This window comes from Rosa rugosa, chromosome 3 (assembly GCF_958449725.1).
Source record: "Rosa rugosa chromosome 3, drRosRugo1.1, whole genome shotgun sequence".
NCBI classification, from domain to species: Eukaryota; Viridiplantae; Streptophyta; class Magnoliopsida; order Rosales; family Rosaceae; genus Rosa; species Rosa rugosa.
The window spans coordinates 22,057,985-22,202,163 of record NC_084822.1 but is presented as its reverse complement, the minus strand read 5'-3'; the positions used below and the strand labels follow the sequence as shown (position 1 = coordinate 22,202,163).

At 38.8% G+C, this 144,179-nt stretch overlaps 2 protein-coding genes, 4 long non-coding RNA genes and 1 pseudogene across 35 annotated transcripts in view; 3 read left to right on the top strand and 4 right to left on the bottom strand.

The window, feature by feature from the left end:
- The first annotated feature begins 4,540 nt into the window (after positions 1-4,540).
- Positions 4,541-6,296, top strand: LOC133741057 (uncharacterized). Its single transcript, XR_009861582.1, has 4 exons — positions 4,541-4,673; positions 4,756-4,823; positions 5,761-5,862; positions 6,001-6,296. It is a non-coding gene; the product is annotated as an uncharacterized LOC133741057 (long non-coding RNA).
- Positions 6,297-38,242: 31,946 nt separating this feature from the next.
- Positions 38,243-64,135, top strand: LOC133735444 (MADS-box transcription factor ANR1-like). 5 transcript variants are annotated; one of them, XM_062162849.1, is made up of 9 exons: positions 38,243-38,319; positions 38,543-38,792; positions 53,978-54,056; positions 62,035-62,096; positions 63,002-63,101; positions 63,213-63,254; positions 63,362-63,445; positions 63,593-63,762; positions 63,915-64,135. In XM_062162849.1, exons 2-9 carry the CDS (start codon positions 38,611-38,613, stop codon positions 63,925-63,927), a joined length of 732 nt encoding a protein of 243 aa, XP_062018833.1. In that variant the 5' UTR covers positions 38,243-38,319; positions 38,543-38,610; the 3' UTR covers positions 63,928-64,135. The 5 variants fall into 5 exon arrangements, with proteins under 5 accessions (XP_062018833.1, XP_062018830.1, XP_062018834.1 ...); XM_062162846.1 differs by having other exon boundaries at positions 63,896-64,135; XM_062162847.1 differs by having other exon boundaries at positions 38,254-38,319; positions 38,584-38,792; positions 63,896-64,135.
- Positions 64,136-80,052: 15,917 nt separating this feature from the next.
- Positions 80,053-92,846, bottom strand: LOC133737433 (glutamate receptor 2.8-like; annotated as a pseudogene).
- Positions 92,847-112,037: 19,191 nt separating this feature from the next.
- Positions 112,038-114,740, bottom strand: LOC133737021 (uncharacterized). Its single transcript, XR_009859797.1, has 2 exons — positions 114,643-114,740; positions 112,038-113,792 (listed from the first exon to the last, which is right to left on the bottom strand). It is a non-coding gene; the product is annotated as an uncharacterized LOC133737021 (long non-coding RNA).
- Positions 114,741-114,964: 224 nt separating this feature from the next.
- Positions 114,965-117,839, bottom strand: LOC133737020 (uncharacterized). Of its 4 annotated transcripts, XR_009859795.1 has the most exons (8): positions 117,445-117,839; positions 117,288-117,333; positions 116,791-116,873; positions 116,580-116,669; positions 116,390-116,453; positions 116,043-116,131; positions 115,312-115,487; positions 114,965-115,140 (listed from the first exon to the last, which is right to left on the bottom strand). It is a non-coding gene; the product is annotated as an uncharacterized LOC133737020 (long non-coding RNA). The 4 variants fall into 4 exon arrangements; XR_009859794.1 differs by lacking the exon at positions 116,390-116,453 and having other exon boundaries at positions 117,445-117,835; XR_009859796.1 differs by lacking the exons at positions 116,390-116,453; positions 116,580-116,669 and having other exon boundaries at positions 114,965-115,149; positions 117,445-117,838.
- An 8,802-nt stretch (positions 117,840-126,641) lies between these two features.
- Positions 126,642-130,330, top strand: LOC133735572 (DDT domain-containing protein DDR4-like). Of its 10 annotated transcripts, none has more exons than XR_009859136.1 (9): positions 126,643-127,026; positions 127,137-127,260; positions 127,514-127,840; positions 128,953-129,006; positions 129,128-129,235; positions 129,423-129,529; positions 129,612-129,771; positions 129,840-129,932; positions 130,064-130,330. XR_009859136.1 is itself a non-coding variant. In XM_062162970.1 (9 exons), the coding sequence occupies exons 5-9, from the start codon at positions 129,110-129,112 to the stop codon at positions 130,094-130,096; spliced, it is 522 nt and encodes a 173-aa protein (XP_062018954.1). In that variant the 5' UTR covers positions 126,649-127,026; positions 127,137-127,260; positions 127,514-127,840; positions 128,463-128,529; positions 128,651-129,109; the 3' UTR covers positions 130,097-130,330. The 10 variants fall into 10 exon arrangements, 8 of the variants coding, with proteins under 8 accessions (XP_062018954.1, XP_062018957.1, XP_062018958.1 ...); XM_062162970.1 differs by adding an exon at positions 128,463-128,529 and having other exon boundaries at positions 126,649-127,026; positions 128,651-129,235; positions 130,061-130,330; XR_009859135.1 differs by having other exon boundaries at positions 126,642-127,026; positions 127,514-129,006.
- A 9,299-nt stretch (positions 130,331-139,629) lies between these two features.
- Positions 139,630-144,179, bottom strand: part of LOC133739910 (uncharacterized) — a 9,299-nt gene continuing 4,749 nt past the window's right edge. For 8 of the 14 annotated variants that reach the window (XR_009860883.1, XR_009860896.1, XR_009860892.1 and 5 more), the window contains 4 exons: positions 143,683-144,179; positions 143,407-143,512; positions 143,034-143,135; positions 139,630-142,946 (listed from right to left, as the gene is read on the bottom strand). The exon at positions 143,683-144,179 is cut by the window's right edge and continues 107 nt beyond it. This is a non-coding gene — a long non-coding RNA (uncharacterized LOC133739910). The remainder of the gene's footprint in view (positions 142,947-143,033; positions 143,136-143,406; positions 143,513-143,682) is intronic. The other 6 variants (XR_009860885.1, XR_009860889.1, XR_009860891.1 and 3 more) reach the window with 6 other exon arrangements.

Sequence of the window (144,179 nt, the reverse complement as noted above, 5' to 3'; positions counted from 1 at the left end):
TAGCTAATTAAATTTTTTACCACACTGATAATTTATTATAATAATCTCATCCAATGGTCGGTTTTTCCATTTTATTTGAATTGATAGAGGTTGCCCTTTGGACTGTATGATATATAAATATAGGTTTATAAGAGTAACTAAGTTTGACCTAACTGATCGAATTCGAAACGAGAACCAAATTGGCTGGATTTTCTACAACCATCATAAAACATTACAATCTCTCTATCGAGCGGTTGGTTTCTCCGAATTCCTTTTCCATTTCATGGTTGTTTTAGAATGAACCTCAACAATTTAAATGCAATGTATAAGTCAATACAACTTTAGGAGGCAAATTGATATAGGCCAACGTCTTTATAATTAAAATTGAAGTTTTTATCTTATGTTCACGCACATCCATCGATGGAATATTTACAGACGTGATGTGAAAAAATAAGCACATTTCGCGGTCGTCATGCCATCGGTCAACTAAGGAGACATACAAGTGACGACGGTTGACCAATTCGATCGGATTCTAAAATAAGGTGAAATTGGCTAAATTTTTTACCACACTCATAATTTATTGTAATTATCATATCCAACGGTTGGTTTTTCCATTTTATTTGAATTGATAGAGGTTGCTCTTTAGAGTGTATATGATATAAATATAGGTTTATAAGAGTAACTAAGTTTGACCTAGTTGATCGAATTCGAAACGAGAACCAAATTGGCTGAAATTTTTACAACCACCATAAAACATTACAATCTCTCCATCGAGCGGTTGGTTTCTCCAAATTCATTTTCCACTTCATATTTGCTTTAGAATAAACCTCAACAATTTAAATGCAATGTATAAGTTATACAACTTTAGGAGGCAAATTGGTATAGACCAACGTATTTGTAATTAAAATTGAAATTTTTATCTTATGTCCACGCACATCCATCGATGAAATATTTACAAATGTGATGTAAAAAAATAAGCACGTTTCGCAGTCGTCACTCCATCGGTCAACCAAGAAAACATACAAATGATTACGGTTGACCAATCCGATCGGGTTCGAAACTATGGTGAAATTGACTAAATTTTTAACCACACGCATAATTTATTGTAATAATCACATCCAACGGTCAGTTTTCCCATTTTCTTTGAATTGATAGAGGTTGCTCTTTGAAATGTATGATATATAAATATGGATTTATAAAAAAATTAGTGTCTTTAAATATTTATTTTCCTTGAGCAAATCTCTCGTCACTCAAATCCTCCTTAAAGAGTTTCATCCTATCGAGATCATCCTCTACAAGTTATTTCCTCCTCGATTAGATATTCACGCCTTGACCGAATATTTCCACCTTGATCAGATATTCCCACCTCAACTAGATATTTCCACCTCGACCAGATTTTTCAGCCTCGAGCGAATATTTCCACCTCGATTAAATATTTCTGCCTTAACTAGATATCCCCATCTTAACAGGATATCTCCTCTAAACAAGAAATCTTCTTATTGAGAATATAGCAAAACACGTAAAAAATATAACCAAAAACTACATTATTTTACATAAACTCAATCATTGTTCATATACTTAAGCATTGTTTATGTTTATGCTAAAGTATGATCATGTCACGCCCCTGATTTTTAACAAAATTAAAAATCGATATATAACCCCATAATTATACATGCGTGAACGTTCAGCCATCAATACCAAATACTTGGAAAACTTTTTCCCTTTATACAACATACATATTGATGCCCTGAACCCACTATGTCAATATTGACCCGCCCACAGAGTCATATATTACATAAGCTTACGAATTAAATTGTCAACAACAAGATAAAACGTAAAAGCTCCTCAGAGTTTACTACAAAGCGGAAGTCATAACAATGGCAAAGCCAATCAAATTGCTTCCTACCAATTCTGCTGCCAACAATGCTACCTCAGCTTCAGCCCCGATTATCCTACCCTACAGGATTAACCCCTACACCGTTGGAATGATGCACCGGGTTGTCACACAACAAACCCGGTAAGCTTTTGCAAGCCCGTATGAGTAACTCAAAACAACTCGCACAAAACTACGGGATAAAAGCCCGCACGTTTCGATCGAGGAAACAACTCACACAAATCACGAGATAAACTCACACAAATCACGAGATAAACTCACACAAATCACGTTTAAATCAATAAACAAATCACGAGATAAACCCACACGAATCACGAGATAAACTCACTCAAATCACGTTTAAATCAATAAACAAATCACAGGATAAACCCACACCAATCACGAGATAAACTCACACAAATCACGTTTAAATCAATAAACAAATTACGGGATAAACCCACACGAATCATGAGATAAACTCACTCAAATCACGTTTAAATCAATAAACAAATCACGGGATAAACCCACACAAATCACGAGATAAACTCACACAAATCACGTTTAAATCAATAAACAAATCACGGGATAAACCCACACGAATCACGTTTAAATCAATAAACAAATCACGTTTCAATCAAGAAACAATGCACGGCGGACAGACTAGAGCTCTAACTGATCGTATCCACTAACCCGGCCAAAGGCGTGGATTCCCGATTTTCCCACCCACAATCACATTTCATGATCCACAACCCTAAACTCGTAAGTCTATGGATCCACGGTATAAATACCAAAACATTAAAGGAGTCGCACAAGACCCAAAATGTTACACGAATCTAAAATGAAAGATTCCCCGTAATTGATCCCTATCAATTACTCCCGGTACAAGACCCACATTTAAATAAACCACCCGCGAACTAAAATGTTCCACAAAACACAACACTTTTCAAAACAATAGAAATCAACCCTTTCACAAATATTGTTTCACGAAAAGTCACGCCCAAAACAATAAAATGAACGCACCCACAATTATTGTTTTATCACACAAATCCACCTACACATATATATTTCACGTAAATATATATATACGTAGTCATCCGCTCAGGAATGCCTACTAATACCAACTATAGTTTGCAGTTAACTAAATAACTAACAAAACGATAAGGTAAGCCCGTTCGTAAATGAACATTGTGAGATTACTCACCTCGAAACTCCCGCTGCGTCTTCACACCACTAGACTACTTACAGAATGCACTCTGTTAAGCACCTAAGGAAAGTACAGCCTTGATTCAGTCAATGAAACACAAAGAATAACGTTCGAAACCCTAAATCGAACCAAAATTCCCAAAGTGACGCCAAATTAGGCGAAACCACATCCGAGACCACCCAATGTCTCCGGAATACTTCTACGATCGATATGTCCAAACCACAAGTCGATCGAACGCTCGGATCCTCACGGATCGAATAAATTCACCGATATGAAACCGTAAAAATCATAACAATTCCATACGAACTCCAAAATATGCGTATTATATATCAAAACGCTCGTATCGACGAGTAGAAGACATATAATACCAGAAACAGCCCCATACATGGCCGGAACACCGCCGGAACGCCGCCACAGACGGAGGCGCACCGCCGCCGGCCAAAACTCATTATTTCACAAAACTCCCAACATCAAAAAGCTTCATCTAAGCATGCTTGTGAATTCTCATAACTAGCTCGAAGTCAGAAAACAACCATAAAGGGTCGAAAACTACCTCACAAGCCGTGAACAGTAATCCAAACTGAGTTGATCGAGTTTTCACGTGAATCCTTCCAAACAACCACCACAGATCGCACAAGGAGGCTGCTGCGAACTCCCCAGGCCAAGGTTGAAGCGTCGCCGACGTTGGAAGCCGGAAAACCAATCGGGTCCAAAAACACCCAACTGCACCGCCTTGCATCGCCGCCTTGGAGGAGAATCGGAGCTTGAGGACACCACAGGGACGACCAGACGGAGGAGGCGATCCTATCTGGAAAATTTCTCGGCCGTCTCCGGCCGGAAAAGTCGGGTCAGGTTTCCGGGTTTGGGTCGGGTTAGACGGAAATCTCAGACACTGAAGGTATCGACCGAGAGAGAAAAGAGTTGGCTTCTGGAAAAGGAAACTTATGAAAATAGTAAGTTTCCCACTTTGGAAACTTCTATTTATACTAAAATGGAAATTCCTTCCAATAGCCATAACTTTCTCATACGAACTCCGATTGACGCGTTCCACATGTCCACGAACTCGTATCGACGCGCTCTACAACTTTTGTGAATGAAGTTTTCGGAGAATCCCAATGAATAAAAAGTCAACCCTTGCGCCCCCCCTAAAATGGCGCTTCCCGAATAATTATTCGCCCGAAACACTTCCGCTCCATCCACGAGCCACGAAACGATCCAATAATTACTAATTTAATTCCGGAAAATCCTCGGAAAATAAATACGAATTTCCAGGGCATCACAGATCAAAATATCATGGAGCTCTCCACAATGAAAACAGTTAAGATAATTGCAATAAAGATACCCTAAACCCATTTTTATTTTTATAAACACATTTTTATTTTTATAAATGACATATTGAAAAAAAAAGAAAAAAAAAAGAAGCGGGATGTTTTGGTTTCATTTACCGAAGGCGGGGGGAGAGTTAAAAAAAACAGAAAACAAAGCGCTAATCTAAAAAGGAAAAACAATTAAGAGATAAAACCTAAGAGAATGAAAACTCTTTACTTCTCTATCTCTCACGGTGCAGCCTCCCTCTCTGCATCTCCCATCTTTGAATTGAAGCTCTCATCTCTATAGGTAAGACTAGATTCATCTTTCTTCCTCCTTGTACACGATTATTGCATTGTTTGATTAACGAAGGTCCTATTTGCAAAAACAGAACAAAAGTTCGATCGAATTGGGATCGAATGGAATTGGGCAGTTAATTGGGTATGTGCTGCCAAATATGTAAGCCATTCTTCTTCTTCTTCTTCTTCTTCTTCCATCCGTTTCTATTTCGAATTCCCCAAATTCATTTCAACTAGCATATACTGGAATCTGTGGCTCACTTGCTTATGTGCAATAACAAATCAATTACATAACGGGTCGATTGCTAGTTATTTGTAAGTGTTTCGAGTGAATTGCTTATACTTGGTTCCTTGGATTGAGGTGTCTTCGGGTTAGTTTCATAATTAGTTGATTTGATTCTTTTCGTGGTGGATTATGTAATCCCAAGTTCAACACAGAGGGTATAATAATTGGGTTGAAATTGACTCTTAACACATGACTGATATATCTAACTTTATAATCGAATGAAGGTAGAGTTGCAGGGATTGAATAACTTTAATGTTGGATGAGATATGATGATGTCAATTGTTTGTTCTTGGGCGGTCATCATTGAAAATCTAGAATTAATGTGCAGTAAGAAGGATGTTGTGATCTAAATCTGTATGGTTCTTTTGGTTGTGAGCCTTCCTTTGTGATTATTTTATGCCCTTGTAAGTCATTTAGCTGATATCTAAATGTTAGTTATGTTCTGAAAAATTGTAGACTCTTCTATGGGAATTTGGTCTTCTGTGGTCTTGTTTCATTTTCTGGGTTAGTAAGCTATGCATACCAACTGTTTGATTTAAGTTCTGACTGAAATAAAAAATAGAACTTCATTCAAAATATAGGTTACAAAAACCAACGAAAACAAAGTGCTTGCCTCCACTACAATCTTAGGCTAAATCTAATTGCCAAGTAACCCAGTTAAAGTAAAAGATATAATAAGAGTCAAGTATAACAAAGTAGTACGTTAATTACTTAACTGAATTGAAATTTCCACTCACAGAACAAGAGAGTTAGGCTATAATTTTTTTTTCCAACTTTATGTTCTGTTCTCTGATCTTTTTTGGTTGGACAGAGAGAAGGCTTCGGTGTATAACAACAGGTAATGCACCGAGTAAACGCTCTCGTGTGCAAACTACTGATCAGCCATGCCCAAATGGATCCAATTCTACTTCAGGTAATTCTTCAATTTTTGTTTTTTTTTTTGGTCTGAAACTTCAATTTTTGTTTTGCTACAACAATATTTATAGAAAGTTAGATTTAGCTTATTTATTTGACTCATATTGATTAATTTAACATGTGTGTGTAATAACAGGTAATGCAATGAGTAAACGCTCTCGTGTGCAAACGACTGATCAGCCATGCGAAAATTCTGTAGAAGATGGACTCAATTCCTCGCTATAGGCTATAGAATGTATAACGACGAAAATAAATTTCATCGCTATACAATACACAACTTATGACGACAAAAATAAATTTTCTCGTTAAAGATTATAATATGTACGACGATGAAAGTAAATTTCATAGCTATAGGTTATACAACTTACAACGACAAAAAGTAAATTTCCTCGCTATAGAATATAGTATCTATCGCGATGAAAATAAATTTTCTCGCTATAGATCATACAACCTACAACGACAAAAGTAAATTTCCTCGCTATAGACTATGCAGCCTACAATGACAAAAGATAAATTTCCTTGCTATAGACTATACAACTTACAACGACAAAAGAAAATTTCTTCGCTATAGCAAATACAACCTACAACGACAAAAGTAAATTTCCTCGCTATAAACCTTATAACCTATATTGACAAATGTAAAGTTCCTCGTCATTGAGTACCTTTGGCGAGGAATACACCATATAACCTACATCAACAAATGTAAATTTCCTCGTCATTGAGTAACTTTGGCGAGGAATAGTTTTCTCTCGTACAAGATACATATAAGGACGAAAATAAATTTCCTCATTAAAGATTGCTTATAGTGAGGAAAGACTTCCTTGCCAAAAGATACCTACAACGATGAAAATGTTTTTTCAATTTTTTTATTATTTATAATTTCTAAATTATTTACATATCATTAGCGAGGAAATAATACTTTAGTGATGAAATTTATTTTATCGGGAAATATATTTAACGACTATTTTCTGGTCTTCCAAATTTTTTAGTGAGAAAAAAGTATGAGTTTAGGCGAGGAAAAAAATTGTAGCTAAAGAATAACGGCGAGAAAAAAATATATTCATTGCGAAAAGGGATTGACGAGGAAATAGTATTTTTCTCGCGGAAACTTTTCTTGACCACCCTACCGCGAGGAACTGGTGACCAAAATATTTTCCTCGCGAAAACACTACGGCGAGGATATCTTAGTTTTCAGCGACAAATTTGTTCCTCGCAAATTAGCATTTTTTTTGTAGAACATTGATCGTTATACTCGCTAGCCTAGCCAAATTACCGACAACTTTCCTTGTAAGAAAAGTTGACTAGTAGGAAAACGACCAATAATGCTAGACTCTAACATAAGTTATATTGTTATACTCACTAGCCTAGCCAAACTACCGAAAATTTTCTTTGTAAGAAGAGAGATTTGAACAATTGATGAGTAGAAAAACAACCAATAATGCTAGAATCTAGCATTAATTATATCACTGTACTCGTTAGCCTAGCTAAATTACTGAGAATTTGCTTGGTAAGAAGAGAGATTTAAACATACTCAGAATATCTTGATAAACTATTGCTCTGTATCACCTGAGTTATATGCTGATTGACTACATTTTCTTTGCACGTACATAAACTTGATAGGAACCAAAATTTTAGATAAAAATCAAGTATATATACAATCAATCAAGATTTATGCTTTTTCTTATGTGCAGAGATAATCAGATAAAATGAAATGTAGGACTTGCACATAGTGAATCATGATTTCTGTCTAAACTTATCATTAGATGTCAGAACTTTAGAAAAAGGGAAAAATTCACCAACGGTGTCTGGACACTTAGGGGACTTTCAGAATGATACCTGAACTTACAAAGTTATCAATGTGATACCTGGACTCATTTTTTCGTATCAATGTGATACCTACGGCCAATTTCCGTAACGGCTCCGTGACGGAAATTGGCCGTAGGTATCACATTGATACGGAAAAATGAGTCCAGGTATCACATTGATAACTTTGTAAGTTCAGGTATCATTCTGAAAGTCCCTAAGTGTCCAGACACCGTTGGTGAATTTTTCCCAATTTTACACGTGCGATGCACGTGAGTCACTTAATGAAGACAAAATGACCGATTTACCCTCAAATTCTTTCTTTCTTTTCTTTTTTTCTTTATTCTTCTTTCTTTCTTCTTCTTGTTTTCTGGTTTCTTCTTCCCCTGATTTGAATCATCAAGATTCAAATCATCTTGCTCGTCCGATTCCCACCGCCGATCGCTGATCAAACACCGCCGCTGCGTCTCAATCCACCTTCATGCACCACAGATGTTTCTGGTTCCTCCAACTTCAAATCCTATAGCAAATTGAAATTGTGCATTGAGGCTTCACCGCTCACTCCGAGTTCATCCCCGCCGCCGCCGCCAATGACTTGACCACCACCACTCTCGTTCTCTCCTCCGACCCCCTTTTATACACCATTGATCAGAAACTCAGACTCCTCCAGCCTTCCACTCTCAAATCACAGCTCCAATCCCACCCCTCCATCCTCTCCTTCGTTCCCGACATGCAACACCACCTCCACACCATCCTCACCTGCAACTTCATCGGTTTAGCCGAAAACTTTGGCCTCTAGCCCAACTTCGATCAGAGGCAATTTTAGGCAGACAAAGATTAACAACTTCGGCCTCCACACCATCCTCACCTGCAGAAAATTCGAGCTGTTCTTATTCACCAGCTTCACCACTCCGCTGCTACCCACCATTGTGCCTCGCCGATTAGTAGACAAAGAACTCGGAGCCTCCACCATCGAGAAATTGAGGCTCACGTTCTGCGTGTCCTGCACGGCAGATATCGGCCTCGTCGGAGAAAATGTTGTATGAACATAAATTTAGTTTGGGTTCCACGGTGGCAGCTAGTCAAGCTCGTTGATTGCGGCCTTGGCTATCTTGATTAGCCAATCGACGACCTTGCTAGGCTGGTCGTATCCAAGCCGGTCCTGCATGTCGTAGAATTGAATGGCGGTGTGGGCGACGAGCCGGATGCTGCGGTCCCTGGGGCCTTTGGTGGTGCAAGCCTTGCTGTGGCGGTCCTTCCGGTCGGTGGCCCTTAGAATGTGGCATTGTGCCTCCACGATTTTGCTAGCGGTGGAGGAAGAAGCAGTCCTTATCCCCAAACCCAATCGAGAAGCAGCGGAGGACGACATTGTTGTGCGGTGGTGGAGGTTGTAGTGGTCAAGTCATTGGCGACGGCGCGGGGATGAACTCGGAGTGAGTGGTGAAGCCTCAATGCACAATTTCAATTTGCTATAGGATTTGAAGTTGGGGGAACTAGAAACATCTGTGGTGCATGAAGGTGGATTGAGACGTAGCGGCGGTGTTTGATCGGCGATCGGCGGTAGGAATCGGACGAGCAAGATGATTTGAATCTTGATGATTCAAATCAGGGGAAGAAGAAACCAGAAAAGAAGAAGAAGAAAGAAAGAAAGAAAGAAAGAAGAATAAAGAAAAAAAGAAAAGAAAAGAAAGAAAGAATTTGAGGGTAAATCGGTCATTTTGTCTTCATTAAGTGACTCACGTGCATCGTACGTGCAAAATTGGGAAAAATTCACCAACGGTGTCTGGACACTTAGGGACTTTCAGAATGATACCTGAACTTACAAAGTTATCAATGTGATACCTGGACTCATTTTTTCGTATCAATGTGATACCTACGGCCAATTTCCGTCACGGAGCCGTTACGGAAATTGGTCATAGGTATGATGTTGATACGAAAAAATGAGTCCAGGTATCACATTGATAACTTTGTAAGTTCAGGTATCATTCTAAAAGTCCCCTAAGTGTCCAGACACCGTTGGTGAATTTTTCCCTTAGAAAAATTAAGACTTAACACATAGTTTCATAAAAATCACTTTTTTCTTTCAACTCTTCCATCGGTGGATTTCATGAAGTAAACTTCATCAAGAAATTGAGGAAATCGAAAATGGAGAAAGTTTGAAGAAACAAAGTAACTGAGAAAGCCAAATCCTCCCTCCTTTTTTGGGAGCGCCCTTGGTTTTCCAAATATAACGTGTCAATCATCTATAAGTCACCCTCTACTATAATTTTCACAGCCCCCAGGAATGCAGGGTCCTTCTGAGACTCCTAGGATACTCGTTTTCTCCACTCCCTCCTTTCCATCAGCCCCCACTCACTCTCTCCTTCCGACTCCTGTCCTTTTCTGTCTCTCCCAGTAACCTTAACAATCTCCAACGATTCGAGCTCTCACAATAGTCAACACGCCTTGGTTTGATTCACCTAAAGAATTAGTGGCTTCAGAGCGCGAGTAGAAGAGCTTTTCGATACTCTAGCGCGCGGGCCTTGCTATCGAGACCCTCTAATGTTAAACCCTTAAGTGGTTTCATACGCGCGGTCACCCAGAGATTCTCTCACAGTAGTCAACAAGTTTACCTTAAGATAAAGGCTGTCAAGAAGATCAAATCATTTTTAATGTCGGAATCAATTTTGTCCATTAGGGTTTACACTTTGTAACCCAACTTTGACAAAATTTTTGTCCCATAACCTAAGAATCTCATCAGTTAGGGTTCACAATTTGTAACCGAACTTTGACAATTTCGTTCCATGTGAAATTGATAAATGTGTACTGAAGTAAATACTTTTTTTAAGTATACATATTGTACAATTTCAAATATAAATTATCTGATCTTCTTGCCCATTCAGACAGTTGTTTTCATTTGAGATGCTAATTAATGAACTACATTTCTAGAATGATTTGTTGCAATTCTAGGATTTTTCTTTATCACATCAACAACTCATAATTACAACAACTAGTTTTTCGTGAGTTGAACTCATGAACTGGTGCCTGACGCAATTTTAAGATTTTAATTCTTTTTTTTTTTATCAGATAAACAACTCAAATGTTACAACTAGTCTTTCATGAGTCGAACTCACAACTTCCCACTTACAAAGAGGAGACTATGCCACTAGACCAAATGGTATTGAGCTTAAGGTTTGAATTCTATCATAAAAAATAAATAAAATAATAATAATAATAATAATTTGGGGAGAATTTTTCGAACAGTACATGAACTAAAGGTCACTGTGAATTAAAGTTCCTCACTTTACACTAATTACATTTCAGTACCTGGACTATAAAACCCGACACAGTTTTGGTACCTGACGTCACTAACTCCATTAATCTTATGTTATTATTCATTTTCAAAAGGGTAGTTTGGTATTTTCACTCACAAACGCCCTCTCTCTCTCTCTCTCTCTCTCTCTCTCTCTCTCTCTCGGTCATGATCAAATCTCACCTCCAATCTCCTTCCCTGCTTTCTACAATCCAAGCAGAAAATAGCTTGTGCTCATCCCATCTCCTAATTCAAGACTCTCACTTAATGATCTAATCTCCTCGGCTCTGCCTTCACCTACTGCCCAGAAGCCCAGACAAACCGCAGCTGCCATTCCTCAAAGCCAGTCGTCGTCAACCGCCCTAGCCTCTCCAGGCCGAGCCCTGCGTCGCAACCACGCCCCAGCCTCCAACTGGGCCGACCCAATTTTTCTCTCTTTTCTTCCTTCATTCCTCTTCTTCTCCCTCTCTCAAAGTTTTGATCTTCGATCCATGGTTTCCTGACCCAGAAAACTGAAATGATAGCTTCAATCATTATCTTCTGAGACTGAGAAAGATTGAGAACTTAATCTAGGGTTTCAAAGCTTAAGCATGGCGGGTGAATTGTGAAGGCGGTGTTGGTTGTCTGGGTCGCCGATGTTTATGGGTTGCTGATGTCGAATGTTTGGGTCGCTGATGTTGGCGTCAGAATAAGATGGTTCACGATCTGGTCGCTGATGGGTCACGATGGGTCGCTGATGTTAGCGCAACAGATCTAGCTTCTGCCGTTTCCAGCATTTATCCACCGTCTGCTGCACCACCAAGTGATCGGCGGCAATACACTTAATCAGCAAAAGATCCAATCTCCACATCTCGAGGTCTGGAAGCTGGGCTCAATCGGAGCCGAAGTCTTGCTTTCTCCAACTAGTTCGCAACAAATTCCAGCCATGATTGATGGATAGATTGGATGGTTGCGATCAGATTACAACAAAAACCATATCTTAGAGGTCTAAGATCTCAGTGGGCTTCGAACCCAGAAATCCATGAGCAGGAAATGGATGAAAAAGAATACCCAGATGCCCAAGTTCAATGGTGATGGGATTGATTGCCTTTTATTTTTTATTAAAAAAAAAATTACTTTCTAAAGGTGAATTGTCAAGAGACAATTTTACCCTTAAAAATATGCCAGATGGCTTGCAACTAACGAAGTTAGTGACGGCAGGTACCAAAACTGTGTCGGGTTTTATAGTCCAGGTACTGAAATGTAATTAGTGTAAAGTGAGGAACCTTAATTCACAGTGACCTTTAGTTCATGTACTGTTCGAAAAATTCTCCCTAATAATAAATAAAAACTGAAAAAGAAATTTGATATATTTAATAGGATTTCATTGATCCTTCTTACAAGTAAAAACATATTAATTGCAGTTAAGACCTTTAAATTTTGCAGCATTACATCTTTTGGATCATCAACATTGTAATTTCACAAGCTCTTTTACATTAATTTGCAGCATTAGGTGTATTTTCTATCTAATTTCATACCATCAACTATATTTTTGAGTTTCTCAATTACATATGGTTTTCTTTGTTGTAAATTTTTTAGTGATGGACTCCCTCTTCCTCTTAATTTTCTATGAAACTGAAGTAACTTCAACCTTTGTTCAACTCTAAAATAATCCAAGTATCAAAGGTTAGCTACCTAAGAGAGGATGTAGCATTCATTATTGCACCTTTTAACGCTGGGATTAATTTTCATGTGATTCCGTACAAGTTGTCAGATTTGATGGACCACTTTTGATTTTAAAGATTATCCCATTGAGAAGCCAAACGCATATTGTGTGATCAGGTGAAGCATGTGAAAAGATATTGAGTATGGAGCTCCAAAACAATTGCTTTTGATCAGGTCCAACTTCCTTGACAGAAAGAACCAAATTGTTAAATTCTTTTTTAGATATTCACACAAGATCAAAGCAGATTTGAAATTAAATTGTATAATTGTGTTGATGCGCGCGAAAAAATTCAGTAAAAAATCTCCTCACCTACTTTTTTAATTGGAGTGAGAATGAATTCAAGCTTCTCGGTCAATGTCTTCACACTCGGCTTGTATTCACGCTCTCTGAATTTTGATCGGTCCAAGCAAGCCAAATTAAAAGAAAAGGGAGAGGTACCTGCAAAAGATACTCCGATGCCTAAGTTAATGAGTGTTTAATTAGTAGTGAGTGTAATCGGGATTCATTGCCCCCCTCAAATGTTCACTTTACCAAGTATTTGTATGCAAGTTTGAGCAAATATCTCAACTAGTGCGCATAATGGTGTGATAAGTCCGCAAGTCATGCGCTAGTGGATCCACTACACTACTCTTAGGACAACGTGAGGGAGTGCTTCCCGCTTACTATGGATTTGGTCGAGCTGACTAATTCCACTGACTGGCTACCTCCATTCTGTAACTCAAACCGTTCTCAAAATTTTCAACCCCACAAATCACAATTACTCAACTTTAAGCGAAATAATAACTTTAAGACAACTAGATGACTAAAATATTTTAAATTTTCTTATTATTTTTTCAGTTGCAAGAGTGAGCTCAGTATGAGTTTGATTTAAAAAATTAATAGTTCATTAGTGTAGTGATTCGGTGAGTATTTTATATATTTATTTAATAAACATGACTGTCAAAAGTATTTGATCTGCAATATCTCTAGCTCGCAAACCAAGTTTGATACATATGAATATCAAGGTACATGAACTCATAAGTAGGTGAGCAATTAGCCAATTCCATACCCTACGTGCAAATTCTAAGTTAATTGACGAGTGCGTGACAAGGAGTACTACTTAATTATTTGCAAGTAGTTAGGTTAAGGTTTAATTAGTATTTCCGTTTTATAGTATGGTTTCCTAAATAAGCAAAGCATACCGTAGTAAAAGTTAGACAGCAGCTGACTTGAGCGACAAGTAACACAATAACACTTGAATAAAGCATATTGTAGTAAAAGTTATATTTCTTTTAGCTCTAAGATTGCAAGTAGAATAAGCATATCACTACAAGAGAAAATATCATCGGCGACAACCCAAAGTTATCGTAAAAAGTGTAAATTTCTTGCTTAATTGAAAATGCGACGACTTTGGGTTGTCGCAACCAGTTATCGCCTAATGTGTTTTATTGATTGTCAAAAGCGACAAAATTACATGGTTCTCACTTTTTCAATATGTGACGCAATTGGTTCCTCACATATAACAAATTGTGAGACACACAAATGTGTTATCAAAAACTATATGCGAGACTTTATATTTGTTACTATTTGTAATATACAAGGCTTCGTTTACATCGCATATTCTATCTACAAGGTTTGTATATTAGTTGCATTTTCAATATGTGACACAATTCGTTCCTCGCATATGATATCTTGTGAGACATCCAAGTGTGTTACAGAATGTTATATATGAGACTTTATGTTTGTTACAATTTCTAATATATGAGGTTTCGTTCACGTTGCATATTTCATCTGCGAGGCTTATATGTTTGATCAAAAATTTATACGCGAGACTTTTTTTGTTGCAAAAAATAACTACGAGGTTTTATTTTTGTTGCATATATTAATATGTGACCCATATGTATTTGTTGTAGAAAATTATATGCGAGACTTCTTGTTTGTCTCGTATAATTTCATCGATGAACCAATTTGCCTCGCATATTGAAAAAACGACAACCATGTAATTTCGTCGCTCTTGACAATTAGTAAAACACATTAGGCGACAACCGGTTGCGACAAGCCAAAGTCGTTGCATTTTCAAATAAGCGAGAAATTTACACTTTTTACGACAACTCTAACTTTTGTATGCAAGATTTCATATCGTTGCAAAATATAATTGCGAGACTTTTTTTATGTTCTAATAATTTGCAATGCATATGTTATTGTTTGTTACATTAATTCTTCTTAAAGAAGTAGTATATCTAAAGTGAGTAAAAAAAAGGGAAAATTTTGCAAACAGTACACCAAGTAAATGCCACTAATAATTTCTATACATAAAGTTTCAAACCGAGCATTTCGGTACACAAAATCTGAAATTCAACCCACTATCTAGACACGACGTCAATGACACTGTTAATTTGAGAGGTAATATGGTCTATTCAGATTTTTACCATGAGCTCTCTCTCTCTCTCACTATGACTCTATCAGCACCCCATCTCTCTTCCCACCTCCCAATCCCGATCACCTCTGCAATTTCAACCATCCACATCTTCTCTCTATTGGATTCATCAAACAACCCATTTGCGTCATCCAACCTGCCTTCCTTACACAAGCCATTTATTAAGGATTCATCAAACAACCCAATGCGGTGGTCGGCGGGGTCGAGAGAGAGAGAGAGAGAGGGGTCGAGCTTTCTGGGTTTGGGTATGTTTTGTTGTTCAGCGGTGGCTTCAAGAGACTCTGATGAGGTCTGAGGAGGGTGCATGTGGTGGTTCTCTAAGGCGGTCGGCGGTGGCTGGATCGCAGAGGAGTTAACCTCCAATCTCCTTTCAGTTTCGGGTCGGATCGGGAGATTCCCTCGCACCCCACAACGATGGTGGAGGTCCTGAGTTAACCTACAGTGAATTTTGCCTTTGTTTCCTCGTCCACCTTCTTTATTATAATACTAGTGTTTCTATTGTGATCCCCATTGCTCAAAGTTACTTGCGTTTTCTTCTTCCTTTCAATTTTTTTTTTTTTTTTTTTGTGTAAAAAGTTAAAAAATCTCAAATTGTAGAGGAATTGATAGGTGGGTATTGATAAATAGGCGTTTAGAGAGCGACCCAAATAGTAAAGTTTTGATCTTTGGTCAATATGTGGAGGAGTGGGTGGAGAATAACCAGTGTTGTGCTCAAGGATTTGGTGCACCATGGAGGACCCAGAAGCCAAAACCCATGTGCTGTGTTTGGTTTGAGGCATTTTGGGAATGATGAGGAACAATGTGGGTTTTTGAATTCTCCTGGAAAGTTTCAGAGAAGGGCTGGGTTTGCTTCTTCTGGTGGGGATGGTGAGAATATCAGTAAAGGTGCAGGTTTGGGAGGAATGCCCATAAGTTTTGGGGAGGCCAAGAGGCTTATGAGGCTTGTGAATGTGGAGGCTTTGAAGACTAAGCTTGAGACAGAAGGGAAAGAGGCCATTCCTTATTCTGAGTTGCTTGAGGCTTGTCAGAGCATTGGTGTGGCTAGAAGAATGGATTGATCTGAAAGGGAAGATGGAGAGGAGATGGGTTCTAGGATAAATGGAATGACAGAGAGGTGTGTGGATAGTGGCGGCTGTGCTGGTGCAGAGTCGGGGCCGAGAGTGGGTCGGGCTTCAGATTTCGTGTACCAAAATGATTTGTTTGAAACTTTATGTATCAAAATTATTAGTGGCATTTAGTTGATGTACTATTTGCAAAATTTTCCCAAAAAAAAATATTTGTTGGTACTTGGTAGGAAAAAAATTTATCATTGATAATAATAAGAATACAAGAGTAAGAGAAGGGGACATAAAGCCTAAACTTGTCTTAGTAGAAGAAAACAAAAGAACAAAAATGCAATCTAAATAATAGGTCTATATAAATGGAAATTATCTCTCCTATATAAAATGCAAGAAAAAATTTATATTTGATAAAAAGACGCAGGTAAATATTATCCTTTTATTTCATTGCATTTGAAGGATTTCTTTGTTCAAGTAAGGGGAAAGATTACTCTCTTAACACACCAAAAATGAATGCAACATGCTTGAACAAAAACATATAAGAAGAAAATATTATGTAGAAACACCAAGAGTACGAATAGAAAGATGGTGTACCTTAATTAGGTTTGCTGCTGCTAAAACAAAGTAGAACAGAATAGAAAGATTAATAACAAAAATCATAATTATTGCCATATCAATGCTTCTTGACAAACTCTACGATCCTAGAAATTAGAAATTAAACTCTGAGTTTAGAAATACATGCCTGGCTTCATTTCTGCCACAAGAAAAAAAACATGACCCATTCCAAGAGACTCAAAACTGCACATCCTGGTTAGCCTCATTCATGGCCTCATAGTATTCTATTTGAGTGTCCTTAATGACGTCAATTGCCCCAATGAAAATAAGCACCAAAAACGTATAAGAAGAAATATGATCTCACTAAAAATAATAGTTCTAAGATCTAATTCAATGAGTAGGAAACTAATTAGCTGTCCATTCTTGCTCTTTGATCGTCGTCTTTTTTTTCTTCCTTTAGCCCGTTTTCAGCCGCGGCTTATTGCTCTTCTCCTGCCTCCATTTTTTTTTCTCTCGTTTCCTGTTTCCTCTAAATTTAACCCACTAAAGACTCTTATTAACCCTAATCTTAAATGAATCTTAGCCATCCATCTAAAACAAATAATTTCAACCTTATAGACCGGTGTCGGCCTAAACAAAAGGAAAATAATAATGTAAAATAACAATTAATAAAAAAGAAAAATAGATAGCAACTATATAAATAGTGTAGGAGCTAGATAGTAGCAAATCTATTATCAATAATATATATATATATATATATATATATATATATATATATATATATATATATATATATATATCGAAAATGTTCTGAAGAGGACGTCCGCAACCCAGAAAAAGTGCGGACGTCGCTCCTCCGGCCTCGATCGAGCGGCGACGGCGCGGCGTGGCTTGCCGGAGGGACGCTGGGGGTCTGCGGTCCGGTGGAGTCGCCGGCGACGGTTCTGCTGTGCTGCACAGAACCTGCAACTGCAGGTGAGGTGGCTGCCCAGAAACCGGCAAGCCCGACCTTCTCCGACCTCGAACGCCGCCCAGAAGAGGTCTGGGATGCCTCCGGCCTCCCTCCGGCCAGCCCCGCGCCGCCGCCGCCTGGAAGCCGCCTGCTGCATCGACGTCCGCACTTTAGCGAAGTGCGGACGTCCGCTTCAGAACCGGCCTCATATATATATATATATATATTGAATTTAGTGTAATATAAGGAGGATCAAGAAAGGATCTGAAGATTAAGAGCCTAGATCTCTAGCGCCTCTGGCGTAGTACCAAAGGAGGATCTCCGCTCTCTCTACGATCTGAAATATACAATGAGTGGGTCTATTTCTACGTACCATTGTGAGTACTATCACTACCTCCTTGTCTGTCTATGTCCTTAAATGACAGCGGCAGGGTAAGTAATGGCCTATTCTGGCTTGTGATGAATATATTATTTCGCCCAGTGGGCTTGATTCAAAAAAAAAAAAAAAGGATCTCCTTAAATTTAAAAAGTGAGGACGAATTTAAAAATCACAACTACTCATTCTCTAGTTACCTACACACATATGAATCCTAGAAAAAATTAGCAAAATCCGAAAAGGTTTAACCATTTGATTAGCACAATATTTGTTTTAATTTTATCTAACGGATTACATTTGTTTACACAATTTTGAATGATCAAATGATTATGAATTTGGTTGATTTTGTGTAGACATCATTCTTGCATAAGAATCTATCCAGTATTACAAGCATCAAGCTTCTCCAAATTAAGAAAAGTGTCTTCCTCACGCATACAACTGCTTGAAACAATGCACCTACCGTGACATTGAAACAATGCACCTACCGTGACATTGAAACAATGCATTTACGGTGAAATGAAAAATTTTCTTCCCTTTGTTTTCTTTGAAATCTTCATATAATTAAAATTATATTGGGGGAATTTCTTGTTAATTGGATTTCTCTCAAGAAGATTACTCCTCACTCAGATTCATCTTGAGGGGATTTCTCCTTATCTGGATTCTCTTTGAAGGGATTTATCTTCATCCAGATTTCCCTTGAGGGAATTTCTCCTCACTAATATTCGTCTTGAGGGGGTTTCTCCTCACAAAAATTCACTTTGAGGGAATTTCACCTCACCTAAATTTGTTTAGAGAAGTTTCACCTCACTCAGATTCGTCTTTAGGGGATTTCACCTCACTCAAATCTGCCTTGAGAGATTTCACCTTGGAGCATTTTTCCCAAACAGATTGTGCTGCCTCTCTGTTAGGCTATTTCCTGACTAGAAACTTGGACAAGTCGTCGTCTAATTGGTTTTCAACGAGGAACTTCAAGTTGTCACATAATCATTAAGCGACAACCGGTAGAAGTTGTTGCCTAGTTGATCTTTTGTAAGAAAATTAAAGTGGTCACATAAACATTAACCGACAACTAGTACAAGTCATCATCTAATTAGTTTTCAGCGAGGGAGTTCAAGTTGTCACACAAATACTAAGCGACAACTTGTAGAAATCGTCACCTAATTAGTCTTTTGTAAGACAATTAAAGTTGTCACATAAACATTAACCAACAACTGATAGAAATTGTCGCCTAATTGGCATTTTGCGAGAAAATTAAAGTTGTCACATATACATTAATCGACAACTTGTAGAAGTCGTCGCCTAATTGGGTTTCAGTGATGAAGTTCAAGTTGTCACATAATCATCAAGTGACAACCTGTGGAAATCGTTGTTTAATTGATTTTTTGTGAGAAAATTAAAATTGTCACATAAACATTAACCAACAACTAATAGAAGTCGTCACCTAATTAGTTTTCAGTAAGAAAATTCAAATTGTCACATAAACATTAAGTGACAACCCATTAAAGTTGTTGCCCAATTGATTTTCAGTATGGAAGTTAAGGTTATCACATAAACGTTAACCGACAACTCATACAAGTTGTCGCTAAGTCAGTCTTCAGTGACAAAAATCTAGTTATCACATAAACATTAAGCGATAATTCGCAGAAGTGGTCGCCTAATTAATCTTTTGCCAGGAAGTTAAAGTTGTCACACAAACATTAACAGACAATTAGTAAAAATTGTCACCTAATTGACATTTTGCAAGGAATTAGGTGTCGCATAATGTCATATGGGCGACAACTGTCAATTTCTCACAAATACCTACTTTATGCGACAAATTAGTTGTCGCCGATGAAATCATGTGCGACAACTGAAATTTCCTCGTATTTGCCAAGTTTTTGCGACGAATTAGTTGTCGCCGATGAAATCATGTGCGACAATTGAAATTTCCTCGTATTTGCCAAGTTTTTGCGACGAATTTTGGGTTGTCACAATGAAATTCCTCACTTTTACTATTTTCTCTTGTAGTGCTTCAAATTAAATAATAACTTTTATTAAGTTAATCAATTTTGTTGGAAGTGCATCATGCACAATATAACAATCATCTGCGAGCACGAATTTACAGTTGTTAGTCGATTAACAGATTACAATTATAAGATTTTAATACATCAACGGCTCACAGTTATCCAAACATAATCACCTCTACACCTATGATTATTTTGCACTCTTTTATTCAGAAATATAAATCTCATCTTTTCAATCATTCTATATGAAAATGGCTGGTGAGTAGGAAAACGATTAACAATGCTAGAGTTTAGCATAAACTATATCGTTATCAAGGTTCTAAAAAACGCTAGGCACTAGTCGGGCGATGGTCCGGGGCCTAGCGCCTAGGGGCCTAGGCGGGAGTCTAGGTGGGGACTAGGCGGTTTTTATTATTTTATTTATTTTTTTAACATATATCAATAAAAATGTAGAAGACATTATAATTTTTATAACAAAACAAATCTTTTCTCACGTGGGACATGAAAGATATACATCTTTTTCCATTTTTTATTTGTATAGTTGTTTTTTTATCAGATGCTTTTGCTTTCTTTCTTTATCTATTTCTGGTTCTTGTGCTTATCCTCCTGATGGAATTAATTGAATGTACATCCACGTCCAAGCATCCCCTAATATTCCTCCTCTTTCTAAACAAAGATTGAGAACTAAAACCGCTCCCAGTCCCGACCTCACCTCACCTCCGCCCAACGTCTCTGATCGATTCTCTTCTGATCACTGCACATATCTTTGATCCACCCTCAGGTAAAAATCATCGCCTGCATCTGGATATGTATCAAAAGCCCTACTTCTCTTATACTTTCATCTTCCTCCATTTCGTCGCCGTCATCTTCTTCCTCTGATGACGAGATTCTCCAATTCCAGATCTAAAAAACACCCGACGCCCAGCGGCTCCGCCTAGCTCCGCCTAGACGAACACCTAATTGCCCACCGCCTAAGGCAAACGCACAGGCCAATATCGAAACGGCTCCTTGACGCTGGCGCCTAGGCGGCTGCCTAGACCATTTTTTAGAACATTGATCGTTATACTCGCTAGCCTAGCCAAATTACCGACAACTTTCCTTGTATGAAAAGATATTTGAAAAGTTTTTTAGTAGGAAAACGACCAATAATGCTAGAGTCTAGCATAAATTATATTTTTATACTCACTAGCCTGGCCAAACTACCGACAATTTTCTTTGTAAGAAGAGAGATTTGAACAACAGATGAGTAGGAAAACAATCTAGCATTAATTATATCACTATACTCGCTAGCCTAGCCAAATTACTGAGAATTTGCTTTGTAAGAAGAGAGATTTAAACATACTCAGAATATCTTGATAAATTATTGCTCTGTATCTGAGTTATATGCTGATTGACTACATTTTCTTTGCACATAAACTTGATACGAATCAAAATTTTAGATAAAAATCAAGGATATGTACAATCAATCAAGATTTATGCTTTTTCTTATGTGCAGAGATAGAAATGAAGTTTAAGACTTGCACATAGTGAATCAAGATCTCTGTCTAAACTTGTATGATCATTAGAAGTCAAAACTTTAGAAAAATCTAGACTCGCACATGGTTTCATCAAAATCACTTTTCTCTTTTAACTCTTTCTTTGGTGGATTTCATGAAGAAAACTTCATCAGGAAATTGAGGAATCAAAAATTAAGATTTTTTTTTTTGGACAATAAAAATTAAGAAAGTCTGAAGAAATATTTGGAGGTGTATTGTATTTGGATTTGTGTAGCCTTTTTTTAAATGACAGACTTTTTGAAAAGTTCACAGACTCTTTAAAAAGTTGAAAAGTTCACAGACTCTTTAAAAAGTTGATAGACTGTTATGATTTCTTCAAACTATTGATTTTAGCAACAGACTTTTTATTGATTCATGAAAATCTATATATTTTATTATGAATGACTTCTATAGATTTCCTAGCACGTACAAAAATAAAAACAAAAAACAAAACCACTACAGCCCAAACACAAAACAAGATAGTAACTTCCTCCCTCTTCAATGGTTAAGTATCTTCTAGTAAAAATTGACTCAAATGAATGATTATTACTCTATCTAGCTATTTTGTTCGATCTCATTTCTAATCTCTCAATCAACATAAAAATACAATATAGATCACTTGATGTTTATAGTTAATTATTCTCGTTAATTTTTCTTTCGCCGATTAACATTATATCATAACAATATTGGTCAATGTCTTGATCTATTATCAATCAATTAAAATTCAATAGTTAAAACTGTGATGCCCCGGAAATTCGTATTTATTTTCCGAGGATTTTCCCGAATCTAAATTGTGGTTATTGGACGTTTTCGTGGCTCGTGGATGGAGCGGAAGTATTTCGGACGAATTTTTATTAGGAAAGTATGACTTTAGGGGGTTTGCAAAGGTTGACTTTTGAAGTGTTGAGATTCTCCGAAAACTTCCTTCACGAAAGTTGTAGAGCGCGTCGATACGAGTTCGTGGACATGTGGAACACGGAAATCGAAGTTCGTATGAAGAAGTTATGGTCGTCGGAAAAAGTTTCCATTTTGGTATATATAGAGGATTTTTCCGAAAATTGCAAAAAAGGCCAGGTTTCCATTTTGGGAAACCCAGCTCTATTTCTCTCTCCCCGAGCCCGATTCGCCTCTCCCCTTCGCCGGCTTCGTTCTCCCTCCTCCGGCCACCATAGGACGCGATTCAAAGTGGGTTCTCTTCGCCTCAATCCCCTCTTGAGGTCTGTGGAAGAATTGGAGCATGAAACGAGCTGTGGAGGGCGGTGCAAGGCCGAGAAGTCTGGCGGCGGACCTGCGTCGGACCCAGATGTGAACCTCCGATTCCGGCCACCTTTGCCGGTGATTCTTGAGGGCTTTTGAAGCCCATAGGACGTTGATGCTTCCCAAAAGGTGGCTTGCATCGATTCAACTCGTGGAGGTCGAATTTTGGAATTGAAATTCTAGGGTTTCAATCGGTCCGGTTTGTTCTAAGGTAAAATTCGATCGATTGGTTTATAATTGGACTTTGTTGTAGTTATGAAAGTTGAAATTGGGGTTGAGATGAAGAACTTTGGTGTTGGAAGTTTTGTCAAATTCCGAGTTTGGTTTGGCGGCGGTGCCGCCACTGTGGTGGTGTTTTCCGGCGGTTTCCGGCCACCTCAGGGATAGTTTCTGTTCCTGAGTTCGATCTACTCGTCGATACGAGCATTTCGATATATTGTTTGTAATTTTTGGAGATCGTATGAGCATGTTGTGATTTTTACGGTTTCGGACCGTTCGATGTTTCGATCCGTGAGGATTTAAGCATCGGATCGACTTGTGGCTTGGACACATCGATCGTGGAAGTGTTCCGGAGACTTTGGGAGGTCTCGGATGTGGTTTCGCCTTGATTGGCGTCACCTTGGGAATTTTTGTTCGATTTAGGGTTTCGAACGTTATTCCTTGTGATTCGTTAACTGAATCAGAATTGTGTTTCCTTAGGTACTTGACGAAGTATTCTTTGGACGGCTATTGTGATTGGCTGCTTTGTTTTGTATTGAAGACGCAGCGGGAGTTTCGAGGTGAGTAATCTCACAAGGTTCATTATGAACGGAATTACCATTATTGTTTTGGCGTTAATTATTTAACTGCAAACTATAGTTGGTATTAGTAGGCATTACTGAGCGAATGACTACGTATATATTTACGTGAAATATATATATTCTTGTGGATGATATGTGATGAATAATATGCATGATGGGTTCATATTATTGTTGAATGAGACTTTTCATAGAAACAATATTGTGGAAAAAGATGTTTTCTATTGTTTGAGAAGTATTGAGTTAGATGTTACATTTTGGAGTCAAGCGTGACTCATTTTAAAGATATTGGTCCTTGTACCAAGGGTCACAGATGGTGAGCAGGGATGGAGAAAGCCGGAACTAGATGGTTGTAACGTTTTAGGTCAGGTGTGACTTACTTAACGTTGACTTGAGACCAGATGGGGTCTGAAAAGCATGGGTCGCAGATGGTGACCAACGGTTGGTTCTATGACCAGACGGGGTTTGAAAACCAAGAGTCACAGATGGTGACAGGTCGCAAATGGCGACCAAAGGTTGATTTCGAGACCAGACGGAGTCTGAATGATCATAGGTCACAGATGGTGATAGGTCGCAGATAGTGACTAAGGCGTGAAATGGGGAATCACGCAGTTGGCCGGGTAAGTGGGTATGATCAGCTAGAGCGCTAGTCTGTCTGCCATGGTACTTCATGGGTCTAAGTAGGTTACTTATGACTCCTGGGTACGTATTTTGTCCAGGTTGGACCAAACTGATGTGTTTTATCCAGGTTGGATCGATTTATCATATTTGAATTGTTAGGTTAACGATTTATATGATTTTGCCACTGTGTGACTTTTGTGTTTTCCTTATTCTCGAGTCGAAAGATTTTCCTCGTGTTGGCGTGAGTTGTGCGGGCTTTTATCCCGTAATTTGGTGTGAGTTGTTTTGAGTTACTCATACGGGCTTGCAAAAGCTTACCGGGTTTGTTGTGTGACGACCCGGTGCACTATTCAAACGGTGTAGGGGTTAACCTTGCAGGTCAGGGTGATCGTGGCTGAAGCTGAGGTGGCTTGTTGGCAGCAGAACGGGTAGGAAGCATATTTGGTTGGCCCTACCATTTTTTATGACTTTCGTTGTGTAGTAAACTCTGAGGAGCAATTACGTTTTATATTGTGTTGGCAATTTAATTCGTAAGCTTATGTAATATATGACTCTGTGGTCGGGTCAATATTGACATTGTGTGTTCAGGGCATCAATGTGTATGTAGTTTGAAAAGGAAAAAGTTTCCAGGTATTTTGTATTGATGACTGAACGTTCACGCATGTATAATTATGGGGTTATATATCGATTTTTATTTGTGTTAAAAATCAGGGGCGTGACAGATTGGTATCAGAGCGTAAGATGCATATTTGGTGACAATCAATACTCCTCGAGTGATGGCCCGTCTGCAGCGGATCCCCATCCGATGCTCTTCGGTATTGATATAGTCATTGGGTATGCAGTGAGAGTTGGAATGTGAGTCTTCAGGGTTGTGTTTGCTCAGTGAGCAAAGTGTAGGAGCTTAGAGTAGCTTCTAGGAGTTAGAATCTTTTGAGGATTGAGGACCTTTAGATTTAACTCTGGTTTGACATGAGGGATGGGATTGTTCCTCTGACGTGGTGTTGTGGTTGATTTAGTCATAGCGTTGACTTATACTTGCGTTTGGAGGTTTTGCAAGTATTAACCAAGTGTGCTATGCTCCTTGGGTGATGGATTACCAGGAGGCAGAGCTAGGGGTCGAGGTAGACCCAGAGGTAGGGGTAGGATTCTTCCTCATGTTGAGGAGATGTTTGAGAATGATGTCGAGGCATCGAATGTGGAGCTCCCTGTTCCACCTGTTGTGGAATCTGTTAATATTGTAGATTCAGCTCGTTTGTCGAAGTGGGCAAAGGAGATATTGAGGTTGGGAGGAGTCCCATTTCAGGGAGGTAACGGATCACAGATGGTGATCGATATTTAGTCACTGATGGTGACAGATCCAGGTAGGTGATTGAGACTGGGTCATAGATGGTGATTGGGATTAGGTCACAGATGGTGATCGTAATCGGTGCAACATTTTGAGTCTAGTATGCTTGTTTTACTGTAACTTCCTGAACTAAATTGCACGCAGGAGTTACTATGAATTGTTTTGCTTGTTTTGCTGTGACTTCCTGAACTAAATTGCACGCAGGAGTTACTATGAATTGTTTTGCTTGTTTTGCTGTGACTTCCTGAACTAAATTGCACGCAGGAGTTACTATGAATTGTTTTGCTTGTTTTGCTGTGACTTCCTGAACTAAATTGCACGCAGGGGTTACTATGATTTGTTTTGATTGATCTTTAAGGTCATAGTGATGACGATTGTACTCTGTGTGAGGATAGGAATGTGATTTATTGTTTTCACCTTTGATGTCATGTTGATGACAAAGGCTCTTAGTGGGGAGCAAATGAGCGTGGTTTGGGATTCGCCGTAGGGCGTTAGAATGGCATCAAACATTTCTTGAGGAAATCTTGTTTGATTGAATTTGGGTAATGGAACGCTAGTTGAGAATCTGAGCATGAGGCTGTAGTCACCAGTTGACTTATGTAGGCACGATATGGAAGATTATGGAATTGATGGCCGTAGGTGTGAGCTATGTGTATATCGTGTCTAGGTTGAGGTGACTGATCACAGATGGTGATCGATATTGAGTCACAGACGGTGACTGATCACAGATGGTGATATATTGAGTCACAGACGGTGACTGATCACAGATGGTGATCGATATTGAGTCACAGACGGTGACTGATCACAGATGGTGATATATTGAGTCACATATGGTGACTGATCACAGATGGTGATCGATATTAAGTCACTGATCACAGATGGTGATCGATATTGAGTCACATATGGTGACTGATCACAGATGGTGATATATTGAGTCACATACGGTGACTGATCACAGATGGTGATCGATATTGAGTCACAGACGGTGACTGATCACAGATGGTGATATATTGAGTCACATATGGTGACTGATCACAGATGGTGATCGATATTAAGTCACATATGGTGACTGATCACAGATGGTGATATATTGAGTCACATATGGTGACTGATCACAGATGGTGATATATTGAGTCACAGATGGTGACTGATCACTGATGGTGATCACAGATGGTGATATATTGAGTCATAGACGGTGACTGATCTCAGATGGTGATCGAGATTGAATCACAGATGGTCACAAATGGTGACAAAGGCATGTTATCGGTAATCACGTCCTTGGCCGGACGAGTGGTTACAATGTCAGTCAGAGTTCTTGTCTGTCTGCCATGATATATAGTTTATGGGAGTAATGGTCGAGGTTGCTGGAGACTCATAGGTGTGTAGTTTAAAGGAGAGTTCCGATGGTATTCTTCTTTAATTGTCTAGATGAGACTTGAATTGCTTCTTGATGGTTTAGTTAGCAAATAGAACATTGTCACAGCGGTGACTTATGTGGTCCTTTCGGTGGAAAGGATATGAAGGGTTAGAAGGTACCTTATCTAATTCTACTTGGGTTGCTAGAATGATGTGTGATAGTTGTGTACTTCTTTCCTTGTGTTGGGTTTTCCCTGTTGTCTAGAGTTAGACTTTGAGTGTGGCTTGTGATGTGATGCATCCTTCATTGTTATGGTAGTAGAGGGTCTATATCACTTTGATTTTGATTGCAATGACAGTTGATGATTTATGTGCGGGTTAGGCGGAGCCAGACCTTAACTTGATTTTGTGTTCCCAGATTGGGTAGACACTTATTAAGTTGTAATGCATAGGTTCGAGGTGAGTTGAAATGAAGGTTTCATTTTCAATTCTTGTAATGCAAGGTTTGCATTATTGATGATATGATGCAGATACTGTTGTGATAGCAGGATTTTGGACTCTTGTGTGATCTGTGCGTAGTGCTGCAGTCACAGAGTCTTTATTGGATAGTGTACGAGGATGAGATCCATGAAATGATTGGGTTACCACCGAGCGGGTGGTAAAGATTCCTAGTGCTGTGATACTAGGTAGGGTACCTGTACCTATTGTTGATCAAGGTATGTTGCACAGTGAGGCAAGAACAGGTTGTAGACGAATAAGAATTGGATCTTTGGGGATGAGTTTATTCGTACTTGTTGGTTTTGTACGTTTAAATTTCGGGACGAAATTTCTTTAAGGGGGGTGGAATGTGATGCCCCGGAAATTCGTATTTATTTTCCGAGGATTTTCCGGAATCTAAATTGTGGTTATTGGACGTTTTCGTGGCTCGTGGATGGAGCGGAAGTATTTCGGACGAATTTTTATTAGGAAAGTATGACTTTAGGGGGTTTGCAAAGGTTGACTTTTGAAGTGTTGAGATTCTCCGAAAACTTCCTTCACGAAAGTTGTAGAGCGCGTCGATACGAGTTCGTGGACATGTGGAACGCGGAAATCGGAGTTCGTATGAAGAAGTTATGGTCGTCGGAAAAAGTTTCCATTTTGGTATATATAGAGGATTTTTCCGAAAATTGCAAAAAAGGCCAGGTTTCCATTTTGGGAAACCCAGCTCTATTTCTCTCTCCCCGAGCCCGATTCGCCTCTCCCCTTCGCCGGCTTCGTTCTCCCTCCTCCGGCCACCATAGGACGCGATTCAAAGTGGGTTCTCTTCGCCTCAATCCCCTCTTGAGGTCTGTGGAAGAATTGGAGCATGAAACGAGCTGTGGAGGGCGGTGCAAGGCCGAGAAGTCTGGCGGCGGAGCTGCGTCAGACCCAGATGTGAACCTCCGATTCCGGCCACCTTTGCCGGTGATTCTTGAGGGCTTTTGAAGCCCATAGGACGTTGATGCTTCCCAAAAGGTGGCTTGCATCGATTCAACTCGTGGAGGTCGAATTTTGGAATTGAAATTCTAGGGTTTCAATCGGTCCGGTTTGTTCTAAGGTAAAATTCGATCGATTGGTTTATAATTGGACTTTGTTGTAGTTATGAAAGTTGAAATTGGGGTTGAGATGAAGAACTTTGGTGTTGGAAGTTTTGTCAAATTCCGAGTTTGGTTTGGCGGCGGTGCCGCCACTGTGGTGGTGTTTTCCGGCGGTTTCCGGCCACCTCAGGGATAGTTTCTGTTCCTGAGTTCGATCTACTCGTCGATACGAGCATTTCGATATATTGTTTGTAATTTTTGGAGATCGTATGAGCATGTTGTGATTTTTACGGTTTCGGACCGTTCGATGTTTCGATCCGTGAGGATTTAAGCATCGGATCGACTTGTGGCTTGGACACATCGATCGTGGAAGTGTTCCGGAGACTTTGGGAGGTCTCGGATGTGGTTTCGCCTTGATTGGCGTCACCTTGGGAATTTTTGTTCGATTTAGGGTTTCGAACGTTATTCCTTGTGATTCGTTAACTGAATCAGAATTGTGTTTCCTTAGGTACTTGACGAAGTATTCTTTGGACGGCTATTGTGATTGGCTGCTTTGTTTTGTATTGAAGACGCAGCGGGAGTTTCGAGGTGAGTAATCTCACAAGGTTCATTATGAACGGAATTACCATTATTGTTTTGGCGTTAATTATTTAACTGCAAACTATAGTTGGTATTAGTAGGCATTACTGAGCGAATGACTACGTATATATTTACGTGAAATATATATATTCTTGTGGATGATATGTGATGAATAATATGCATGATGGGTTCATATTATTGTTGAATGAGACTTTTCATAGAAACAATATTGTGGAAAAAGATGTTTTCTATTGTTTGAGAAGTATTGAGTTAGATGTTACATTTTGGAGTCAAGCGTGACTCATTTTAAAGATATTGGTCCTTGTACCAAGGGTCACAGATGGTGAGCAGGGATGGAGAAAGCCGGAACTAGATGGTTGTAACGTTTTAGGTCAGGTGTGACTTACTTAACGTTGACTTGAGACCAGATGGGGTCTGAAAAGCATGGGTCGCAGATGGTGACCAACGGTTGGTTCTATGACCAGACGGGGTTTGAAAACCAAGAGTCACAGATGGTGACAGGTCGCAAATGGCGACCAAAGGTTGATTTCGAGACCAGACGGAGTCTGAATGATCATAGGTCACAGATGGTGATAGGTCGCAGATAGTGACTAAGGCGTGAAATGGGGAATCACGCAGTTGGCCGGGTAAGTGGGTATGATCAGCTAGAGCGCTAGTCTGTCTGCCATGGTACTTCATGGGTCTAAGTAGGTTACTTATGACTCCTGGGTACGTATTTTGTCCAGGTTGGACCAAACTGATGTGTTTTATCCAGGTTGGATCGATTTATCATATTTGAATTGTTAGGTTAACGATTTATATGATTTTGCCACTGTGTGACTTTTGTGTTTTCCTTATTCTCGAGTCGAAAGATTTTCCTCGTGTTGGCGTGAGTTGTGCGGGCTTTTATCCCGTAATTTGGTGTGAGTTGTTTTGAGTTACTCATACGGGCTTGCAAAAGCTTACCGGGTTTGTTGTGTGACGACCCGGTGCACTATTCAAACGGTGTAGGGGTTAACCTTGCAGGTCAGGGTGATCGTGGCTGAAGCTGAGGTGGCTTGTTGGCAGCAGAACGGGTAGGAAGCATATTTGGTTGGCCCTACCATTTTTTATGACTTTCGTTGTGTAGTAAACTCTGAGGAGCAATTACGTTTTATATTGTGTTGGCAATTTAATTCGTAAGCTTATGTAATATATGACTCTGTGGTCGGGTCAATATTGACATTGTGTGTTCAGGGCATCAATGTGTATGTAGTTTGAAAAGGAAAAAGTTTCCAGGTATTTTGTATTGATGACTGAACGTTCACGCATGTATAATTATGGGGTTATATATCGATTTTTATTTGTGTTAAAAATCAGGGGCGTGACAGATTGGTATCAGAGCGTAAGATGCATATTTGGTGACAATCAATACTCCTCGAGTGATGGCCCGTCTGCAGCGGATCCCCATCCGATGCTCTTCGGTATTGATATAGTCATTGGGTATGCAGTGAGAGTTGGAATGTGAGTCTTCAGGGTTGTGTTTGCTCAGTGAGCAAAGTGTAGGAGCTTAGAGTAGCTTCTAGGAGTTAGAATCTTTTGAGGATTGAGGACCTTTAGATTTAACTCTGGTTTGACATGAGGGATGGGATTGTTCCTCTGACGTGGTGTTGTGGTTGATTTAGTCATAGCGTTGACTTATACTTGCGTTTGGAGGTTTTGCAAGTATTAACCAAGTGTGCTATGCTCCTTGGGTGATGGATTACCAGGAGGCAGAGCTAGGGGTCGAGGTAGACCCAGAGGTAGGGGTAGGATTCTTCCTCATGTTGAGGAGATGTTTGAGAATGATGTCGAGGCATCGAATGTGGAGCTCCCTGTTCCACCTGTTGTGGAATCTGTTAATATTGTAGATTCAGCTCGTTTGTCGAAGTGGGCAAAGGAGATATTGAGGTTGGGAGGAGTCCCATTTCAGGGAGGTAACGGATCACAGATGGTGATCGATATTTAGTCACTGATGGTGACAGATCCAGGTAGGTGATTGAGACTGGGTCATAGATGGTGATTGGGATTAGGTCACAGATGGTGATCGTAATCGGTGCAACATTTTGAGTCTAGTATGCTTGTTTTACTGTAACTTCCTGAACTAAATTGCACGCAGGAGTTACTATGAATTGTTTTGCTTGTTTTGCTGTGACTTCCTGAACTAAATTGCACGCAGGAGTTACTATGAATTGTTTTGCTTGTTTTGCTGTGACTTCCTGAACTAAATTGCACGTAGGAGTTACTATGAATTGTTTTGCTTGTTTTGCTGTGACTTCCTGAACTAAATTGCACGCAGGGGTTACTATGATTTGTTTTGATTGATCTTTAAGGTCATAGTGATGACGATTGTACTCTGTGTGAGGATAGGAATGTGATTTATTGTTTTCACCTTTGATGTCATGTTGATGACAAAGGCTCTTAGTGGGGAGGAAATGAGCGTGGTTTGGGATTCGCCGTAGGGCGTTAGAATGGCATCAAACATTTCTTGAGGAAATCTTGTTTGATTGAATTTGGGTAATGGAACGCTAGTTGAGAATCTGAGCATGAGGCTGTAGTCACCAGTTGACTTATGTAGGCACGATATGGAAGATTATGGAATTGATGGCCGTAGGTGTGAGCTATGTGTATATCGTGTCTAGGTTGAGGTGACTGATCACAGATGGTGATCGATATTGAGTCACAGACGGTGACTGATCACAGATGGTGATATATTGAGTCACAGACGGTGACTGATCACAGATGGTGATCGATATTGAGTCACAGACGGTGACTGATCACAGATGGTGATATATTGAGTCACATATGGTGACTGATCACAGATGGTGATCGATATTAAGTCACTGATCACAGATGGTGATCGATATTGAGTCACATATGGTGACTGATCACAGATGGTGATATATTGAGTCACATATGGTGACTGATCACAGATGGTGATCGATATTGAGTCACAGACGGTGACTGATCACAGATGGTGATATATTGAGTCACATATGGTGACTGATCACAGATGGTGATCGATATTAAGTCACATATGGTGACTGATCACAGATGGTGATATATTGAGTCACAGATGGTGACTGATCACAGATGGTGATATATTGAGTCATAGACGGTGACTGATCTCAGATGGTGATCGAGATTGAATCACAGATGGTCACAAATGGTGACAAAGGCATGTTATCGGTAATCACGTCCTTGGCCGGACGAGTGGTTACAATGTCAGTCAGAGTTCTTGTCTGTCTGCCATGATATATAGTTTATGGGAGTAATGGTCGAGGTTGCTGGAGACTCATAGGTGTGTAGTTTAAAGGAGAGTTCCGATGGTATTCTTCTTTAATTGTCTAGATGAGACTTGAATTGCTTCTTGATGGTTTAGTTAGCAAATAGAACATTGTCACAGCGGTGACTTATGTGGTCTTTTCGGTGGAAAGGATATGAAGGGTTAGAAGGTACCTTATCTAATTCTACTTGGGTTGCTAGAATGATGTGTGATAGTTGTGTACTTCTTTCCTTGTGTTGGGTTTTCCCTGTTGTCTAGAGTTAGACTTTGAGTGTGGCTTGTGATGTGATGCATCCTTCATTGTTATGGTAGTAGAGGGTCTATATCACTTTGATTTTGATTGCAATGACAGTTGATGATTTATGTGCGGGTTAGGCGGAGCCAGACCTTAACTTGATTTTGTGTTCCCAGATTGGGTAGACACTTATTAAGTTGTAATGCATAGGTTCGAGGTGAGTTGAAATGAAGGTTTCATTTTCAATTCTTGTAATGCAAGGTTTGCATTATTGATGATATGATGCAGATACTGTTGTGATAGCAGGATTTTGGACTCTTGTGTGATCTGTGCGTAGTGCTGCAGTCACAGAGTCTTTATTGGATAGTGTACGAGGATGAGATCCATGAAATGATTGGGTTACCACCGAGCGGGTGGTAAAGATTCCTAGTGCTGTGATACTAGGTAGGGTACCTGTACCTATTGTTGATCAAGGTATGTTGCACAGTGAGGCAAGAACAGGTTGTAGACGAATAAGAATTGGATCTTTGGGGATGAGTTTATTCGTACTTGTTGGTTTTGTACGTTTAAATTTCGGGACGAAATTTCTTTAAGGGGGGTGGAATGTGATGCCCCGGAAATTCGTATTTATTTTCCGAGGATTTTCCGGAATCTAAATTGTGGTTATTGGACGTTTTCGTGGCTCGTGGATGGAGCGGAAGTATTTCGGACGAATTTTTATTAGGAAAGTATGACTTTAGGGGGTTTGCAAAGGTTGACTTTTGAAGTGTTGAGATTCTCCGAAAACTTCCTTCACGAAAGTTGTAGAGCGCGTCGATACGAGTTCGTGGACATGTGGAACGCGGAAATCGGAGTTCGTATGAAGAAGTTATGGTCGTCGGAAAAAGTTTCCATTTTGGTATATATAGAGGATTTTTCCGAAAATTGCAAAAAAGGCCAGGTTTCCATTTTGGGAAACCCAGCTCTATTTCTCTCTCCCCGAGCCCGATTCGCCTCTCCCCTTCGCCGGCTTCGTTCTCCCTCCTCCGGCCACCATAGGACGCGATTCAAAGTGGGTTCTCTTCGCCTCAATCCCCTCTTGAGGTCTGTGGAAGAATTGGAGCATGAAACGAGCTGTGGAGGGCGGTGCAAGGCCGAGAAGTCTGGCGGCGGAGCTGCGTCGGACCCAGATGTGAACCTCCGATTCCGGCCACCTTTGCCGGTGATTCTTGAGGGCTTTTGAAGCCCATAGGACGTTGATGCTTCCCAAAAGGTGGCTTGCATCGATTCAACTCGTGGAGGTCGAATTTTGGAATTGAAATTCTAGGGTTTCAATCGGTCCGGTTTGTTCTAAGGTAAAATTCGATCGATTGGTTTATAATTGGACTTTGTTGTAGTTATGAAAGTTGAAATTGGGGTTGAGATGAAGAACTTTGGTGTTGGAAGTTTTGTCAAATTCCGAGTTTGGTTTGGCGGCGGTGCCGCCACTGTGGTGGTGTTTTCCGGCGGTTTCCGGCCACCTCAGGGATAGTTTCTGTTCCTGAGTTCGATCTACTCGTCGATACGAGCATTTCGATATATTGTTTGTAATTTTTGGAGATCGTATGAGCATGTTGTGATTTTTACGGTTTCGGACCGTTCGATGTTTCGATCCGTGAGGATTTAAGCATCGGATCGACTTGTGGCTTGGACACATCGATCGTGGAAGTGTTCCGGAGACTTTGGGAGGTCTCGGATGTGGTTTCGCCTTGATTGGCGTCACCTTGGGAATTTTGGTTCGATTTAGGGTTTCGAACGTTATTCCTTGTGATTCGTTAACTGAATCAGAGTTGTGTTTCCTTAGGTACTTGACGAAGTATTCTTTGGACGGCTATTGTGATTGGCTGCTTTGTTTTGTATTGAAGACGCAGCGGGAGTTTCGAGGTGAGTAATCTCACAAGGTTCATTATGAACGGAATTACCATTATTGTTTTGGCGTTAATTATTTAACTGCAAACTATAGTTGGTATTAGTAGGCATTACTGAGCGAATGACTACGTATATATTTACGTGAAATATATATATTCTTGTGGATGATATGTGATGAATAATATGCATGATGGGTTCATATTATTGTTGAATGAGACTTTTCATAGAAACAATATTGTGGAAAAAGATGTTTTCTATTGTTTGAGAAGTATTGAGTTAGATGTTACATTTTGGAGTCAAGCGTGACTCATTTTAAAGATATTGGTCCTTGTACCAAGGGTCACAGATGGTGAGCAGGGATGGAGAAAGCCGGAACTAGATGGTTGTAACGTTTTAGGTCAGGTGTGACTTACTTAACGTTGACTTGAGACCAGATGGGGTCTGAAAAGCATGGGTCGCAGATGGTGACCAACGGTTGGTTCTATGACCAGACGGGGTTTGAAAACCAAGAGTCACAGATGGTGACAGGTCGCAAATGGCGACCAAAGGTTGATTTCGAGACCAGACGGAGTCTGAATGATCATAGGTCACAGATGGTGATAGGTCGCAGATAGTGACTAAGGCGTGAAATGGGGAATCACGCAGTTGGCCGGGTAAGTGGGTATGATCAGCTAGAGCGCTAGTCTGTCTGCCATGGTACTTCATGGGTCTAAGTAGGTTACTTATGACTCCTGGGTACGTATTTTGTCCAGGTTGGACCAAACTGATGTGTTTTATCCAGGTTGGATCGATTTATCATATTTGAATTGTTAGGTTAACGATTTATATGATTTTGCCACTGTGTGACTTTTGTGTTTTCCTTATTCTCGAGTCGAAAGATTTTCCTCGTGTTGGCGTGAGTTGTGCGGGCTTTTATCCCGTAATTTGGTGTGAGTTGTTTTGAGTTACTCATACGGGCTTGCAAAAGCTTACCGGGTTTGTTGTGTGACGACCCGGTGCACTATTCAAACGGTGTAGGGGTTAACCTTGCAGGTCAGGGTGATCGTGGCTGAAGCTGAGGTGGCTTGTTGGCAGCAGAACGGGTAGGAAGCATATTTGGTTGGCCCTACCATTTTTTATGACTTTCGTTGTGTAGTAAACTCTGAGGAGCAATTACGTTTTATATTGTGTTGGCAATTTAATTCGTAAGCTTATGTAATATATGACTCTGTGGTCGGGTCAATATTGACATTGTGTGTTCAGGGCATCAATGTGTATGTAGTTTGAAAAGGAAAAAGTTTCCAGGTATTTTGTATTGATGACTGAACGTTCACGCATGTATAATTATGGGGTTATATATCGATTTTTATTTGTGTTAAAAATCAGGGGCGTGACAAAAACTTTCTTTGAACCATAATATAAATTCAAATCGATGAGAATATTAATAGGGTCCTTGACCAAAAGCCTCAAAATGAGCTAAAGTTATCCCACTTACCCCAGCAACAGATTTTTATTCCCACTAACCCAATTTAAAGAGAAATGACAACCTTGCCCTTCACCTAATTAAAAAACTACATGATGTCACTCTGTCGTCTCTCCTCTCTCTCCACGCTGCCAGCAACCCGTCTCTCTCTCCTCTCTCTCTCTCTCTCCTCCTCGATCTCCACCTCCGGTTTCTCTCTCTGCGATTGTCGCGCCGGAGATGCAGTCTAAGCTTGAAGACGACAAAGAAGCTTCGGTCGGAGCTCCAGCCACTCTGACGTTCTTGTCGCCGTTCGATTGATCGGCGATCCCGAGCCTCCGCAGCCTCCCGGTCGTCGCTGTTATCTTTCCGGCACTCGTCATTCCAGCCCCTGAGGATTTTCGAGTAGTTGCCCAGCGCCACCATGATCGACGTTCTCCGTGCAGCTAGGTTGGAGTTCTGGTTCGTGCAGCGAGCTTGGAGGTCGTGCCATCCATCGCCGGCGGCGAGTTCGTGTTGAAGACGAAAGTCTCCGGTTGCTTGGCTTCGCCGATCACGAAATCAAAACCGTAGCTCATCTCCGGCAAGAATTAGCGCTCGAGCTCGAGCTCTGGTGCTCGACCCAGGCTCTCCGGCCTCGACACAGGCCGGTGGCAGAGGAGAACATGGATCTGGTATGCCGGTGGCGGAGGAGAACCACGATTTGGTGCCCAGAGCTTTTCTCTAGGTGCCCAAATCAAATTTTTTTTTTTTTGCTGTAAATTGGTTCAGATGCCCAAAATGAAAAAAAAAAAAAAAAAAAGGGTTCTATTGGGGCAATGGAGCCCTTTTAAAAATCTATTGGGGGGCAATAGACGTTTTGAATTATTGTAATCTCATCGTTTTTTGTTCTTTAATCAAAGTTTTATTTATCTAATTTTAGGAAGATTAGTTCTCACTCCATCGACCGAAAGTTCTATTGGGGGGCAATAGACGTTTATTGGGGCAATAAACCTTTTCGGCGAGATTTTCAGAAAAGTCCGGTGAGTGGCGACCGGTGACCGGAATCCGGCGAATTTGGCCGGAATCCGGCGGCCGGTGATGGGGCTCCGGCAAAGTCTCCTATGGTTTCTCTCTCTTCTATTTTCTCTCTCTCTCTCTAAGTAACAAAGGAGTGAGGGTAAAATGGTATTAAAAAAATAAAAAACAAAAAAAAAACTTAATGGGGTATTAGGAAACACTTCCTTATAGTTTTGGGTAAGAGGGAATTAAAAAAACTTAATGGGGTAAGTGGAAAAAAAATCCCTAAAAATGGGGTAAATGGACAAAAACCCATTAATAAGACAAAATTCAGTATTTCATAGCAACACTGTTCAAGGTTTTAGGGGTAAACCACAATATTTGGGTTTTAGGGTTTCATAAATTATTTTTGTTGCTATTAGGGTTCCAAGTATCACAATTGAAAAACAAAAAAATCACATTCAACAACTATAATGAACATATTGGGTATAAAAAAACGTTGATATCATAAAAGATTAGATAAAAGATAAAAAAACCAAGAAAGAGAGATGATGGAGGTCCAATTTAATTCAGAGAGAAGGACTTTGATAGGTTTTTTTTTTTTTTTGAAAAATAAAATTTTGATAGACTTTTTCAAATCTTTGGTCTGATGGTTGGAAAATTATTGGAGTTTGGTATATATAGTTAACACTACAAAGTCCATAATTATCTATAATTTTCTAATTTTATAAATATAAATGATATTTTGAATATCTTTCATAAACCGCTAAAAGTTTATATTAAATACACCTAGACTTTTAAAAATTTCTATAAAAGTATTACTAATTTCATATACAATGCGGCCCTAAAATAACTGAGAAAGCCAAATCCTACCGCCCTTTTTTGAGCGCCCACGGTTTTTCAAAACAAACGTGTCAGTCATCTATATGTCAGCCTCTGCTACAATTTCCACTGTTTATTCAGGTTTTTCTGAGACTCCTAGGATACTCTTTTTCTCCACTCCCTTCTTTCCATCAGCCCCCACTCGCTCTCTCCTTCTGACACCTGTCCCTTCCTGTCTCTCCTAAGTAACTTTAACAACCTCCAACGATTCTTTCACAATAGTCAACATGCCTCTGTTACCTTTGTTTGATTCACCAAATGAAATAGTGGCTTCAGAGCGCGAGTATAAAAGCTTTTCTGTACTCTAGGGCGTGGGCCTGGCTATCAAGACCCTTTAGTGTTTAAACCACTAGTGGTTTCAAACGCATGGTCCCCCAATGTTTCCTTAAATAATAGGGTATTGCTAATCGACCTGGGGCTTTCCATATAGAGCATGAAATATTATAGGTACATCTGGGGAAAAGGAAAGAAAGAGGAGCTGCTCAGCTAGTTTCCAAACTCGTAAGTTCTTCTTTTCTATACCTTGCTTAATTGAGAAAACTAAAAAGAAAACGAAAACTTCTTTTCTGGGCTAATTGATTATGATCCAGTTTATTCTTTTTGGGTGTTCTCGGTTAATCTTCCTCTGATCTGATTTTGTTTTCTTTTTGCTTCATATGTATTGTTCTTCTGTTTCTGGGTTTTTTTTTTCGGGTGCTTTGTCTCTGGTTTTGACTGGGTAAAGTTAAAAACTTGCCTGAAGTTTTATACACCGATCTAGCACAGAAATCAAAGAGAGAGATTGCGGTAAAGATGGGGAGAGGCAAGATTGTGATCCGAAGGATTGACAATTCGACGAGCAGACAAGTGACGTTTTCCAAGCGAAGAAATGGGCTGCTGAAGAAGGCTAAGGAGCTTTCAGTCCTTTGTGATGCTGAGGTTGGATTGATCATCTTCTCCAGCACCGGCAGGCTCTATGATTATGCTAGCACTAGGTTAGATCTCTCTTTCTCTCACTCTCTAAAATATTGCATAATTTTATTTATTGACTTCAGTTTGTTGATGGAACTAGCTACTTAATATCCTATATGTTTGTCTGACCATCTTAACTTCATTAGTTGATCAATGGAGGTTTAGTAGTTGAATTATATTTTCTGATCTATATATTTGTATCTTCTAGCATAGGATATTTAGGTCAGCTAGTGGACTGATCACTATTGCACTAGTCAAGGGCAAACCTGAATAATGTTGGCATGTGAGTTTGGTTCTGATAGACAAACTTGAAAGGTTTAACTGGATGCTGGAAAGTTAATTTCATGCATTATAGATTGGGTTGATAATGCATTCTTAAAGATGATATGGGGTGGAGACTTATTTTCTAGCTATTTTGTTTGTTTTCTTGTCTATGTATAGTCCGGTGTAGGTATAGAAATTAGAAAGTTATATAGTTTTGGGTCACTTTTCGGTCGCATATCCACATCTCGACCGTTCAGTTTTTAAGTACTAGTGTATAGATCATCTCTGCAAATTTTCAGCCAGATTGATGATCGTTAAGGCATTGATAACTGCTTTAAAGCTAGTACGGTTCAGGTTGACAGATTCAGTCCGTCCGTTGGTTTAAGCGAGTTAGATACCTTAACGATAATCAATTTTGCTAAAAATTTGCAGAGATGATCTATACAGTAGTACCTAAAAACAGAACGGTTGAGATGTGGATATGCGACCAAAAAGCGACCGAAAACTCGAACTTCACACGTAATTTCAAAACGGAGCTCCGCTCTGGATAAAATATATATCTATATCTATACTAATATTAAGATAAGAGAGTTTGTCAGCCAAAACAGAAAAAATTTACCAAAATATCCCTTAAATATTAAAAAACATTTGAACTGAAATATTTGAGAAAGACAAAATGGTCAATTCACAAATAAAAGAAAAACAAAAGAAATTTAACAAAAAAAAATCAAAAATAAAATATGTGCAGCAATTTTCTCCACATTATGTGGAATAACTTCCCACATAATTACTCACACCCATAGGGTGTGTTTGGAGTCTAGTTATTATTAAGAGAAGAGGCTTTGTTAGCTAAAACTGAAAATTTTGACAGATTTAACTCTGAAATATTAAAAAACTTTGACAATAAATTAAATCACAATGGTAAATAGGACAATTATAAAATAAATTTTATCAAGAAAATTGAAAAGAAATTATCTCACAACCTCCACTTTTCTCTCCCACTATTTTCTCTCTGCAATAACTACCCATTGAATCTATTTTCTTTTGCAGATAACTTTTTTTTTTTTTTTTTTTTTTACAATTAAAATTTTTCTTACACATGCAGAGCATGTGATTGCAAACTAGTATATATTAAGAGAAGAGGCTTTGATATCCAAAATCTACAATTTTGACAGAATTGACCCTAGAATATTAATAAACTTTGAGAATTAATTAAATCACAAGGGTAAATATGATAATTATAAAATAGATTTTGTTAATAAAATTAAAAAGAAATTAACCTACAACCCCCACTTTTCTCTCTCACTATTTTTCTCTCTGCAATAACTGTTTTATTTCATTTATTTTTTTTATTTTAAAAAGAAAAACTATTACATATGCAGAACATGTATGAAAAAGGCTAGTATATATATATATATACTAGGTGGCCCCACACACTATGTGTGTGAAAATTGAATTTTTTTTTAATAGGGAGTGAGAAGTTATTTACAGAGTGGGTAGTTTTTCATGGAATTATAGAAGTGGGGTGGGTAGTTTGATTATTTGTTTCTCATTTTCACCTTTTTTTTTTTTTATATATTTTCTGTTTATTTTATAATTTGACTATATCACCCCTATCTATTTTATGAGTTGTATAGTTTTTTTAATATTTTAGGGTCATTTTGGTACATTTTTCTATTTTAGCTAACAAAGTCTCTTCTCTTAATAATAGTATAGATACACACACACACACACACACACACAGACACACACATATGGAAAATGTATGTATATGGTATGCTTTCACAGTGCACGCACCATAGGCTTCAACTATGCATAGGTTCTTGCATCAAGGTGGTTGTTTGAAATGGCAAAGTGGTAATCAGTAATGTCTAATGAAGATCGAGGGTTGCTTGCATGTACCCCAAGTCACTCTTAAATTATCGATGATATCTTATTGATCAATATCACAGCATGTTGTCTTTATTGGAAAGGGAGGGAGGGAGGGATGGTTGTGAGAGTAAAAATATTGATTGCAAAAGATGCTGATATGTTGTTTGGAACACTGAACTCAACTATCAGTTAATTCATCAGTAATATTGTCAAGTGAGTTTTCTTATAATACAAACATGTATGTCATGTTTCAAATCTCTACAAAAACGAAGAAAGTTTTAATTCGGCATGGTAATGTTCAATCGGATATTCTCAGTGATGAAAGGAGAGATAGGTTTGATTTTGAGATCGAGCAATTTCTTCTTGTTTTTTTTTAAAATAATTTTTTAAATAAATATTATAACCTGCAGTCGTGCTCACCAAAAAGACAGTTAGGGACTGTGAGGGATAATTAGATCTCAACCATATGTATTAAATTCAAAGACATAAATTATAACAACTTAAAACTGTAAATTATTCTTTGTTGTCAGATCCACTTTTCCTTCACAGTCCCTAAAAACTATCTCTTAGGTAATGTTCAATCAGATATTCTCAGTGATAGAAGGAGAGAGAGGCTTGATTTTGAGATCGAGCAATTTCGTCTTCTTGTTTTTTTTTTTTAATAATTTTTTTAAATATATTTTATGCTACAATCGTGCTCACTGAAGAGATAATTTTAAGCAATAGTGAGGGACGAGTAGATCTCCACCACATGTATTAAATTCAAATGAAATAATTATAACAATTTAAAACTGTATATTTATTCTTTACCGTCAGATCCACTTATCTCTTACAGTCCCTTAAAAAATTGCCTGTTAAGTAAGCAGCTCTGTTTTACCTGAGTGACAATTTTTTTCTTACTTACTACATGTGTCGCCAATTTAGTAACATTTGTTGTCAAAATAGTAAAATATTACAAAAAATACAATATCTATGAGACATTTTCCACGTATTATAACTTACTTTACAAATAGGAAAATTCTACAGTACATTAATGTACCAATACATCAAGTAGACTAGATCTGATATAAAGGTACACTGACTCCATGAATAAGTAGACTAGCTTGACTTGATCTCAAATTAGTCTACCTCTGTATCGAGCTAATCTACCTCTATATGAAACTAGTCTACTTGATGTATTGGTTCATTAATGTACCATACACGATCCTTTGCAAATATATTTAACTTAATAATTTATCTTTTAAGTCTTTTAGCCACGTGGCATATCTAGAGTCCATTACTTTTAATTTGATATTTGTTTGCCAGTGAGTTGTGGTTTGTAGGTTATTCTAAATAACCAACAACATGGAGATCATAAGTTTGAATCTCATTGGCATCATTGGATGAGTGAGATTGAGTGTAGAGACTTGTTTCTCACAATCCTTTAAAAATGTAAATTAGGTGAGCAGCACTGCATAAATGTTTAGGGACAAATTCTTGTGAATCGAAGTCATATGCATGTTGTGCATTTTATAGCCATAAATGAGTTAGGTCAAGTATTATTTATATGGGCACAACTATTTTACTAAATGAGTTATGCATGTTAAGTCGGGTAACTCGTTTAATAAATGGGTTGGGTATGAGTTTGAATTTTCCGACACATTTATTAATTGTGTGAATTTTGACATATTTTATACCTTGACACAACACAATCCATTAAGTGAAATGAAGTGGGTAGGGGTGGAGATAAAACAAACATAAATAAATACGAGACCCATGCACAAATACTTAGAGTATCTCCAATAGATTCCCTATAACATTTTTTTTCTCTATTTAAGGAGAACATATGCATTTCTTTTGCTCCAATAAATTCTCTATACAACAAGCTCTAAAATTATATGGAATCATTATTTACTCTTTTCTCTCTTCTTTCTTCTAATTATATAAATTTTCATCATTAATTATTTGATTATATTTTTTTCAGATTTAAAAAATAATTTTAAATTTTTGTTGTGAATAATAAATTGTGAAAAATATGATAAATAAGCTGTTGAAATTATGGATAAAAAATTATAATTATAGTGATTTTATTTTTTTGAGTCCCTATACAGTAATAGTGATTTTATGGGAAAGTTGTTGGAGATGCTTTTACAATTGTTTTTTGTAGCTTCATTTAATAGTATTCTTAATTTTTTTTTTCAAAAACAGAATATTTAAATGATATAAATAAAAAGTGCTCACTTACGGGATGAGTTTGAAGGAATCAACAAATCTTAAACATATTAAGCTTTATTCAAAAGTGCTAGCTGAAGTTACTTTTAGATTCATAGTCCTTATTATAAATACCAAGAATCTTCCCCGCACATTACCTATATACACCTTAATTAATGAACTTGATTGGCCTTACTAATTTCTCTAATGATATTTCTAATGGTAAATGAAGTCTCAAGTTCAAATCTCTGATCTGCTCTCCAAAAATTATAAAAAAATAAAGACTTAACTATTGAGTATGTCTTAACTATTAGATTTAAAATTTGTGGTCGAGACTCATTCGGCCCAAATATTTTTCTCTTATGTGAGTGAGACTTCGTATAACATGATTCTCACGATCTTGGTTCAGAGCGCAATTGCTTTTTATTTTTGTTTGTTTCTGTAATGTTTGCTAAAAGTCACTAGCTACCTACAGGGGCGGATTCATATAAGGGGGAGATTAGGCACTTGCCTAGACTCGTTTTTTTTTGTTTACCTTGGATTATATAGGTTGGTTGAAGGCAAGGTATGTAAAAATGGCTGAAATAGGGCAAAACCAGTTTGAATTCCCCAGAGCTCCAAGCGTTTTTTTTTTTTTTTTGATAGCAACTCAAAACGACTTCGTTTTGAGCTTTTCATTTAATAATAATGAGAGGCCAAAACGACGTCGTTTCATAACCAAATATGAGGGAAAAAAAAAACTAACGCATAGTTCAAATAGGACATGGAGTCGTGGACGTCTGTGACTTATACAATTGTGTAATTGTTCTTCGACTTCTTCCATCAGATCAAAAACAATTGTTCTCCCAAATTCCAATTATACCGAAGAACTTACAGCTCTCTCTATTACTATTCATTGAATTCGTTTAGCAACTAAAGATTGAAAATTTGAAAGCTCTTATTTTGTTCTTCAATTGATCAATTGAGTCTTCCTTCACAAGTTTACTGTAAGTTACAAGAATATAGAACCTATTCAAAACTCATATAATTCAGATTAATTTAATAGTATTTTCATATAAATTTCAAGTTCTGTTGATTTTTGTGACTATTGCATGTGATCCTTGACATTGACCAATTCACAATCCAATAAGTTTTCTTCTTTTTTTTTCTTTGCTATGTGTGTTCTATAACCTAAATTAAATAACTCAGAACACAACAATATAAAATTAAGAGACAACAAAATATGAATTTTTTTTTTTGTATGTGTCGTTTGATGATGCTTTGGGTCCTGCCTTACCTGAGAAAAATTTATGGATCTGCCACTGGCTACCTACATCATTTCATCTTCAATAACCAGTCACAAATCCGTGGATAACAGAAAGAACATGCTCTAGAAACAAAAAAACAAAGGGGAACTCAAGACTTAATACTGTGTTCCCTAAAATTATTTTTGAAGAGCCAGGGAGTACTACCGGCATCTTTTCTTTCTCTTATAAATCACATCAACCTCAGAGAGATATCTAGAGATGAACTTTTATCCACAAAGCATCTCCAACAGTCATAATTATTTTTATTAGCAATGTTAGGTAAAGTGAAATATAGTCCCTCAGAGCCAGAGAATATTTCTCACCTCGTTTTTTCTTCTTCTTCATATAAATCACATCAACCTCAGAGATATCTAGAGTTGAACTTTTGTCCTTAGAGCATCTCTAACAGTAATAGCTAACAAAATAGCTATTTTTATTAGCTATGTTAGCTAAAGTGAAATATAGATAGCAAGTTTTTGAGAGTAAGTTCAGCAAAATCCCAAGTTAAATTAATTTAAATGTAGGAGAGTTTGAGTTATATATATATATATATATATATATATATATATATATATATTTTTTTTAGAATGACTCGAATTCATAGTTAAATTCTTCCTCCTGAGCAAAAGTTAAATTTAACATTAATTTGTTTAGGTATTGTGTTGGAGTAGAATTTTATCTTTAAATTTAGTTAAATTCTAAATAATAGTAATATGGGTGGGAGAATCACTACTCCAACTCCCCTTGCCTGTCTTTTAAAAAAAAAAATTATTTTGAAATAAGTAGTCTATTGGAGATGCCCTTAAAACTTTGCTTAATAACAGTAGGGGAAACATATTGAGAGAGATTATCGTAGGCAGCCACAAAAATGATTTGCTTGTTGGAGTACCAAGGGCCAATGTCAAGAATTCCATCCCATTTCCTAGGAGCATCAGGAAATGACCAGATTTCTGATGTTGAAACTGTACCGCACCACTACCGGAAGATCACACATTCCCCCATATGACTCATGAACCCATTAACAAAAAACTTCCATGACAAAGCCCACCAATCCAAGAAGTTGGTAGAAGAGACAAAATCCTCTCCTGGCAACACCAAATACACCACAAAAGAATACGCCAACGCCAGCTTCCATGTTATACTATAGACATTCTCATTCATATTGTCACCATATCAAAGAGCTAGCTGGATGCAAAAAGCCACAAAATGCAAACGCTAGAAGAAACCCTAAGCAAGCACCACACTTTTTAGGTTTTTTTCTTTTGATTTTTTTTGTTTCCAATTAAAAATTTATAGCCAGAGATAATTGATCGATTTCAGGAGATTGCTACTGTTATAGCTTATGAAGAAACAGTGCCTCGATTTTCATTGGCATTGATTCTGTCAATGTTGTTAATGGTGATCCACTGTGATTGAGGCTCCAACAAATCCTAATGTTGATGTTCCCTATGCACCTGAGGATGTTTTGACCCCATTAGTCATTCCTTGGAGCAGTTATTCTGCACTTGATGGAAACAGTCTCAATCGAAACATTGATGTGAACATTATTCCTTCGGAGGGGCAATAGTTCGAATATGATCTTTCAGTTAGTGCATCAACAACTAATTCTAGTGTTGGCATATCGAAATGTGGAATGTACGTCTTGACATAATTGAAGAAGAGCACATTGTAGAGTAATCTCCTCTACAAATCCCTTGCATATTCTAAGAAAGCTTCATCTTGAGGTCTAGCCGATCTGGAAGCTAAGTTTGTTTGTGCGGGGCATATATAATAATTAGTGAAATCCATCCTAAAACACATAAGAGCGTACCCCAAGTGGCACTTGGGGTCGTTAACGTCTTCTAGTGTGACCTAGACTAAGGCTAAGTGTAATAGTCTCTGCATATCTTCTTCAAAGCTAGCTTCTTTGATTTTTCTTTGAACTTTGATTATTGGCATGGTGTTTTCTTCACTTTACATTTGATTGTGGTGCTATTTGATTTTGCTTATGAACATCTTTGTTTTTCCTATCCCCCGAACCCGGCCGCTGTATTCTTTTCTATTTTGCTTTCTGTTATCAATGATAGAAATTGACTCCATCTGTCATAAAATTAATAGCATGTTCTTAGGGTTTGTAGTGTCAGTTTATGCTAATAAATAGGTGTATGTAATGAAAAACTTAATCATTATATACCCACCCAAATATAAAATTGAAGGATAAAATAATAAATATGTTTAAGTAAAATAGATTCGAGAGAGAATGAAGAGAGAGATGTGTGTTATTATTGAGAATAGGAGCCCTATATATAGGGATTACAAAGTACTAGTTCTAATGTTACAAGGAATACCAATCCGTGTAGGATTGGGAAATCTAGAACCTTCTCTCCTATTGCTACTCCTAGTTTGATAAGGCACACTAAATCGATATTCCTTCAACACTCCCCCTTGTGCCGCTTCAAACTTGGTGGTGACGCTTCATCCGTTGCCTCGTTAAAAACCTTGCCAGGTAACAAAAACCCTGTGGGATAAAAATAACCCTGGTCGAAGGACAAAAAGAGCACAACACGTCATTCACTCTTCGAGATCGAACATGTAGACATCATAACTCCCCCTGATGTCGATATCTCCCCCTGATTGCTACAATCGTGGGAGTTTGGATAACTTTCTCAATCCGATGCTCTTTACATGTTTCTCGAAGGTGGATTTAGGTAACGACTTAGTGAATAAGTCTGCTACATTATCCTCTGATCGGATTTGATTCACTTCAATCTTTAGAAGTGATTGTTGTTGCTGATTATAAAAGAACTTGGGCGATATATGCTTGGTGTTGTCGCCCTTGATGAAACCTAACTTCATTTGTTCAATACAAGCTGCATTATCCTCATAAATGCATGTAGGTTCATCTGTGGTAGACTTCAAACCACAACTTCCTTGAATATGTCGAATCACAGACCTTAGCCATATACATTCACGAACGGCTTCATGTAGAGCAATAATCTCTGCATGATTCGAGGAAGTAGCAACAAGGGTCTGTTTCGTAGACCTCCAAGATATCGCAGTGCTTCCCATGGTAAAGACATAACCAGTTTGGGAGCGACCTTTGTGAGGGTCAGAGAGGTACCCTGCATCAGCAAAACCCATCAAAACATTGTTGTCGTTTTGATGGAGGGGAATAGGGTGAGGCCGGCCACCCTTGGTGTTGGTGGCGGCGTTGGCGGCAATATGGCCGGCCACTTTGTCGTGGTGGACGGTGGCTCCATGCCTAATGGGGTCCGATCCCATTCTTCCGTCATTCCTCTTCTCTCTGTAGGGATGAAATAGGCCCATATCAATCGTACCTCCTAGGTATCGAAAGATTGTCTTTACACCAATCCAATGGCGGCGTGTTGGCGCAGAGCTATGTCGAGCTAACAAGTTCACTGCAAAAGAGATGTCTGGTCTTGTGCATTGAGCTAAGTACAATAATGCGCCTATTGCACTCAAATAGGGCACTTCGGCCTCTAAGGGTTCTTCGTCCTCATCCCTTGGACGAAATGGATCTTTTCCGGGCTCAAGACTACGGCCGATCATGGGAGTACTCGCAGGCTTTGCTTTATCTTCATTAAAGCGCCTTAGAATTTTCTGAGTATATGCAGACTGATGGATCAAAATCCCATCACTACGGTGCTCGAGTTCTAAACCGAGACAAAACCGTGTTTTCCCAAGATCTTTCATCTCAAATTCGGATTTCAAGAAATTAGCAGTTTCCTTCAACTCATCTAGAGATCCAATTAGGTTCATGTCATCGACATAAACTGCTACGATTGCAAATCCGAAACTTGTTCTTTTAATGAACACGCATGGGCATATTTCATTGTTAATATATCCCTTCCCAATCAAGTAGTCACTTAGACGGTTATACCACATCCGTCCGGATTGTTTTAATCCATATAGTGAGCGTTTTAATCTTATTGAAAACGCGCTCCGTGGTTTAGAGCCACTTGATTTGGGTATTTGAAGTCCATCTGGAACCTTCATATATATCTCTGAATCTAGATCCCCATAGAGATATGCTGTAACCACATCCATAAGCTGCATGTCAAGTTTTTCTGAAACTACCAAACTGACAAGGTAGCGGAACGTTATAACGTACATTACGGGAGAATATGTCTCCTCGTAGTCGATTCCAGGGCGTTGTGAGAAACCTTGCGCCACAAGGCGGACTTTATAACTTACCACCTCATTTTTCTCATTACGCTTTCTAACAAAGACCCATTTATGGCCAACAGGCTTTACACTTGGGGGTGTCTGCGTTACAGGCCTAAATACCTGTCTCTTTGTTAGTGAATCCAATTCAACCTGGATCGCATCTTTCCATTTAGGCCAATCTGCTCTTCGTTGACATTCTTCAACAGAGCGAGGTTCGATATCATCATATTCTATAATTCCTTTTGCAATATGATATGCAAATGCATCATGAATCGCCATAGAATTTCTATCCATCATCTCATGTACACTAGTGTAATTTATGGAGATCTCTCTATTCTCTGGAGTTGGTTCTGACATTGGAGCGTCCCCCAATGATGTCTCTTGGACACAACCATAATCCGGAATATTCTCATGAGATGGATTATTCACATCGATGATTAATGGATTATTTTGTGCCAAACTCGCTTTCTTTCTTGGGCGAGAATCCATCGAACCTATAGGCCTCCCGCGCTTCCTGGCAGGAGCCATGGGCCTAGCCAAAACGTCACCATCACTGTGAGAGGGGACGTTGGCGCCATGCTCATATCCTCTTGAGTTGGCGTCATGTCCTCTAGTTTTAGGGACATCAATCCTTGCAGGCACGTTTGCAGCAGGTATGTGTGATCTCGTCACTTTAGCGATATCAGAAAACGCATCAGGCATCGATTCTGCTACGTTCTGAAGATCGAGAATTCTCCGCACTTCAATTTCGGACTGTGCGGTTCGGGGATCAAGATGAGACAGAGTGGGGACAGACCACGACAATTCCTGTCGTTCCTGTTGAACATTGATGTTCTTATCTCCCCCTAACGACGGGAAGACTGTCTCATCGAAGTGACAATCCACAAATCTAGCGGTAAAGAGATCGCCTGTCAAGGGTTCTATGTAGCGGATAATCGTTGGAGAATCATATCCAACATAAATGCCTAATCGTCTTTGAGGACCCATTTTGGTGCGCTGTGGTGGCGCAATTGGCACAGAAACTGCACACCCAAATATGCGTAAGTGTGAGACATTAGGCTCATACCCAATCACCATCTGGGACGCAGAAAAGGGTTGAGTGGCAGTGGGCCTCAGACTAATAAGCACGGCTGCATGCAATATTGCATAGCCCCAAGCAGAAATAGGAAGATTGGTGCGCATTACCAATGCCCTAGCGACCATTTGTAGTCGTTTAATGGCGGCTTATGCGAGACCATTTTGGGTGTGAACATGAGGAACTGGATGTTCAACTTCAATCCCAATGGACATGCAATAATCATCAAACGTTTTTGATGTAAACTCCCCAGCATTGTCTAACCTTAGACTTAATAGGATGATCAGGGTGGTGAGCCCTTAACTTAATAATTTGTGCTAGGAGTTTAACAAATGCAGCGTTCGTAGTGGACAATAGCATGACATGTGACCAGCGTGTCGATGCATCAACCAACACCATAAAATATCTAAATGGTCCGCATGGTGGTTGAATAGGTCCACAAATATCACCTTGGATTCTTTGCAAGAATGGTATATTTTCTTTGGTGTCCTTTGCATAAGATGGTCTCGATCCTAACTTTGCTAAAGAGCAGGCTTTGCAGAACGAATGATGGGCTTTAGAAACAACCAATGAGGATTTTGGTTGAGCCATGAAGTCACAATGGACTTTAGAAGTAAATTTTGGAGACAAAGGAGCCTTGGTGGCGTCAATGCCACCCTGAGGCCGCAGGGGGATGGCGGCGCCGGCCAAGGATGGCCGGATTTGGGGGTGAACGGCGCCGTGAGGCGCAGGGGCTCCTTCAGTGTCCAAAAACCGAGTTTTACTGCTTTTCGTTCTGAAAAATGGATGTCCGTGTGAAGTCTTTAATATACGGATCATCATATCACAACCTGGATGTCCCAAACGGTCGTGCCAAAGCCTATATGTGTCAGAATGATCTCTCATAACATGATTGGATTCAATTACTCGAATAGTGGTTGCATACAACCCACTAGAGCGACACATAAGTTTCTCTAAGACTCTTTTATGTCCGTAGTCATTAGAGGTGATGCAAAGGAACTCTTGTCCATTCTCACAATGTGTTTCCACATGAAAACCATTGGCTCTTATATCTTTTAAGTAATAAAGTTCGAAAAATATGTCCATGACATGAGATAAAATAAATCTATACTTTATTAATAATAGCCAATGATTACATCAAGGTTTCGTGACCATAATCTAATCCAAAGTAAAATCAAACATTAGACAAATTGTAGTCACTCAATTCGTTCGGTAATTCCAATTAAATATGACCAGGGAAGTAGAGAGAGATGTCGGTGGAGCAAAGCTCTCTTAAGTACCACTAATCTCAATTACTTTTCTAGACATCATACTTAATTGAGTACGCCTAGAGGAAAAGAGATAATCCAATAAGTCATTTTATTGATTAAGGCATAATTGCCATTACATAATTCTTGGAAATTAAAAGACTATTCTAAATAAAAATCTGCGGCATTCTATCTTCATCGCCAGATTTAAAGTCTTTTATAGCTCGATATATTACCATTGATCAGGTACTCCATAAAATACCATGAAGAGGATGCTCTCTTGATTGAGGTGTATTGACACAATACATATGGTCCCTAGAACCAATGGCGTTGGAATAGTGCAATCATGGCCAAAAATGGCGCCATGGTGTCCAACCCTATACCCTCAACGTCATGACTCCTATGGTCATGTTAGGGTTTTCTCAATCAATTTGTTATTTTCGCGTTTTTCCACAAGCATGCATAAATAATATGATGCAGAGAGCCTCCGAACCATATTTCATAACTCTTTCAAAGTTTTAGTGAAGCAGATACTATTTCATCGTGCTTCTATGTTCGGAAAGTTGTGAATGTTACCAAAAACGTTCACTAGGCGCAACCCAAAGGTTGTTAGCGTTATCCTCATTCATGTACTCAAACTGGAGGGCCATCATAATGTGGCGCTTCATCAGGGTAAATGCCCTGGAATTTTCTATCTCAGTTTGTGAGTCTTGAGCGGTTCCTTTAGAACAGGGCTCTTGGATTGTAGGCAAATAAATATCCCGTGCCCGTAGAATCCAATGGAGTAAAATCGAGCTCGTTCAAGTCTTACATCCTGAAAGGAAAGCAAGAACGTATTAGTTTCGATGTCAATGCTTCCACGAAAACTAATATAAGATTTCTGAGCCTTAATGCTACCAAGAAATCGATTTCCAAGAATATTTGGATTAGACCGAAACAATGATGTTTAAATGGTCAAAATCTATGCTCACGAACGCTCTTAGTCCGTAGCTTACGAACGCTCTTAGTTCGTTAAATCGATGCTTACGGACGTTCTTAGTCCGAAGTCTTACGAACGCTCTTAGTTCGTTAATTGCGTGAATCCCCACGATTCCGCTTTCTCAAGAATCGAACCCACGTTATAAGAAAGGTGGGATGTAGAAGAAGGGAGGTTGCAAGTCCCCGAAGAAAAAGAAGGATGAAATTAAATTTCAAAAGCGGCAACTTTAACTTAAAACTTACTTGATGAAATTCGGAACAGATTCTCTTCTGAACAGCTTGCACTTCGATTGGTGTACCGGTCTCAAAACAACTCCGATAAGGCTGAAATTCGAAGGTCAGATGGAAGAGACAGAGACAAACAACTTTGATGAAGAAAGAATTTTGATCTGAGGTTCTGAACTAGACGTTTCGGGGCTTGCAAGTAGACGGACGTGCACAGGAAAGGAGAAGGATGCAGTTGGTGTGCGTTGGTGATGCAGGGGCAGCAGACGTGCAGTGGTGCTGCAGGCGCAGCAGGGATACGTGCGCAGTGGCGTGTAGGTGCTGCAGGGGCAGGCGCGTAGGTGAGGCTAGCGTGGGCTAGGAGCTGCGGTGATGAAGAAGATTTTTGGGTTTTTGGTTTTTGGTTTGTGGTTAAAGCTCGTGCTGATAACGTGTTTAAGTAAAATAGATTCGAGAGAGAATGAAGAGAGAGATGTGTGTTATTATTGAGAATAGGAGCCCTATATATAGGGACTACAAAGTACTAGTTCTAATGTTACAAGGAATACCAATCCGTGTAGGATTGAGAAATCTAGAACCTTCTCTCCTATTGCTACTCCTAGTTTGATAAGGCACACTAAATCGATATTCCTTCAACAAAATAATATATTTGTATAATAGTAAAATGCTAAGAGGAATATATTGACATTCATTAATTAAAATGTTCCAATAGTGATAGTACATTATGTCACTATTTGAGAGAGGTACGACTAGAGGGACAAGGACGTGGTGTGTTGAGGGAGAGCTATCTCTGAAAGTTCAAATGCCCTGCAAAACCTCTTTCCGCAAGTAAAGAGAAGCTAAGACCTACACTGCGGTATCCCGTATCCTAACAGATAGAGTACGTTCCTTTGAACCACGCAGAATAGGGTTAGGGCATGATATGTGAGATATATCCCACATTGGAAAAGAGGGACATTGCCAATGATTTTATAAGAATTTGGGTCTCTCCAACTAGTGTCAAATGGTTTTGGTTGTGGGGCTGAATGCGATGGTCGCATGTGCTCTATGTCACTCTCACGTCATCCTCTAGCCCAGGACTATCTTTCTTTCCAGATATTTATGTCCCCCCTTCCTTGGCTACCGCTCTCTTTTGGTTTTCCAGCTTTATTAAGCCGTGCTGACAGCTATGAATCTATGATGACGCGCTTGAATTGGTGTTTAGAGCTAGAAACAGCTTAGAACAAGACAAATAAACCTAGAACAAGAGCTAAGAAAATCCCAACAGAAGAGCAAGAACTAAACTGCAAGGAGAACAACAACAATGAAAAGAAACTCAAGTAAGAGATATGTCCAACTTAGCAGCAATAACACTATTTGGAGATGAAGTCTTCTATCAATCCAAAAGAATAAAGCTTTTTCCTAACAGCATCACATTACGAGGATGAGAATGCTAGCTTCCTAAAACTTTCTTTTGCTACTGCATGTGTCTTAAACTCTTAATTGCTAGGCCTAGCTATGTGCCGTTTATTGCTGAGGTCTTTTATGCGTCTTGTATTTTGATCGATTCCTTTGGTTTATGTAATACAATCTAACTTTCAAACAGAAAAAAAGTTGCAGATCGATAGTGATTACTAATAGGACTCGGCTTCTCTACTAGAATATGACTTGCTATAATATGCTTGGATTTTACTCACGGCCGTTAAATATAGATTTAAGGGCAAGATGATGCCACATCAAGAAGCATCAAGAAGTCACTTCAAGTTCATCCCTTGCAGTTTTTTTTCTAGCAAATTATAATTCTAGCAGAGAAGCCAAATCCTTACGAATAATCATGGTATGACCAAAATACTAGTAGGAAGTTTAAACTATTATTAGGTACAAAGTAGCGTGTGGAGTTAACTAACTATGACCCTTCTTATCAGCATGAAATCAGTTATTGATCGCTATAAAAAGCTCAAAGAGGAACATCACCAACTGTTGAATCCTGCTTCTGAAGTCAAGGTAACAATTCCCCGATAAACACTTCAAATTCTTTCTGATGAGATTTTCCTGCATCGATACAGTATTATATTGTCAAATATAGCTTGGAAAAGCATATTCTTACTGGCTGCAATTACTAGATTACTTTCATTTCAAATATTTTATGGTGAACTTACAGTCTAGTTCTTCAATTAGAGCAATCTACAGATCGTCTATTATGTTAGAGTAGTGGTGAAAAAACACCCTCTTCAATAGTATTTCAGTAGTTACATTCTTTAGACAGCTTATACAAGCAAACATAGGAATATATGGCTAGAGACCTCCTTCAATAGTCTTAGTTTTTGGAATAAGAGATGATTTCCAATGCTGACTTTTTGTCTAGGCGTAGCCATTTCTATCCTACAACCAAAAAAAAAAAAACCATTTGTATCATTTGTATCCTAATCTACAGATTTTATTTGAAAACTTTTGAGCAAGGACGTACTGTATTTTGGTCTATCTTCTAGTTTGAGCAGCATTTTGCCGAGGGCAAATAGGGAAAAGCAGCCAAGTAAAAAAAACAAACCTTGAGGTAGCCATAATAACCAAACAATTTCCAAAGGACTGAAAAACATGAAATTGAAAGCTTAAACAAAATTTTTACCAAACGTTATAGAAGGAACTCAGGCTGAAAGAGTTAGTGGTATATAATTTCATGGAGGACAGAAATATGCTACCACATAATTAAGTGAACTACAAAGCAAATAGAGATATGCACGCTCCTGTGATGCTGACTAACAATCTACTATGTGAAGTCACAGGAAAGAAAAGAAACAATGAAGAGATTTACCTAGTTGACTTTGTGATATTCATCGACCCATTTGTAGCAAACCACAAAGTGTTAAGTGTACTTAAAATGGTACTCCATGATAGGGAGTAAGGCTTCCTGGTGAAACATTGAAATACTTCTCAGGTAACAAATTTGTAAGAACTTTAAGTCTTGGATCAGGAACTTCTCAGAACTTAGCGGAGAGAGAACACCTATTTCTGATGCAAGAAGTAGATTAATTTTATAAAGCTTGATAGGAGTCAAATGCCAACACAGTTTACTAATTAGGTTGAAATCTAAAAACAGAATTCCTTGGAACTTGCAATAATTCGGTATTTCTTTGGAACGGATTCTCTTCTATATATTTGGACAACCCCGCAGCATTTGTCACTCAAGGGAAGTCTAAAAGCAGAATTCCTTAAAACTTGCAATAATTCGGTATTTCTTTGGAACGGATTCTCTTCTATATATTTGGACAACCCGGCTGCATTTGTCACTCAAGGGAGCACTTTTTGGGATTTTACTTCAGAAAATGCGTTAGCAATCAAGCCTGGACTTTTCTATGATGAGAGAACTATCTGTATATATCTCGAGCATTTTTCAAAAGAAGAATGTAGCTAGATAGCTAGGCTTCATGCTTTATTCAGAATTATCTGGTCTAGGTCAAACATACACGAGCATGATATCGTAAAGGATTCAATTACTAATATGAACATGCGGATCGAGTTAATGATGAAGCCTGAGTTTCAAGGAGTACACGGGGAAATGTAGATGCTGCAGCCACAGAGGTGCAAACTTATCATACGTATAACATTCAACTAGCAATGAGGCTAATTCTTAAGCTAATGCCTATGTGTTTGCATTTGAAGAAGACAAGAACAAAACTACAATAGAAATTATGATGGTTCTGAAGCTTTGGATGGCACCATGCATGAGTTCAAGGTTGGAATCTTCAATAAAATTCCATTGAATAATAGTTCGTTTCTCTTGACCAAGCAGAAGGAAGCAGTGCTAGAATATCACAACTTGATTCCAACCAGAACAGATCCATGGAGGTAGTGAAAACTAAATAACTGCTGCATACCAATCCAAGTGAATAAAAAAAGAAGAAGGCATGTTTTCTAAAATAAAGAAAATAACGATGCCCTGAAACGGACCTTATCCCACAACATATCCAGCTCATCCCCCTTACATTTTAAAAACTTCTTTTCTTCCTCTCCAACTAGATGACTCAAAACACAGCCATTATAACACATACCGCCCGAACCAACCCTTCATTGTCCCTCCAAAACAACTATACGTTTCAAACGATAAGGTCACACAATCAGCTGGAATATCACAGCTCACATTGGATCCCGCAAATAACCTTCTCCTCAGAGCTAAGCAACTGGACATTGCAAAACAAAATGTTTCACTTACTCGGGTCCCTATTTGCAAATAATACACCGGAGGTGAAAGACGAGCAACTACAATCAATGCTTATCCAAAAGGTGCAAAATTGAAATCCTTTCTACATGCCAGGGTATGAGATAGAAATGCTTAATCTACTGCAATCCTAAACCTAAAAGAAATATAACTTTTACTACAGTATGCTTTATTCAAGTGCTATTCTGTAACTTGTCGCTCAAGTCAGCTGTTGTGTAACTAAAATGAATGTCTTGCAAGTTACCTGCCGCAATTTCATCATACAAGTTTCCTGCAGGATCCTGAGTAACACGAGTCTAGAAATTAAGCCTTCCGGATTTCCCTGCAATACAATTAGACAATCCAAATTCAACTAATTTAGGTGGCACTGTCACAAATTTTCCTTAAAATAATAAATAACCATGTTGAACTCACAAGATTACTCCTGATGCCATTCTGCAGGTTGTCCACATCCACAGACAATCTGAAAATCCAAATTCATTAGATAAATAAATGGTGAGTAGTTGCCCACAGTTTTTATGTCTCGAATTTTATAATCCAACATCACCTGTTAGAATCCAAACCCACCATGTCGGAACTTAATATAGTGAACATCTTACTCTACTCTTGCTCAGTAAACATCTGATTTTTAATTCAAGACCTGAACTTGAGAAGGTGTCACAGATCTAAACATCTGCAGATGCATAAGAATATGTCATTTAGTACTCCGAATGTTATCATTTTCTCTTGCGACGACGATATGTTGTTAAATGAATTAGTTTGTCTCAGAACCAATAGGTGCTTTTGGATTCAAGTTGTGTGTTAATCATATTATCAAGTTTTCTCAATGGTTGCAAAATTGACACTGGCATAAACAATTGAAATTATTAATCATCAACCAATCCTAATCATAATATGAAGTTTTCTCAGTGGTTGCTAAGTTGACAGTGGCATAAACAATTTAAATTATTAATCAACAACCAATTCTATCATAATTGATACTTCAGTTAGGACTACAATTCATGGACTAGCTCAACCTTAATTACTAGTGGCAAACATCACAATGCTTGAAAGTAAAGAACTCAGGGCTCCAGGAAATGAGAATGGAAACTCAGCTTGGGTCCTTTGTTGAGCAGTGGCAGCTTATTTGGTAAACGGTGTTAGTTAGATCTTGAAGAATATCCAAGAACTATCATTTCATCTCTAAGTAGAACATCATTGAAATAAATGAGATACAACTACAGCATTTTGGAACTAAAATGCAATGCAAGGGAAAGCTACCCTCTTAAAATTAATCAGCATTTAGCCTTAACCAAAATTCTTTTTCAGTTCACATGATGAGATTAGAAATGCTACAACTGAGTTACCACCACATGGTAGCAAGAGTTCCTTGTATTTGAAGAGGAAATTAACCGCAAGGGCCAAAAAATCTACATTCTAAGTCAGAGGAAATTAACCACAGGGGCCAAAAAATCTACATTCTAAGTCCTCGATCAACTATGAGAAGTTTAGTTGATTTACCACAGTTTCCAAAGTTTAAGCTATTAGTAGGATGTGATCCTTACAGATAGAACTCTTATCGATCACCGGGGCTTAAATGTGGAATTAAATCTGGGAGGTTGCAACTAAAATTCAAATGTTTAGCTCCTACTAGAAGTCCAATTTCACTTGTGGCCCAAGAAAAGATACATACATATGACACTGTCCTTGTATTCTTATCTCCACAATGGTGTATTTTGTAGCAAATAAGAGAAGAGTTCTCCTTCCGCATTCTTACATTTTAGTTTTGATCAGTAGGGACATATAGCTTCCATCGTGGTGTTTGGAGTGGCTTGGATTTATCTCTTCAGATATCATTTGTGGGTAGAAGATAGTGGGGCTAACGAGCAAGACAGTAACTCTATAGAGGCATGTAGCCTTAGCACTTATGTGGACTGTTAGGTTGGGAAGTAATAAGTGTTATTTTTCTTCTTTTTCTGATGAGTAGAAGTGGAAGCATTTTAATATAGGGAAAATCTCACAAACAGTACCTGACATATCGGCCACTAATAACTTTCGTACCTCAAGTTCAAAAAATATCAGATTGGTACCTGAACTTCTGACCCCGACCCAATATCAATACATGGGAACAGTAAAATCGTTAACGGAGTTAATTTTTGAAGGGTAAATCTGTCATTTCACTGTTCATCATCTCCAAAACTCTCCCCTCTCTCTGCAATACCAGATTTCTTCTTCTTCTTCTTCTTCTTCTTCTTCATACCTCATCACCACTATCAACCAACCTTTCACTTCTTCAATAGCCACCGTCCCATCCACCACCAACTCCTCTCACCTCTCACCTCTCCTTTGGTCGATTTGGGTTTGTGTGTGTGAGGTATGAAGAAGATAATGAAAAATCTGGGTTTGCAGAGAAAGAGGGGAGAGTTTTGGAGATGATGAACAGTGAAATGACAGATTTACCCTTCAAAACCCCGTTAACGATTTTACTGTTCCCATGTATTGATATTGGGTCGGGGTCAGAAGTTCAGGTACCAATCTGATATTTTTTGAACTTGAGGTACGAAAGTTATTAGTGGCTTGAAGTTCAGGTACTGTTTGTGAGTTTTTCCCTTTAATATACGATAAACTTCTCAGCTTCTCTTTGATTTCCCGCGCATTCTAGTGTAATTTTCTTCATCGATGGGTAGCTTTAATTTGAATATAAACAGTGATTTAACTGATTTTGCTTGAGGGTTTAACCTGAATATAATAACTTCGTGTTGAATTTGTGATTTCTAATAAGAAGCATTGAAGCAAAATATGGTACATGGTAGATAACAAAAAAAAAGGAAACCAACTCAACTAATTAAATTGGACAAAATACTGTTTACTCCTTACACTTATAGGGTCTCGATGTTTCAGTCCCTGACGTTTCAATTTCACTTAAAAATTCCTTAAACTCCCCAATTTCACCAAATTGGTCCTTGCCGTCAACTTTCCGTTAAAAACTCCGTCATCTTGCTGACGTGACACTCTTTTCATGCTAAAATGACTATTTTACCCTCAATTACTCTTTTTATTTATTTATTATTTATTTTATATCTTTTCTTTTTACCTCTTGTTCTTCGCCTCTCTCTAGTCTCCATCCTCATCTTCACTGCAACCTTCAGCCACCACCAACCTCTGCCTCATCAATCATTCTCCTCATCCGATCCATCTCCCTTTCTTCCTCAAATAACCACTTCAATTGGTTCTTTGGACTGCATCAAGGTCGGAAATCAACAAAGGAGGACCAAACAAATCGATAACAACACAGTTCCATCGAATTCCATCTTCCATTGTGAATATGAGTGTTCTTCAACCCCGAAGTTCATTAAACACTATGACAGCCTCATCCTCCATACCAGCCACTGCCAGGGACTGAACAAGCAGAGCTGCGGCGTTTACATTAAGCGCTGCGAATAATTTGATGGCTTTTGACGGAGCGCCGAGGTGGCGAGTGATGTGGAAGACAGAGTGAGGTGAAGGAGAGGTTGAGTTGGAGAAGAGGAGGGTGTGGAGCTAGTCAAAGTTCCAGTCTTTCTCATTGGGTTGGAGGAGTTGGAGCACTTGGGTTATGACGGAATCGTCGTCTTGGGGTGTTTGGTTTGGATTGGGGTTGAGATTGGAATTGGGATCAAGTAGAGGTGGTGGTAGGCCACTGGGTGACACCCCAGGTCCAGAACTGACCCAGGCTCCGCCCCAGGTCCAGAACTTGCCATCAGAACTTGCTATCAGTGGACCACCGTCCAGCAGCTGAAACATGTGTATGGAAATTTACCGTCCACCAAATCACTGCCATGTAAAACTAAAGTAAGATTGTACTCAATCTAAGAACACAAAACATAATTAGATTAACATAAGCATAACACTACGATGAACAAAATATAAATCATGTATACCAACTTGAACTAGTCATGATAGATCTTCTCCTCTATCCAATCCTGTATGCAAACTTTTATGGGGCAAAGCTTATGAATAGCGTGGTGATTGATAGAGCAGGGATCTAAGACTTTTATAGGCATCAAGAACTAGGTACCTCCCATAAAGGATTCTTAGTCCTAATTAATGTAGGCCTTTGTCAAACTATTTCATGTACATTTAGGATTACTCTATAATTAAGTAATCAACAATATATACCGTATTCAGTACTGATTATACATAAAGAGGTCATAAAACTTGAATAATCAAAGCATTGTCTAATTACGTATTCTGCAAATAAGGTAGCTAAGTTGTTGTGGTCCATAGTGAACATTGATATGTCCATATTAATTCTTACAGTCTCCCACTTGGACTATCAATGCTCAAACAACAAGAATGCTACTGCATCAGATATAGTAATTATGAAGTGTGCACATAGACAAGCCAAAATCATCAAGTCATCCTTAAACTCAGTCATTCTATGACTAATCACATTAAACTGCAGGAAATCAAACACTTAACTAAGCATCAGCACCCTGCAATTATAATGCAACAATTCACAGAACACAGGAGCTATTCTTTGTACATGAAAAAGCTATTCTTTGTACATGAAAACTCAGTTTACTCAGATTAAAATCTGTAATGCAAGTAAACCAATGTATGATCCATTCTTAAGGATTCTTAAATATATAGAATCTGTAACTTAAGCTTCACACAAATTTAGGATTACTCTATAATTAAGTAATCAACAATATATACCGTATTCAGTACTGATTATACATAAAGAGGTCATAAAACTTGAATAATCAAAGTATTGTCTAATTACGTATTCTGCAAATAAGGTAGCTAAGTTGTTGTGGTCCATAGTGAACATTGATAAGTCCATATTAATTCTTACATGCCATGCACAGTAGCCACACGGTGGCCGACGCTGCCTAAAATATCAAACTCTCCAAATCTCAACCAAATTCAAATTCAATTATACCGAGAGGTATAGCTCGATAAGTACACAAACTCTGATACCTGATTTGAAACCAAAGGTCGTCGGAAAACATAGAAACTCGCCGGAAAACTCAAACATCTTATCCTCTTCGATTCTCTCTCTTGGCTCATCATCTCAGCAAACCAACACCATAGAAACACTGCTAACGCCGAGAGAAAACTTCTGATATAGGTCCGACACCACGAATCTGCTGGAATTGGAAAATTTTCCACGAACCCGAGAATCTTTCGGGCTTCGTCCTGCCGCTGCGGTTTCTATTTTGGAGAAAGGAGGACCGGGCTCCGGTTCACGCCGCCTTGAGGAAGAGAACCCGACCAGTCCAACATCTAGGCATGGCCGGAAAATAGAGCTGAGAGGAGGAAGAGAAGGCCGAAGAGCAGAGAGGAGGAAGAGGAAGAAGAGGTAAAAAGAAAAGAGAGAGAGAGAGTAAAAAACAAATAATAATAAAATTTTCTTTTTAGTCAGTGAGGTTAAAATAGTCATTTTAGCGTGAAAAGAATGCCACGTCAGCAAGATGACAGGGCTTTTGACGGAAAGTTGACGGCAATGACCAATTGGGTGAAATTAGAGAGTTTAGAGAGTTTTTAGGTGAAATTAAAACGTCAGGGACTGAAACACCGAGAACCTATAAGTATAGGGAGTAAACAGTATTTTGTCCAATTAAATTTGATCAACATCTCAGTACGTACTGTTTCTTGCGTAAATGTTTGGACTTCTTTTCCACCAACTCATCTAAACTATAATCAAAAGTACAGTGTTCCAATGCACGCCTATAATGTTCATCTTTCTGTATCTTATATTACATTGCACAAGATAATTTTGTTTTTTTTTACTATTTATGCTAGTTTTGGGAAAGGGAGGCAGCAAGCTTGAGACAACAATTGCAGTACTTGCAAGAATGCCACAGGTACAACCATCAAAGCCTAGATAATGAATACTCAACATCACCTAGGAGTTTGATTAGAACTAACAAAATTTTTGGAATGACTAATAAAAGTTCCGACCAGGTTGCTTATCGTATGTTTTTGTAATCTTACTTCTGCTGTCCGGTTCAATAGGTTAGAAAAGCATAAGTGAAAGTTCCTTATGGGATCCATTGTTTATCCTGAACGGATTGCTCTACTATCTAAGAGATAAAAAAAATTTAGGAAACCTTCCTAGGAACACCTGGCTTCAAGATCTAAATGCCTAAAGACGATCCTGGATCTGGTTGTGAAGAGGAAATATAGGGATGAGGCAGGGGAAGTGGTATGTTGCTCATACAGAGGGTTTGCATCAGTTCATGGCATTGTCTTGTAGAAAAATTGAAGTAGGACTAATTAAGGAAACTATGTCACTGGACGCTAGGTAGTTTGAGTTAGAAAATGAGTACTGATTCTAAGGTGGAATGCTCGAGTCTTTAACGATTCAGAATATTAACAAACACCAGATAGTGGTAAAGGTTATTTTTGGTGAAAAATTTATGGGGACGACTTGAGCCTTTAGTGATATGTTGAGGAAGGGAGGGAAAGTTGTCTGATTTTTGAGCGTTCTAACTCCAAATATCCAAAAACAGCAAGCACACTACCATTAGTGGACCTGTGCATCACCAGCTGGAACAGTTCCATACCATCAACAGTGACCCAAACCCTTAAATTTTGACAAAGAAGAGAGTCCATGCATAAACATACCCTTTTTAGATATCAATTACACACTGCTAATTGTTTCCTATGAAACTCAAGATGATGGTTTAGTTGACAAAGATATAATGGATATTAATTAATGTATGAGAACCTTAAGAGCATACCTGCACAATGTTTCTGTAATATTCAGGCAATTGATGGGTGAAGAACTATCTGGTTTGAGCACCAAAGATCTACAGAACCTGGAAAGCAAACTGGAGAGGAGTTTGAAAGGTGTCCGGTTGAAAAAGGTATGAAAGGCTATATCCGATTATACAATTAATATTTTAGTTAAAGCTTTCATGCTCCCTTAGATGTTTAGCATATGTATCACAATCATTTGCAACTTTATTTTTCTACAGGAACAGATATTAAATGAAGAAATAAAAGACCTGAGCCAGAAGGTTGACCAATAAAATTGACTCAATTTATCCCATTTCCTTTATGAATTAATTTTAATGGAGCCTAATCCATGCTTATTTTTTTTTTATTGTTTCTGAGTTTATTTCAGGGAAATCTCATACATCAAGAGAACATAGAACTGTATAAGAAGCTAGACGTCATAGGTAAAGAGAATGTGGAACTCCAAAGAAAGGTATATTCTAAAATATATATCATTTTCCTTCCTCTTTCCCTCCTTATCCATTTTCAAAGGCTAAGAGCAAGACCATAATGTTACTATTAATGTCACAGAAAGTGTTGATTTCTTCTCTGGCAAAGGCTAAAAACTTTTCTCTCGTAGGCCTATGGAGCAAGGAATGTGAATGAAGAAAACGAAAGCTCCGAACGTTCGTTTACCATTACTAATGGATATCAATTGCATACACCCATCCATCTGCAGCTAAGCCAGCCACAGAATCAAACTGAGCCTCAGCCTCAGAACAATGTACCAGCAAATGCAATCAAACTAGGGTATCACTTGAATTCTCACTATTTTGATGAGTTCTAGCCCCCAACCCACAGCAAAAAGAAAAAGAAAAAAATAGGGGGAGGGGAAGCTCACAGTTTGATTTATTGATTAATATTGCATCAAATCATTCAACAGATTGCATCTGCACTAGCAGGGTTGTTCCGTAGCCGTGGATGGCCATCCATCATTCTACTGTCAACTTGCACTAAGGTCAAAATCAATCATACTTACAGTAAAATGTATCCAGCAGAAGGCCTAAGCGCTTTCATATTAACTGTTCATGAATCAAACCTTTGAATTTCTGTACAAGAATTAGACAAACCAGGTAGAGCGTAAATTTGTGCAATAATTGGGGAAAATAATGTGCGTTGTTTTTCTCTGTATTAAGGATTTGTTGTGGTCAGACAGAGGAACAGTAGTCAAATGTTGTACCTATATTTCTTTTCATGAATGAGAATAATAAACATGTACGTGGTAACTCTGAAAGTATCCACTACTTTTTATTTTTTTGTAGGAACGAAATCTTTTTTGATTTATTAACTCCTTAGTGAACAAAACAGAGAATCCGATCCAACCTTATTCAAGGATCTAATTAGGGGCAGACCTTTTGAAACCATGATCTCTGGATGCATTTAGAAACTGCTCCGTTAGAAGATTGGATTAGAGAGAAATTCATTGTTCCATATATATATATATATATATATGAAACCATGATCTCTGGATGCATTTAGAAACTGCTCCGTTAGAAGATTGGATTAGAGAGAAATTCATTGTTCTATATATATATATATATATGGCCATGAAATATCAGTACATGCAGTGAAGAAGAATCAAAAGCATATTCAAATGAGCAAAGAAAACCATTTCCTATTTTTGATAAAGATAAAAATACACATTTACCCAATTCAAGTTGAATGGTGTGGACTAGCGATTCAAGTCTCTGGACAGTTGCTGCTTATCGACAGTGAAATTGGCTGCATGCTTGGTGATTCTGAAAATAAATTCCAAAAAAAAAAAGGTCATTCAAACCCATAAATTGGCTGTACGATATGCACCATAAAGCATATGAAATCACATATATATAACTGCTCTAGTCAGTTCTGTTTCATGTGCATCTCCGCGGCATTTTGGAAAAGATCGAAGGTGGCGATCAAAAAAAAGAGATTTTGTGCGGGTTGTTAAATGCATGTAGTGGGAGGAGGAGGAGCAGGGAATGGAAAAGAGAAGGCGACTCTTTAACTCTGTACTACTCTGGATTGAGAATCAGATTATTTCCTGGTTGAGGCATCGTTTCCTATCAGGTTATTTTACGTCAGGCAATTTTTGCTCTGATGCCATAGCGGAGCTTACTTTTGTGCTCAACCAATAACTTCTTGTTTGATGAATTGGCAGTCCGGCCCATGTTAAATAGACCCACTTCAGATTTTGGGTTATTTAACAATCCTTGCGGATCTAAGATTTTATCGGCTCGAAGTAAAAAGTAACAAAAACATAATAGAAGCAATTAACAGTTAAACATCATATTGAAATATATATATATATATACAGATCCAATCCAGAGCGGAGCTCCGCTTTGAAATTAACGTGTGAAGTTCGAGTTTTCGGTCACTTTTCAGTAGCATATCCACATCTCGACCGTTCAGTTTTTAGGTACTACTGTATAGATCATCTCTGCAAATTTTCAGCCAAATTGATGATCATTAAGGCATCTAACTCGTTTAAACCAATGGACGGACTGAATCTGTCAACCTGAACCGTACTAGCTTTAAGGCACTTATCAATGCCTTAATGATCATCATTTTGGCTGAAAATTTGCAGAGACGATCTATACACTAGTATCTAAAAACTGAACGGTCGAGATGTGGATATGCGACCGAAAAGTGACCGAAAACTCGAACTTCACACGTTAATTTTCAAAGCGGAGCTCCGCTCTGGATAGGATCTATATATATATATATATATATATATATATATATATATATATATATATATACTATTATTAAGAGAAGAGAGTTTGTCAGCTAAAACAGAAAAATTTTACTAAAATATCCCTCAAATATTTGAGAAAAACAAAATGGTCAATTTACAAATAAAAGAAAAACAAAAAAATTTAACAAAAAAAATCAAAAATCAAAAATAAAATATGTGCAGTAATTTTCTCCACATTCTGTGGAATAACTTTTCACGTAATTATCCACACCCATAGGATGTGTTTGGAGTCTAGTATATATATATATATATTTTTTTTTGAAAGGAAAAGGATGTTAAGCTATTAATAACTGTAAAAGTAGGTAACAACGTATCATGACTTACTCACAAAGGCCACGTCAGTATCAAGCCATGTAAAGTTATCCTAAAGTAACCTACATGAAATGACCCTAACAATACGCACTAGTAACTAAATAATCAAGACAATGTTAGAGTTAAGATCGAAATCTACCCTAACTTATTCATAAAAGTGTAGGACTACCCTACCCAGAGTGTAACAACCCGTACCTGGAAATACTATCTCTTAATTTAATTGCGTTGTATTTAGATACTATAATTCATCGCATCGTTAAAATTAGCCTTTCCTATTACAAAATTATTGTTTTATAGAGTTTCAAAATAAATAAATAAAAAATAATAATATTTTCTTAGCATAGAAAAATAGAGCACGACGACATGAGAGCGTAGGCGTGAATGGTTTGTACGTTTGTTTGTTTTTTTTTTTTTTTTTGACTTTTGTCAAGGGGAACCCAAATGCTTCCTAGGCCCAAGATAAACCCCTTCGGCACATGTGAAATGCTCCAACTGTGCATTACAGCACAATGTCTGGCCACTTTGATAGCTTCGGGATTCAAACATAGGTTTGGGAGCACACCCAACTAGGCAAGAACCATTAGACCACTTGCAGTGGTTAGGCGTGAACGGTTTGTTTAAAGGAGTTATATAACAAGAAAGTTAGGACGATTTTCAGATTGGGGATACTTAGGTCATTTTGTTCTAACTTAATTAAAAGGGGGATTGGGTCAGCCATCTCCCCTACCCATTTTCACGTTGGAAAATAGAAAGAGGAAGAGAGGAGACGCGACCTCCTTGAGCCACCACCAAAATTCCGTCGCCAGCGCCGATTCCAGCGGTTTCCGGTGACAAAACTTGCATCAATCTCTTCCTTTTCTCATGGGCGTTCTATTGATACTAGTTCCATAATTTATTTTCACTTGTGTGCAATGAATCGAAGGAGAGAAGATTTGAAAGTTTTCGCCTTATTTTCCGATTTCCGGCCAAACCATCGAGAATTTGGAGAAATCCCAAGGTATAAAGTTGTTCATTACCTCATGGGCTTTCTTTTGAGTATAATATTGCATATATATTTGAAGATTTTGGAAGTTGGGATTCCGGCCACCATGAGCCACCGCGACTCCGCCGTCTCCGGCGACCTTTCATGGCCATTTTTAGTTCTTTTGAGATTTGTTATGCTTCCTAGGATGTGTTAGTACTAGCCCAAGTATAATTGTTGAATTTTGGATGAGGAATTAGAATTTGGTGTTGGGATTAAATTGGGAAAAATTATTTTTGGAGGTATTGGAGTTGGAGAGAAGCTAGTAGAAGAGACTTAAGATGATTATTTGATGCTAGGAAGGCTTGGGTGACATTACGTTAAGGAGAGGATACGATTTTCTAGGATGCATTCACGTTTCTTTACTTAGTTTTTCGAGATTGAGCTTAGGACACGTTTACTTACTTGGAATGAGAAGGAATGATTACGTGGTAAAACTATTCATACGTTTACTAACACATAAAGAAATCGGAATGATTCCGAATAAAAGTATTCCTGCGTTTACTAACACATGAAGGAATCAGAATGGGTGTAGGTCCCACCTCCTTATAAGGAATCGATTCCTGAATACTCAGGAATTTGATTACGAAGGGGGGAGATGAGTTTAGGAATCAACTCCTCCGGAATCAATACCGATTCCTTTCTTCTCTCATTCCAGTTGTCTCCGATTCATGATTATTTTCCATTCCAAGTAGGTAAAGTGCCATTAATTTATTTATAAATTATTATTGGCTAGGTAATCCGGTTGAGCAAGCTTCCGATGACATTCCCGAGACGGGACTCACCTAGTCACCCTTCATTATGAGTTGGACTTTGTTTTAAAGAAATGCTTGCAATTACTTCGATTCTTTGATATTTGATTTCCTTAATTACCTATTTATTATTCAAGAAGTTTATCGTGATTTCTCGTAAATTAATCGCTGTGATCATTATGCAATTTTATAATTTATGTTTTGAAGTAAATTGCTTATTTTTGGGAAAGAAAGAAACTTTTTAAATGGTCTATTAGATATGAAGTTTTAAATGTTGTTACGTGTACAAAAAGAAAGAACCTTCTCTTTTGGCAAAGTAAATTGGATTTCAACTTACCTTACGAGTACCCAACCCTAGCAAGATACAACGATACTTAATCATTTTTCCGGTTACGTGCACGTATACCCTCACACTCTGCTTGTGTATCGGCGGACGCACAAGTGTATGATCAACTCCTCCGCTCTGCCTGATGCGCACAGGTGTATGACCAGTTCTTCCCCCTCCCCCGCTCTGCTCATGTTGAGTTCGCTCGGCATGAGTGTATGACCAGTTGTCCGCCACGCTTTGCCTATTTTGATTTAGATCATTGTAGGTGTATGACCAGTTTTTGGGTACAAGTTTGGTAATGCCTTTAAGTTTTGGAAGTTATGCAAGATGCTTTGGACTAAGTTACTTTTGCAAGCAAGTATCGAATTTACTCCCCAGCTATTACCTTCAGTTTTCTTGAGACCTTACTAAGCCAAAGTGCTTATTTTGTTACAAGTTTATCTTATAAATTGGTATTTGAAAGTATTCGTGACTTCTAACTTTTGAATTTGTCCTTTTTACTATAGTGGTTAATTGCATGCCAAAGGTTTACGAAAGAAAAATGATTTTAAGGAAAATAAGATTTTTTGGAAAATAGTTTTAAATATTAAATTATTTTTGTCCTCTCACTGAGCTTGTCTCACGTTTTCTATGATTTTCTCAGGGCTCTTTGGTTTTCTGTTTTGCCCAGGTTAGCATTGCAGAGGTCGGATCAATATCCACGTCAAAGGCATGCATCCACTTGATCTTCTCGATCTTCTGATATCAGTCGTATAGTTTACTTAGTAGCAGTTCTTATGTTAATTAGAGGAGCTTTGAGATGCCATAAGTAAATTGAGGTCTATTGGAATTTCATGTAAATGTTGGACGAGAGACACTTTGATTTATCTATTCATTGATGGTTATTGAAAGTTGTTTTTGTGAGGGGCAGGAGGTCCTAATGGGTAGTTTATTGGAGATTTGTGATATTAGAAGTGTATTGTTGATTTATAGGTTTTTGGGTAGTCCATTTTTTTGGGGAGGTTATGTCGAATTTCCGATAGAATCTCTCTCTAATTTGGTCTACACAGGTCCACTTCGGATTCCAAGGTGGAATTCGGGGGCGGTCCTATCACAGAGTGTGCATCCCTAGGCTCAATACCTATAGGAGTCATAGTAGTGTCCTCTTCCACAACTGAAGTAGTACCCATAGATCCTTCATCCATTTTCAAAGCTCGTTTAGCTCCAGTTGTGCTAAACTTCCTTTTCTTCACCTTCTTCGACCCAAGGCAGCAACTAATTATAATTTCCAAAGGTTTATATCCTCCATCTTTGACTTGTTGTGAGCACCAAGAGGCCTTTCAACTTTGCGTTTCTTTGGAGGAGAAACAACCAGCATCCCAGATTGTTGGGGAATGTCTAAAACCTAAAGAAATGGGAATAGTTCAGGTTGTGGCACGACAGCTTCAGATTTCTTACTGTAAGTCACCAAGGCCATCGACACAAATTGTGGAGGCTGATTATCATCGTATCCGGTACGTTGGTGATAACTCGCAGTCACCAAGTCTTGAGGGTTGAGGAGTCATTCTCTAGCATGCGACTGACTTTTAGTATTCAACATGGCCTTTGGTATGCAGTTGGAAAACCTACAAAATATGGTCTAGGCCTGGTGTGGCACCGGACAAAGACTCTTTGATGGCCAAGTCAGTGTAAACTCAAAGTTAGAGTTGAAGAGACGAGTATGAGTTATTAGAGATGAGGCATCGTGCCTTCTTATATAGGATATCAAGAGTCGGGGTAAAAGAGTCTTTTAGTAAATTGAACCCAAAGGAGGTTACTTTAGATTTCTTACTGTAAGTCACCAAGGCCATTGACACAGATCTATTCGTACTAGACAGTGCTAGCGTTTCCACAATCATGAGATAGTTAGTTGGCAGTATCCTCTAACTATTTATTCTGGTAGGCAGTACCCTCTGATGCGTCATTTGGTTGACAATACCCTTTTTGATGGTATGAGATAGTTAGTTGGTAGTACCCTCTAGCCATCACCTGCTTGTATTTCGATCGGCAGTACTCATCGTTGCGTCACCTAGTCGGCAGTACTCCCCTGGTGGTCTGAGATGACTAGTTGGTAGTTCCCTCTAGTCAACGCATATTATATGAAATGAGTATTTTAGAATGAGATTTTTTTGAGATATTTGAAAAGGATTCTGAAACGTTTTGAGATGGAGTTTGAGATCAGTATAATTTGAGATTTCCTAGATTTGTAAGTATTTTATCGAATTTGCATTGCATGCTTGGCTTTTAATATAACAAATTCGGAAAGTATTATATTTATGAAATGTTATTTTCATTGAAATTATTTATTTTTTCGTCCACTCACTCTATTGGTTTTTAAATGCTTTTCCCTGGGCTTTTCGGTTTCTCGTGACTAGTCTGTAGACTAGTTGAGGTCGAGCGTGCGTTGTAATATGCCATAAATTTGTTATTATTTTCTGATGATTTCCAGAATTTATTGTGTTGGTTGTTGTGCGATTAGTTGTTTCGTGGGTGAAGTGAAAGTATTTTAGACGAATAATTACTCAAAACATTTTATTTTCAAGGGGTCAAGAATTGACTTTTTATTAGTTCAGTTTCTCCAAAAACTCCCTTTACGAAAGTTGTAGAGTGCGTCGATATGAGTTCATGGACATGCTGAACGCAAGAATAAGATATTGTATGAAGGAGTTATTATCAGCGGAACATTTTTCATTTTTGGAAATTTTCCTATAAATAGAAACTTTCCCATATATTTTACACATAACCCAAACGTTCCTTTTTTAGAAATTTTCTCTCCATTCTCTCTCCTCTTCAAAAACCCTAACCCGGCCGTTTTGCCTCTGACTCGACCCGGTTCCACTTTCCATTTCCGACGACATCCGACGACGCCACCAGCCCAGAACGAGTCGCCGCCATATCACCGCCCTTATCCAGCAGCACACTACCTCCGATAGCCACTGTACACGGCAAATCGAACGCTGAAAGCCAAGGCGGCAAGACCCGATCAGATTTCATCTTTCCGGCGACATTTGGGCATGAAAGATACCGTGTTTTGAAGCCCTCTTCCTCCTGATAAGATCCATATAGGTGTTGAAGATCGATTTGAAGTGTAGAAGGAGAAATCGGGAATTGAATTTGTACAGTCGAGATCTTTCAAGCTTGATCTATCTCTATCCAGGCCGAATCTGCCTTAGTGCCAGGTATAAAAGTTGCTTCATTTGATGTACTCTACATGTTAGTGGGAGTTGATCCTCCAGATTTTGGTGTTGGTTCGGCGGAGTGTGGCGGCACGTCTGACCTCTGTTGGAGCTACTTTGTGCTCCGTTATCTTCTACTCGTCGATAGGAGCGTATTGATATATGGGTTGTACCCTATTTTGATCGTTTGTAACATGTTAGGTTTTTCGTAAAGTTTTTGATCTGTGAAGATCCGATTGCTGGATCGTCTTGTTGTTTTGTTAAATTGACCTTACAGTGGTCTTAGATGAAGTTTCTCCTCGATTGGCGTAATCTTCTGTTTTACTTGAAGTTCGTGTTTCGATGTACTGAGTTGTGACATTATTTTCCTTAGGTGCTTGGCCGAGTGTGTTTTGTGAATTTTATCACTTTGTTTAAAGACGCAGCTGGATTTTGAGGTGAGTGAATCTCACGTGGTTTCGTTTGATTAATTAGTTATGTTTTAGTTTTAGTAGAATTAATTGTTAGCTTTTAAAATCATATTTAGCGGAATAAATATTTGTTTTGAAATAAATGAACTTGATCGTCAACGGTTTATGGGTAAGTGAAAATGCTGTTTTTATAAAATGATTTTTATATTTAGTGAAGTGTGGTTTATTGGTATTAGTGGTATTCCTGAGTGGTTGACTATGTGTGTGTGTGGAATTATGTTTAGGGTGAAAATAATATGTTGATTTGTGATTGTGGAATTATGTTTTCACGAACTTTCCTCAGATATTGTTTTAATTCGAGTTGTGTTTGAGAGTGTGATTAAATCAGTAGAGTGTGGCATAGTAGGACTTGTGTGGCGGAACCAGTGTGACTGTTTTGAGTCGAGTTGTCGGGTCTGTTGTTGTTACGATGATCATGTCTGGTGTTACAGTGATTCATGTTTCATCCAGGTGAAAGGAGATTATTGTTTGTGTCAAATTACATTATCAGTTGTTAAGTAAATTACCTTCATGTAATCTCCTGTACTAAATCATACGTAGGGATCACCATTTTCTATATTGGTTTAATTGCATGTAATCTCCTGAGCTGAATTATATGTAGGGATTACTAATTTTCTGTATGGTTTTGTCTTCATGTAATCACCTGAACTAAATCATATGCAGCGGTTACTATATTGTTTTGAATTGTTTAATTTAATTATTCTGGTCTTCTATTTTGTTGTTTGGAGTTTACTCATATGAGCTGTCAAAAGTTTACCGGGTTTGTTGTTCCAACCTGGTGCACTATTTAATGGTGTCAGGGTAATCGTGGCTAAAGTAGGAGTCTTGTAGGCACAGTAGTAGGTGACGGAAACTAATTTTGTTGCTTTGACTTTTTTTTGACTTCTGTTTTGTAGTAAGCTTTGAGAGAATGTTTACTTATTAATTTGTTAACGCAACTTAATTCGTAAACTTGTGTAATGTAATATATTACTCTAAAGAGCGAGTTTTAATTGACATTGTCACATCCAAACTTAGTCGTACACCTGTTTTAAAAAGAAAAAAATTTCTCTGGTATTTAGGGTCGATGTCTTAATCATCACGCCTGGTGTGTTTGTGTTTGTTTATTTGGTTTATCATTTGTGCTTGAAAATGGGGCGTGACAGTTTGGCATCAGAGTGTAAGGTCACATACTTGGTGATAATCAATACTACTCAAGTAATAGCCCGTTTGCAGCAGTTCCCCATCTGATACTCTTCAGTATTGGTATAATCATTAGGTATGTAGTAGTGTTAGGTGCAAGGTTCTAAAAATCGGCCTAGGCGGCCGCCTAGGCACTAGGCATCTGTAAGCCGTTCCGATTATGGCCTAGTCGATCGAGCTAGGCGTGAGGGAGGAAGTCGGCCGCCTAGGCGGGCTGGGCGGCCCCGATTGGGCGCTGGGCGGTCGGCGACTAAGCGTTCCGTCCTTTTTTTTTTTTAAGTCGTGCTAAAACACTAAAACTAGACCCGATCTGACCTAAACTCAAACCCCTCGCCTTTCTCCCGCAGTCCCCCTCTCCTCTCTCGCTTTCTCTCTCTCCGGCACGGCCTCACGATGCACGGACACCTTTTCTTTCTTCGACGGTGACACCGTGATGGACTGACGGTGCGCGGTAAGTCTGGGTTTTTGCTTTTCATTCTTCATTCTTCACTTTTCAATCGATTTATGGTTTTCTCTTACTTTCTGCTTCTGGGTATTCAATTTTCAGTCTGGGTTTGGCTCGAACTCAAGTAGGTGAAGCAGCAAAGCATAGACGTCTTCAAGGGTGAAGCAAATTTCTCATTTCTGGGTTCAATTTTAGTTTTTGACTTTCCAATTTCGGATTCTTCAAGCTTGGTAAGTTGCTGCCTTGCGCCCTTGCTTCGATTTCTGGGTTCGAACTGCATCTGTTACTCTTGCTATACATATGAGATGAAATCGGTTTTGCCTTTCTGGGTTTCGAACTTCAAGGTGGATGCCCCTTTCTGTTTTGACTTGAAACTTTGAAATTGAGTGGCATTTGTAGTTGTATTTGACTATTTGTACTCTTATACCTGTTGGTAAAGCATTGAATTGCTTGATGTATTGGTTTTAGTTGCTTATTTGAATTGGTCAACTACAGTTACTGGTGATTGTGTTATGAAAAATGTGTGTGCTTTGACTTGGTTAGCTACAGTTTTCGTCTCTTGCATTTGTATGATTTTGTTCCAGTTTTCGTCTCTTGCATTTGTTGATTTTGTTCCAGTTTTGGATAGGAATTAAATTTTATGATTCATTGTGCTCTGTTCAGTCTGTTGTGCTCTGCCAGTTTTGGTCTTTTGGATGGTATGAAAATATGTATTGTGCAATTGATTGTGCATTTGTGCTTTGGCAGGTACAAGAGTTGCAAGAATCAAATTTCCAATTGTTTTTTATTTCTATGAACTCATTTATATTTGAAGTATTTTCATTATTTTCAAACATTATAATACCTTTTATATTTTTATTTATATAATTATATGTTATAAAATTAAAAAAATAAAATAAAATAAAATAACCCGCCTAGTCCCCGCCTAGGCTCCCGCCTAGTCCCCGCCTAGGCTCCCGCCTAGGCCTCTGGGCGCTAGTCCCTGGCCTTCCGCCCGACTAGCGCCTAACGTTTTTTAGAACCTTGGTTAGGTGACGGTCAGGTCATTGAGTCATTCTGTCTGTTTATTTGGTTTATCATTTGTGCTAAGCTTTCTTTTCTTCATCTTCTTCAAACCTTGGGCGGCAGCTAATTATAATTTCCAAGGGTTAGTATCCTCCATCTTTGACTTGTTGTGAGCACCAAGAGGACTTCCAACTTTGAGTTTCTTTGGAAGAGAAATAACTACCATCCCAGATTGTTGGGAAATGTCCAGAGCAAGTTTAAAATCCAAAGAAATGAGAACAATTTCTAACAGGATCTGCCTCAGATTTCATGTTGAAATCTGAAGTGGCCCTGTGGGGCCCACCTTAGGAGAAACTCTACCTAAAATTTGGGAGAAACACTCATAATAATGGATTACCCAAATCCTGCAAAAACAATCTAACACTTCTAATAACAACAATGACAACTCAAACTCCAAGATTCTGAATAATGTAAACCATGTCATCACAAGTGAACAAAATCTCCTCCTTACTGCTCCATTTTCTAATGATAAAATCAAAGATGCAGCTCACCAACTGGGGTGATTGAAAGCACCTGGTCCTGATGGCTTCCCAGGCTTGTTCTACCATTCTTTCGGGAATCTTGTTGCACCTATTGTAAACCAGGCTACCCACTGCTTTCAACATTCATCTCCCTCTATACACCATCTAAACCGCACCAATATTACTCTTATTCCTAAAGTACCAAACCCAGATTCGGTGAACCAATTCAGGCCAATTAGCCTTTGTAACAATTCCTACAAAATTCTCTCCAAAATCCTAGCCAACCGTTTAAAAGCTATTCTCCCAAACCTAATTTCAGAACAGCAGAATGGCTTTGTGCCAGGGAGGCAGATCCAAGATAGCATTCTTATTGCGCATGAAGCTTTCCACTATCTGCGCATTAAGAAATCAACAAAGAAGTTTGAGTTGGGCTTAAAGGTGGATATGGGATTTTTTGGAGGCAGTTTTGAGGAAGATGGGGTTTCATAACAGTTGGGTGTCCTTGGTAATGAAGTGTGTAACAACTGTATCTTTCTCTATTCAGGTTAATGGCAAACAGGGAGCTTACTTCAATCCCTCATGAGGATTAAGACAAGGGGACCCTCTATCCCCTTATCTTTTCTTGCTAATCAGTGAAGCCTTCTCCCTGAATCTGTGCAAGGCCATTAGAGATAAAAAGCTGCAAGGTATTAAATTGAGTCGCAATTGCCCTGGAATCTCCCACTTGTTCTTTGCAGACGACTCTTTGTATTTCTTGAGAGCTACTGTTCCAAATTGTCAAGTATTGAGTAGTATACTAAAGGACTTTTGTATAGCTTCGGGGCAGTCCGTTAATTTTGAGAAATCCTCTTTGTTTTTCACCTCCAACACACCGGTGGATCTTCAATCTCAAATAGGCTATATTTTCAACATCCCTGCTTCTGACTCTCCAGGTAAGTATCTTGGATTACCAACTCACTGGGGTCGTTCCAAAAAAGATGCACTTGCATATGTTAGAGACAGAATTAATGCAAGATTGGATGGTTGGAAATCTGAGTGTCTCACACAAGCAGGGAAGGAAATTCTCATAAAAGCAGTGGCTACCGCAATCCCATCCTATCCTATGTCTTGTTTTCGGATGCCAGTCACTTTATGCAGAGCGATTAACTCTGACATTGCCAATTTCTGGTGGGGACAGAATGAGAATTCTATTAAAAATACACTGGCATACATGGTCGAAACTCTGCAAACCTAAATGTGAAGGGGGGCTTGGCTTCAGAGATTTGGAAAGTTTTAATTTGGCTTTACTAGCAAAACAATGTTGGAGGATACATAACAACCGTACTGCTCTCTGGGTTAGAATTCTCAAAGCAAGATACTTCAATTATTGCAGCTTCTTTCAAGCAAAAGTGGGATCGAGATCATCTTGGGCTTGGAGTAGCATTTTGGCTGGAAGAGAAATAATTTCCTCAGAGACACGTTGGCAAGTGAATAATGGTAAAGTAATTCAAATTTGGGAGGATAGATGGATCCCAAATATCCCTGATGGCAGATTGCATCCATTTCCAACAAATAACAGATTTACTCCTCTTGCTGTAAGTGAGTTATTTGATGAAGAAAACCAGTCTTGGATGATTGATCACATTGAACCTTTCATCGCTGTCTCTGAAGCTACAGCAATCAAATCCATCCATATTGGTGATGTTAATGTTGATGATAGATTGATATGGCCTGCTGAAAAATCAGGTAATTACACTGTGAAATCGGGTTATCATCTTATGCATAATCCTTCTATTTCAGTTCCTAAAGCTTCTTCCTCCCATGTGATTAATAAGAAAGTTTGGAGTTTTATCTGGGGCATTGACACATTACCAAAGATTAAGCACTTCTTATGGAGAGCAGTATCCAACTCTTTGCCCACTGGTCTAAATCTTTTCAAAAGGAAGCTTCTGAGATCTCCTATTTGCAATTTGTGTGGAGTTGGTGATGAAAGTATTGAACATTGCATCTTACTCTGCCCTTGGACAGAGTGCACATGGTTCGGTAGTAAATTGGGTCTACATATACCCAAACAAAACATCACCACTCTTGATGTTTGGTTGCTAGCTCTTGCCAGTATGCCTGCTCCTCCAAATCATACAAAGAATGAGTTAATTTCTTTGTTCAGTTTCTTCATCTGGGAAATTTGGAAAGCTAGGTGTGCATTTATATTCAACCACACCCCTCCCTCTCCTTGTGATATCATACATACTGCCACAAGACATTGGATGGAATTTCAGATTGTAAACGTTCAGCCAAGAAACAGGTAACCTTCTTATCCGGCACATTGAATCATTCTTGGTGTCCTCCCATGGAACCCCTGATCAAAGTCAATGTCGATGGTGCCTGGGATAAGAATACCACCTCCTCCGGATCAAGTGTGATTATTAGAGATGCAAGGGGTAAATTCATAGCTGGTTCCTCTAGATCTTGTATTGCAGGATCTGCTATTGAAGCTGAAGCCATAGCTCTTGTGGATGGTTTGAAGTTGGTCAAGCAATTGAACCTAGATATCATTGTTATGGAAAGTGATTCACAGGAGCTAATTTCAGCTTTGGGAAACCACATTGAGAAAGGTAATTGGAGAATCTACCCTTTTCTCATTGAGTTTCATCGCATCCGTCATCTTCTTAGCAGTGTCTCTTGGAATTGGATCTCCCGTGAAGCTAACCGTGCTGCCGATGCAGCCGCAAAGCTAGCCAAATCGAGGTTGTGCACAGAAGTGTGGGTTAATATACCCCCAACCTCTCTCGTCTCTGTTTTAACTAATGATGGGCTTCATTGTCCTCACTAAGTTTTCATTATTTTGTTCTTGTAGTTTTGCCTGGTATTCCTACCAGATGTTTAAGTTGTATTTGGCTTATGTACTTGTTTGTGCCTTCTCCCTTTCGGGTTTTCAATTGAAGTATTTTCAGACCAAAAAAAAAAAACTCCAAGAGTCTGCATGCTCTCCACAATAATTCAACTCGCACAAGATATACAAGAAAAATATAAATACAAATCTCGATTCTCAACTTATCAATACAATTGAAATTTGGCAATCATAGTAGTCTAGACCAAGAATTGAAATAAGATACCAATAGGTTCAACATGTAACCTACAACAAAGATGAAGTTGGTGGACAAATCTCAAAACATATATACTGTAAATCATTTCATTTAAAACACAAGCATTTCAAAAACCTTTTTCAAATCCTCACATGTTAAAATGGGCAATGACTAGAGAGTACTACTAATTAGTCATCTCATTTCATCTGGAGAGTACTGCTGGTAAGATGATGCATCAGAGGGTACGTACTGCTGACCGAAACACTAGGAAAGGAGACGATGGCTAAAGAGTACTGCCGATCAGATAACGCATGGAGGGTACTGCCGACTGGAATACTAGGAGAAGATGCCTTGAGGGTATTGCCGACCAGATGATGCATCGGAAGGTACTACTGACCGGATATATATTCTGGAGGGTATTGTTGACCAGGTAATGCATGCATATGATAACATAATTATCTTCTCTTATTCATAAGTCCAAACTCATTACCTTTCATAAGATTTAAATCATCTTCTTTTCGAAAGAAAATTTCAATATATAGCTTGGAATTCAAATAACTCGATAATTAATAAAAACTTATGGAAAGGAAATCAACATCAACGTCAACTTCATAAATCATCATCATGTATCAAAAATTTAACTTATAGAATCAGATAAATCGTCAATTTATGGAAATCAATAAATCGTAAAATCAAATATCAAATGTTGCATTATCAATTTGAAACCAATATGATAACGTAATACTCGGAAAATTATACTGCATGCATTATAATTAAAAGCAAATGTCCACTCACTGAATTACGGCTATGACAGCCATCCGACAAATTTCCTCTTCGAGATCGATCTACATGTCGTCTTGAACAAAATGATGATCATGAATAACTGATTTCGAGAATCAAAAATAAATTGACGATCGATAACAAAACTAAAACCCTAAAATGATAATTCGTCGAAAGAACGAACTTACATCGGTGTCTATCCAACGGTCGAATTCTCACAATAACAAAACTTCATAGGTTATGTTGACTCAATAAATCCAACAACATAATGAGAATTGGTGTCTATCCAACGGTCGGATTCTCACAATTTATAAACCAAAAATTAGAAACTATGAAAATTCCAATCAATTACAAAACATGCACCAATGGCATCAGAACTCATATCCACAAGTCCCTAATGCTAAGCTCCACCAAAATCAACAAAGCAGAAGACCTAACGGTCATCTTCGACTTTCAAATTGTGGTTCAAGACTTATGTCAAAATCTTCCGTACAACACCCCCAATAACTTTTACAACTACCACAAGTCCAATTCGAAATGAAATGGTCGTCATTTACCTCAAAAAGAAAAAAGGGCTGAAATCTTCAATCCCCCAATTCGTGCACCTCCGATCGATTCAAGGTACACCGTTTGGAGGGTTTGTGGAGCATCCCAAGATGAACAAAGCCAAGTTGGTCGACCCTTCCAATTCAGCTGGAGTTTGTCGAAATTTGAAAAACATACCGGAAAGAGCCGAAAACTTCTTCCATTCAATTCGTCGTATATGGTGAATAAGAGGGTGCAAATCATATATGGTTGGAAAGGTTATTTTAAGACGAAGAGATTGGTACAGATTTCATGGCCATATATTATACAATTATAAATTTCCGAGACCATTATGGAAAGTTTTCTGCGACTCTTCTGTTGAGTTAAAGGCCCTAAAGCTTAATTTTCATCCGAATACAATTAATTATTTCGACTCTTAAAGTATGAGCTGCAGTACTAGGTCTTTTGGGTAGCTATGTGTTCGGCGATGATGTGCATTTCTGCAGTACTGTGGAGATTAGTAGGTATATGCACCACATATATAACTATAGAAATCTACAGTTCTACACACATATAACTATAGAGAAATGGAAGATTGTATACATACTGATGGATGATAGTACAGAAGAGGCGGCATTAACTTGACTGTATTACTAATAACTTCAGGAGTAGTTCTCCGAATACTTGAACTGTGATAGCAAACTCAAGAGTTGCAGCAGCTACTCATGGAGACCCTTGCTGCTTGTTGCTCTCCAGAACCAGAAAATACAGAATTTGAATTTCCCTGGTTCAAATTCTGGTGCACAGAACTTTTTGGGGAGGAGTTAGGTAAGGCAGTCACTTCATCTTCCTTTTCATTGATATTAAAAGTATGATAGCTCAGGTCTTTTTCATTGAAGATAGTTAACATTTTTTGAATCCTACACCAAATAGAGGCTTCTGAACTCCAGATAACCTTATGCCTGTAAATAAACGAAACTACAAATATTATCAGAGCTAGTATTGCCCCCGCCACAATGAGAAATAAGACCCAAAAGCTATCAACACCAAGACCATTGCTATTAATGTTTGCGTTAGTCAAGTCTTGACAGCTGTTTTCTTTCTTGAACCATTTATTTTCAATTTTCATTATCTTCTCTCTCCCGGTCACGTTTAGGACTGCCTGTGAAACATCTTGTAGAAAAGGGGAACCTTTTGGAAACGCCTGCAAAACCAGAAGATCCAGATTATTTAAAGAATCATACAATACAATATTTAAAGGATCATTGCATCATATTGATTGTTAAGTGAACCACCAAAAATTTCTGTGAACTGTTTTAATTCTAATGGAGAGAAAAGGAGAACGCATACATGTCCAGCAAGAAAGGAGAAATCTTACAAAGGCAAAACCATCAGTTCTAAAGAAGGGTCCAACCAGGGTATATTTGTTGCAATACTTTGCAAGAAAAAGCTTCAGGTTGGGAGTTTCATCAATAACACCAGCCACTCCACCATTTGTACTCCCTTTTGAAAGCGCGTCATCAATTTCTTCCACAGTTGTAAAACGCTTAAGCTTTGAATCATTAAAACCTTTTTGCTTCAACATGTCACGAACATAATTCCTTACATGACCAACTTGATCCCCTTTCTTTAATAGATCCTTTATATCAGTAACGGTTGGCTGGAGTTTTTGGACGGTGTATAGTGAAGTTAGACTGGCCGTGTAATTTATTGTCAGTACTAGTAGAACAAATATCCAGATAATCATCACAACTCTAGCCCAGTTGCTAACAACTCTTGCGGCTGTGCAATGCAGAAGGAAATCGTTATTTTCTTTAAAAAGGAAAAAGGAAAAAGATATAGAGATTGAAGTACTAATTCAGTTATAAGGAACTGGATGCAAAAATCATTTTATATTAGATAGAGGCAATGGAAACTTACTCTGTGCAAAAACCATGGTGGAGAAAGAAAACCAAATACTGGTACCAACTTGATGTGAGGGAGGGCCCCGAAAGTGTTTATTAATTCGGTGTTCAAGAACCCAAACAACGAAACCAATGAAGAGGAAGAAACAAGCAGTTGTAAACCACATGTCCCATCTCCAAGGCTTCAAGAAAGCCCATGCACTCTTTCTATTGCTATCTCTGACCGGCACAACCATGACTATACCAGCTTCTGTATATGGCATGGTAAAGTCTACAAACAAGGACCTATTTGCTGTAATTGTTGTATCTCCCACTATAGCATCAAAGTTCTGTCATGTAAAGATTATATTTGTTATCAATTCCTAGCAATGAACTTGAATGCCTTTGTTAACAATTTCTATCAAGTTGAAATATGATCATGTAATACCCCGAAAAATCCAAATTAATTTCCGTGGATTTTTAGAAATGATTTCACGATAGTGGGAGCGAGTACGAGGCTTGGAGAAGTTATGGAATTAGTTCGAACGATTAATTTTCGAAAACGAACGTTATTTAGGAGGTCTCAAAAAGTGACTTTTTATACATTGGGAATTTGGGAAAACTTCATTCATGAAAGTTGTAGAGCGCGTCGATACGAGTTCGTGGACATATGGAATGCGAAAATCGGAGTTCGTATGAGAAAGTTATAAGCGATTGAAAATCGGGAAAATTCTATAAATACAAAAAAAGTTCGGGAAATTGCATTGGAGGACAGAAATTTCAGAAACCTATATTTTCTCCCCAATTCTCTCCCGAGCCCAGATTTGTTCCTCTCTCTTCCACCGGCCATATCTCCCTCCACAGACCTCCGATCGACTTGATTCCAAAAGTATTTTCATTCGCCTTGAAGTCAGTTAAAACTTCCTAGAAGACATCAAAGTGAGAAAAGAACCATGGAAGGTGCTAGGAGGCCGAGAAGCTGCACAGCTCGAGCTGGAATTCGCCCGATGCTGCTCTTCCTTCACCGGCCGATATCTCTCTCATCCAACCTCGAATCGAGTTGATTCCAAAAGGGATTTTGCTGGGCCTGAGCTATATTACAACTTTGTAGAAGACATCGAGGGGAAATAACCAACGTGGTAGCCGCTACAAGTCGAAGAACACGGTGCAGTCGAGCTGGAAATCACCTCCTTTCCCCACCGTCGTTCTCCCTCCTCCGGCCACCTTTTGCCGTGATTCTTGAGAGGATTCTGCACTTCTGAGGATGTAGATCATTTCCCCTAAGGTGGATTGCATCGATTTCATCTGTGGAGATCGAATTGGAACGAATTCAAAACTAGGGTTCTTCGGGTTTCAAACCTTATAAGGTAAAATTCTACTTTTTGGCTTATAATCTGACTTTGGTGTAGTTATGAAAGTTTCAATTCGAGTTAAGATGAAGAACTTTCGTGTTGGGAGTTTTGTCTAATTTTGACTTTGGATGGGTGGCGGTGCCGCCACTGTGATGGTGGTTTCCGGCGACCTCCGGCCACCCCAAGGATAGTTTCTGTCCATTTTTGTGTTCTACGTGTCGATACGATCGTTTGCATATATAATTCATAATTTTTGGATATCGTATGATTAAGTTATGAATTTTTAAGTTTCGATCGATTTCGATCGTTCGATTTGTGATCTGTGAAGATCAGACCGTCTGATGGAATGGTAGATTCGATATGTTGATCGTATGACTGTCCCGATGACTTTGTGTGGTCACGGGCGAAGATCCGACCGTTGGATCTTCATATAATTGAGAAACAGTGATTAGGGAGGCGATTCGTGAGAATCCGTCCGTCGGATTTTTGTATAAATTTGTGAAGATGTTAGTAAGGACGATTCAGGAAGATCCGACCGTTGGATCTTCGTGATGATTTTTGGAGGTTGATCCTAAAGGCGATCCGTGAGGATCCGACCGTTGGATTATCATTTAATTTCGATCCGACCGTTGGATTGTCGTTTGAGTATGTTTTTGAGTTGTTGGCTAAGTTAAGGTCATGTTTGACTAGGTGATTGACGGTCTTCCTTGGGTGAGCGGTTTCGGTGTGTATTGTGTTGAATTGAAGACGCAGCGGGAATATCGAGGTGAGTAAATCGCACATGGTTCATTCACGAACCGAAATTCGGTGATTTTATTTAATTGGGAAATTGTGGAAATTGTTTTATGAAAATAAATATTTGTTTTAAATTATATGGACTTGATCGACTACGGTCCATAGGTAAGTAAAATGTATTTAAACTATAAAAATGAATTTCTAGATTTTATTGCATGTGAACTATAGTTGGTATTAGTGGTCACTCTTGTGTGGGTGACTACGTATATATATATTTACGTGGAATATATATTGGATGGTGTGACATCGGGTGAAGTATTGATGTGATTTACTGAGTTATATTTTGAGCATTACCCTTTGGAATATGTGATTTATCTTAGACGTTGTGTTGTCTATGATAATGGGTAATTGAGTAAAGTGCGATAGTTGAGTCGTTGAGATGAATTAAATGAGGAGTCGAGTGAATTGAGGAAAGCAGTCATTCGTAAGGTGAACCTTGGCCCAGGTGACACTTTACGATACAGTTAGAGCTCTAGTCTGTCTGCCGTCATACTGCTTGGGGGATAAACGAGTTATCATATGCCCTTGGGTATGACATGACATACTGAATGGGGTGATTAATATAATTAATCATAAGCCTGTAAGTATGATATACTGAATGGGGTGATTAATATAATTAATCATAAGCCTGTAAGTATAATATACTGCATGGGATGATTTATATAAATAAATCATAAGCCTGTGAGTATATATTGAGTAAGAAGTTGTTTATTATTGAGTAGTCATGATGAGATGTGAGTTGATTGATGCTTGAAGTGATGTTGTACACTTCAATTCTTATGCAAAACAAAATTAAAATGTGCTTGAGTTGATTGTGTTACTTTAAATCGTGCAATCCTTTCATTTACTCATACGAGCTTTGCAAAAAGCTTACCGGGTTTGTATTGTTGCAATCCCGGTACACTATTCAAACGGTGTAGCGGGTAATCCTGCAGGTCAGGAGAATCAGGACGGTGATCGTGCGGGTTAGAGAATTTGTTTTAGTTTTACAGCAATTGTAATTGTGAGGTGAGTTATGCTCATTTGAGCCTTACAATATAATTTGGTGAGAGTGTGCTGTAATAAACAAATTTGAGATTTGGTTTATGTAATATCGAGCGATGTGAGGTGTGGTTGTTTTGAGAAAAAATTCAGGTTGTATTTATGTGAGTTGTATTAATTCATGTTTCGGATTTGGATTTGTTATTCAAAATCCGGGGCGTGACAGATCATGAGCCACTGAATTATATGATTTATATCAAAGCTTTAAAAAAGTAAACTTTTACCCCAATAGAAACTTGATAGCACAAATCATTGTTATTGCCAGCAGTGGTACCATCGGGCTTTGCAAAGGGAATAAATTCATAGGGAAGAGCATATGGCAATATCTCCAGCGCAGCCTCAAAGACATCAATACTGAACCCAGAGACATCTGTTATGTTTGTGCTTGGATCTTTTGTGATCTTAACGAACTCAATAAAACCAACTTTCTGAGGAACTGCAATTCTCAACTTCTTGCCATTTGTTGGTATCTCCCATCCATTGGGAACAGAAAGAGAATCTCCTGGCCATATAATGGGTCCCAGATTGCCATTGGAAATTGAACCTTTTCCTGTGTTTACTAAGGAGCCCAACTTTTTACGTAGTCCATTTTCTGGTGTCCAAAATCCGATTGTTCTTGTTGCACCACCATTTATGTTAACAATCTGAAAAGTTGAGGATTGAAGTTGCCTATCAACAAGTCTAAAATCTCCAGCAATGCCATTACATCTAGTAGTTGAGAGTGCTTTGCATAGTTTTGGACCATATTGAGAGACCGACAAACTTTCAAGATCTGTCGAGTTGTTGGGAGCAGTATGTGACTTTTGGAAATCAATGTTACTTGTACTCCAAGTTACTTCTTCAATTGCTATGGCCAGTGCATGAGCAGCATCATAAGCCCATAGTGCAAAAACATCCAAGTTAGCAGAAAAACTGTTAGCTGGAGTGTCTTTTAGGAACTGCAGATGCCACCGTGGTATGAACTCTTGATGAAGTTCTTTTGTTTTTGGGACATAGGTTTGAACACCTAATACTCCGTCCATGGAATTGAGGAATGAAAAGTCGTCCGTCATCCTTAATCTATTAGTTATCCCACTGGTCATGATCCAAACATATCCCTCGCTCATCATTCCAATTGCTTTTGCCTTGTAAAGTACCCTAGAGCATAGTGAGGTTGTCATGTGGACAAGTAAAACTCTAGTTTGCATTGTCTGTAATACCCCGAAAAATCCAAATTAAATTCCGTGGATTTTTTAGAAATGATTTCACGATAGTGGGAGCGAGTACGAGTCTCGGAGAAGTTGTGGAATTAGTTTGAACGATTAATTTTCGAAATCGAACGTTATTTAGGGGCTCGTGGAAATTGACTTTTTATACATACGGAATTTGGGAAAACTTCCTGCATGAAAGTTGTAGGGCTCGTCGATACGATCTCGTGCATATGTGGAACACAATATTCGGAGTTCGTATGAATAAGTTATGAATATTTGAAATTTGGGAATTTTCTATAAATAGGAAAAATTTCTGATTTTTTCATTAAGGACGAAAAAATCTAATTTTTGCTAAACAGTCCCCGAAACCCTCCGTTCTCTCTCCTCTCCCACGCGGCCGAACCGCTCGACCCGACCCGGCCGAACGGCCCTCCTCCGGCGTCCTCCAGCCCCGGACCCGGACACCACCGTGATCGCCGCTCCACGCCCAGACGCCCTCCGGTGTGGTCTTGGCCCGCCGCTGCCCCGAAAGCTGGATCGAAGACACCCAGACGAGCGAAACCGACCCGGCCGGAAAACGTCGACGCCGGCGTTGCACGGGCCGATCCTTCCCATTTTCGTGATCTCCTCTTCCCCCTGATCATCCCCATGTAAGTCTTTCATCACGATTTTGAGTGTAGACCGCTAGATCAAGGTTTGACTTTTTGAACGCCTCTGATTCAATCTAGGATCCGATCGTGCGGCCGAGATTAATCCAACTTCAACGCTTGATCTAGGACGATCTAGGCCGAACCAGGCTTAGCTCCAGGTATGAAAGTTGATCACCCTTTCATTTTGAAGAAGTTTGTAGTTGACGACTTTTGCATCAGAGGTGGTTGACCTTCGTTGACCGCCGCGTTGACCACCGTCTGACCTCCGCTTGTGGCGGCGGGTCGGACCTTATTTTGAGTTTATATTATCTGGACGATGATCTACGCATCCATACGAGCGTTTTGATATATTACAAGGTTATTTTAGAAAATGTGGATAAATAATGGATTTACGTTTTGACGTTACTATTTAACGTTTTTACGGTTTATCTTCGGTTTACGATCTGCGAAGATCTGACCATCGGTTTTACTTCAAATTATAACATGTTGATCGTATGACTGTCCCGATGACTTTGTGTGGTCATGGGCGAAGATCCGACCGTTGGATCTTCGTATAAATGCAAAACAGTGATTAGGGAGGCGATTCGTGAGAATCCGTCCGTCGGATTTTTGTATAAATTTGTGAAGATGTTAGTAAGGACGATTCAGGAAGATCTGACCGTTGGATCTTCGTGATGATTTTTGGAGGGTGATCCTAAAGGCGATCCGTGAGGATCCGACCGTTGGATCATCATTTAATTTCGATCCGACCGTTGGATTGTCGTTTGAGTATGTTTTTGAGTTGTTGGCTAAGTTAAGGTCATGTTTGACTAGGTGATTGACGGTCTTCCTTGGGTGAGCGGTTTCGGTGTGTATTGTGTTGAATTGAAGACGCAGCGGGAATATCGAGGTGAGTAAATCGCACATGGTTCATTCACGAACCGAAATTCGGTGATTTTATTTAATTGGGAAATTGTGGAAATTGTTTTATGAAAATAAATATTTGTTTTAAATTATATGGACTTGATCGACTACGGTCCATAGGTAAGTAAAATGTATTTAAACTATAAAAATGAATTTCTAGATTTTATTGCATGTGAACTATAGTTGGTATTAGTGGTCACTCTTGTATGGGTGACTACGTATATATATATTTACGTGGAATATATATTGGATGGTGTGACATCGGGTGAAGTATTGATGTGATTTACTGAGTTATATTTTGAGCATTACCCTTTGGAATATGTGATTTATCTTAGATGTTGTGTTGTCTATGATAATGGGTAATTGAGTAAAGTGCGATAGTTGAGTCGTTGAGATGAATTAAATGAGGAGTCGAGTGAATTGAGGAAAGCAGTCATTCGTAAGGTGAACCTTGGCCCAGGTGACACTTTACGATACAGTTAGAGCTCTAGTCTGTCTGCTGTCATACTGCTTGGGGGATAAACGAGTTATCATATGCCCTTGGGTATGACATGACATACTGAATGGGGTGATTAATATAATTAATCATAAGCCTGTAAGTATGATATACTGAATGGGGTGATTAATCTAATTAATCATAAGCCTGTGAGTATATATTGAGTAAACAGTTGTTTGTTTTTGAGTAGTCATGTTGAGATGTGAGTTGATTGATGCTTGAAGTGACGTTGTACACTTCAATTATTATGCAAAGAAAATACTTGAGTTGAATTTATGCTTGAGTTGATTTGGTTACTTTAAATCGTGCAATCCTTTCATTTACTCATACGAGCTTTGCAAAAAGCTTACCGGGTTTGTATTGTTGCAATCCCGGTACACTATTCAAACGGTGTAGCGGGTAATCCTGCAGGTCAGGAGAATCAGGACGGTGATCGTGCGGGTTAGAGAATTTGTTTTAGTTTTACAGCAATTGTAATTGTGAGGTGAGTTATGCTCATTTGAGCCTTACAATATAATTTGGTGAGAGTGTGCTGTAATAAACAAATTTGAGATTTGGTTTATGTAATATCGAGCGATGTGAGGTGTGGTTGTTTTGAGAAAAAATTCAGGTTGTATTTATGTGAGTTGTATTAATTCATGTTTCGGATTTGGATTTGTTATTCAAAATCCGGGGCGTGACAGATCATGAGCCACTGAATTATATGATTTATATCAAAGCTTTAAAAAAGTAAACTTTTACCCCAATAGAAACTTGATAGCACAAATCATTGTTATTGCCAGCAGTGGTACCATCGGGCTTTGCAAAGGGAATAAATTCATAGGGAAGAGCATATGGCAATATCTCCAGCGCAGCCTCAAAGACATCAATACTGAACCCAGAGACATCTGTTATGTTTGTGCTTGGATCTTTTGTGATCTTAACGAACTCAATAAAACCAACTTTCTGAGGAACTGCAATTCTCAACTTCTTGCCATTTGTTGGTATCTCCCATCCATTGGGAACAGAAAGAGAATCTCCTGGCCATATAATGGGTCCCAGATTGCCATTGGAAATTGAACCTTTTCCTGTGTTTACTAAGGAGCCCAACTTTTTACGTAGTCCATTTTCTGGTGTCCAAAATCCGATTGTTCTTGTTGCACCACCATTTATGTTAACAATCTGAAAAGTTGAGGATTGAAGTTGCCTATCAACAAGTCTAAAATCTCCAGCAATGCCATTACATCTAGTAGTTGAGAGTGCTTTGCATAGTTTTGGACCATATTGAGAGACCGACAAACTTTCAAGATCTGTCGAGTTGTTGGGAGCAGTATGTGACTTTTGGAAATCAATGTTACTTGTACTCCAAGTTACTTCTTCAATTGCTATGGCCAGTGCATGAGCAGCATCATAAGCCCATAGTGCAAAAACATCCAAGTTAGCAGAAAAACTGTTAGCTGGAGTGTCTTTTAGGAACTGCAGATGCCACCGTGGTATGAACTCTTGATGAAGTTCTTTTGTTTTTGGGACATAGGTTTGAACACCTAATACTCCGTCCATGGAATTGAGGAATGAAAAGTCGTCCGTCATCCTTAATCTATTAGTTATCCCACTGGTCATGATCCAAACATATCCCTCGCTCATCATTCCAATTGCTTTTGCCTTGTAAAGTACCCTAGAGCATAGTGAGGTTGTCATGTGGACAAGTAAAACTCTAGTTTGCATTGTCTGTAATACCCCGAAAAATCCAAATTAAATTCCGTGGATTTTTTAGAAATGATTTCACGATAGTGGGAGCGAGTACGAGTCTCGGAGAAGTTGTGGAATTAGTTTGAACGATTAATTTTCGAAATCGAACGTTATTTAGGGGCTCGTGGAAATTGACTTTTTATACATACGGAATTTGGGAAAACTTCCTGCATGAAAGTTGTAGGGCTCGTCGATACGATCTCGTGCATATGTGGAACACAATATTCGGAGTTCGTATGAATAAGTTATGAATATTTGAAATTTGGGAATTTTCTATAAATAGGAAAAATTTCTGATTTTTTCATTAAGGACGAAAAAATCTAATTTTTGCTAAACAGTCCCCGAAACCCTCCGTTCTCTCTCCTCTCCCACGCGGCCGAACCGCTCGACCCGACCCGGCCGAACGGCCCTCCTCCGGCGTCCTCCAGCCCCGGACCCGGACACCACCGTGATCGCCGCTCCACGCCCAGACGCCCTCCGGTGTGGTCTTGGCCCGCCGCTGCCCCGAAAGCTGGATCGAAGACACCCAGACGAGCGAAACCGACCCGGCCGGAAAACGTCGACGCCGGCGTTGCACGGGCCGATCCTTCCCATTTTCGTGATCTCCTCTTCCCCCTGATCATCCCCATGTAAGTCTTTCATCACGATTTTGAGTGTAGACCGCTAGATCAAGGTTTGACTTTTTGAACGCCTCTGATTCAATCTAGGATCCGATCGTGCGGCCGAGATTAATCCAACTTCAACGCTTGATCTAGGACGATCTAGGCCGAACCAGGCTTAGCTCCAGGTATGAAAGTTGATCACCCTTTCATTTTGAAGAAGTTTGTAGTTGACGACTTTTGCATCAGAGGTGGTTGACCTTCGTTGACCGCCGCGTTGACCACCGTCTGACCTCCGCTTGTGGCGGCGGGTCGGACCTTATTTTGAGTTTATATTATCTGGACGATGATCTACGCATCCATACGAGCGTTTTGATATATTACAAGGTTATTTTAGAAAATGTGGATAAATAATGGATTTACGTTTTGACGTTACTATTTAACGTTTTTACGGTTTATCTTCGGTTTACGATCTGCGAAGATCTGACCATCGGTTTTACTTCAAATTATAACATGTTGATCGTATGACTGTCCCGATGACTTTGTGTGGTCATGGGCGAAGATCCGACCGTTGGATCTTCGTATAAATGCAAAACAGTGATTAGGGAGGCGATTCGTGAGAATCCGTCCGTCGGATTTTTGTATAAATTTGTGAAGATGTTAGTAAGGACGATTCAGGAAGATCTGACCGTTGGATCTTCGTGATGATTTTTGGAGGGTGATCCTAAAGGCGATCCGTGAGGATCCGACCGTTGGATCATCATTTAATTTCGATCCGACCGTTGGATTGTCGTTTGAGTATGTTTTTGAGTTGTTGGCTAAGTTAAGGTCATGTTTGACTAGGTGATTGACGGTCTTCCTTGGGTGAGCGGTTTCGGTGTGTATTGTGTTGAATTGAAGACGCAGCGGGAATATCGAGGTGAGTAAATCGCACATGGTTCATTCACGAACCGAAATTCGGTGATTTTATTTAATTGGGAAATTGTGGAAATTGTTTTATGAAAATAAATATTTGTTTTAAATTATATGGACTTGATCGACTACGGTCCATAGGTAAGTAAAATGTATTTAAACTATAAAAATGAATTTCTAGATTTTATTGCATGTGAACTATAGTTGGTATTAGTGGTCACTCTTGTATGGGTGACTACGTATATATATATTTACGTGGAATATATATTGGATGGTGTGACATCGGGTGAAGTATTGATGTGATTTACTGAGTTATATTTTGAGCATTACCCTTTGGAATATGTGATTTATCTTAGATGTTGTGTTGTCTATGATAATGGGTAATTGAGTAAAGTGCGATAGTTGAGTCGTTGAGATGAATTAAATGAGGAGTCGAGTGAATTGAGGAAAGCAGTCATTCGTAAGGTGAACCTTGGCCCAGGTGACACTTTACGATACAGTTAGAGCTCTAGTCTGTCTGCTGTCATACTGCTTGGGGGATAAACGAGTTATCATATGCCCTTGGGTATGACATGACATACTGAATGGGGTGATTAATATAATTAATCATAAGCCTGTAAGTATGATATACTGAATGGGGTGATTAATCTAATTAATCATAAGCCTGTGAGTATATATTGAGTAAACAGTTGTTTGTTTTTGAGTAGTCATGTTGAGATGTGAGTTGATTGATGCTTGAAGTGACGTTGTACACTTCAATTATTATGCAAAGAAAATACTTGAGTTGAATTTATGCTTGAGTTGATTTGGTTACTTTAAATCGTGCAATCCTTTCATTTACTCATACGAGCTTTGCAAAAAGCTTACCGGGTTTGTATTGTTGCAATCCCGGTACACTATTCAAACGGTGTAGCGGGTAATCCTGCAGGTCAGGAGAATCAGGACGGTGATCGTGCGGGTTAGAGAATTTGTTTTAGTTTTACAGCAATTGTAATTGTGAGGTGAGTTATGCTCATTTGAGCCTTACAATATAATTTGGTGAGAGTGTGCTGTAATAAACAAATTTGAGATTTGGTTTATGTAATATCGAGCGATGTGAGGTGTGGTTGTTTTGAGAAAAAAATTCAGGTTGTATTTATGTGAGTTGTATTAATTCATGTTTCGGACTTGGATTTGTTATTCAAAATCCGGGGCGTGACATTGTCATCAACTTGTAAAGCTCTTTTTCAATTTGATCGTCTGTTGCGGATGGGGAAATGACACTACGGTAGGGGACCCGGGCCCCAACCTCATCCAAGGCATCAGTTAAGTATGGTATGATTGCCTCGCCGTATGCAGTGTCTATGTAGATCGGCACAACTTGTCTCCACCCAAAAGCTTTTACAATGGAACTTATAACTTTCACTTGGATTGAGTCATTTTGGGCACATGAGCTTGGTTTCCAAGATTAATAACGAAGCTAGTCTCCATTGTCGTCATTGGTCCAATGATGGCTCGAACTTTTTCATTCTTTATTAAATCAAGAGCTGTGTCCAAATGAACATATCTAATTTCAGATCAGAAGTAATATTTATAAAAACTAACAAAATGATTTATACAAAATTGAGAAGGTCTATCATTCGATCATTAATCATTATGTAATCATTATATACATAACAAGAGAATTTATTAAGAAAGAAAAAAAGAAAGAAATATATTTACACAGATAATAATAATAATAATAATAATAATAGCTGTTATAGTAACCTGCAGCAGCTGCATGAACAACATTTCGTTTGGAGTCCCTAACTTTCAAGACCACCCTAGTCTTGTAATGAGCATTAGACGCATAGAATTCAAAGAGAGACATTTTTATGCAGCTCAACCAAATTTTTTGAGCCCGTGAATATATATGGTCATCCAAAACAACTCCAACATTCACTGGGATGATGGTTTTGCTTTGTGGCATAGCCAAGGAAATCGATGATGAAAGAAACAAAAAAAACATAGAACTCAGAGCAAGCTTATTTTCAAGGCTGGAAGGGTACTTAACTCTGTTGATCATATTTTGACTCTTTTGAAGATGGCATAAGAATTTAAAAGCCCTTGTATATATATAGGTAAATCTTTTATCAGATACCGCTACCATTGGCCTATCCTAGCTATATTCGGAAAGAACAGATATCCTTGTGCTTAGTTCAATGCATGTAGTCATAGTTCCTAAAACAAGATAAGTAAAACAATCCAAATTAGTTTTTTTTTTTTTTTGAGTTGAAGGAGGTCAGACATTTTTATTCAATATGGAAGAAGCAATATTACACAGTGACCCGCCCCTGTGGGGCCGTCAGAAAGAGACACTGCTAAACGCAATATCACACAACCTATTGAGTGAAGCACATGGGTGAGTAAACTAATAAGAAACTGATAATAAAATTTTTCTACAGAATCCATCAGTAGACTCGCTGACAACCTCAGACCAATAATCCCGTCAGTTCCTCGCGGGTACTGATCCCAATAAAAAATTAGGTATCTAGACAAAAACCGTCCTGGATCCCAAATTTTTATACAAAAACCACCGGGATCCCAAATCCATATCCAAAACTGAAGAGGCCCACATGGACCACATGCTGCAGCCCTAGGCATTCCCCCAAATCAGAAAACCAAAGCAAGGCCCAACAGCACTTAGGGTTAGCCCTGGCAACCAAGACAACAGAACCGTTGACTTTGCCGCCCCTGACACCTGCACCCAAGCTGCGCCGACGTCGGAAACTGCCAAAATCCCGAAAGAAGCTGACTGTAATTCCAAAGCGCCGCCCCACCGTGCCTCCATCCAACCGATGACGAGGGAACAAATGATTGAGCCCAACGTCGTCAACCTGGAAAACAGACGAGCAAAACGGAATTGGAATCGCAAGTTGACTTTGCCCCCATACCAGTAGACGTCGGTCAGCCGGAAAACAACCATGAAGGGCCTTGAACAGAATCTGACCCGACCCGTGCAAAACCCAACCCGTCAATCGCAGCTGCCATGCTTGAACCAGATCTGCCTGCATCTCAGATCCTTTGAGCCGCGCACGCCATGGCCTAGACGAGCCACCAAAACTTGATGGCACCCCTGAGATTGCACAGTCCTGCACCGCACAAGGCAATCTCTCCAGAAAAGACCAGGTCCCCAGTCCTATGAGCCACGATGGCGCAGGAGAAACCGGCGAAAGAGAAGACACGGCAAAACCCTGCCTTGATTTGGGCGATCCCAAAAGAGACGCCGTAGTTGTACTCCATACATGACGGAGAGAGGTACAGAGAGACCAAACCCGAATGCGGCTCTCTCCCAACCCTAGCAGAGCTCTGCTAGCTAGGTCGAGACATTTTTTCAAAGCAAAGAATACAGATATTAATCCATGGCCAACTCAAATTAAAGTCTTGGCAAGACCAAAAAAAGAAACATTGTGTTAGTCACTGTTATAAAGGTGGATATCAGACAAAAAAGAAGAAGAAGAAAAAAGAGAAGAAAAGGATGGCTCCTTTGTCAATCCAAATTAGTTGACTGCGGCTAAAATCTAAAAAAGAATGCGAATAGAAGTGCATAGGTAATGTCAGAGAAAATCATTTGAAAATGGTGAGTGAAATGGTAAGAAAAGGAATAGGGTCAAGAAATATTTGTTGAAGGATATTCGATTTGTGTGTGCCTTATCAAACTAGGATTACTTTCTATAGTTGTAATATGAGAGAATGTTCTAGATTCCTAGTTCTAATTAGAATAGGATTCCTTGTACTCAAAGATTATGTACTTGTATCCTCTATATATAGAGGCTCCTATTATCAATAAAAGTTACAACTATTCTCCCAATTCTCTCTACAGTTCTCTTTTCCTTAAACACGTTATCAGCACGAGCCCTAATCCTGAAATCAGAAGCCAAAATTTTTCTGCAAAGCATCCTGCTGCGCAACATCAAACCCTAGAACCCCAAAACCCGTGCACACCACCCTTGACTGTGCACCACCTCCATCGCCGCAAGTCCTCCTCCTCCTACACACCCTTGTGCCATCATCTTCGAGTTCAAGATCAACACTAAGAAGAAGAACAAGAAAAGAAATCCAAGTAAGTATTTAAGATTAAAGTTCCTTCTTTCTGTTTTTAATTTCTTCTTCTTTTTCTTCGGGGACTTGCAACCTCCCTTCTTCTACATCCCACCTTTCTATAACGTGGGTTCGATTCTATAAAAGCGGAATCGTGGGGATTCACGCTATACGAACTAAGAGCATTTGTAAACCATGAACTAAGAGCATTCGTGAAGCATCAAAATATTACGGACTAAGAGTGTCCGTGAGCGTAAAATTTGACCATTCAAACATCATTGTTTCGGTCTAATCCAAATATTCTTGGAAATCAATTTTTTGGTAGCATTAAGGCTCAAAAATCTTATATTAATTTTCATGGAAGTATTGACTCTGAAACTAATCCATTCTTGCTTTCCTTTTTAGGATGTCAAACTTGAACGAGCTCGATTTTACTCCATTGAATTCTACGGGCATGGGATATTTCATGTGGGCTCATAATGTTGAGCTCCACCTAATTGCCCTTGATTTATTGCCTACAATCTGAGAGCCCTGTTCTAAAGGAACCGCTCAAAGGAACCGCTCAAGACTCTCAAACTGAGATAGATAATTCCATGGCACTTATCCTGATGAAGCGTCACATAGAGATGGCACGCTAGTTTGGGTACATGAATGAGGTTAGCATTAGAAACCTTTGGGTAGCGCTTCGTGAACGTTTTAGTTAACATTCACGATCTTCCGAACTTAGAAGCACGATGGAATAATCTCTGCTTCTCTAACTTTGAAATAGTTATGGAATATTGTTTGGAAGCACAATTGATTGAGAAAACCCTAACTACCTTCCCCGTCACTGAATTAAGATTCTCTTAATTCTATCAAATCTTAATCAACGAAGGACGGATCACAAATCTCCATCAGCTAATTGGAGCTATGGTTTGTGTTGAAAGGCACAACCACAAATTTGTGAATATAGAATTTGGTAGGCCTCAAGATGGCTACCATGAGCACCGTTCAATGGCTAGAAGAAGTTGCCATGGACAATATGATCCATATGATCAGCCTGCTCAAGAAGGTAATTAATGCCAAAATTGGCGAATACATGACCAAAGGAGTCATGAAGTTGAGGGTATAAAGGCTGGACACCATGGCGCCACTTTTGGCCATGGTGATGCTATTCCAATGCCATTGGTCCTAGGGACCATTTGTATTGTGTCAATACACCTCAATCAAGAGAGCATCATCTTCATGGTATTTTATGGAGTATCTGATCAACGATGATCATGACATCGAGTTAAAGGAGACTTTAAATCTGGCGATAAAGATAAAATGCCGCAGATTTTTCATATAGTCTATTATTTTCCAAGAATTATGTAATGGCAATTATGCCTTAAATCAATAAATGACAATTGTCTTAACTCTTTCTTACTGGGCTCACCCAATTAAGTATGATGTCTAGGAAACTAGTTGAGAATATTAGTGGTACTTCAGTGAGCTTTGCTCCACCGACACTTCTTCTTACTTTCCTGGTCATGTTTAATTAGAGTTACTGAAAGAATTGAGTAATTACAATTTGTCTAAATTTGATTTTTTACTTTGGATTAGATTTTGGTCCAGAAACTTTGATGTAATCATTGGCTATAATTATTAATAAAGTGTCGATTCTTTAATTCGAACTTTATTATTCTAAAGATATAAGAGCCAATGGTTTTTATGTGGAAACACATAGTAAGAATGGACAAAAGTTCCTTTCAATTACCTCTAATGACTACGGATGAAAACGAGTATTAGAGAAGCTTATGTGTCGTTCTAGTAGGTTATATGTAACTACTATTCAAGTAATTAAGTCCAATGACATCATAAGAGATGACCTTTGGGACACAGACATATATAGGCTTTGGCATGACCGTTTGGGACACCCAGATTATGATATGATGATCCGTAATACTAAAGACTTCACACGGACATCCCTTCTTCAGAATGAAGAGAAGTAAGAATCAAAAGTCGATTCAAAGAGAGCATTGCACCGCTGCCGCACCTTGGGGCGCCGCCGCCTTGCACCACCGGCCGGCCAACGCCGGCGCCGTGATTCCTCTGCGGCAAAATCATGGCTTTAACGCCATGTATGGAGACTTGGCTCCTCTCTCTACTTCTCAAAGTCAATTGTGACATTGTGGCTCAACCAAAACCTTCATTGGTTGATTATAAGGCCAATCTTTCGTTCTGTAAAGCCTGTTTTTTAGGATCGAGACCATCCTATGCAAAGGACACTAAAGAAATAATTCCATTCTTACATAGAATCCAAGGGAATTCTGTGGATCGATTCAACCAACTTGCGGACTGCTTTTATGTTTTATGGTGTTGGTTGATGTGCGGACACGCTGGTCACGTGTCGCGCTATCGTCCACTCCTAATGCTGCTTATGATAAACTCCTGGCCTAGATCATATGGCTACAGGCTCACTACCTGGATCATCCCATTCAGTCAATTCGACTTGACAATGCTAGAGAGTTTACATCGAAAATTTTTGATGACTATTGCATATCATTGGGAATTGATATTAGGCATCATATTCCTATGTACACACCCCAATGGTCTAGCGGAAAAGCCACCATTAAATGACTACGATTGTAGCCCGGACATTAGTAATGCGCACCAATATTTTCACTTGGGGTTATGCAATATCGCATGTAGCTATGCTAATTCATCTACGACCCATAGCCACTCAACCTTTATTTGAGTTACAGCTAGTGACTGGGTGCGAGTCTAATATCTCGTACTTATGCATATTTGAGTGTGCAGTTTATGTGCCAATTGCGTCGCCACAACGCATCAAATGGGTCATTGCAACAAATGCATATTTTGGTTGGATATAAATCTCTAACTATAAGTCGGCTATGTAGAACACCTGACAGGCGATCTCTTTACCGCTATATTTGCGGATTGTCACTTTGATGAGACAGTCTTCCCTAAAACATCAACGTTCAACAGTAACGACAGGAATTGTCGTGGTCTGTCCCCACTATGTCTCATTTTGATTCCCTAAAAGTGACGAGATCACATATACCTGCTGCAAACATGCCTGCAAGGATGGATGTCCCCACAAGAGGACATGGTGCCACCCAGAGGAGATAGGTACGGTACCACCATGGATGGTGGTATGGTGACGCCACAAGGTGGCATAATGGCGTCATAGGCCATGGGTTCGGCTAGAGAGCGTAGGAGACCCATAGGTTCGATGGATTCTCGCCCTAGAAAAGAGCGAGTTTGGCACAACTTGATCCATTGATCATTGATATTCAAAATCCGTCTCATGAGAATATTTTGGATTGTGGTTATGTCCAAGAAACATCGTTGGGGGACGCCTCAATGTTAGAATCAATTCCTGAGAATATAGAGATCTCTACAAACTATACTAGTGTACATGAGGACGTGGGATATTGAGATCAATGACATCGGACCTTACTCCGTTGAAGAATGTCAACGTAGAGAAAATTGGCCTAAATGGAAAGATGCGATCCAGGTTGAATCGGATTCACTAACGAAGAGGAAGGATTTCGGGCCTGAGATGCCAACACCTCCTAACATAAAACCTGTTGACATTAATAGGTCTTCGTTAGATAGCGTGATGAGAAAAAGATATGGTAATCTCGCCTTATGGCTCAAGACATATTCTCTCGTAATGGATGTCATTGCACTCCACTACCTTGTTAGTTTGGTAGTTTCCAAATAACTGAACATGCAGCTTACAAATGTGGTCACTACGTATCTTTATGGGGATTTAGATACGAAATATAATGAAGGTTTTTATGGACTTCATTTACCCAAATCAAGTGGCTCTAGACCACTGAGCACGTTTGCAATGAGGTTGAAATGCTCACTAAAGTGACTACTTGATTGGGAAGGGATATGATGAACTATGCCCACGCGTTTCCATGATAAGTTCTGGATTTGCAATTGTCGCGGTTTATGTTGATGAACATAATTTGAACCTTTGTGAGTCAAGGAAAACCGTTGAACGCCTAAAATCCAAGTTTGAGATGAAGGACCTTGGGAGAACACAGTTTTAGAACTTGTATACCATGTTAATGAATGTTTTGGCATTTTGATAAAGTCAAGATGCACTCCCATGGCCGTCTGTAGTCTTGACCTTAAGAGGGATACGTTTGGTCCCAGGGATGATGACGAAGATGTGTTAATTGGCAGAAGTGCCTTACCTAAGTACAATAGGCGCATAGTACTTAACACAATACAAGGCCGGACATCTCATTTGTTATGAACTTATTGGCTAGATGTAGCCCTGCGCCAATGCAATGCCATTAAAATGGTGTAAAGACAATCTTTTGATACTTAAAGAGTATGATAGATATAGGCTTGTTTTATTCCTACAGAGAGAAAATGAATGACGGAAGAATGGGATCGGACCCCATTAGGCATAATGTCGTCGTCCCCACCGCTGTGACCAGCGAGATGGCCGGCGTCACCCTCCTCCCCTCCGTCAAAATGATGGTGATGTTTTGATGGGTTTTGCAAATGTATGGTATCTCTCTGACCCTCACAAATGTCACTCCCAAACAGGTTATGTCTTTACCATGGGAAGCATCGCGATATCTTGGAGGTCTACAAAGCAGACATTTGTCGCTACTTCCTCGAATCATGCAGAGATTATTGCTCTACATGAAGCCATGCGTGAATGCATATGGCTAAGGTCTGTAATTAGACATATTTGAGGAATTTGTGGTTTGAAGTCTACCACAGATGAACCTACATGCATATATAAGGATAATGCAGCTTGTATCGAACAAATGAAGTTAGATTTCATCAAAGGCGACAACACCAAGCATATATATATGACACGCTAAGGACAAGCGCATAATATAACCCTGCAAAATGTAGTTGTCAGTATAGAATAAGTAGGGATCGTTCAAGCCTGGGATTGAGGGTACACATGTAAGTGCATAAACAAGTAAAGAATTAATACAAGTATAAAGTATTATTCAAGAAATATAACAAAGAACAAAAATATATACAAGTAAACACAAATAAGGGGATTTTAGGATTATAAAATTGAAAATTAAAATAAATAAATATAAATACTTAAAATACATATATAAGGGTGGAACGCAAGGAACAAAGATCAAAACCACATCCATATGAATGCAATCCAATTACAATTCCAATAGTTGATTTTCTATGTCATGAGAAAGAAGTTGACCATGTGAAACGTTAATAAGCAAACGATTTCCCATTTTTTACTTTCCTTGAATAATTGATCTAAGTGAAAGTACCTAAATCAATCCTATTGAACATGAAATCATAGTCTAGAAAGCTAGCTAATCAAGAACACATTCAACGCATGAAGAACAAAGAAAGGATGTCAACCAAAGTGCACAACCTAGTATGAAAAAGTTCATCTATTTGCAATCCTCCTGAATTGATTTCGACTTTTGTCCAAAGCCTTTACTACTTATGATTTAGGTTCACAAAACTATTAGGTGAATTGTTTACCTAAATTGATTCGGTGCCTATACTAGCGCCTCACGCGTAATACAACACGGTCATCAAGTTTAGGGCAAATAAATTAAGCTCCAAGTATCGTACCCAAGGGAATAGGGAACCCCCACTTAGTTACGGACAACTAAGCACAAATACAAATTATCCTAGCAACAAGTATCCGAAATTGTGATTTTTAATTGTGAAGACTTAAACTAAAGGGAAAATCTCACAAACAGTACCTGACTTATCGGCCACTAATAACTTTCGTACCTCAAGTTCAAAAAATATCAGATTGGTACCTGAACTTCTGACCCCGACCAAATATTAGTACCTGGGAACAGTAAAATCGTTAACGGGGTTGATTTTTGAAGGGCAAATCTGTCATTTCACTATTCATCATCTCCAAAACTCTTCCCTCTCTCTGCAATACTAGATTTCTTCTTCTTCTTCTTCATACCTCATCACCACTATCAACCAACCTTTCACTTCTTCAATAGCCACCGTCCCATCCACCACCAACTCCTCTCACCTCTCACCTCTGCTTTGGTCGATTTGGGTTTATGTGTGTGAGGTATGAAGAAGATAATGAAAGATCTGGGTTTGCAGAGAGAGAGGGGAGAGTTTTGGAGATGATGAACAGTGAAATGACAGATTTATCCTTCAAAAATTAACTCCGTTAACGATTTTACTGTTCCCAGATACTGATATTGGGTTGGGGTCAGAAGTTCAGGTACCAATCTGATATTTTTTGAACTTGAGGTACGAAAGTTATTAGTGGCTTGAAGTTCAGGTACTGTTTGTGAGTTTTTCCCTAAACTAAATATGAGAACCGAAAATAAAAAATTGCTAAAAATGAAAAATGCAATGCTAAAGTAGTTTGCGAAAAAATTCAAGACAAGAGAGTGTTGGGTGCTAGGGAGATTCCTTCACCCAAATCCTATGTGCCGGAAGCTAATTTAATGTAGATGCAAAATTCTTCATTTGGCGGTAGTCGTATCCTAGGCGGTTCGAGGCTCAAGGACCATATATTCTCAATTACGGTATTAATGTGCCGTTTCAAGGGTCACACAAACTCAATTAGAGAGAGCTAGAGCCGGTTCAAGGGTCTCTAAGTCGCTCTAATTGGCATAAAGCTCAAGAATTAGACCACTAAGCGATTCACCCTCGCAATCACGCAGCGGGTGTAAATCACCATGCTTAGAACCCCTACAATACCAAATTGAGGGTTCTAGCTTAGGAATTAGAGGGGGTCAAGCCTCTAACTCCATCCTAGACATGCTCAAAATACATACCCTAGAGTTGACTAGGCTCCTAGACATGCATTTCAACCCAACAAAAATTGATATAAGCATCCATCAAATTAAATTGCATCATGACATTAAAATAGGCATCCTTTACATAAAATTTGGGCTAGGGCACACAACCCTAACCCCCAACAAAATTTCTACTCACTACCCATAAATATATATATCATCAATTCCATCAATTTCATACAAATAAAAGAGGAAAATGTATAGAAGAGGGAGAACAACCAAGACAAGTTACAAATGCTAAAAAGCAAACATAACAAGCCTTGGAATTATAATTTCTCCCTTTTACCCAAGTGGTGATTAATTTCCTTATGCTTGAAGTGCTTCCCCTTTGAATATTGTGAAATTGATGAGAAGATGGAATTTTGGTGAAGTGGATCTTAGTGAGGAAGTATGAATCTTGGTGAGGAGAAGAAAATCTTGGTGAGGTGGGATGGATTTTGGAGGAGAAGGGGAAAAATGGAGGAGTGGGATAGATTTTGGTGAGGAGAAGTGTGTTCGGTGTTAGAGGAGAAGGAAAGAAATGGGAATTCGAATTAATAGTGAGGTCTGTTGGACCAAAAAAAAAGTGAGGTCTGGGCGTGAGGGGATAAGAAGAGAGAGAGAGATAGGGCCACCTGGCCACATGTGAGAGGAAGAGAGAAAGAAAAAGAAAAAGAAAAGAAAAGGGGGCTGCACGGGTGAGGAAGAAGGGAAAAGGAAATGGTGTGCTGACGTCATCATGACGTCAGCATAGTGCAGAATATTTTTTTTTTTTTCTTTTCCTTTTCTCTTTTATTTTGTTTTGCTTTCTCTCCTCTTTTTTTTCTTCTTCTTCCTCTTCTTCTCTCTTCTCAATGCACTTCCGCAAATACTACCGGAGGTAATTGAATTCCACTCCCTTGATGGCGTTGACCACGGTTGACCCGCATTGACAATTTCGTCCTTTTGTCGGAAACTCTAATTTGCTCCAATTTTGCACCATTTTCTCACGTTTCCGCAATTCTGCTTATTTTCTACAAAATAAATAAAAATATATTAATTACATATTAATTGACATGGGGATTTGCTTATTTCTAGTGTTTTAGATATAATTACACGCATATAAATGCATATAATCATAAATCTATCTCCAATTACATGCATATATCCTAAGTTGGCCACCAAAGAACACATACCTATAAAAGTTTTCTGTAATCCAAAATCAATCAAGCAATCTTACATAAGCAATATAGAAATCAACATATAGAAATCACAACTTTATTTCAAAACATATAAACGGGCTTTAAACTTTGCCCTTAACATCATGTTAACTAGAATTCATAGTTCTACGAATCAAACAAAGGAAAACAAAAGAAAGTATGAAATACACCGTGAAATATGGATGACAAGCCTTGAGACGAAGAACTTGGAGATCCTTGAAAGCAATCAGTCTTCTAGGGACGACACAAAGGTAGATGGCGGCTAGGATCTTGATGTATTGCATGACTTCTTTTCCTCCTTGCTTGAAGACGCAGAGCTTCTGAAGACTATAGAATGGAGAGAATTTTTGGTGTTTAGAATTATGGGAGAAGTGGTGTGTGAAACGTCCTAATGATGCTCCTATTTATAGGAGGATGACAACTTAGTCTCCAAGCCTTCAAGATTCATCCATACAGCATTAGCCAATCAAATAATTTCACATCATCCTTCCCATGTCATCCAACCAATAAGAAGTCTTCAAATTAGCACCTTGATTCTAGGGAGATTATTTTTGCATTAATTACATGATTATTTTCTGATTTATCTCCACAATTTTGGCCAAGGATGGAGTGTAGAGCTCAAGGAATGTATTTGGACATGTTTTCAACCTTCCTGAATATTGTAAATCCCTTAAAACTCTCCATGATAACTTCAAAAACGTCACTTTCCAGAATCCCTTGAATATCTCACGGCAAAAACACTTATTTCACTTAGAATTCCTTCCTTTTGCATCCAAGAAACCTGTGATGCCCCGGAAATTCATATTTACTTTCCGAGGATTTTCCGGAATTTAAATTGTGGGTATCAGACGGTTTCGTGGCTCGTGGACGGAGCGGAAGTGTTTCGGACGAAATTTTATTCGAAAAGTATGACTTTAGGGGGGTTGCTAAGGTTGACTTTTGATACGTTGACATTCTCCAAAACTTCCTTCACGAAAGTTGTAGAGCACGTTGATACGAGTTCGTGGACATGCGGAACGCGAGAATCGGAGTTCGTATGAAGAAGTTATGGGCTTCGGAAAAACTTTCCATTTTGGTATAAAAGGACAAAAATTCTGGAAATTGCAAAAAGGCCAGGTTTCCATTTTGGGAAACCCAGCTCTGGTTTCTCTCTCCCCAAGCCCGAGTCGCCTTTCCACTTCGCCGGCTTCAATCTCCCTCCTCCGGCCACCATAGGACGCGATTCAAAGTGGGTTCTCTTCGCCTCAATTCCCTCTTGAGGTTTGTGGAAGAATTGGAGCATGAAACGAGCTGTGCAGGGCGGTGCAAGGCCGAGAAGTTTGGCGGTGGAGCTGCGTCGGACCCAGATGTGAACTTCCGATTCCGGCCACCTTTGCCGGGGATTCTTGAGGGCTTTTGAAGCCCATAGGACGTTGATGCTTCTCCCAAAGCGGCTTGGGACGATTTCACTTGTGGAGGACGAATCGAAGCTTTGAAATTCTAGGGTTTCAATCGGTCCGGTTTGTTCTAAGGTAAAATGTGATCGATTGGTTTATAATTGGACTTTGTTGTAGTTATGAAAGTTTCAATTTGAGTTGAGATGAAGGACTTTGGTGTTGGAAGTTTTGCCAAATTTCGACTTTGGATTGGCGGCGGTGCCGCCACTGTGGTGGTGGTTTCCGGCGGTTTCCGGCCACCTCAGGAATAATTTCTATTCCTGATTTCGATCTACTCGTCGATACGAGCATTTCAATATATTGTTTGTAATTTTTGGAGATCGTATGAGAATGTTGTGATTTTTACGGTTTCAGATCGTTCGATGCTTCGATCTGTGAGGATTCGAGCATCCGATCGACTTGTGGTTTTGGCATATCGATCGTAGAAGTATTCTGGAGACTTGGAAGGTCTCGGATGTGGTTTCGCCTTGATTGGCGTCACTTTGGGGATTTTAGTTCAAAACAGGGGTTTCGGACTTAAATCGTTTGTGAATTGTTACTAAGTGGAAACCGATTGTGATTAGGTACTTGACGAAGTATCCTTGGACGGTTGTCCTGTGGTGTGGCTGCTTTGTTCTATATTGAAGACGCAGCGGGAAATTCAACGTGAGTAAATCTCACGATATTTGTTATGAGCCTAATTACCATATTGTCTTGGAGTTATGGGATTAACTGTGACTATAGTGGTATTAGTGGCATTCCTGAGTGGATGACCATGTATATATATATTTGCGTGATATATATTTGTGTTGGTGGAATCTGTGTGATGAGTTGGATGATCACAGATGGTGATCGATATTGACGGATCACAGATGGCGATCGATATTGAGTCACAGATGGTGATCGATATTGACGGATCACAGATGGCGATCGATATTGAGTCACAGATGGTGAAGGATCACAGATGGTGATCGATATTGAGTCACAGATGGTGATCGATATTGACGGATTACAGATGGTGATCGATATTGAGTCACAGATGGTGAAGGATCACAGATGGTGATCGATATTGAGTCACAGATGGTGAAGGATCACAGATGATGATCGATATTGACGGATCACAGATGGTGATCGATATTGAGTCACAGATGGTGATCGATATTGACGAATCACAGATGGTGATCGATATTGACGGATCACAGATGGTGATCGATATTGAGTCACAGATGGTGATTGATATTTAGTCACTGATGGTGACAGATCCAGGTAGGTGATTGAGACTTGGTCATAGATGGTGATTGGGATTAGGTCACAGATGGTGATCGTAATCGGTGCAACATTTTGAGTCTAGTATGCTTGTTTTAATGTGACTTCCTGAACTAAATTGTACGCAGGGGTTACTATGAATTGTTTTGCTTGTTTTGTTGTGAGTTCCTGAACTAAATTTGTCACGCCCCTGATTTTTAACAAAAATAAAAATCGATATATATAATCCCATAATTATACATACGTGAACGTTCAGTCATCAATACAAATACCTGGAACATCTTTCCCTTAAACAAGTTTATACTAATGCCCTGAACCAATCCAAATTAATATACACTCGCTCCACAGAGTTATATATTACACAAATTTACGAATTAAATTGTCATCACAAAATAAAACGTAAATGCTCCTCAGAGCTTACTACATAGCGGAAGTCATACACTGGCAAAGCCAACAAAATTTGCTTCCTACCCGTTCTGCTGCCAACAAGCTACCTCAGCTTCAGCCACGATTTTCCTGACCTGCAGGATTAACCCCTACACCGTTTGAATGGTGCACCGGGGTTGCCAAACAACAAACCCGGTAAGCTTTTGCAAGCCCGTATGAGTAACTCATGAACATCAATCAACAACTCACATCAATCTACTTAAGGAACTCATGCAACCATGATTCCTTCTAACATTCCATATCCTTTCCACAAAAAGGACAGCATGAGTCACCGTCGTGACAATGTTCTATTTGCTAACTTAACCATCAAGTAGCAATTCAAGCCTCATCTAGACAATTAAAGAAGAATACCATCGGAACTCTCCTTTAAACTACATACCTATGAGTCTCCAGCAACCTCGACCGTTACTCCCATAAGCTATCATGACAGACAGACTAGAGCTCTATTGAAATCGTAATCACTCGTCCTACCAAGGACGTGATTACCTATTTCCTGCCTTGGTCACCATCTGCGACCTGTCACCATCTGTGACATATGATTTCAGACCCCGTCTGATCATGAAATCAAACATCAATGTCGCCATCTGCAACCTGTCACCATCTGTGACCTATGACCTTCAGACCCCGTCCGGTCTCAAAGTGGAACGTTAAGTAAGTCACACCTGACCTAAAACGTTACTAACATCTAATCTCGGCTTTCCTTATCCCTACTCACCATCTGTGACTCTTGGTACAAAGACCAATACATTTAAATGAGTCACGCTTGACTCAAAAATGTAACATCAAACTCAATACATTTCAACAATAGAAAACATCTTTTTCCACAATATTGTTTCCATGAAAAGTCACATTCAACAATAATATAAGCATCATCATGCATATTATTCATCAAATACCATTCACAAGAATATATATATTTCACGTAAATATATATATATACGTAGTCATTCGCTCAGGAATGCCTACTAATACCAACTATAGTTTGCAGTTAATTAATTAACGCCAAAACAATAATGGTACTTCTGTTCATAAAGATCCTTGTGATATTTACTCACCTTGAATTCCCGCTGCGTCTTCAACCAAGAACAAAGCGGCCAATCCGCCAAATAACCGTCCAAATACTTCGTCAAGTACCTAATCACAAACGGTTTCCACTTGGTAACAATTCACATTTGATTTAAGTCCGAAACCCCTGTTTTGAACTAAAATCCCCAAAGTGGCGCCAATCAAGGCGAAACCACATCCGAGACCTCCCAAAGTCTCCGGAATACGTCCACGATCGATATGTCCAAACCACAAGTCGATCGGGTACTCAAATCCTCACGGATCGAATAAATTCACCGACATGAAACGGTAAAAATCATAACAAATCCATTCGAACTCCAAAATTTGCATATTATATATCGAAACGCTCGTATCAACGAGTAGAAGACATATAATACCAGAAACTGTCCCATACATGGCCGGAACACCGCCGGAACGCCGCCACAGACGGAGGCGCACCGCCGCCGACCAAAACTCAATATTTCACAAAACTCCCAACATCAAAAAGCTTCATCTAAGCATGCTTGTGAAATCTCATAACTAGCTCGAAGTCAGAAAACAACCATAAGGGATCGAAAACTACCTCACAAGCCGTGAACAGTAAACCAAACTGAGTTGATCGAGTTTTCACGTGTATCCTTCCAAACAACCACCACAGCTCGCACAAGGAGGCTGCTGCGAACTCCCCAGGCCAAGGTTGAAGCGCCGCCGACGTTGGAAGCCGGAAAACCAATCGGGTCCAAGAACACCCAACTGCACCGCCTTGCAGCGCAGCCGTGGAGGAGAATCGAAGCTAGAGGACACCAGAGGGACGACCAGACGGAGGTGGCGAACTGATCTGGAGAGTTTTCGTCGCCGGAGACCGCCGCAGTTCGCCGGAAAAGTCGGGTCGGATCCGCCGGGTTTGGGTCGGGTCAGACGGAAAACTCAGATAGTGAAGGTATCGACCGAGAGAGAAAGAGAGAGAAAAAAAGGGTTTCCGGAAATGGAAACTGAAAATTATGAAATAAATTTCTGATTTTCTCTATTTATACTAAAACGGAAACTTCTTCCGATAGCCATAACTTTCTCATACGAACTCCGATTCCCGCGTTCCACATGTCCACGAACTCGTATCGACGCGCTATACAACTTTCATGAAGGAAATTTCCCGAGAATCCCAACGTACAAAAAGTCAACTTCACATGACCCCCTAAACTGTGAAATTCAAATAATTATACGGACGAAAACCATTCCACTTCACATACAATCTACGCATAAAGCACAATAATAATTATTCGTACAACTGGTCCATTATTAATTACCAAAATTAAATAACAGAAATCCAGGTCATCACAAAATTGCACGCAGGGGTTACTATGAATTGTTTTGCTTGTTTTGCTGTGACTTCCTGAACTAAATTGCACGCAGGGGTTACTGTGAATTGTTTTGCTTGTTTTGCTGTGACTTGCTGAACTAAATTGCACGCAGGGATTACTATGATTTGTTTTGATTGATCTTTAAGGTCATAGTGATGACGATTGTACTCTGTGTGAGGATAGGAAGGTGATTTATTGTTTTCACCTTTGATGTCATGTTGATGACAAGGACTTCCGGTGGGAAGGAAATGAGTGTGATCTGTGTGGCTCGCCGTTGTGAGCTAATGGATTTCCAAACACTACCTAAGGAGGTTTTGTTTGACTGGAATTTGTGTAATTGGATGCTAGTTTGGGAATCTGATCATGTGGTTTAGTCAATATGTGACCTACGTAAGCATGTTGTGGAAGATTTTGGAACAGATGGTTCCAATTGTGAGTGATGTGCTTATCGTTGTTAGGTTGAGGTGACTTAAGAATGTGTTTCTGCTTTGTGGTTTTGGGTTTACTCATACGAGCTTGCAAAAACTTACCGGGTTTGTTATGTGGCAACCCGGTGCACCATTCAAACGGTGTAAGGGTTAATCCTGCAGGTTAGGATAATCGGGGCTGAAGCTGAGACAGCTTGTTGGCAGCGGAACGGGTAGGAAGCAAATTTTGTTGGCTTTGCCATTGTTATGACTTCCGCTATGTAGTCAGCTCTGAGGAGCATTTACGTTTATCTTGTTGTTGACAATTTAATTCGTAAGCTTATGTAATATATGACTCTGTGGATGGGTCAATATTGACTTAGTAGGTTCAGGGCATCAATATGTATGTAGTTAAAAGGGAAAAAGTTTCCAGGTATTTGATGTTGATGACTGAACGTTCACGCATATATAATTATGGGGTTATATATATCGATTTTTATTTGTGTTAAAAATCAGGGGCGTGACAAAACCCTAGTATACTTAGGTCTCTTTATTTGCCGCAATATCCCCAGTTTTCTAGAATATTCTTGAGCTTTCTTGAGCTATCTTGAAGCCACATGGTCTCCTAATGCTCTCAGGTTTCCTAGCCTCATCAGGACTCCTCATGTCTTCAGGACTCCTAGTCAAATAAGGACTCTTCATATGAAATGTTCTTGAACCTTCCGGAATCTTCTTTTGCTTTCCTAGTTCAACTAGGACTCCTTGTGTCATTAGGACTCCTTTTTCTGGCAAAAGTAGGTTTCCTAGTCAGACCAGGATTTCCTGGTTGGACTAGGAAAACTTCATTTCTTCATTTCAGCTCATTTCTGCATCCTTGTGCCTTGCCTTTGTCATCTCCAACTTCTCACATCCTTCTCATGTGCCTTTAAGCTCATTTCCTTGTCATTTTCTCCGATGTACCTAGAAAATAGAAACTAAATTAAAAATGATTAAGTAAAGGAATTAAGTAAGCAAAACATGAGGAGTTAAATATGAAAACGTCGCTTTAAAATGCTCCTATCAAATTCCCCCACACTTAGCTTTTGCTAGTCCCTTAGCAAAATCAAAACAAATAAACTAAACACAAAGACTCAATGACTCATGAAATACACCAAGTATAGAAAATGTAAAAGACTCAAGGACACTTAACTAAAAAACTACTAAGCCTTCCAACTATTTTTCTCAGAAATCTCTTACTTTCATTGCATCAAGATTATCACGTACTCAACCAAGAATCAATATTTAGGTATTCAAGAGTTAATTCAAACATATAATCCACATATAAATAAGTAGGACTTGATTGTAACAATGGTGATGAGGTGGAGCTTAGCATGTTTCAGACAAGTATGATTCATAACCTCACAAGGTATATCCACTCTTTCTTCTCTCAGATCAAGGCAATGCTTAAAAGCTTATAATCACTCAATTATATGTGAGAGAAAATATTTTAAGGCAATCAAATAGCTCACATATATTAGAAACGAAAAACACTTTGTGAATATAATTTTTCAAGATCTCATGAAAGATATCAACTACTTGCACAAATGGACCAAAGACATAGGTTCAACTCTTATAACTCATCTCCACAGATCAAAGGTTGTCCCATCTTAAGGATAAAAAAAGTCTTATAAAGGGTTGTAATGGGGCCAGGGCTCAAGGTTTTAAGAAATGAAAGGTAAGGAATTTAACAAAGTATCCTAAAAACCTAGTAGAGCTCATGTAGATGTAGAGAGACTTCTAGAAATCCACCAAGGCAAACAAAACGTCATAACCCATAGAGGCAAAATAAAAGGGCCTAATGTCTTCATGTTGGGCACAAACTTCATTCTAAACTTCCTTTGAACTCTCGTGAACTGGACAAAGACCAAATTTTCCTATAGTGGGTCTTCAATTCAAAGCAAACTCCAAATCCACATAGTATGGGGGACTAAAATCCATAAACATTTTCCTTTTTCTTTTCTTTTGCTGTATACAATATATTTTTCCTCTTCTTGTTTTTTTTTTTTTTTTTCATGGCAATACATACATATTTTTCTTTATCATGGACAAGTCTACCCCCATATTTGAACTTTCACCTCTTCTCAATCTCCATCCTTGTCGCCATCATGTTGTAAGTCTCAAAAGGTAGCTCCACTAAGTTTTTAGAACAAGGGGTAGGATTGTAACTATACTAAGGTTCATGGTTAAGGATTTTAAGGGTGATGAAAGAAAAGGCTTATAATTGTAGGCTCAAAGGGGTTTATCTAGGGGGGTGTACATCTTGTGTATACAATTAGGGACACAGGCTAATTTGGCTATGGTGGTAATTCCTAGGGTGCCTCTATCCTTTCTAGAATCAGGGACATGTATTGATAAAAGTCTCAACAAGCATAAGAGTGAATTCTAGCATTCTCTAGTCCATTAAACTTAATCTATGACAAACAATCAATCAAATGAAAGAATAATGAGATCATCAAAACATCGCCAAGAAAATAAGAATATTTTTCATTTATCACTCCAAGAAAAAGGGACATGGGCTCAAATATCTCACATGGGCTTTTATGAATCAAAACTCACTTAACATGCTCATATTCTGTACCAAGGTCACGAAATCCATATCCACTACATATGGACATGCTTTTCATATATCTCAATTAACCAAAGAATATCATTTAAAATCATCTTAATATTGTGATCCACTTTTAGCCATAATTTCAGAGATATAGAATCATCCTAGACAGTTGAAAGGCATCATATGACTCAAAAACCAAAACAAATACAATTTTTTTTTTTTGACATTTTTTTTGTATTTTTCAATATATAGGACTCAAAATAAAAGACAAAAATATAAATCTCTTCCCCCACACTTAAATATTGCATTGTCCTCAATGTAATTAATTAAAGCATGCAATGAAACAAGTAAGCATAGATAGAAGACATTTACGGAAAAAAAAAAAAGTCCTAAAATAAAAGAAAAGGAGAAAAATTGAAAAATAAAAAGAAATAGGGAAAGAGAAAGCAAATCTGTGTTTGTAGACTCCTTCACGGCTACTTCTGAATTGGGTTGCTTCCCAAGTAGCGCTTGAATTTAACGTCTTTCAGCCAGACGGTACCTCCGTTAAATAAAGTTAGTGACTATAATTAACAAAGAAATACAAAGTATAAAAACAAGTATAACTATGAATTACAAAGTACAAGTATAACTAACAAGTATATTGTACATAATTTCTCACACAGGGCACAAGTTAAGTACACAAGTGAGTATAAAACGTGAAAAGTATTTTTACAAGTGTATATTGTTGTACATACCGCCTATATTACATACCGCCAAGTATAAGCAACAACCTCGTACATGGGCCCCACGACATGGCTAGCCCCACCTATGGCATGCATTCGGTAGACCGACACCCGAGCTACGTTGCCATGGTGGAGGTCGGCCGGTATCTAGTCGGGAGGCCACCCTCCCATGCTCTTCAAAAGGCTTCAAGAGAAGCAAATGTGTGTATTATTGTCCCACATCGGAAATGTAGAATAAAATGAGATTTCCTTTAGCTATAAAGGGAAGTCCTCCCATTCTTAGAAGAGGATGGGATCCATGATCCCCATACTTGTATCACTACAAAGGCTACTTGGCCTCACTCATAGTGGAACTTCTAAGTGGACGTAGCCTTGCCTCAAGGGCAAGGTGAACCACTATACATGTTTGTGTCATTTCTCTCTCCCTCTCTACCTTGCCTCATACTTAGTTCCCGTTCCGTATTCTCACACAGAAACATTGGCGCTAGAATGAGGGTCCCTAGGAGTTTGGGTATGAGCCTCCGACCTTGAGCAAGGGTCATGTACGGGAACCACCAATCATGTATGCGCAAGACACCCCGCACCTTGAGCAAGGGTCATGTACGGGTACCACAAGTCAGCGGGTACACGCAAGACACCCCTCACCTTCCTCACCCAAGCCTCCGAGGAGCCACCAGATACATGAGCCAACGGGTACCACAAGCCAGCGGGTACGTGCACATCCCCGTACCCTCAACCCCACTCCCAAGCCTCACTTTTCTCCGGGACTCTCATGAGTCAGCGGGTAAGCACACACCCCCGCACCCTCAATTCTACAACCATAGCTCAACTCATCCCGGAAGCAACTTTGATGGATAGTCACAGCCGTCGGGAACTCTCTCACATTAGAGACCAAGACGGGTACCCAGATTGATTTGGTCACCCAAATCTTATATGGGCACCCATGCTTCATCTCGGCAATTAATCTTCTCACAGTGGTAACTTTGAGCTTCCAGCACCCGTAACCTTACCTCTCGGTAACACATCCTGGTGACCCATACCAGCAACTCAGATCATCACCTATTCAAATCCCAGTGATGACCTCAGAAATTTCTTCATTTTGGTTACCTCGGTTCCCGTTGATCATCTGGTTCGCTGACAAGCTTCTAGGGAAGAACAAACTTGGAGGCTCATAGCTCGCTCGAGACTCACCAGCTATATATATCAACAATCCGGGACCCGGCTTAGGAGAGGCCTGCATCTTCGATCCCGGTACGAAGATATTTTCGTTCAAACCCACTGAGTCCCAGATCTTAGACTTGGGTCTCCTCCGGTACCGCACTATTGTAACCTGTCCGGCTTCCTCTTCAACTGGGAAACATGCGTCAACCCGGCAGCTCCTTCATCCATGTGTCTCACCTCCTCGGTCTCTGTGTCTCACCTCATCCTGGCAGCATTTTCACCTTCTCGATGATCATCACCAACAGCTCCCTCACTTCCTGGTCAAACTGTCCGTCGAGCATGCTTTGGGTATGGAGAGCTTCAACTGAGCTATTATCTCACCGGTCTCATGCACTCAAAGCTAAATGCATGCTTGATGCACGCACATGATACGTGCAAAAGCATTCACCAATTTAAACCCTGAAAAATGTCAAACGTTAGTATAGAGTAAGCAGAGATCATTCAAGCTGGGGATTGAGGGTACTTACATGCAACAAACGAAATCAAAGAATTAAAGAATATAATTCACACGAAAATTAGAAAGAATCACATACAAGTTACGAAAATTAGAAGTTAACACATACACACATACATAGGATTTCAAACAACAAAAGTTAGGAAGAGACATACATGTAACACACGAAATTAGAGAGCAAAGAATGAGAAAGCAACGAAAATTAACATATATATACTCACACAATTTGAAACAAACAAAGAAATACAAGTTAGAATGGTTTTAGAAATCCTACTACTACTTATATACACTTTACAAGTCATAAACACATTAGGAAATCCATATACAACAAGGATACAAATTCTAAACCAAGTCAAACAAGGAATCCCTATTAAGAACTAACTCTAACTACTTTTCCTAAAAATAAGGAACCAATCCCTAAAAAATAGGAGCACACCCTAAAAAATAGGAAAACATCCCTAAAAACCCTAACAAACTCCTAAAAACACCAAAACAAATCCTGGAAAACACTATACATGAAATACTATTCACAGATGTACTATTCACGAATTTAAAATATATTTTCAGATTATTAACTTAATTATTTACGTTAATATGCAACCCTAAAAATTCTAGAACCAATTTACACATATATACAAACAAGAAAACATAAAGATGCATGGGTTTTGAAGATCAAAAACATAAATTTCCATAAAATAATAAAGAACGTAATCTGTTAATTCATAATAGAAGAAGCTTAATTTATCACACTTCAGATCGTGGGAAGTTCATTGGAATAGATAACAGATCAAATACCTTATATACACCACTCATCATCCCTAACACGGCATTACGGCAATACATGAATAAACAATTGAATAGGATTTTGTGCGTAGATATTTGTCATACACCTGCACATACAAATCCCACAATAGACAACATGGTTAACTGAAGGAAACAAAAATCATCCAACTGAGATGCCATGACAGAAAAGTACGCATAAACTGCATTAACAATCAAGTGCCACAAATGCCATGAAATGGTTTCCTCTTAAAATAACCACAGTTCATAAGCATAAGAATATGAGACTCAAATAGATCAACAACAGGCATTCTACAAAGGAGCTTTACTTGCCTTTCAAATAGAACAGAGCTCGAAGACAATTAATTGGGAAAGAAGCCAGAGGGTACTAATCTGAGGAGATGATACAATTGTAAGCAAGCATGGGAACAGATCGAGCGGGAATTAGTGTCGGGACCACTATATCATCCAAGTCCACAGAGAGAAGAGCCAAGCATCTAAGAGCTCCATGCACTGCAAAATCTAGGAAACGTGTAAATCTAAAGCAGAAAAAACTTTTCGAAGTCACAAATATGAAAAAGTACGACAAACAATTTAAGAAACTTAACCTTTCTGATAGATTCATTTTGGCCACACAGATAGAATCAAGATAGAGTTGGCAGATCATGAATTGGAAAGGCTTACCTCCATTCATATTGGCTTGGTTGTTAATCAACTTCATTAGATATGGTAATAAGTCCGGCCAATCTTCTGGCCAATCATAACTTGCTATTGATGCTACAGCCATACTAATTGCTGTATAGATTTTCCTATGAGGATCATCTAATGAAAACAAAAAAAGTTTGCGCACAACCGGCCACCTGAAAATACAACCATTACTTAATTAGATGTAGGAGGAGATTAAGGTATATTAGTTTTAACTGTATGATAAAGTTACTCTTAACTAAAGATCAAATGCATTATCAAGATTAACTACATATTATAAAGTACTGAATTTTCACCAACTCACTTCACCAGCAAGTACACCCATTGTTAAATATATAATATAAAAATATCAAAAGTAAATAATCTAAAATAACAAAACACTATCAAATTATGGGCGTCAATATCCAAAAAACATATATGTATGTGTACGTGCACTCACCTCCCACTTGCACCTGCATAAACGTATAGGTCATGCATCTTAGTTGCAAGCATGAAAATTTCAAATATGTTTGTTTGAATTGTGAATATGCAGCATACAAACCCAAACTCAAAACCAACAACAAACTGAATCATACACTTATAATAATATAACCACAAAATTGAAGATTAATAACAAGGAACAAATATAGAACAAGAAAACTGACAAACAAGATCAAAACCAACGCCACTGAAAATTGAAAAAGTGCAAAGAGATCGATTAAATTTTTTACTCTGAATATGAATAGGTAACCCTAGATAGCAGACCGAACCCGAGTCCTGAAGTTCCACAGTTTTAATAGCAAGGCTGCCCCCTGTATCCCTGCAAATGCAGTGAAGTTCAAACAAAAAAACAATAAAATTAAAATAGACAAGAACTAGAGATTCAAACACCCCAATCCGAATTATAATCCCTAATTTCCAACACCCTAAAATCATATGGGATGCAAATGATTGATTAAAAGCCCATTACCCAAACCCTAAAATTCAAATAAGTTTGGCCAAGTGGAAGAGGAAAGAACAAATTCAATCAATAATTTGGATAGGAATGAACAAATTCAATCAAATACTTCAACTCTACCTTCACGAATGAATGACGAAGATGAGTTGCAAGAACAAGAGGCCATCTAGAAGAGGAAGATAGACTAGATAGTGCGTTCAATTTTTGAAGGAGAACAAAAGACGTGACCAGATTTTATAAATATTTGTAAATACATAATTAATATGAGATACATATTTGTAAACTTCAAAGAGTAAAATTAGAACAGTACTAGGAGGAAGCACACAGCTTGTGTATAAGCCCATCTTTAACTACAGTGCTGCTTAGTTTCTTATATAGCTCATACAAAGACTCCACCTCACTGACAGAAACATCCAATTGCCAAACATAAGAACAATGAAATCTATATATAGCTCACTATGACAAAAATCAACAAAATATATTCATATAATTTGGCATACAAGATGTTTGATAAAACTCACAGAGTCACAGGGCATTTTAGAAGCAAGAATAGCCAGATTAAGCTATAGTGCGAAAGGTCTTCCAAGCAGCAATTCCAATTAGTCTGTTTACAACAATGCCTCATTAATATATACAATTTGAAACAGAAAAATCAAAAGAAATCAATTAAAGAGACAGTTGAATTCAAATAAAAAGAAACCCAGTCACAAATCTATCAAAGACACATAACCGAATTCGTAAACTGTACAAAGATATAGTTGAAAGTTCAGAGAAATCTTTAATCTGATGGATCCTCAAGTCAAAAAATTTCCTCAACTGACAACAAAGTGTATTAATACTTCTCAAGTCCACTTAATTCCAATGAATTCCACATAAGCACACTATCAATCCCTATTATGATAACAAAACAAAAGAAAAAAAGTATTAAAACTTTTCTCAAAGAGACGAAATAGACCCATGAATATGACAAAAAAATAAATGAAGAAATAAAGCTTCAGATTCATGTGTTGGTGGATACCTCAGATTCCCATAGCAAAAGACACCTCAGCTTCCTCTATATGGTCCTGCAACAAAAAGTCAATGAAGCACCCAAAAATTCAAAATCACAAAATATCCCCAATTCTCAAATCCCACCACATACCGAAATCTCAAAGCTTTACTTGCCAAAAACAAACCTGTAATCCATGATATCCAAACCAATCATAATTGCCAGAAGCCCATAACACGGCGGTTAACTTTGGGAGCGTTGTCTCGTGAATTAACGATCGCGCGAATTAAGGTCGAGCAACACCATCACAGACTCGGACGGGCTGTCGAAAGTGGTCCGAATTGAGGCCTCGACCCACCATGAAGCAAAGGCGTTGGGGGCAAGAAGAGGACTGAGGGAAGAGGACGATGAAGATAAAGAGGGATGTGTCTCCCGAACTAAGGATTTTATCAAAAATAGCGCTTGGCAAAGAATTTCATTTTGAAAGCCGTGTTTTAATAAGAATCCGCTACTTTAAGATTTAAGTGAAAAATTCCCTCCTGAAAAATTTTGGTCACTAAACCAGAACCACGCCTTAAAAAGTCTAAAAACATTGGTGACCCAATATGATTGGTCACTAATACTAAAACCTTTGGTCATTAAAAATTGAATGATGGGCGGGTAAATGAATTTAATTAGTCGTAAAAGTGTTAGTGACCAGCATGTAGTAGTGGTCACTAATTCAATAGCATTTGTGACAAACATTGATGTGGTCACTAATGCCGGATTTTGTTGTAGTGCCTCCCCCTGATGTTGACATCTCCCCCTGACTGCTACAATCATGGGAGTTCAGATAACTTTCTCAATCCAATGCTCCTCACATGCTTCTCGAAGATGGATTTAGGTAACGACTCAGTGAATAAGTCAGCTACATTATCCTCTGATCGGATTTGATTCACTTAGATTTTTAGAAGTGATTGTTGTTGCTGATTATAAAAGAATTTAGGTGATATATGTTTGGTGTTGTCGCCCTTGATGAAACCTAACTTCATTTGTTCAATACAAACTGCATTATCCTCATAACTACATGTAGCTTCATCTTTGGTAGACTTCAAGCCACAAGTTCCTTGAATATATCTAATTACAGTCCTCAACCATATGCATTCACGCACAGCTTCATGTTGAGCAATAATCTCTGCATGATTCGAGGAAGTAGCAACAAGGGTCTGTTTTGTAGACCTCTAAGATATTGCAGTGCTTCCCATGGTAAAAACATAACCCATTTGGGAGCGACATTTGTGAGGGTCAGAGAGATACCATGCATCAATAAAACCCATCAAAACATCACCGTCATTTTAATGGAAGGGAGGAGGAGAACGTCGGCCACCATGGACGGCGGCGACATGGCTAGTCTTGAGGTCATGGATGGTGATGTCTTGCCTTAATTAATTGGTCTGATCCCAAACGTCCATTATTCATTTTCTCTGTAGGGATAAAATAAGCCTATATCTATCGTACCTTTTAAGTAACGAAAGATTATCTTTACACCAATCCAATGGCGGTGTGTTGGCGTAAAACTATGTCGAGCTAACAACTGCGAATGAGATGTTCTGTCTTGTGCATTGAGCTAAGTACAATAATGCACCTATCGCACTCAAATAGGGCACTTCGGCCTCTAATAATTCTTCGTCCTCATCCTTTGGATGAAATGGATCTTTTCCAAGCTCAAGACTACGGCTAATCATGGGAGTACTCACAGGTTTTGCTTTATCTTCATTAAAGCGCCATAGAATTTTCTGAGTATATGCAGACTGATGGATCAAAATCCCATCATCACGGTGCTTGAGTTCTAATCGTGTTTTCCTAAGATCTTTCATCTCAAATTCGGATTTCAAATACTTAGCAGTTTCTTTTATCACATCTAGAGTTCCAATAAGGTTCATGTCATCAACATAAAATGCTACAATTGCAAATCCGGAACTTGTTCTTTTAATGAACACGTATGGGCATATTTCATTGTTAATATATCTCTTCCCAATCAAGTAGTCACTTAGACGGTTATACCACATCCGTATGGATTGTTTCAATCCATATAGTGAACGTTTTAATTTATTTGAAAACACACTCCGTGGTTTAGAGCCACTTGATTTGGGTAATTGAAGTCCATCTGGAACCTTCATGTATGTGATGCCCCGGAAATTCGTATTTATTTTCCGAGGATTTTCCGGAACTTAATTAGTGGTTGTTGGAAGGTTTCGTGGCTCGTTGACGGAGCGGAAGTGTTTCGGACGAATTTTTATTTGAAAAAGATGACTTTAGGGGGGTTGCAAAGGTTGACTTTTGATACGTTGAGATTCTCCGAAAACTTCCTTCACGAAAGTTGTAGAGTGCGTCGATACGAGTTCGTGGACACGTGGAACGCGAGAATCGGAGTTCGTATGAGAAAGTTATGAGCGTTTGAAAATTTGGAAAGCTCTATATATAGGGGTTTCCGTTTTCGGAAATTTCCATTTTTATTTTTGGAAGTTTCCAAAACCGGAAACTTAGAAACGCTCCGTTCTCTCTCATCACCCACGACTGACCCGACCCGAACCCGGAGATCCGACCCGACTTTTCCGGCGATCTGCGGCGGTCTCCGGCGACGAAACTTTCCAGATAGGATCGCCTTCTCCGTGCGCTCCTCCCTGTGGTGTCCTCTAGCTCCGATTCTCGGTGGTGGCGGCGGTAGAAGGTGGTGCAGGTTGGTGTTTTTGGACCCGACCGGAAAACACAGCTCCGGCGACTGCACGGCTTCAAGCTTCCTTCCTTGGCTTCGTGGGGGTTGTCTGAGTCGATCTATGGTGTTTGTTTGGATCGATTTACGTGGAAATTGGTTCAACTCAGATTGGATTACTGTTCACGGCTTGTGAGGTAGTTTTCGACCCTTTATGCTTGTTTTCTGACTTCGAGCTAGTTATGAGAATTCACAAGCATGCTTAGATGAAGAACTTTGATGTTGGGAGTTTTGTGAAATATTGAGTTTTGGCCGGCGGCGGTGCGCCACTGCCTGTGGCGGCGTTCCGGCGGTGTTCCGGCCATGTATGGGATTGTTTCTGGTGTTATATGTCTTCTACTCGTCGATACGAGCATTTTGATATATAATACGCATATTTTGGAGTTCGTATGAAATTGTTATGATTTTTACGGTTTCATACCGGTTGATTTATTCGATCCGTGAGGATCCGAGCGTCCGATCGACTTGTGGTTGGGACGTATCGATCGTGGATGTATTCCGGAGACTTTGGGAGGTCTCGGATGTGGTTTCGCCTCGATTGGCGCCACTTTGGGGGATTTTAGTTCAAAACAGGGGTTTCGAACTTAAATCGTTTGTGAATCGTTACTAAGTTGAAACCATATGTGCTTAGGTACTTGGGAAGTATTCTTAGACGGTTGTTTTGTGGTTTGGCTGCTTTGTTCTGTATTGAAGACGCAGCGGGAGTTTCAAGGTGAGTAATCTCACAAGGTTCAATTATGAACGGATTTAATTGGTTGATTTTGATTTGCTTTCGAAATGAACTATAGATGATATTAGTGGCATTTCTGAGTGGATGACTATGTGTGTACATATATATATATATATATATATATATATATATATATATATATATATATATATATATATATGTATTCATGTTTTGGTGGGTTGTGGATTGATGAAAACAATATGCATGAATTGGTGCGTTTTATTGTTTTGGGTTGTGGCTTTTCGGAAAAGAAATGGTGGGAAATGGTATTTCTATTGTTTTGAAAAGTGTTTGAGGAATTGAGAGTCACAGGTTGTGATTTCTCCTTTTGATTTGATTTGACATTTTGATCCGACGACCGGTGGTCTGAGGATGTGAGAGTCACAGGTTGTGATTTCTCCTTTTGATTTGATTTGACATTTGGGGTCCGGTGCGACTCGTTTAATATTTTGATCTGAGGGTCAGGTTGGCCTAAAGATCCGGGGTTGCAGGTTGCTTCCTCAGGCAATGTATATCGTAAGGTTGAACCTTGGCCGAGGTGACAGGTTACGATATATTCAGTTAGAGCTCTATTCTGGCTGCCATGGTACCTCATGGATCTAAGTAGGTTACTTACGATTACTGGGTACGTATTTTGTCCAGGTTGGACTGATTTGATGTATTTTGTCCAGGTTGGACTGATTTGACGTATTTTGTCCAGGTTGGACTAAAAGAATCATATGCTATTTGTTAGGTTAATAATAGGTATGATTGATGTGCGTATGTGTTTGTCCAGGTTGGACCGTTTTGATGTGTTTGATCCAGGTTGGATCGATTTATCATATTTGAATTGTTAGGTTAACGATTTATATGATTTTGCCACTGTGTGACTTTTGTGAATTCCTTTTGGGAAAAGAGTATTGTTTTGGGAAGCATGGTATGTTTTCCTCATTCTCGAGTCGAAAGGTTTTCCTCGTGTTTGGCGTGAGTTGTGCGGGCTTTTATCCCGTGATTTGGTGTGAGTTGTTTTGAGTTACTCATACGGGCTTGCAAAAGCTTACCGGGTTTGTTGTGTGACAACCCGGTGCACCATTCCCACGGTGTAGGGGTTAATCCTGCAGGGTAGGATAATCAGGGCTGAAGCTGAAGTAGTTTGTTGGCAGCAGAACAGGTAGGAAGCAAATTTGATTTGGCTTTGCCATTGTTATGACTTCCGCTATGTAGTAAACTCTGAGGAGCTTTTACGTTTTATCTTATTGTTGACAATTTAATTCGTAAGCTTATGTAATATATGACTCTGTGGGCGGGTCAATATTGACATAGTGGGTTCAGGACATCAATATGTATGTTGTATAAAGGGAAAAAATTTTCCAGGTATTTGGTATTGATGGCTGAACGTTCACGCATGTATAATTATGGGGTTATATACCGATTTTTAATTGTGTTAAAAATCAGGGGCGTGACAGATTGGTATCAGAGCGTAAGGTGCATATTTGGTGACAATCAATACTCCTCGAGTGATGGCCCGTCTGCAGCGGATCCCCATCCGATGCTCTTCGGTATTGATATAGTCATTGGGTATGCAGTGAGTATTGGAATGTGAGTCTTCAGGGTAGTGTTGGCTCAGTGAATAAAGTGTAGGAGTTTAGAGTAGCTTCTAGGAGTTATAATCTTTTGAGGAGTGAGGACCTTTAGATTTAACTCTAGATGGACGTGAGGGATGGGATTGTTCCTCTGACGTGGTGTTGTGGTTGATTTAGTCATAGCGTTGACTTATACTTGCGTTTGGAGATTTTGCAAGTATTAACCAAGTGTGCTATGCTCCTTGGGTGATGGATTACCAGGAGGCAGAGCTAGGGGTTGAGGTAGACCTAGAGGCAGGGGTAGGGCCCGAGGTAGGGGCAGGATTCTTCCTCATGTTGAGGAGATGTTTGAGAATGACGTCGAGGCATCGAATGTGGAGCTGCCTGTTCCACCCGTTGTAGAAGTTGTGGATGCCACTCGTTTGTCGAGGTTGGCTAAGGAGATTTCGAGGCTGGAAGCAGTTGAAAAGGGAGTCTGTGTGATGATTGCTATATGTGTGATGACTAGCAATGAATCTATGTGATGATCGTTATCTGTGTGATGACCGACGATATCTGTGTGATGAATCTGTGTGAGGATCGCTATCTGTGTGATGACTGGCGATATCTGTGTGATGATCAGTAGGATGATGGCTATCTGTGTGATGATCGGTGAAATCTGTGTGATGATTAGTGTGATGACAGCTCGGTAGCGGAGCTGAATTGTTATTAAGTTAACAATAATTGAGAAGACTGCCATGATGGTCGGGGCTACCTACAGACGTCAGAGTGTGGGATTGCCATGACTACTCTGACTTGAATTGTTTGACTTAATGTGACTTCCTGAACTAAATTGCACGCAGGGGTTACTATGAATTGTTTTGCTTGTTTTGATGTGACCTCCTGAACTAAATTGCACGCAGGGGTTACTATGAATTGTTTTGCTTGTTTTGCTGTGACTTCCTGAACTAAATTGCACGCAGGGGTTACTATGAATGGTTTTGATTGATCTTTAAGGTCATAGTGATGACGATTGTACTGTGTGTGAGGATAAGAAGGTACCTTATCTAATTCTGCTTGTGTGCTAGAATAATGTGTGATAGTTGTGTACTTCTTTCCATGTATTGTGTTGTGTTGGGTTTTCCCTGTTGTCTAAAGTTAGACTTCAAGCGTGGTTTGTAGTATGAGGCATCCTTCATTGTTGTGGTAGTAGAGGCCACTTTGATTGTAATTACAATGACAGGTGATGATGTGTGTGCGGGTCAGGCGGGGCCAGACCTTAACTTGATTTTGTGTTCCCAGGTTGGGCAGACACTTATTAAGTTGTGATGCATAGGTTCGAGGTGAGTTGAAATGAAGGTTTCATTTTCAATTCTTGTAATGCAAGGTTTGCATTATTGATGATATGATGCAGATACTGTTGTGATAACAGGATTCTGGACTCTTGTGTGATCTGTGTGTATTGCTGCAGTCACAGAGTCTTTGTTGGATAGTGTACGAGGATGAGATCCATGAAATGATTGGGTTACCACCGAGCGGTGTGGTAAAGATTCCTAGTGTTATGATACTAGGTAGGGTACCTGTATCTGTTGTTGATCTAGGTATGTTGTACAGTGAGACAAGAACAGGTTGTTGAGGAATGAGAATTGGATGTGGGCATGATTTATCCGTACTTGTTGGTATGGTACGTTTAAATTTCGGGACGAAATTTCTTTAAGGGGGGTGGAATGTGATGCCCCGGAAATTCGTATTTATTTTCCGAGGATTTTCCGGAATTTAATTAGTGGTTGTTGGAAGGTTTCGTGGCTCGTGGACGGAGCGGAAGTGTTTCGGACAAATTTTTATTTGAAAAAGATGACTTTAGGGGGGTTGCAAAGGTTGACTTTTGATACGTTGAGATTCTCCGAAAACTTCCTTCACGAAAGTTGTAGAGCGCGTCGATACGAGTTCGTGGACACGAGGAACGCGAGAATCGGAGTTCGTATGAGAAAGTTATGAGCGTTTGAAAATTTGGAAAGCTCTATATATAGGGGTTTCCGTTTTCGGAAATTTCCATTTTTAATTTTGGAAGTTTCCAAAACCGGAAACTTAGAAACGCTCCGTTCTCTCTCATCACCCACGACTGACCCGACCCGAAACCGGAGATCCGACCCGACTTTTCCGGCGATCTGCGGCGGTCTCCGGCGACGAAACTTTCCAGATAGGATCGCCTCCTCTGTGCGCTCCTCCCTGTGGTATCCTCTAGCTCCGATTCTCGGTGGTGGCGGCGGTAGAAGGTGGTGCAGGTTGGTGTTTTTGGACCCGACCGGAAACACAGCTCCGGCGACTGCACGGCTTCAAGCTTCCTTCCTTGGCTTCGTGGGGGTTGTCTGAGTCGATCTATGGTGTTTTTTTGGATCGATTTACGTGGAAATCGGTTCAACTCAGATTGGATTACTGTTCACGGCTTGTGAGGTAGTTTTCGACCCTTTATGCTTGTTTTCTGACTTCGAGCTAGTTATGAGAATTCACAAGCATGCTTAGATGAAGAACTTTGATGTTGGGAGTTTTGTGAAATATTGAGTTTTAGCCGGCGGCGGTGCGCCACTGCCTGTGGCGGCGTTCCGGCGGTGTTCCGGCCATGTATGGGATTGTTTCTGGTATTATATGTCTTCTACTCGTCGATACGAGTATTTTGATATATAATACGCATATTTTGGAGTTCGTATGAAATTGTTATGATTTTTACGGTTTCATACCGGTTGATTTATTCGATCCGTGAGGATCCGAGCGTCCGATCGACTTGTGGTTGGGACGTATCGATCGTGGATGTATTCCGGAGACTTTGGGAGGTCTCGGATGTGGTTTCGCCTCGATTGGCGCCACTTTGGGGGATTTTAGTTCAAAACAGGGGTTTCGAACTTAAATCGTTTGTGAATCGTTACTAAGTTGAAACCATATGTGCTTAGGTACTTGGGAAGTATTCTTGGACGGTTGTTTTGTGGTTTGGCTGCTTTGTTCTGTATTGAAGACGCAGCGGGAGTTTCAAGGTGAGTAATCTCACAAGGTTCAATTATGAACGGATTTAATTGGTTGATTTTGATTTGCTTTCGAAATGAACTATAGATGATATTAGTGGCATTTCTGAGTGGATGACTATGTGTGTACATATATATATATATATATATATATATATATATATATATATATATATATATATATGTATTCATGTTTTGGTGGGTTGTGGATTGATGAAAACAATATGCATGAATTGGTGCGTTTTATTGTTTTGGGTTGTGGCTTTTCGGAAAAGAAATGGTGGGAAATGGTATTTCTATTGTTTTGAAAAGTGTTTGAGGAATTGAGAGTCACAGGTTGTGATTTCTCCTTTTGATTTGATTTGACATTTGGGGTCCGGTGCGACTCGTTTTATATTTTGATCTGAGGGTCAGGTTGGCCTAAAGATCCGGGGTTGCAGGTTGCTTCCTTAGACAATGTATATCGTAAGGTTGAACCTTGGCCGAGGTGACAGGTTACGATATATTCAGTTAGAGCTCTAGTCTGTCTGCCATGGTACCTCATGGATCTAAGTAGGTTATTTACGATTACTGGGTACGTATTTTGTCCAGGTTGGACTGATTTGATGTATTTTGTCCAGGTTGGACTGATTTGACGTATTTTGTCCAAGTTGGACTGATTTGATGTGTTTTGTCCAGGTTGGACTGATTTAATGTGTTTGTCCAGGTTGGACTAAAAGAATCATATGCTATTTGTTAGGTTAATAATAGGTATGATTGATGTGCGTATGTGTTTGTCCAGGTTGGACCGTTTTGATGTGTTTGATCCAGGTTGGATCGATTTATCATCACTACACCAATTTTGGAATCAGACAACACATATCAGACGATAGCAAACATTTTAACTGTCGTCTGAATTAATCAGACGACAGCAAGAAATATTCTGTCGTCTAAGATTTCGAATCCAACAACTGTTTTTTCTTTGCTCTTGTGCAATAGAATTTCAGACAATGGTTGATTTTTTTGATGTTGTCTGAATGAATTCATTCAGACAACAGTTATTATGTGATGTTGTCAAAGGTTGATTAACACAATGGTGGATAAAAGATGTTGTCTCATTGTTTTTAATCACACAACAGTTATTACATCTCTGTTGTGCAATTACTCTTAATACAATGGTTGAAAAATATGTCGTCTGATTGTTTTGATTCACACAACAGTTTTTTAGTTGTCTATTGTGTGACTTTGTTTCAGACAATGTACTGAAATTGATGTTGTCTGAGCTTTAGGGTTCAACATGACTGTCCTTAACTTTTTAGAGCCCGCCAGTATTTTTGGCTCAAATTCTAATTTCCCTCTCACGAATTCATATACCTATATATCTCTCTCTCTTCTTCTCTTTATCCTCGCCCAAATTGCCAGTCATTTGCCTCTTATCTCTCTCTCTCTCTATCTTATGCTGAACAAGATTAGATTTGAGCGTCAGGTGTTCGAGAGGGCGGCCGCACAAGGAAGGGGGAAGGACCCATCATCGTAAACCTCTCTCAGATCCAATCTCTCTAGCTGATATGGACGGCCTCTGGCTCTCCCAATGCTACCACAACCACTCCGAGTTTATGACGACAGCCGCCAGGCCAGCTCAACAATTTGTCCCCCAAAAATACCGAGCCCCCTCAGCCCGGCAAGAAGCAGTTCATCATCGAACCCTTTCAAAGCTTTGGCCTCGATCCCGAAGCTCGCGTTTGTCACCGTAATTACCTACCACTCTCCCTTCCCCAATTTCGCCTTGATTTTATGAATTTGTTTGTAAATTTGAGTTTGGGCTGATCTTAATTGCAATTGGGTTGACTGGAGTAGCAGACAGGTATATTGGGGAGCCCTTGGATTGCCGTCATCGCAGCCGTTCCTGTCAATCTCTGTTACTGTTTCTGTGTAATTGGGCAATGGCGTGCAGGCCTACTTCTCCTACCGAGTAACCACCAAGGTAGTTTTACTTGATTTTGTCATTTTATTTTGTTGTTAATTCTAGATTTTATTGGATTTTGGTTAGGGTTTATGGCTCGATTTGGTTCTGTTGATTGCTTAGTTGACAATAGATACTTGGCTGATTGTTAGCTTAGACTATGAAGTTTCATTGTTTCTGTTTATTCTTGGGTTTTGTCCGAGTCAAATGATTGAAGCATGAGGCTAGGTGCATGTCGAAAGCTAATATGAATGTAATTGTTTACTGCAAATAGAAACGGTGAAGGCTCCAGAAGCAATGGCGAGCACTAATTCTACAATGGTTGTAGTTGAACAAGCTATAATTAAATTGAATTGTTAGCTATAACTTGAAGTATGTAGGACTGTTAGCAAACGGGTAGCAAGACTGAAGACCTCCTCTCTCTCAGAGCCTCTCTCTCTCTCTGATGGACTGTATGCTCAACCATCTCTCTCTCTCATCGCAGTGACCACCAGTTGACCACCACCGCAGTGACCGCTAGTGGTCACGAATCAGTCGTGACTTGTCTCCAATACTATTCCTCTTTGATTCAGTCGCGATGTAGTTCTAACAATCTCCAAATGTACGATCTCAATCATATTCAGTTCTTCCTTCTTCTTTTTATTATTTTTTTATTGGGTTTCTGAATTGATTGATACTTGCTAAAATTGTTTGGGTTTCTTGACTGGGTTTTTGGAAATTGTTGTTTCTAATTGATTATCTCTCTGAAATTGATTGTCTGGGATTGCTAATTCTGTGCTATTCTTGGTTTGGAGTTGAGTGCTCATCAGATGGGAAAGTCATCAGCTTGTGAGTTTTCGTTTGTTTCCTTTTGTGTGCCTCTTGTTTTCTGAGATTGAAGCAAATAGCTCTCGAGTCAGTTTGAGTTTTCTATGGCAGTAAAGAAAATGAGTTTTGTAGATATGTTGGGTTTGTATATTAAGCACTTCTAAATTGATTTGTGGTGGGGGTTTCGTAGGAATATCATGTAATAAAATTAACCACTCACCTTTTTGAGCTTAAAGCTTAAAAGTGATTTGGAATTCATGAACTTGTAATGATTTAAGAACACGGCAGCTTTTTATTGGTGTTGTCCTTAGAGTTGCTTTGTGCCAGGATTTTTAATTGTATTGATTTAGAGGCTCTCAAAGAGTTTTGGTGTTCTTAATTTCATGAGCTTGAAGTTGGATGTGATCAACTTGCAGGAATTTGAAAGATCTTTGTCTTGGTGGAACATTGGCTCCTGGGGAAGCTGGTTTACATAAAATCCATGTAGGACTATAATTGGTTCTAAGTCCTACAAAATGCATTCCAATGTTCCTTTTAATGTGTTTTTCAGAACTTTTGCTTTAATGTATTACTCTTGATCTGAATTGGTGCTTCTTTACTACAGAATTTTGCGGAATAATTCTTTTACTGGGAACATGTATACTTTCTTCAGATTTTAAATTTTAAAGTATAAGGATTTAATCAGGTCAGACTTTTCTATAGGGCTGCTGTGTAATAACAATTCCTGTTCTTTCAGCTATTTAAGCTGTGTGATATATATATATATTCAGTTTTCTTTCCTGTTTTTTTGTTCTTTCAATTTCCTCAAAAGAAGTATGGTGATATTCTTGGCAAGGCAATTGAAATTTGTATTCTGTTACTTCAAGCACTATTCCTCTGTTGACAAATGTATGATTGCATATAAAGCTCCTCTTGATCCCAGCACTACATTAGGTGGTTTATGGGAAAAAATATTCCAAGGTAATGATTTTATCCTTTTTTTTTTTCCTGAAATCGAGTCTATTTAATTTAAATCATTTCAAGTTGAAAGAAAGATTGAGTCTTGGAGTCTTTGATAACTGTTATGATCTTTCCAAAACAGGCATCAGCATTTTTAATAATTTATCCGGTAAACAATGCTATTAATAAAGAGGGGAATGAAACTGAAAGAGCAGTGGCATGGGAGAAGGCCTTTCTTGAGTTGGCAAAGGTTTACCTTTCTGTCATTCAGTTATAGTTTAGTGTTTGTGTACATACCGGATATCTTAGCTTTATGTTACCAATTGTTGTTGCCTGAACATGTCAATACATGTTCCAAGTATATTCAGGTGTCTGTTCTGTTTTTCCCTTTAGTTTCTGGTTGTGTGAAATAATTAACTCATTCTTTTTGTATCCAGCAAGATGATGCAGTGGCTTATATTAATGATGCTCTGAAACAAGGAACTGAAATTTCTTCATTCCGCAAAGATAAGATAGGAGGAGACGAAAAGAGGACTTCTTATTGGTAATGTTTTGATATGTTACGATGAATTTCATGTGTTTAATAGCAAATTTGGTTTTTATATCACTTTCTATATTTATGTCAGGTATGATGGAAATACAATTATAGGTCATAGATTATACAAGGAAGTAACTGTCATTGAGTCGAAGACAAAAGTTAGGAGAAAAGGGTGTTTGAACCTACCAAATATCAGTTTCCAGTGGGAAACACTAGCAACCAATCTCGAGGAATTTCAGAAAGTTATGGTAAGTCAAATTTTTTATTTATTCCAGTACTGAAGTCCATCATTAACTATTCCTTGGTGTAATGACAGGATGAACTCTCATCAAGCAAAGTTGCAGGAGAACGTGATGCTGCTAAGACTATTGAAACTGATGCTATTCCTGCTCTTGAGAAACTTCAGAAGGTAAATTTGCTATCTTTTTGTGACTATTAATTATAAGAATGCATGGTTAATCATTAGCAGTTTAGTAGCAATTTACCAGTGAACTTTATTAATAGTCTTATTCTTGCATACTTTGGTGTTCATATTAGCAGTTACAAGACGGCTGCCAGTGGATTCTCTGCTAAGCTCACTCAACAGTGAAATTAAAGGCTGTTGTTGATGCGAAAGTAAAGGTTGTTGTTGATGCAACTTCTGCTGGCATCTTCATTGTCATCATAAAGTGTGTTCTTCAAGACTTGGTTGGTTTCAACATTTTACTAAATTTTGTTAGAAAACTAGTTCTGTTGATGTAATGACTTTGTTGGATATATGGATGAATGTATTGGATTTTAACATAAATGAATGTGTTTTGGATGTGATGTCATTTTGAATGTCTATCATACCGTTCAATCCAGCTAAAAACTATTGTCCAATAATTGATCATCACAAAATGTCTAACAAAAACTGTTGTATGAGCTATCTAACTATAATACTATAAGGACTAAAAAAACGAGAAAGTCATTGTCCAGCAAAACAACAAACAACAGTTTTTTGGAGAAATCTATAGTATCAGTAATGGATGGACAATGGGATTTGCAAGTACATATTGTCTGACTAAGCCTTTAGACAACAGCAAGTATATAACCCCCTGTTGTCTGGCATAACCTTCAGACAACAGCAAGCATATAAGCCCCTGTTGTCTGGCACAGCCTTTAGACAACAGCAAGCATATAAGCCCCTGTTGTGTGGCACAGCCTTCAGACAACAGCAAGTATATAAGACGCTGTTGTTTTTCTTGGTGTTCAGACAACAGACAACAGACAATATAGTAGTCGCTGTTGTAGTAAACTTTATCAGACGACAGTTTTTTGGTATTGTCTGATCCATGAATCAGACGGCATTGAGATAGACAACAGCAAAGTCTATAATCAGACGACAGACGACAGTGAAAAACTGTCGTCTGATTGAAAAATTAGTGTAGTGCATATTTGAATTGTTAGGTTAACGATTTATATGATTTTGCCACTGTGTGACTTTTGTGATTTCCTTTTGGGAAAAGAGTATTGTTTTGGGAAGCATGGTATGTTTTCCTTATTCTCGAGTCGAAAGGTTTTCCTCGTGTTTGGTGTGAGTTGTGCGGGCTTTTATCCCGTGATTTGGTGTGAGTTGTTTTGAGTTACTCATATGGGCTTGCAAAAGCTTACCGGGTTTGTTGTGTGACAACCCGGTGCACCATTCCCACAGTGTAGGGGTTAATCCTGCAGGGTAGGATAATCGGGGCTGAAGCTGAAGTAGTTTGTTGGCAGTAGAACAGGTAGGAAGCAAATTTGATATGGCTTTGCCATTGTTATGACTTCCGCTATGTAGTAAACTCTGAGGAGCTTTTACGTTTTATCTTGTTGTTGACAATTTAATTCGTAAGCTTATGTAATATATGACTCTGTGGGCGGGTCAATATTGACATAGTGGGTTCAGGGCATCAATATGTATGTTGTATAAAGGGAAAAAGTTTTCCAGGTATTTGGTATTGATGGCTGAACGTTCACGCATGTATAATTATGGGGTTATATATCGATTTTTAATTGTGTTAAAAATCAGGGGCATGACAATGTATATCTCTGAATCTAGATCCCCATAGAGATATTCTGTAGCCACATCCATAAGCTCACTATGCCAAAAAAGCTATCAGACGACGCGCATCAGACGACAGAAGGCTGATTTTCTGTCATAAATTAAATGTGTTGTCTGAATATACAGAGAAACCATACTTGTTTCATTTTGAAAATATGGTCAGATTCAGACAACACTTATATGTCGTTGTAAAAGATGAAAATATTTCATATCTAACTCTAGCAAAAATTTTGGAATTCCCTCCAACTACATCAAGTGCTTTCCCTCTCAAAGGTCCCAAACCCTAGGTTAGAAGTCAATAGGGTGATATTCAGACAACAGTTTTAAGAAATTGTGTTGTCTGAATAATGTGAGTTTGACTTTTCTTTTAAGTCTGTTTTGACATAACTGCAAAACACTTCGTGTTCCCACACTCAACAACTCTGTCTAAAACTGAGACTATAACCAAAAACTTTAAAAACACTACGTCTCTCTTTCTGCTACGCTTTCTTTGACTGCTCCGATGAGTGTTCTCTCTTCGCTCTCTTCTCATCTGAACTCAAAACCCAGACTTCGTCAGCCCTAGTTTTCTTCGACAATCACATAACAAATTCATCCCCATGTCAATCACTTTTTGAAACAAACACAGAGAAACCTCTCCCTCTCACGCGTTCGCTCGTGTTGGTATTCAAATTGTCAATTTCATTGGTCTCTCTAAACCAACCAAACCTATTGTTTCACTATTGTTGCTAAGCCATTCGATTCACTATGATTTGATTTAGGGTTCCAATTGGATTCGTTTTGGGTTTTAGGGGTTTATTTGGAATTCAATTTGGGGATTTAGGGCACCGACCGCACTGACCGTCTCATCGGTAACTCTTGGTCCAGCGGCATGCGTTTCTCCAGCGGCTTGCCCGTCCACAAATGGGTCGTCACCAGTTCAAGGGACTGTCCACCCGTTTCTCATTTACAAGAGGTTTGCTTAAATTTTGGTCATTCTCCATTAAGAATAGCTACTTCGACGAACACCCTAACTTTCAATTGGTTATGTTCCCTCTCAATTTGAGTCGATTTGATTTGATCCCTCAGACATCGAATTGAGAGGTTCATTTACAAGACGTTTGCTCAACTGGGTATTGTTTCTAACCATGTCTAAAGAGATATGATTATATATCCTTGTTAGCTTACTATCTATTTTTGTTTTCAATTGCCTTGAATATTTGATTTGTGGTTATTGTTTAGAATTCTGAATTGTTACTTTTCTTGTTCAACGTTTGGATCTTTCTTATCTAGGCATGTAGCCATAGTTGTGGCTATTTGAATTTGTAAGCTTTTTCTTATCTGGGTCTTTGAATTTGATTATGATTCTGGTGTACAACTCTGAATTCCTGCGTATCTCAATCAAAGATAGGATTTTTGTTATCTGGGCATATGGGCTTAGTTGTGGTTATTGCAAATTGTGTTAAAGTTTAGGGATTTTTACTTATTTAGAGGTTTATAAATTTGGATTCTCTTTGGCTGGACTGTAGAAATTATAGACAGGCTTGTTGCTGAAGATGTTCTATCAAAAATTGGAGAGGACAGTTGCAGAATTAACAGGAAGGTCTTTTCCTCTTGTCTTTATTTCAAGGGGAAATTACTGGTCACTCCCTCAACTTTTGGGGCGTCGACAGTTCAGTCCCTGTCATTTCAATTTTAACAGATTACTCCTTGCACTTTCAAATTGCGCCCAATTTGGTCCAAAGTGACTATTTTACCCCTCACCTTTTTTTTTTTTTTTTTTTTTAATTCTTCAATCTCTTTTCTTTATTACTTTTTCTGCTTCTCTCTCTCTCTCTCTCTCCCCCCTCTCCTATAAACAAAGAGAGTAGCCAATTTGGGACCAGTTCAGTCGCAAGACCAAAACTGACCATAACCACCACCACCAAGCTCTCTCTCTCTCTCTCTGCTGCAATCTTTTCTTCCTCTTGTTCCTTTACCCAAACACCTAGCTCATCAAAAGCCTTTTCTTCTCTTTTTCAGGCCACCATAAATACCACCCATTCCTTCGGCGATTAGATTGCGAAAATCTCAGGAAACCCAAAAACCAGAGTCTCCTCGCCGATGGTTCAGTGATCCGGGAAGTCCACGTGGATAGCCTTGATCCCCGTTCCCGCGAGGATATCTGCGCACAGCGTTAAGGGGGGTGATAGGTCGTGATCGAGAAGTTGCTGGAGGCGACGATGGAGGACTTTGTGGACTGGCAGGTGGTCGGCGACGGTGGCGAGGGGGGGTTGGTGATGGAGGCCGGCGAGCCGATGCTGAGGATTGGGATTGCTTTATTAATCTCAGTGCTTTGGATTGATTGTTTTCGGGTAATTTTGGGTTTCAGAGAAAGAATTGGGGTTTTGTGAGTTTTGTGAAATGTGGAATCGCTGTTTTGGGTGTTTGGATTTGTGGGTTTTGTGAAGATTTTGGTGGTGGTGAAGGTAAGGATCTGAGGGATGTGCAGGTGGTGTTTGCGGCAATGGTGACGATATAGGTGGTGACCGGGAACTCACCTTAATCCCACCACCATCTCCAGAATTGGGATTTGTGTTGTGTTGCTGGTGATAGCAATTCGAAAAGCAACAAGGCTTTGGATTAGAGAGTCATCCTGGCATCCTGTATTTACGAAACTTGTGGGAAATATTGTTGCCATATCAGGCTTGAAAAAGAATTGGATGAGGAGATTACAGAGAGACAGAGAGACCGAGAGAGAGAGAGAGAGAGAGAGAGAGAGAGAGAGAGAGAGCGGAGAGCGGAGAGGAAAAAAAAAAGAGGAAGTGAGGGGTAAAATAGTCACGTACTTTAGACTAAATTGGGCGAAATTTGGAAGTGCGAGGAGTAATATGTTAAAATTAGAATAACAGGGACTGAACTGTCGACGCCCCAAAAGTTGAGGGAGTGACCAGTAATTTCCCCTTATTTCAATTTTCTTTCATTATTTCTTGCTTTCAAGTCAAACTAATTTTCTTTGTGAATTTCACAATGCGGAAGTCTGACCATGAATTCATCAAGGCCAATGATTTATTTTTACATGAAGGTGATTATGATTCCTATCTTGTCATATTTATGTCTATATGAAGTACAAGGATTTTGAAAATTTACCCCTAATTCATTAGTTATTTTGTATGATGCTTAGTGCTTACTGTTACTATAAAACAGATTGGTGCAATATCAATGTACTAGGGGCTCTCTTGGTATCTTGAACTTATAAATGTTGCTGTATTTGGAATGTGCTCTTCAAACTGTTGAGTTGTGTGCTTATTGCAATGGTAGCATTTAGTTATGATTAATCTACATGAACACTATAAAAATCTGAAAATCTTGGCAAGTTATCTAATATTATATGGAATTTGAATTTCTCTGGAATGTTGGGGATAGGTGCAGCCTGATTCCTTGGGGTCATGCTGATTGATTTTCCTACAACATGGTACTTAACTACATCTCAGACATTCAATTTATCTTTTGCTTAACTAAATGAATGGGAAAGATGGGGGAAGAAGTGATAAAAGAGTTTCTGGATTGACAACTGGCATGGTTTGGAAATGTACTCATTTTGAGTTTCAATACTATAGTTGCATGTATCTGTTTCATCACCTAATTGCAATTGTTATGGTTTGGAAACTTGACCAATCCTGGTTTTGCTATAGCTGCAATTGTTATGGCTAGAGCCATCCACATAATTGTGCAGCTTGTACCGTAGTACATAGGAGAGTTCGATCTATACCGCTCTGGCATATTTCTGCTCTAGAAATAATGTTTCAAAGGTTTTTTTGCTCAAGATTTTTTTTTTTTTTTTTGTTGCTTGCTTGTGGTCTAGTTATATTCTGCTTAGCCTTGTGAAATGAAGCTTGAATAAGATGGACGGTTCTTTCAGGTTGGAGAATACAATTTGTATACCGGAACCACGTTGGATTTCCTGAAACAGAAGTGAAGTTACATGAATCATGACTGCTGGGAGGTAGATCTTGGTCATTATGAGTTTCTTCGAAAATTCTGTTAAGGGTCAGTAAACCACTTTCTGATTTGTTTTAGTCGATTTTATAATCTACTATCAATTTCATTGTCTTTCCTTGTGAATAACATGAATATTAGTTTATGAGCTTCTTTCTGAATTATGACTAAAGTTGTTTTTTTTTTTTTAAACAAGAAGTTATCGTGTCAGTCAAGAAACTTTACTCTAAAAAAAATACTTCATACTCCTAGGAAAAAAAGGACAGATACATATAAAAGCAAATCAATTGTTGTCAACTGATAATCAGAATGTGAACCAGATACTAAACATAGTACATATATAATTAAGTATAGGTTTCTCTAGTTTGTGTACATGTCAATTATGAAATACATGTATAATCAAGTAGTTCTCAATGAACTTTGTAGTTAGATATTGTTAGCCAAAATTTTAATAGGAGAAGTTCACAACTACATCACAAGCCCACCCACCAAAAATTGGTGTCTATTTCTCATACACACTTAAACTATTTCACTTGAGCCCTTTTGATAACGCTAAAAGTAAGCGCGCAATTTAACCCTGCATGTAGTTGTTAGTATAGAATAAGTAGGGATCGTTCTAGCCGGGGATTGAGGGTACACCTGTAATTGTAAAAACAAATAATTAATTAGTAAAAGTAAAAAGTATTATTTACAAAAAGTACATATACAAATAACAAAATAAAAGGGGGGTTTAAGAATTAGAGTTTTGAAAATTAAAATAAATAAAAGAAAGAAAATATAAAAACACATATACAAGGGTGGAACGCAAGGAATAAAGATCAAAACCAATTCCATGTAATCAAATTCGATTCAAACCCTATAATTGATCATCTAAGTCATGAGAAAGGAGTTGATCATGTGAAATATTCGAAAGCAAATAATTTCCCATTTTTTTACTTTTCAATGCTAATTAACCTAAGTGAAAGCACAAAGATTAATCCTATCAAACATGTAATCAAGCCCTAGAAAGCTAGTCAATCATGACATGTTTAACGCATGAAACACATAGAAAGGCTATCAGCTCAAGTGTGCAACTTAGTATGAAAAAGTCCACCTAATTGCAATCCTCTTTAATTAAATTTGGTTTTTGTCCAAAACCTTTACTACTTCGATTCAAGTTACACAAAACAAAAAGTTGATTTCATGTTCTTAAATCTAGCATCATTCATATCAAAACCCTAAGTGTTTCGAACCACATAAGATTAAAATACAAAAGATATCTATAAAGCAAATTTAATTAAACAAACTCACATAAGCAACTCTCGAATTACAATAATAGAATCTGAAAACTTTATTTAAACATAGAAATTGTGCTTAAACTTCGCCCTAAACGTTAGGTTAACCAGAAACAAGTTCATACGAAATCAAACAAGGAAACCAAAAAGGTTACAAGGAAAAGGAACGAATTACACCGTGAGTGGAGATGGAGATGGAGAGCTAGATGGTTGGATCTTGAATCTTGGAAGCAAGCCTTCAAGGTGGATGATGGAGGATATGATCTTCACGGCTCCTTCTTCTTCTTCCTCTCCTTGCTTGAAAACGCAGAACTTTGCAACTAGAGAATGAAGAGAATTTTTCTGAATGAAGAGGTGTTGTGGTGTTGTTGTTGTGTTGTTGTTGTTGTTTTAGCATAGGGGGGTTTATATAGGGGAAGGCAAGGCTTCATGAATTTAATTTCCAAGGAATTTTCTGGTTGCACCACACAGCTCCAACCAATGAATTAATGCCACGTCAACTCTGCCATGTCATTCAACCAATCAGGAAGCTCCAAAATCAATCCCTAATCTTTCCAAATATATTATTACTGATTTTCCCAAGATTTTATCTGATTTTTCTCTTAATTTTCGGCCAAAATAATCTTGAGTGAAAATAGGAATGAATCGGGACTTGTTTTGGACCTTTTCTCCCTTAAATCTCTCCATGGCTTTATCCTTAACATCCTCCCCTTGATTTTCTCTTGATTATTACATTAAAATTGCAGATTTTATTCTCTAATTTCAGCCAACATATCTTGAGGGAATTAAGGAACGAATCTGGACTTGTTTTGAGCCTTTTCTTGTTGCACAATCCCTTGAAACTCTCCCTTGATTTTGTCAACGTAATCTCCTTGATTTCCACATTATCTCCATCATTTCCCATGCAAAAATCAGATTTAATCTCCCATAATATCTTCAAGACATGTAGTCTCCTATTGCCTTCAGGTTTCCTAGCCTCATCAGGATTCCTGCGTTGACTAGGATTCCTAGTTGGACCAGGAAAACTCAATTTCTTCATTTCAGCTCATTTCCTTGTCATTTATTCCAATGTACCTAGAAAATAGAAACTTTTATTAAAATTACTAAAAATAGAAACTTTCTAAAGATGGAAACTTTCCTAATCAAGACGGATTTATTTAAGGAAATAACTAAGTAAATATGAGGAAATAACAGTTAAAACGTCGCATTAAAATGCTCCTATCACCTTTATATAATGGCTTTGCCGCTCTTGCCTCACTGATTCACTGAGTTTTCTTTCTGGTATTCTCTCTATCCATTTAAGGTTGTTTCTTAGTTGCTGATTGGGTTTAGTGTTTTTCAACCAATTTGGGTTGTTGAATTTGTTGGGTTTATATTGATTGTTTCCTTTTGCCTTAATATTTTTCAGCTGATGGATTTGAGGTATGAATGCAGAGGGCAACCTCTTTTGTTGCTCAAGTAAGTACTTAAGTCTCTTAGACAACCCTCTTATATTCATTCATTTCATATGCTATTTACCTTATATCTAAATTTAGTGTTGATTCAAACTAGCAATCCTAGGCTTCTGCTACTCTGGCATAGTCTGCATATTTTTGTAATGTCTACTCTAGTGATTGTAAAGTGAAGACGCATAGGAAATCTCCAAAGTTATGGAACTTCTTCTATGGGTAGAAGCTATTGGTGTGAAGCATGTGTGCTTCTATGACGCAGAAGGTAATGGTGCCCTATTAGACTTATTTTGATGAAGTGTAACAATTCGACATGTATATACAATCCTTCTGTAATTCTTTTTATGATGTCTAGGAGTGTTGAAGAAACTGAAAAATGCAATAGCATTCGAAGTACTGTGTTAATCTCTAGAATTTCTTTTGGCACCTCCTATATATGTCTATGACTTACAAAGCAGAGTTTTCTCCAAATGGGATGTAGTATCAGATTAAGGAGTTAGCAGTTCCATCTTTTAATTTGCTCCAGTACACTTGCAATTTCATTGAGAGGATTGGTATTATTTCCAGCAGAGAAGTGGTCTGATTGAGAATTGCTGTGAAATATTTTTGTATAGACAACTATTAGAAATTATTTCCAGCTTGCAAGCTTGTTGTATTGCTTTTGGTAGTTGGGTTGTGGTTTTGCGCTTTGTGGTATTTTTGTTTCTTTTCTTGAGTATGATATCCTTAGCAAATTATATTTTATAGCTTTACTTTTTGTGCACACAGTTAGCTTTGTTAATTGAATGTTTATAGTTATAATGTAATCAAGTATCAATCCTTATTCTAAGCATGAGGCAGTTGCAATCTGATATGTGGTTTTGTACTAAGTTTCGTTATTGAAATATGTCATCTTTGCTAAATTTCTGTGTTTGTGTTGTCTGCAGATTGCAAGAACTATATGGAACAATAGTTCTTTTCTCTTCAAAACTTTGATGCCTCAGTTAGCTGATATCTTTGGAGGATTATCCACTTGAAGAATTAGAGTTGTTATATAATTGGCTAACTTAGTTGCTCTAGATTAGTATAGTCGTTGCTCTAGATAATAGTTTTTTGCCTTATGAGTTTATTGAGCTGATGCTCATTAGGTTTATGTATGAAATAATTATGGATGTATTCATTGGCTGTAATGACAGATTCAATAATATATGTCATTTTTGTAGTTTCCAGATTACATCCTAATAGAAATACAAATGTGACATCTGAAATACCATGCAACCACTAAATCAAAGCCAAAATATGTTGTTGGAGCTACTTAAGAACAACAGAATTCAAGAAAAATCTATTGTCATTTTCCCATTCAAACAACAGAAAATTGTGGCCTTACAATAAAAACAAAGACAAAAATATATAAACTTTCGTTGACTCAAAACAAAAACAACGACATATAATTGTATCTTAAATGAATGTACAACAACAAATAATTGTCTTGTGATGGTACTTAAACTAACAGTTAACTATTATTAGAATATAAAACAAACAACAGTAAACTGTTATTGTAAGTCATTACAAACAATAGATAACTGTCTTCTGAATTCCTCTAACAGATGTTTGGGTTTCATCAGACAACAGACGACCTGAAAACCTTCTGTCGTCTGATTTTTCAAACGACAGAGGAGATCTGTCGTCTGATACCGCTAAGAGACAACACCGTACTAGACAACAGAAATTTTTTTTTATCAGACGACAGACCTCCTCTGTCGTCTGATAGCTTTTTTTTTTTTAGCATAGTGGCCGCATGTCACGTTTTTCAAAAACTACCAAACTGATAAGGTAGCAGAACATTATGACGTCCATTACGGGAGAATATGTCTCCTCGTAGTCGATTCTAGGGCGTTGTGAGAAACCTTGCGCCACAAGGTGGGCTTTATATCTAACAACCTCATTTTTCTCATTACGCGTTCTAACAAATACCCATTTATGGCCAACAGGCTTTACATTTGGGGGTGTCTGCGTTATAGGCCCAAATACCTATCTCTTTGCTAGTGAATCTAATTCAGCCTGTATCGCATCTTTCTATTTATGTCAATCCGCTCTTCGTTGACATTCTTCAAAAGAACGAGGTTCGATATCATCATACTCTATAATTCCTTTTGCAAAAGAATATGCAAAATTATCATTAATAGTAATATAGTTTCTATTCATCGTCTTATGTACACTAGTTTAATTCATGGAGATCTCTCTATTCTCTGGAATTGGTTCTGACATTGGACTATCCCCTAATGATGTCTCTCAGACATAACCATAATCCAAAATATCTACATGAGATGGATTTTTTACATCAAAGATTAATGGATTATTTTGTGCCAAACTCGCTTTCTTTTTTGGGTGAGAATCCATCGAACCTTTGGGCCTCCTGCGCTTTCTGGCAGGAGCCGTGGGCCAAGCCACAATGTCACCATAGGAGGGGACGTTGGCGCCATGTTCAGTCTCACTTGAGATGGCGTCATGTCCTCTAATTTTAGGGACATCAATCCTTGCAAGTACATTTGCAGCAGGTATGTGTAATCTCATCACTTTAGTGATATCAGAAAACGCATCAGGCATCGATTCTGCTACGTTCTGAAGATCGAAAATTTTCCGCACTTCAATTTCGGACTGTGCGGTTCAAGGATCAAGATGAGACAAAGTGGGGACAGACCACGACTATTCCTATCGTTCCTGTTGAACATTTATGTTCTTATCTCCCCCTAACGACGGGAAGACTGTCTCACCAAAGTGACAATCCGCAAATCTAACGTTAAAGAGATCGTCTGTCAAGGGTTCTAAGTAACGAATAATAGTTGGAGAGTCATATCCAACATAAATGTCTAATCATCTTTGAGGACCCATTTTGGTGCGCTGTGGCGGCGCAATTAGCACATAAACTGCCCACCCAAATATGCGTAAATGTGAGACATCAGGCTCAAACCCAATAACCATTTAGGAAGTAGAAAAGAGTTGAGTGGCAGTGGATCTCAGACGAATAAGAACAGCTGCATGCAATATTGCATAGCCCCAAGTAGAAATAGGGAGATTGGTGCGCATAACCAATACCCTAGCAAACATTTGAAGTCGTTTAATGGCAGCTTCTGCGAGACCATTTTGGGTGTGAACATGAGGAACGGGATGTTCAACTTCAATCCCAATGGACATGCAATAATCATCAAAAGTTTTTGATGTAAACTCCCCGGCATTGTCAAGTCTTACAGACTTACTAGGATGATCAGGGTGGTGAGCCCTTAACTTAATAATTTGTGCTAGAGTATAGCAAATGCAGCGTTCCTTGTGGACAATAGCATGACATGTGACCAGCGTGTCGATGCATCAACCAACACCATAAAATACCTAAATGGTCTGCAAGGTGGTTGAATAGGTCCACAAATCTCACCTTGGATTCTTTGCAAGAATGATATGTTTTTTTTATGTCCTTTTCATAGGATGGTCTCGATCCTAACTTTGCTAAAGAGTAAAGAGCAGGCTTTGCAGAACAAATGATGGGTTGTAGAAGCAACCAATGAGGATTTTGGTTAAGCCATGAAGTCACAATTGACTTTAGAAGTAGAATTTGGTGTCAAAGGAGCACATGTGGCGTCAAAGCCATGTTGGGGCTACAGGGGGAAGGCAGCGCCGGTCTGTGATAGCCGGCTTTTCCTTGTATCTTGCAGCTAACTGATTGCTTGCTTTGCATTGTTTGAACCAATGCTCACTTGATCCACATTGATGACACAAGTCATTATGGTTGCCTCCCTTCAATTGAGGTGCACCTTGTGCACGAGGGAGATTTTGGCATCCATGTTGGACGGTGACGCCATGCCTATGGCCGGCGGCACCATGCCCTCCTCTCTCCTTTGTGGCGTTCTTGCCACGTGTTCCCGCTCTATTTTGGCAATTTCTTTCCTTTTTAGGGCAGTCGTATGGACCTACACGCCCGTTTTGTCCCTTAACTTTAGGGTTCCTCTCCTTGCGCCCTCCTTTGGGTGCATTATAATTCGCCTCGAAATGCTCTTAATTCCAACGGGCCTTGAATTATAGTTTCTCACAAGGATGTTATCATGTTTTTCAACTACAGACATCATATTGATTAGCTAATTGAACCTCGTGATCCGTCTAGCATTGTACTCACCTCTATATTGCTTTGATACCAAAAGCGCTAAGGGGAAGATGGAGAGAGTTTTCTCAATTAGCTCTTGTTGACAGGTTGTCCACAGAATCTCAACATGGATGTGAGGCGAAGAGCTTCTAAATTATATTCAGCAACGGACTTGAAGTCAGCAAAACGCGAATTGCCGCATTGTACTTTCAAGTCAAGAAGGAGAGAATCTTGGATATTTCCAAAACGCTCTTCTAGCGCTACCCAAAATTCTCGTGCATCTCTAATCGACATATACTCCAAACAGAGTGATTTATCCATGCGGTGTCGCATCAAGATGAGAGCTTGAGCATGTCTCATTTGTTGGGTTAGACGTGGATGCAGGGATTGAAGAACAAAATCTGTCCTTTTTACCATAGCCCACACCTCGAATGGTCTTACCCTTCATAGTTCCGAGCTCCTTAGCCAAGATATCTAATTGCATAGGGATAGACACTACAACATCTTCAAATGGGGTATCCTCAGACTCAGCCAACTGTCGCTTGGTTTTAATCAACTCTTCAATCAAATTTTTCTACACATAATGAAACATAGGTTATACATTTAATCTATGATGTCAGTTTTGCTTCAATATACTAAAATTATAACATATAATCCTTACTCCTGTCCTCTCCGCTTCTTCATTGATCCAAACACCACCATTGCTGCCTCAATGTTGATGCATGACACCCCAATTCTCAACATAGGTCACATTTTTACCTTTCTACATTTGGAAATAACAAAAGCAATTCAAAGCCCAAATAATGGTATATGAGAAAAGTATAGTATGTAAATACTCTATAAGAAGTGCACAAAAATAGTTTGTCATTTGTACTCAAGCTCCTCATCCTATTTGTATATTGTTTTTATATGTCAGTAAGACTGAACAAATTATGGGATAAGTTTTCGAAGAAAATGAAATAAATCAATTAGACAAGTATATATATTTGATAATAGAGTTTAGCAATTAAATTTAAACAATAACAAACATTTACCTGTTCTGTGGCTTCCATGTGTTATGTGTTTCGTGAAAGGACGTGAACCACCACAATGATTATATTTTTTCTTATTAATATTGATAGTATTGATCTTACTACGCTTCTGCATGTGTGTAAAAAGTACCAATCATTAGAATATCATTTCATTCTTGAAATTCGTTTGACATCAGTCTTCTTGAACTTCTATACATATAGTCCTAACAAAAAAACATTTGAATAACATACACTATGCATGCAACATCAACAATTCAAAATCAGTGCACAATTTTATACCTGATACGCTTGATCTGTGTACAAATTATCACACAGCTACTCCCAATCACTTATCTCCCTATCACCAAACACTTTCTCATTGGGAGGGTGAGACCTTGCATAATCAATGTCATTAGAATATTTTTTGAAGTGCTTGTGCAGTTTGCCTTTCCAAGATCTGAATGTGTTGTTCATCTTATTTTCAACAAATTTTGCAATGGCAGGTTCGTCCAAATTGACATCAAACTTATGCTAACATTACAGCAAATCAAGAAGAGCTTAGTTTAATAAAATATATTATAAACCCAACAATATAATCGATTCTAGTGCAAGTAAATAATACCACTCACCAACAACCCCTTTTTAATTTCGTCTTTATGTTCTAGTTTAACCGCCTTCCAGGTTTTGACATTAAGTAGAGCTAAAGAACGTGTTCGAGACCCAATTTCTGAAACAAACCTAGAATTAGCTTGGACACCATTTGGGAGCTTTTGATCCTCATTCATCTGAATTAGAAT

Coding starts and splice junctions, on each gene's coding strand:
- LOC133735444 (XM_062162846.1), top strand. CDS start 38,611: ATGGGGAGAGGCAAGATTGTGATCCGAAGGATTGACAATTCGACGAGC. Junction 54,057..62,034: donor ATCCTGCTTCTGAAGTCAAG/GTAACAATTCCC, acceptor TATTTATGCTAG/TTTTGGGAAAGGGAGGCAGC. Junction 63,255..63,361: donor TAAAAGACCTGAGCCAGAAG/GTTGACCAATAA, acceptor AGTTTATTTCAG/GGAAATCTCATACATCAAGA.
- LOC133735572 (XM_062162975.1), top strand. CDS start 129,110: ATGATCTTTCCAAAACAGGCATCAGCATTTTTAATAATTTATCCGGTA. Junction 129,236..129,422: donor CCTTTCTTGAGTTGGCAAAG/GTTTACCTTTCT, acceptor TTTTGTATCCAG/CAAGATGATGCAGTGGCTTA. Junction 129,772..129,839: donor AGGAATTTCAGAAAGTTATG/GTAAGTCAAATT, acceptor GTGTAATGACAG/GATGAACTCTCATCAAGCAA.